We start from the raw sequence: 144179 nt of genomic DNA on the forward strand, positions 1-144179 counted from the left end.
ATAGTAGTTTGGCCGCTACATGATTCCTCCTTTGATAATATCCCGTTGGGTTCGCTTGCTAAGTCGTAGCAGAGTGTAGCATTTCTTCCGCCTTGTTCAACTGGTAACATCGCTCCCAAGCAGCGCTGCATGTCTCACAGCGCAAGGACCCGCCCTAAAAGCAGTGGGGTATCTTCGTGGCCAGAGCAGGCCACCACATGTTCCAATCGTCGTCGCTCCCAGTTGAAGACACCACACGCGATGTTCTATACTTCCCCATTTATTGTTGAACAGGCTGCCACAACTACAGGTACGATTTCACAGCGTAAATCTGCCTTCTGCCATACGCGTTTCAGGTTTCCCCTTGTTCTCTGGCTTGGCTTCTGGTGAAAAGGCGGCTATTCAGAGTCTCTCACACCTGCAAGCAGTCTTATAGTCCCGCCCTGTGGGGCGTGTGCATCAGTGCACTCTGGGTTTGGTAGTTCAGTAAATTGCATCTATAGTAGTTTGGCCGCTACATGATTCCTCCTTTGATAATATCCCGTTGGGTTCGCTTGCTAAGTCGTAGCAGAGTGTAGCATTTCTTCCGCCTTGTTCAACTGGTAACATCGCTCCCAAGCAGCGCTGCATGTCTCACAGCGCAAGGACCCGCCCTAAAAGCAGTGGGGTATCTTCGTGGCCAGAGCAGGCCACCACATGTTCCAATCGTCGTCGCTCCCAGTTGAAGACACCACACGCGATGTTCTATACTTCCCCATTTATTGTTGAACAGGCTGCCACAACTACAGGTACGATTTCACAGCGTAAATCTGCCTTCTGCCATACGCGTTTCAGGTTTCCCCTTGTTCTCTGGCTTGGCTTCTGGTGAAAAGGCGGCTATTCAGAGTCTCTCACACCTGCAAGCAGTCTTATAGTCCCGCCCTGTGGGGCGTGTGCATCAGTGCACTCTGGGTTTGGTAGTTCAGTAAATTGCATCTATAGTAGTTTGGCCGCTACATGATTCCTCCTTTGATAATATCCCGTTGGGTTCGCTTGCTAAGTCGTAGCAGAGTGTAGCATTTCTTCCGCCTTGTTCAACTGGTAACATCGCTCCCAAGCAGCGCTGCATGTCTCACAGCGCAAGGACCCGCCCTAAAAGCAGTGGGGTATCTTCGTGGCCAGAGCAGGCCACCACATGTTCCAATCGTCGTCGCTCCCAGTTGAAGACACCACACGCGATGTTCTATACTTCCCCATTTATTGTTGAACAGGCTGCCACAACTACAGGTACGATTTCACAGCGTAAATCTGCCTTCTGCCATACGCGTTTCAGGTTTCCCCTTGTTCTCTGGCTTGGCTTCTGGTGAAAAGGCGGCTATTCAGAGTCTCTCACACCTGCAAGCAGTCTTATAGTCCCGCCCTGTGGGGCGTGTGCATCAGTGCACTCTGGGTTTGGTAGTTCAGTAAATTGCATCTATAGTAGTTTGGCCGCTACATGATTCCTCCTTTGATAATATCCCGTTGGGTTCGCTTGCTAAGTCGTAGCAGAGTGTAGCATTTCTTCCGACTTGTTCAACTGGTAACATCGCTCCCAAGCAGCGCTGCATGTCTCACAGCGCAAGGACCCGCCCTAAAAGCAGTGGGGTATCTTCGTGGCCAGAGCAGGCCACCACATGTTCCAATCGTCGTCGCTCCCAGTTGAAGACACCACACGCGATGTTCTATACTTCCCCATTTATTGTTGAACAGGCTGCCACAACTACAGGTACGATTTCACAGCGTAAATCTGCCTTCTGCCATACGCGTTTCAGGTTTCCCCTTGTTCTCTGGCTTGGCTTCTGGTGAAAAGGCGGCTATTCAGAGTCTCTCACACCTGCAAGCAGTCTTATAGTCCCGCCCTGTGGGGCGTGTGCATCAGTGCACTCTGGGTTTGGTAGTTCAGTAAATTGCATCTATAGTAGTTTGGCCGCTACATGATTCCTCCTTTGATAATATCCCGTTGGGTTCGCTTGCTAAGTCGTAGCAGAGTGTAGCATTTCTTCCGCCTTGTTCAACTGGTAACATCGCTCCCAAGCAGCGCTGCATGTCTCACAGCGCAAGGACCCGCCCTAAAAGCAGTGGGGTATCTTCGTGGCCAGAGCAGGCCACCACATGTTCCAATCGTCGTCGCTCCCAGTTGAAGACACCACACGCGATGTTCTATACTTCCCCATTTATTGTTGAACAGGCTGCCACAACTACAGGTACGATTTCACAGCGTAAATCTGCCTTCTGCCATACGCGTTTCAGGTTTCCCCTTGTTCTCTGGCTTGGCTTCTGGTGAAAAGGCGGCTATTCAGAGTCTCTCACACCTGCAAGCAGTCTTATAGTCCCGCCCTGTGGGGCGTGTGCATCAGTGCACTCTGGGTTTGGTAGTTCAGTAAATTGCATCTATAGTAGTTTGGCCGCTACATGATTCCTCCTTTGATAATATCCCGTTGGGTTCGCTTGCTAAGTCGTAGCAGAGTGTAGCATTTCTTCCGCCTTGTTCAACTGGTAACATCGCTCCCAAGCAGCGCTGCATGTCTCACAGCGCAAGGACCCGCCCTAAAAGCAGTGGGGTATCTTCGTGGCCAGAGCAGGCCACCACATGTTCCAATCGTCGTCGCTCCCAGTTGAAGACACCACACGCGATGTTCTATACTTCCCCATTTATTGTTGAACAGGCTGCCACAACTACAGGTACGATTTCACAGCGTAAATCTGCCTTCTGCCATACGCGTTTCAGGTTTCCCCTTGTTCTCTGGCTTGGCTTCTGGTGAAAAGGCGGCTATTCAGAGTCTCTCACACCTGCAAGCAGTCTTATAGTCCCGCCCTGTGGGGCGTGTGCATCAGTGCACTCTGGGTTTGGTAGTTCAGTAAATTGCATCTATAGTAGTTTGGCCGCTACATGATTCCTCCTTTGATAATATCCCGTTGGGTTCGCTTGCTAAGTCGTAGCAGAGTGTAGCATTTCTTCCGCCTTGTTCAACTGGTAACATCGCTCCCAAGCAGCGCTGCATGTCTCACAGCGCAAGGACCCGCCCTAAAAGCAGTGGGGTATCTTCGTGGCCAGAGCAGGCCACCACATGTTCCAATCGTCGTCGCTCCCAGTTGAAGACACCACACGCGATGTTCTATACTTCCCCATTTATTGTTGAACAGGCTGCCACAACTACAGGTACGATTTCACAGCGTAAATCTGCCTTCTGCCATACGCGTTTCAGGTTTCCCCTTGTTCTCTGGCTTGGCTTCTGGTGAAAAGGCGGCTATTCAGAGTCTCTCACACCTGCAAGCAGTCTTATAGTCCCGCCCTGTGGGGCGTGTGCATCAGTGCACTCTGGGTTTGGTAGTTCAGTAAATTGCATCTATAGTAGTTTGGCCGCTACATGATTCCTCCTTTGATAATATCCCGTTGGGTTCGCTTGCTAAGTCGTAGCAGAGTGTAGCATTTCTTCCGCCTTGTTCAACTGGTAACATCGCTCCCAAGCAGCGCTGCATGTCTCACAGCGCAAGGACCCGCCCTAAAAGCAGTGGGGTATCTTCGTGGCCAGAGCAGGCCACCACATGTTCCAATCGTCGTCGCTCCCAGTTGAAGACACCACACGCGATGTTCTATACTTCCCCATTTATTGTTGAACAGGCTGCCACAACTACAGGTACGATTTCACAGCGTAAATCTGCCTTCTGCCATACGCGTTTCAGGTTTCCCCTTGTTCTCTGGCTTGGCTTCTGGTGAAAAGGCGGCTATTCAGAGTCTCTCACACCTGCAAGCAGTCTTATAGTCCCGCCCTGTGGGGCGTGTGCATCAGTGCACTCTGGGTTTGGTAGTTCAGTAAATTGCATCTATAGTAGTTTGGCCGCTACATGATTCCTCCTTTGATAATATCCCGTTGGGTTCGCTTGCTAAGTCGTAGCAGAGTGTAGCATTTCTTCCGCCTTGTTCAACTGGTAACATCGCTCCCAAGCAGCGCTGCATGTCTCACAGCGCAAGGACCCGCCCTAAAAGCAGTGGGGTATCTTCGTGGCCAGAGCAGGCCACCACATGTTCCAATCGTCGTCGCTCCCAGTTGAAGACACCACACGCGATGTTCTATACTTCCCCATTTATTGTTGAACAGGCTGCCACAACTACAGGTACGATTTCACAGCGTAAATCTGCCTTCTGCCATACGCGTTTCAGGTTTCCCCTTGTTCTCTGGCTTGGCTTCTGGTGAAAAGGCGGCTATTCAGAGTCTCTCACACCTGCAAGCAGTCTTATAGTCCCGCCCTGTGGGGCGTGTGCATCAGTGCACTCTGGGTTTGGTAGTTCAGTAAATTGCATCTATAGTAGTTTGGCCGCTACATGATTCCTCCTTTGATAATATCCCGTTGGGTTCGCTTGCTAAGTCGTAGCAGAGTGTAGCATTTCTTCCGCCTTGTTCAACTGGTAACATCGCTCCCAAGCAGCGCTGCATGTCTCACAGCGCAAGGACCCGCCCTAAAAGCAGTGGGGTATCTTCGTGGCCAGAGCAGGCCACCACATGTTCCAATCGTCGTCGCTCCCAGTTGAAGACACCACACGCGATGTTCTATACTTCCCCATTTATTGTTGAACAGGCTGCCACAACTACAGGTACGATTTCACAGCGTAAATCTGCCTTCTGCCATACGCGTTTCAGGTTTCCCCTTGTTCTCTGGCTTGGCTTCTGGTGAAAAGGCGGCTATTCAGAGTCTCTCACACCTGCAAGCAGTCTTATAGTCCCGCCCTGTGGGGCGTGTGCATCAGTGCACTCTGGGTTTGGTAGTTCAGTAAATTGCATCTATAGTAGTTTGGCCGCTACATGATTCCTCCTTTGATAATATCCCGTTGGGTTCGCTTGCTAAGTCGTAGCAGAGTGTAGCATTTCTTCCGCCTTGTTCAACTGGTAACATCGCTCCCAAGCAGCGCTGCATGTCTCACAGCGCAAGGACCCGCCCTAAAAGCAGTGGGGTATCTTCGTGGCCAGAGCAGGCCACCACATGTTCCAATCGTCGTCGCTCCCAGTTGAAGACACCACACGCGATGTTCTATACTTCCCCATTTATTGTTGAACAGGCTGCCACAACTACAGGTACGATTTCACAGCGTAAATCTGCCTTCTGCCATACGCGTTTCAGGTTTCCCCTTGTTCTCTGGCTTGGCTTCTGGTGAAAAGGCGGCTATTCAGAGTCTCTCACACCTGCAAGCAGTCTTATAGTCCCGCCCTGTGGGGCGTGTGCATCAGTGCACTCTGGGTTTGGTAGTTCAGTAAATTGCATCTATAGTAGTTTGGCCGCTACATGATTCCTCCTTTGATAATATCCCGTTGGGTTCGCTTGCTAAGTCGTAGCAGAGTGTAGCATTTCTTCCGACTTGTTCAACTGGTAACATCGCTCCCAAGCAGCGCTGCATGTCTCACAGCGCAAGGACCCGCCCTAAAAGCAGTGGGGTATCTTCGTGGCCAGAGCAGGCCACCACATGTTCCAATCGTCGTCGCTCCCAGTTGAAGACACCACACGCGATGTTCTATACTTCCCCATTTATTGTTGAACAGGCTGCCACAACTACAGGTACGATTTCACAGCGTAAATCTGCCTTCTGCCATACGCGTTTCAGGTTTCCCCTTGTTCTCTGGCTTGGCTTCTGGTGAAAAGGCGGCTATTCAGAGTCTCTCACACCTGCAAGCAGTCTTATAGTCCCGCCCTGTGGGGCGTGTGCATCAGTGCACTCTGGGTTTGGTAGTTCAGTAAATTGCATCTATAGTAGTTTGGCCGCTACATGATTCCTCCTTTGATAATATCCCGTTGGGTTCGCTTGCTAAGTCGTAGCAGAGTGTAGCATTTCTTCCGCCTTGTTCAACTGGTAACATCGCTCCCAAGCAGCGCTGCATGTCTCACAGCGCAAGGACCCGCCCTAAAAGCAGTGGGGTATCTTCGTGGCCAGAGCAGGCCACCACATGTTCCAATCGTCGTCGCTCCCAGTTGAAGACACCACACGCGATGTTCTATACTTCCCCATTTATTGTTGAACAGGCTGCCACAACTACAGGTACGATTTCACAGCGTAAATCTGCCTTCTGCCATACGCGTTTCAGGTTTCCCCTTGTTCTCTGGCTTGGCTTCTGGTGAAAAGGCGGCTATTCAGAGTCTCTCACACCTGCAAGCAGTCTTATAGTCCCGCCCTGTGGGGCGTGTGCATCAGTGCACTCTGGGTTTGGTAGTTCAGTAAATTGCATCTATAGTAGTTTGGCCGCTACATGATTCCTCCTTTGATAATATCCCGTTGGGTTCGCTTGCTAAGTCGTAGCAGAGTGTAGCATTTCTTCCGCCTTGTTCAACTGGTAACATCGCTCCCAAGCAGCGCTGCATGTCTCACAGCACAAGGACCCGCCCTAAAAGCAGTGGGGTATCTTCGTGGCCAGAGCAGGCCACCACATGTTCCAATCGTCGTCGCTCCCAGTTGAAGACACCACACGCGATGTTCTATACTTCCCCATTTATTGTTGAACAGGCTGCCACAACTACAGGTACGATTTCACAGCGTAAATCTGCCTTCTGCCATACGCGTTTCAGGTTTCCCCTTGTTCTCTGGCTTGGCTTCTGGTGAAAAGGCGGCTATTCAGAGTCTCTCACACCTGCAAGCAGTCTTATAGTCCCGCCCTGTGGGGCGTGTGCATCAGTGCACTCTGGGTTTGGTAGTTCAGTAAATTGCATCTATAGTAGTTTGGCCGCTACATGATTCCTCCTTTGATAATATCCCGTTGGGTTCGCTTGCTAAGTCGTAGCAGAGTGTAGCATTTCTTCCGCCTTGTTCAACTGGTAACATCGCTCCCAAGCAGCGCTGCATGTCTCACAGCGCAAGGACCCGCCCTAAAAGCAGTGGGGTATCTTCGTGGCCAGAGCAGGCCACCACATGTTCCAATCGTCGTCGCTCCCAGTTGAAGACACCACACGCGATGTTCTATACTTCCCCATTTATTGTTGAACAGGCTGCCACAACTACAGGTACGATTTCACAGCGTAAATCTGCCTTCTGCCATACGCGTTTCAGGTTTCCCCTTGTTCTCTGGCTTGGCTTCTGGTGAAAAGGCGGCTATTCAGAGTCTCTCACACCTGCAAGCAGTCTTATAGTCCCGCCCTGTGGGGCGTGTGCATCAGTGCACTCTGGGTTTGGTAGTTCAGTAAATTGCATCTATAGTAGTTTGGCCGCTACATGATTCCTCCTTTGATAATATCCCGTTGGGTTCGCTTGCTAAGTCGTAGCAGAGTGTAGCATTTCTTCCGCCTTGTTCAACTGGTAACATCGCTCCCAAGCAGCGCTGCATGTCTCACAGCGCAAGGACCCGCCCTAAAAGCAGTGGGGTATCTTCGTGGCCAGAGCAGGCCACCACATGTTCCAATCGTCGTCGCTCCCAGTTGAAGACACCACACGCGATGTTCTATACTTCCCCATTTATTGTTGAACAGGCTGCCACAACTACAGGTACGATTTCACAGCGTAAATCTGCCTTCTGCCATACGCGTTTCAGGTTTCCCCTTGTTCTCTGGCTTGGCTTCTGGTAAAAAGGCGGCTATTCAGAGTCTCTCACACCTGCAAGCAGTCTTATAGTCCCGCCCTGTGGGGCGTGTGCATCAGTGCACTCTGGGTTTGGTAGTTCAGTAAATTGCATCTATAGTAGTTTGGCCGCTACATGATTCCTCCTTTGATAATATCCCGTTGGGTTCGCTTGCTAAGTCGTAGCAGAGTGTAGCATTTCTTCCGCCTTGTTCAACTGGTAACATCGCTCCCAAGCAGCGCTGCATGTCTCACAGCGCAAGGACCCGCCCTAAAAGCAGTGGGGTATCTTCGTGGCCAGAGCAGGCCACCACATGTTCCAATCGTCGTCGCTCCCAGTTGAAGACACCACACGCGATGTTCTATACTTCCCCATTTATTGTTGAACAGGCTGCCACAACTACAGGTACGATTTCACAGCGTAAATCTGCCTTCTGCCATACGCGTTTCAGGTTTCCCCTTGTTCTCTGGCTTGGCTTCTGGTGAAAAGGCGGCTATTCAGAGTCTCTCACACCTGCAAGCAGTCTTATAGTCCCGCCCTGTGGGGCGTGTGCATCAGTGCACTCTGGGTTTGGTAGTTCAGTAAATTGCATCTATAGTAGTTTGGCCGCTACATGATTCCTCCTTTGATAATATCCCGTTGGGTTCGCTTGCTAAGTCGTAGCAGAGTGTAGCATTTCTTCCGCCTTGTTCAACTGGTAACATCGCTCCCAAGCAGCGCTGCATGTCTCACAGCGCAAGGACCCGCCCTAAAAGCAGTGGGGTATCTTCGTGGCCAGAGCAGGCCACCACATGTTCCAATCGTCGTCGCTCCCAGTTGAAGACACCACACGCGATGTTCTATACTTCCCCATTTATTGTTGAACAGGCTGCCACAACTACAGGTACGATTTCACAGCGTAAATCTGCCTTCTGCCATACGCGTTTCAGGTTTCCCCTTGTTCTCTGGCTTGGCTTCTGGTGAAAAGGCGGCTATTCAGAGTCTCTCACACCTGCAAGCAGTCTTATAGTCCCGCCCTGTGGGGCGTGTGCATCAGTGCACTCTGGGTTTGGTAGTTCAGTAAATTGCATCTATAGTAGTTTGGCCGCTACATGATTCCTCCTTTGATAATATCCCGTTGGGTTCGCTTGCTAAGTCGTAGCAGAGTGTAGCATTTCTTCCGCCTTGTTCAACTGGTAACATCGCTCCCAAGCAGCGCTGCAAGACTATAGATGCAATTTACTGAACTACCAAACCCAGAGTGCACTGATGCACACGCCCCACAGGGCGGGACTATAAGACTGCTTGCAGGTGTGAGAGACTCTGAATAGCCGCCTTTTCACCAGAAGCCAAGCCAGAGAACAAGGGGAAACCTGAAACGCGTATGGCAGAAGGCAGATTTACGCTGTGAAATCGTACCTGTAGTTGTGGCAGCCTGTTCAACAATAAATGGGGAAGTATAGAACATCGCGTGTGGTGTCTTCAACTGGGAGCGACGACGATTGGAACATGTGGTGGCCTGCTCTGGCCACGAAGATACCCCACTGCTTTTAGGGTGGGTCCTTGCGCTGTGAGACATGCAGCGCTGCTTGGGAGCGATGTTACCAGTTGAACAAGGCGGAAGAAATGCTACACTCTGCTACGACTTAGCAAGCGAACCCAACGGGATATTATCAAAGGAGGAATCATGTAGCGGCCAAACTACTATAGATGCAATTTACTGAACTACCAAACCCAGAGTGCACTGATGCACACGCCCCACAGGGCGGGACTATAAGACTGCTTGCAGGTGTGAGAGACTCTGAATAGCCGCCTTTTCACCAGAAGCCAAGCCAGAGAACAAGGGGAAACCTGAAACGCGTATGGCAGAAGGCAGATTTACGCTGTGAAATCGTACCTGTAGTTGTGGCAGCCTGTTCAACAATAAATGGGGAAGTATAGAACATCGCGTGTGGTGTCTTCAACTGGGAGCGACGACGATTGGAACATGTGGTGGCCTGCTCTGGCCACGAAGATACCCCACTGCTTTTAGGGCGGGTCCTTGCGCTGTGAGACATGCAGCGCTGCTTGGGAGCGATGTTACCAGTTGAACAAGGCGGAAGAAATGCTACACTCTGCTACGACTTAGCAAGCGAACCCAACGGGATATTATCAAAGGAGGAATCATGTAGCGGCCAAACTACTATAGATGCAATTTACTGAACTACCAAACCCAGAGTGCACTGATGCACACGCCCCACAGGGCGGGACTATAAGACTGCTTGCAGGTGTGAGAGACTCTGAATAGCCGCCTTTTCACCAGAAGCCAAGCCAGAGAACAAGGGGAAACCTGAAACGCGTATGGCAGAAGGCAGATTTACGCTGTGAAATCGTACCTGTAGTTGTGGCAGCCTGTTCAACAATAAATGGGGAAGTATAGAACATCGCGTGTGGTGTCTTCAACTGGGAGCGACGACGATTGGAATATATATATATATATATATATATATATATATATATATATATATTATATATATATATATCCATTCTACTGGCGGTCACCAGTAGGGGATTATACTTAGGACTTTCTTTCCCTAGCATTTTTTTGTTTTCCCAATATCTATGGCTTTGTTTGACATATTTTTAAAAATTTAGTATGAAACTCAATTAAGCTGCTTTTTTTGGAAGTTTTGGGGTGATTTGTAAAGCGGGGGTCAAGAAAAGGGGGATCCCATAACGCTTTTTCCCCCATGCAATTTCCCATAGGGGTTTTGAATAGGACTACTGCCCGAACTGCTGGACGGAGTTGCCCCAAATTTGGCAGAAAGATAACTCTTGATCTAGAAAGACCCTGTTTTGGTATTTTGTGTAAATCTGGTCAGGAGTTTTTGAGATATTAAAAGAAAAACTAAATTGTATCTTTAGAGGCGCCAACTATTCAAGAATCCACGCACCAGCAGCAATGCTGGGATTGGCTGGCTGCAACTTGAGTAGAAAGTAGTGGCTGCCATTTTATATAATGGGAGACACTCCTGGGGGGCTGAAAGTAAATCTGCAAACTAATAGAAGGGGTCAGGGTAGCAGTACTCTTACCCCATGGGTGCAATATAGGGCTGCCTGAGGGACCATTTAAGGGAAACAAAATGCCCCATATCATTTTTCTTCATGTGGAAAGATTTGCAACTCTGCCACACTGCTCAGCGCAGCTACCCATGTACAATTGCTGTGGATGCGTGAATTCGGAGGTTCTGGCCACCATTTTATATAAGGCGACTTTATATAAGGCGACATGGTCCCGGGGGGCAGAAAAAATCTACAAAGTACTAGAAGGGGTCCGGGTAAAGGTACCCTGAACCCAGCGGTGCAATATATGGGCCTCTGAGTGACCCCTTATGAGTAACAATATACTCCAAAACAACTTTTTTCCCCATGTGCGGGCATTTGCATATCTGCCGTGATGCTCTGTGCATCCCCCCCATGTACCATCACGGCAGATTATGCTGGTAAAAAATATATACATTCACACACTCACGCAGACACTAATGTATCTACTCACAGACCAACTCAAACTCAGGTACCCACTAACGTACCCACTCTGAGACTCAGGCACTCACTCTCAGACATGTATGCACCAACTCAAAGACCCTTTCAATCATGCACTCACTCACACACCCACTCAGAGTCTCACACATCTATTCTCAGACCCACTCAGACACTAACACACCCACTCACAGACACACTTAGACACTCATGTACCCACTAATACAACCACTCAGACCTACTCAATCTCCCACCCACATAGATACTCAGACACTCACACAGTCGCTCACACACCTACTCAGCCACTCACACATCCACTCAGATACACACATCTATTACTATCCCCACTCAGACTCAAGCAACCAGTCACAGACCCACTCAGACTCATGCATCCACTCGCAGACCCACTAAGACACTCACGTAGTCACTCACAGACCCACTCAGACACTCATGTACCCGGTCACACACCCACTCACAAACACACTCAGACACACATGCACCCACTCATGGACCCACTCAGACACTCATGCACCAACTCATAGACCCACACAGGCACACACACCCAGTCACAGATCCACTCAGACACTCATGCACCCACTCACAGACCTACTCAGATACACACATACGACCCACCCACTCTCCCACCCACAGACACACTCAAATACTCACCCACTCAGACACTCACACATCTACTCATACACCCACTGAGATGCAAGCAGCCAGACACAGACCCACTCAGAGACTCGTGTATCTATTCACAGACCTACTAAGACACTCACATACCCACTCAGATACTCATGCACTGTCACAGACCCAGACACCTTCTCAGCTCCCCACTCACAGACACATGCAGATACTCATGTACTCACTCACAGACACACTGACACTCATGCACCCACTCCCAACCCACACACCTACTCACAGACCCACTCATGCACCTAAACACAGACCCACACAGATACACACACCCATTCACAGATCCACTCAGACACTCATACACCCACTCATAAACACACTCAGACACTCATGTACCCACTCACAGACACTCATGTACCCAGTCACAGATCTACTCAGACACTAATTCACAGACCTACTCAGGCACTCACACAGCTACTCACAGACCCACTCACTCACCCATTCACAGACCCATTTAGACACTCATGCACTCACTCACAAACCCACTCAGATACTCATGCACCCACTCACAGACCCACTCAGACACTCCTGCACCTACTCACAGACCCAGACAAATACACACACCCAGTCACAGATCTACTCAGACACTCATATAGCCATTCACAGACACACTATGACACTCATGCAGCCACTCACAGACCCACTCAGATACTCATGCACCCAGTCACAGACCCAGACACTTTCTCAGCCCCCACTCACAGACACATGCAGATACTTATGCACCCTCTCACAGACCCACTCAGACACTCGCAGACCTAATCAGACATTCATGCACCCACTCACAGACCCACTCAGACACTTACATGCCCATTCACAGACCCACTCACTCACACACCCACTCACAAACCAACTCAAACACTCACAAAGCCACTCAGACACTCAAGCACCCACTGATAACCCAGCCACTCAATCACCCACTCTTACACCCATTTACAGACCCACTCATAGACTTACATCCACTCAGAGACCCACTCAGATACTTACACACCAACTAACAGACCCATTTAGACACTCACACACCTACTCACAGACCCACACAGACATGCATGTACCCCCTCACAGACCCACACTCTCTCACACCCACACAAATACTGACACACCCACTCACAGTCCTACTCAGACAGTTACACATCCACTCACATATGCACTCAGATACTTATACACTCACTCACATGGCCATTTGCAGATGCACAGTCAATCACAAAGTCACAAGTCCTAAATGTGCTATTGTGTATTAAATGTGAGCTTTTGCTATGCAGATTTGCAGCGGATTCAAAACAAATATTTAAAAAACGGATTAAAAAATAAAATTAACTACTTTTTGGAAAAAGAGTGTCTCTTAGAAGAGCCTTTGTGTTTATTGTGCATAGATGATAACTAAACATAAAAGAGGATGCAGTCTTTGAAGTTATTATTGAACACCCTATTGTTATTCTCTATGAAAGGAACTCCATCACTCCTATCTATAGCACCCATGTCAAAGCTGTTGTTGTATATAGAGCCCATGTTATGGTCTCTGAGGAATGCAGTTTTATTACCACGTTTCCCAGATTTGTCTATCTGTGGACAGAATTCATTTGAAAACTTCTATTTCTGCCCTTGGCAAATGTTAGAGAACATCAAAGCAGTGTGCGGGAAAGTGAAAGTAATTGACTGAAGTTATCATTCTTTAGGATTTCCAGTCCTACCCCAGTCAGTGTGCCTAGGTCATTGCCACCACGGTGCACAATCATGAGGTCTGGATGTTGGCAATTTGCAACGTTTTCAACCAAAGGCAGCAATTGATGCCACTTTAACCCTCTCTAGCCAACCCAAGTTATGTCCACATTAGGTAGACACACGTCCCTGTTAATGCCACTCTTTCTAGCATACTCTCTGGCCCAAAACACAAAGCTATGACCCAGAATCTATACTCTAACCTTTTTGAAAGCAAGTAGGAGTAGTACATAGAAGAAGGCTAGTGCTAAATTAGACAATTTTCAAAGTGTAAGGCAGCTGAAATGGTGTCTAGCATGGATTTAAAAAAACAAACATTTCTTTGGATGGTGCAAATAATCAGGTAGCTAATATTAGGAAGTGTTTTTAGCAGAAAGTAAGAAGATCTGTGTTTGGCTGTAGAAAAATGTATTCAAAGTTATGCTATTTTTGGATATGCTTATATTTGCAAAAAGCAACCACACCTGCTAAAGCTAAACTTGAAGCTAATATACTGCTCACGGAAGGTATGGTGAACTTTTACCTACTGGTGCAATAGAGTGTCCCAAAGAAGTTTGATATGGAAATTGAGCTAAAACAGCATAGGGGGGAAGAGTTCTAAATAGACAGTACTTTCAAAGTTGAAAGGAGAGTCATTTAGACACTTTGCTAAAATACTTATTTTCTAAATCACTACTATCTTATAATGTAAAATGTAGTAGCAAATTCATAGCAGTATAACATTAAGGGCCTCATGTAGGTAAATAAAATTTACCGATTCTTAAATACCGAACCGTACCGAATCGGTATTTAAGAATCGGTAAGTTATATGTAGGTAATAATTCGGTAATATTTACCGAATCGGTAACATTCGGTATTTAAGAATCGGAATTTACCGAATCGGTAAATACCGAGGTGGTATTTACCGAATCGGGAAGAAAAAAAATCACATGACTGGATGAAACAGCCAATCCTGTGCAACCACACCCCACCCAACCAGGAAGTGGCCACACCCAGGCAGGTGCACACAATTAACAGACTCTGGAGAGGCTTGGAGTGCAGAGGAGAGGCAGGGAGCCAGTGCCTGTTTGTGCAGCACAAAATCATCATGTCGACGCAGAGGACACTGAGAGATGGAGGGGAAAGGAGGAGGAAGATGAAATTCAGCCCCAAGGAACTCCAGGTGCTGGTGGAGGAGGTGGTGAAGCAGCACCAGAAGCTGTTTGGGAGGCAGTCCCTGCAAGTGCCGGAGTCAGAAAAGCGCAATATTTGGCTGGGTATCCAGGCGCAGGTCAATGCTGTGGGAGTGACCCACAGGGACATAGAGGTACTCAAAAAGCGCTGGTATGACCTGAGGATTGTAACCAAGAGGAAGATGGGGGGAAATCCAGAAGGAGGCCAGCCAGACTGGAGGTGGAACCAACAGGGCACCTGCCCTCACCGAACTGGAGGAGCTGGTGGAGGCCACAATAGAGCACGAGAGCGTCGTGGGGCTTGGGGATGCCGACAGCTCTGCCAGAGCCGCCACCCAACAAGGTAAGACGAATGCACAGCAATGTAGCCCCCCCTACCCTTATCCCACACCCCCCATTGTGAAATGAGTATCCCACTCCAGTCCATGTGTTAGTGCAGACAGGCAATGCATTCTGGGAGATGTAGTCAGGGAACCCCCAACCATGAAGTAAATAGCACAGGACAACAAGGCATGGTACACACATTAGCCAAAAGCAGGCAGAGGACAATGTGAGAGTGTTTCATGCATTTATTGTGATGCTTGCAATGCAGCCCTTCAGGTACACTGAGCTGATGTTGCATTTCTGTCCACAGATGTGACATCGCGCAGGACAGGACATGCTGCAGGCGAGAGGGCACACCGGCCAGACAGATCAGCTCTGGCCAGCACAAGTTCAGCCCAGGGAGCATTGCCACAGGCAGCCGCATCACTACCACAGGCAGCCTCACCACTACCACAGGCAGCCTCACCTCAACCAGAGCCAGCCTCACCTCAACCAGAGCCAGCCTCACCTCAACCAGAGCCAGCATCACCTCACCCAGAGCCAGCATCGCCACTCATGTTTGAGTCACCGGCCACATCACCGCCTGCATGTGTGAGATCGAGGAGGCGTGCTGCCGCCAGGCTGCGAGCCTTAGACACTTTGTCTGACGACAGCAGGGGCCCGGAGCAAAATACTATGCCCCAGGATGGGAGCCATGCCACTGTGCCCTACACCTCACAGGTAGAACAGACGGGTGCAAGACGGCGCCGCAGGTCACGTGTGCAGAGTCCATCAGCAAACATTGACAGCCATGGGGTCTTCTCGGGGCTCGAGGGCAACATGTTAAAGCAACAGCGCCTGCAAACAAAGGCAGTCATGTCAGTCCAGAGGCATATACGGGGCATGAAATCAACTTTTGTCAACATGGACAAGAACATCAGCACAATGGCAGTGGGGATGGGTGAAATGGCAGCGGGCATTCGGGACATGTCCCAGTCAATCCAGCTGTTGTGCAGCAAATTAGATGCTGACAGAGATGCACGGCGCCGGGAACGGCAGAGGAGGGACACTAACACCAGGGCACTCAACCGTCTGGCAACTGCCACTTCTCTACTCTGCCGGCGCTCTGTGTCGATGCAGGAGGGCCTGACACACTGCTGCAGCGACGTGTCTCGGGGGATGGTGCAGGTCACAAGTGCACTTGAGGTGCTATTAACAAGTCAGGCGGCCACAACTGCTGCAGGGGATGCTGCGGAGAGCATCGACTCCAGCAGCAGGAGCAGCATCACACCCCCCGTCCCAGATACACGCAGGAGCAGCAGGCGGCTTGGGGTTGGCAGTAGTGAGGATGCTCAATCCGTGCCATCCCACACTGCAGCGCGTGTGTGCAAACATTGATGCAGCCCTGCGTAGCCAATTCCGAATGGGTGACGTAACCCTGGACTTACTCCTTGTAAATATGCAATGTTGCCAGATTGGCTTGATCTTGTTGCAATGGCGTAGTGGCGCATTATTAAACTACGTCATGACATCCAACAACTGGCTGCGTCCCCTTACTTACTCAGAAATAGTTGCATGTGATCTCTGCCCGTCTCTCTCTCCCATCTATTGCAGTTGGCACTCCAGCTGCGCTGGCCTCTGGCTGGCCTGACTCATCCTCATTGTCCTCAAAATCTGTTAGTTCCACCTCTGTAACTCTCTTCGTGGCAAGGTTGTGCAGCATTGCACAAGTGGCAATGATCTTGCAGCAGATGATGGGTGTGTACTGGCGTGCGCCTCCACTCTTGTGGAGGCAGCGGAACCTGCTTTTCAGTAGTCCAAACGTGCGCTCCACCACATTGCGTGTAGATTTATGTGCCACGTTATATCGTCTCTCACTCTGGGTTGATGGGTGTAGGTAGGGAGTGAGGATGAATGACCGGCAGGCATATGCACTGTCGCCTAGGTGAGTAAAAGGGAACCATCAGTCACATGCCTCAATACACTCTGATTTGCAGGTTTCATGGGGCCTCACTGTTACTTACCTAGCAGGTATCCCTCTCCAAATTCTCCGGCAAGCAGTCGTGTGTAGATCCCACTGTTCTGGAAGATGTAGGAGTCGTGGGTGCTCCCAGGAAACTTCGCAACAATATCAGTGATGATGTTCCCTGCATCACAGATTACCTGCACATTGATGGAGTGGGTGGACTTTCTGTTCCTGTAGATGTGCTCAGTGGCAGCTGGTGGGCAGATTGGGATGTGTGTGCCATCAATACAGCCAATGACATGGGGGAACTGTGCCATGTGATAAAAGTCAGTTTTAGTTTTCTGCAGTTCAGCCTGTGTGTTTGGGAAGCTGATGTAGTGGTGCATTCTCTGCATCATGGCATTAAGGAACTTCCTGAAGAAACGGGACAGGCAACTCTGGGATACACCGCCCACCGCAGCTATCACCCCCTGGTAACTGCCAGATGCCAGTAGATGTAGGCTGCAGAGCACCTGCACATGTGGTGGTATGGCATGCGCCCTTCTTGTTGGCTGGTCCAGGAGTGGGTGCAGGTCCCTTATCAGGTCCATGATGGTTTGTGGTGTAGCCTGTACCTTTCATGTATCTCTGCGTCAGTCAGTTGGAAGAGTGTGATGCGCTGTCTGTAGATGCGTTCCTCCCGTCTCCAAATCCTCAGACCTGCTGCCTGTAGACGTAGGCACCTTGCAATGACATACAGAGCGGCCATGTTGTCCACGCTGTTGCATTTTGGGATTGCTTATATGCACTGTTGATGCTTACCACCTGCTTTCAATCGGTGTTAATTACCGACTCTTAATTACCGAATTTCATGGATTTCTTAATTACCAAATTTACCTACATGTCTTTTTCAGTTTTACCACTTCATATTTACCACTTCATATTTACCGATTCATATTTACCACTTCATATTTACCGATTCGGTAAATATGTATTCGGTAAATATGAATCAGTATTTTAGAAATCGGTAATTATGAATCGGTATTTACCGCTTCATATTTACCGAAAACTGTTTTTTGGCCTCCTACATCTCACTTGACTAAATACCGGTCGGTAACGGCATATTTACCGAATTTCGGCCGTTACCGACCGGTATTTAGCTACCTACATGAGGCCCTAAATGCTTTAACAGACTCCTGTATAGATTAGCAAATCCATTGCAAAGTTACACGGGAGAACACCGAGTGTCGCGATGAATACGCAAATCCACTCACAAACACTACCAGATTGGACTTCTTAGCAAGAGACTAAGAAAGGGTTAAAAAAATTACCACTGAGAAGTGGAATAAGAAATGATATGACGGTTAGGATTTGCTCACTACATCAGTATCACTGAAAGCACAGTGGGAAGGTTGCCATTATTGGTTCTTTTTATATGGAGATTGGTGTACCATTTTAGTACTTTACAATGATTTTGCCTGATGATACATTTCAAGAAAAATTGCCTTAAAAGATGGAGGACAACAAAGAGGTTTCACAAGTATGTTAGAAAAGGTGCATATTTAAAAAGCATATAAATATATATACACAACACACTAAGTATGAGTTACTATATATATGAATAAATGAAGTGGTGTTTGTATAAGTCTGTAGCTGACTAAATGTAAGTATGATCCATTGTTTGCATAAGTGAGTAGGATGACTGCATAAGTGAATAGGATGTGTGCTGGTGTGTAATGTCGATATAGGTGTATAAGTATATTTGATAGTGTTCTATTGATCACTGACAGCATGTATGAGTGAATCTATAGATAAGTGATTAGATGTGTGTGTAGATCTAGGAATCCCTGAGTAGGTTTTTAGAAACTTGAATTGGTGGGTCAACGGATTCAAATATGGTACTCTGTATTTTACAGTGAGTGATGAAAGATTATACTAGTGTATGATGAGGTGTATCTGATTGTCACGTGGATGATGTCATCAGTGATGTCATCAGTGATGTCATTTGAGATGTCATCAGTGATTTCATCAGTGATGTCACTAACCATGTCATGAATGATGTAATATGTGACATCAGCAGTGGATTGCGGGCGCGTGAGTTATAGTTAGCAGAACTAACTATAACGGAGGAATTTCAATGGTTTTGTACGAGTGAAATGTCCAGCTAACTATAACAGCCCTGAAACCTATGTTTTTTTCAGTGAATTTTTAAGGTTTTTTAAATGCTAATTCCTAACTATAACATGTCTGACACCTATGGTTTTTTCAGTGAATTTCAAAGGTAAATGTAATAAGTCATGTATTTTTTTAATACTGATTTTCTACAGTTTTGCAACTGTTTATTTTTACATATTTTAATTTTTAAATTACATTATATATTTTTAATATAACTGGAAATAAAAATGTTTTTTAAAATATGGAAACTGAAATTTAGTTTTTTGTCAGGGTCACTGGATGAGTACTTGGGTACTGACTGAATGATTAGAGTACTGAAAGGAGAGTGCTTGGGTGAATTTATAAGTGTTTGGGTTGTGACGCAGTGAATGGATTAGTACATGATGCTGAATGGGTCACTAGAGGAGTGCAAGGGAGTAACAGGGTGTTTGCTGGAAGTGTATGAATACTGACTGGGGAATTGAAGGTGTGAAAGACAAGTGTGTAGGTGGTTAGAGGACTGCATTCATAGTGGATAGGCGTTTGAAGCAGTCCATGTGCTAAGGCCTGGCTCACTGCATAAGTACTTGGGTACTGACTGAATGATTAGAGTACTGCAAGGAGAGTGCCTGGGTGAATTTATAAGTGGTTGGGTTTTGGCACAGTGAATGGATTAGTACATGGTGCTGAATGGGTCACTAGAGGAGTGCAAGGGGAGTGACAGAGTGTTTGCTGGAGTGTATAAATACTGACTGGGGAATTGAAGGTGTGAAAGACAAGTGTGTAGGTGGTTAGAGGACTGCATGCATAGTGGATAGGCGTTTGAAGCAGTCCATGTGCTAAGGCCTGGCTCACTGCATGAGTACTTGGGTACTGGCTGAATGATTAGAGTACTGCAAGGAGAGTGCCTGGGTGAACTTATAAGTGTTTGGGTTTTGGCACAGTGAATGGATTAGTACATGGTGCTGAATGGGTCACTAGAGGAGTGCAAGGGGAGTGAGTCCTAGAGCCAGTGCTATGCTAAAAGACACTTAGAATACAGTTAAAACACCTACATACACTAGGGAACACTATGCGTTGGGGTACCCCTGATATTAGAATGACCTCTTCTGGAAGCCCGTAGTACATAATAGGGCAGGGGGATTAAAACGACCTCTTAAAACGTGCCACAGGGCGCGTTTGCACACTGGTGAAGGGAGGGGGGGGGGGCTAAACTGACGTGTGCAAACACGCCCTGTGGCCGTTTTAATTTGGGGGATAAAGTCACCTTGAATCCTGAGTGTCCCTTGGGTCCAACTAGCCCACCAGGTATCTCCAATTAGTGCCACAGAGCTGCGTTGCAGAGAGGTGTAAAATGTGGCATGGCCTGGACCACCTCTCTGCAACGCAGCGCAGTGGCGCTTACTGGAAGCACCTGGTGGACTAGTTGGCCCCCAGGGGTCCTCAGGATTGAAGGGGAATTATTTCCCCAACTTAAAATGTGCCACAGGGCGTGTTTGCACACGTCACCCCATGCCCCATCCCCGCACCACTGTGTAAACGCACCCTGTGGCCGTTTTAAGTTAAGTATTCAAGGGGAATTTGTTCCCCATCTGCAAACGCGCCAGGGGGTGCGTTTGCATAGTGCTGAAAGGATGAGGCGCGGCCTCTGTCGCGATGCTGGTGTTTTTTTTGGTTTTATGAAGGGGGGCTGTGTGGCCCCACTTATTTTCCTAATATTCTTGGCCCTGGGGACCCCACCCCCCAGGGCCTGCCCCCAATTTTTTTTTAAAAATTGGGAAGGGGGCCGCATGGCACCCCTCCTGAGACCATAATCTGCCCCGGGGACCCCATCCCCCGGGGCATGGCCAATTTTTTTTATTATTTTTGTTATTGGGGGGGGCTGCCTTGCCCCCCTCCTTACACCATTTATGACCCCGGGGACCCCATCCCCCGGGGCCGGCCTATGTATTTTTATTTTTAATATTTGAGGAGGAGTGGCCCCCCTCCCGGGCCACTAATAGCCCCGGGGACCCCATCCCCCGGGGCTGGCCCTCTCCGTTGGGGGCCGTGGGGGGTCCCCAATCCCCCCACGGTCCCACAGGCCTCCCGCCTCCTGCGGGAGACGGCATTGCTTTTCCACATGGGGAGTTGCGAAGATGCAGCTCCCCATGTGGCAAAGCAATTGTCTTTGGTATTTGGAAGAGAGAGCAGGTTTCCTGCTCTCTCTTCCAAATACCAAAGCAGTTTGCTATGGCAGGGCGGGAGCTGCGAGGCGTCCACCCTGCCATAGCAAACAGCAGTGTCCCGGGGGTGGGCACCCCGGGACACTGCAGGAGCCGGCCCTGGGGGGTGGCGGTCCCCAGGGCCACGACAAGGCTCCAAGAGAGGGGCCGCGCGGCCCCCCTCCCCACAATTTATAAAGCCCCGGGGGTGTTAGTTCCCGGGGCTGGGGGGTCCGTCACATACCTCCCAATTTGAATATAAGAGCCCCGGGGAGGTGGCGGTCCCCGGGGCATGTAGGGGGGCTTGAGCCCCCCACACAGGTTTTCTATGATTTTTTCTTTTAAAAGCCCCTAGGTAGCAGTCCCCTGGGCCCCCTTTTAAAAGCCGCGGTGGTGGCGTTCCCATTACATTATGCAAAATTTCTGAAGAAATCTCGCTCTTCAACGCGCTCTCATCCACAGGAGACAAAACGAGTGTAGACCCAAAGTAAGTGCTATTTTTTATTTATTGCTTGTCTATATATTAACGTGTACCTGTGATCTCAGATATGTAGGGAGTACCCGGCAACCAGTACATGTTAGAATTCTTCAGCACTTACGTGCTATTGTAAATAATGATGCGTCTTATCCGGTGGCAAGGCATTTTAAAGTTTGTCATAACAATAATTTGCAATGCCTCAGTTATTTTGTTATCGCCTCGGTTCCAAAAACTAAGAGAGGGGGTGACCGGGATAAAATGCTCAGAAGATTAGAGTCTGAATTCATTTTAAAATTAGACAGCAGATTTCCCAATGGGCTAAATACAACGGAGGATCTGCATGTGTTTCTTTAAGAGATGTCAAATTTTGGGTCAGATTTATTTTAGAGTGTATTGCCATGACCGCTTTCGCGTAAAAACAACATATCATGTAAAAATGATATTATGAATTTCCATTTGTTCCTCTTTTTCTTTTATTTTACATTTTATTTTTTCCTATGTGTGCTTAATCGCACAAATTAGGGATACACAAAAAAATGTTTTTTCACTTTTTTTTGTATTTGACATAGATTCAGTGATGTGTCTGTCCAGATTTAAAAATCAATATTAACATTAAATTCAATCATAGTGTTTGTGTTTATAAGATTTTAAATTTCAAACATTTCAAGTGCTTCACACATTATATTCTGTGTTCTGATAACATATATTATACTTTCAGGTATATTAGACAAATTTTAGTACAACATGTATGGTTAGGCATAAAATTAGCATAATTTGCACAATTTTCTTCCTGTGTTTACATATTTGCGTAGTTTGCACATTTTGATATGATGAATTTTAATCTGATATATTTGCACTTTATTGCGTTATTTGCACAGTCAATCGAACATTGATACCATCATGTTATACATTTTTGGAACATTTGCATTATATGCATAAGAACTTTGTTTTGATACCAATTGAGCACTTGATGAATGTTTTATGGTATTTTGGATTTAAACCTGTTATTTAATTATTTATATACATTTAAGTTTGAAATGTATATGTTTGGAAAACAGACTAATGTAATTCTGAATAGTGTGTCTTCACTTTTTTAAAGTCACATGGTGTAAAAAAATAGTGAAAAAAATGTAACCAATGAAATACCTTATAGTATTTAAGGGGCACATTTTATCCAACTGACTGTCTGTGAGCAAGGGCGGATGCCCGAAACGCGTCAGATTGGTGAAACTCGGCTGATAATAAATTAACAACAATTGTGCCTTACCTGGATTTGCGTGGTTTCCATTCTTCGTTTCTACGGATTTTTGGGAGATTACAAATGTGTGATATATATATATATATACACACACACACACATATACATACTGAGTTATGATTGAATGTTAAATGAAAGCAAGTGTGAAGGTTAGTTACATATCCAGCTACATACCCAAATGTTCACTGATATACTCAATTATATATTAAGCGAAGTATATATGCAAGTAGTAACCCATTTATAAAATAAGATATATATGCATGTACATGATCAGTTACATACCCATTTGTAGAATGAAACAGTCACTAACAAATCTAGTTATGTACTGAGACATTCATTTGGAATTAGGTGACAAAAAAGTTTATTAGTGGTAGATAGTGCTAAAGTGAATGTTTTTGTACCCTAAATATGGTTTTATTGACATCCAAAATTGGTACATTTAATTTATTTGTAAGCCTGTAGTCGAGTCCTATAGCTGTATCCAGGGTCTGTAAATTAAACAATACTGGATGCATTGTAGGTCTGATTGTGCAACCTAGAGAAGTAGCCCTTCAAATATATGTTAGGCATGCTACTCCAGAACCTGTGTCTGCAGTTTGCACTGCTATGTTGAATTGTCATTAATAATGCCTTGTCAAATCTTAAGCTTTTCTTTCATTACATATAGATCACCCCTAAGGTAAGCACCATGTACCCAATAGGGCAGGGTAGTATGTGCTTAAAAGGTAAAACATGTAGTTTGAAGTTTCAGTATGTTACAAACTGACTTATATACGCATATATCCAGTTATACATCCAGTCAGCTTCTATGCAGCCACTGAGTTACCTATTTACAAAACCCAGTCAGAGAGTAACACATTCAGTCACATGCCCACAGAGCACTTATGTATCCAGCAGTGACAGGGGCAGTTGCACACACTGTTACTTACCTGTACAATCACTAAATCAGGCAGTAAGCAATCCATACAGGCACTTATATAAACTCATACACACCGATAGACATTCTGAGAGAGCTAGTCATATGCTGGCATAGTTACTTACACATCCAATAACACACCCACAGAACACCTGATACATCTATTTCAATACTTACTCAAGTAATGATACTCCTAGTCACCCATCCAGACAAGTACACCTTTAAATATGCGGTGTGTGTGCAAATACAGGACCTGTGTGTGCAGTTTTAACTGCCTGGTCAACTTGGCAATGATAATTCCTTGCCAAGTCTTAAACTACTACAAATAATTCAAAGCTAAGGCAGTTCATAGGTAAGTCATAGGGCAGAGTGGTATGTCCTTGGAAGGTAAGACATATACTTACAAATTTTAGTGACTAACGTGCACTGCCAAACCCAGAAATGCAGTTATACATCTGGTCTCCCACCTATACTGTGACTCAAATACGTATTTCCAACACATAGAGGCACTCACACACCTAGTCAGACACAGACAGTCTGACACCCAAACAGCACTTATATATCTAGCAGTAACAGAGCCAGTTACACACACAGAGTTACATATCCCAACAATCACTAAAGAGCCCATAAGCAAACAATATAGCCACTTACATACTCATACACTAACTAAGAAAATGAATAAATACCGACATACTAACTCACACATCCAGTGACACACTCAGAGATGGACTGATATACTTATTCAGAAAATGTACTCAAGCACTCAGACTCCTAGTTATGTATCCACACAAGTAGGCATTTAAACATATGTATGCCTCCTACTTCAGAGACTGTGTGTGCAATTATACTACCAGGTCCATTTAGCACTGATAACCCCTTGCTAAGCCTTGAAGTATGCTTCTGCTACATATAAGTCACCTCTTAGGTAGGCTGTAGATATGCCATATGGCAGGGTGCTATGTGCTTAAAAGGTAAGGCATGTAAGTTTAAGTTTCACTTAGTTACATGAGCACTTACAGACCCATATGCCCGGTTATACAGCTAGTCTGTCACCCATTGTGCAACTCATATATCAATTTACAAAAGCATAGAGCCACTCACACACACATTGTCAGACAGCAACAGAGGCAGTTACACATTCACTCACACACCCTCACAGCAATTATGTATCCAGCAGTAACAAAGCCAGCTGCACACACTGTTACATTCCCCAATACTCACTAACACAGCAGTAAGCAATCCATACAGGCACTTACACACACATTTGGAGACCCATACAGTTACTACAAGATAGAATCATATACTGACATAGTTACTTAAACATCCAGTGACACATCCAAAGAGGGACTTATACTTTCAGTCAGATATGTACTGAAGTACTGACCCTCTAAGTCACCCATCTAGACAAGTAGCCTTTTACACATGTCTCAGGACTGCTACTGCAGAACCTGTGCATGCAGTTTCAATGCCAGGTCGACTTGCAATTTAAAACCCATTGCCAAGCCTTAAACTACCCTTTTAGTATATATGAGTCACCCTTAAGGTAGTCTGTAAGTAGGCCATAGGCCAGGGTGCCATGTGCTTAAAATGTAGGGTAAGTACTTTTAAGTTTCAGGGACCTTCATTCGCACTTAAAGACTCATAGCCAGTTATACATGCAGTTTCTTGCTTATACTGCGACTTATATACATCTTGACAAAACCATACAGCCACTCACAGACCCAGTCAGACAGTGAGAGAGGTACTTACACATTCATTCGCACACCTCCACAGCAGTTACGTATCAAGCAGTTACAGAGCCAGTTCCACACACACAATTAATACCCCAATCTCACTAACACAGCTAGTAAGCAATCCATACAGCCACTCACATACAGATATATAGACCCATAAAGATACTAACAAAGCCAGTCATATGATGATAGTTAGTTATAGATCCAATGGTACACCCACAGAGGGACTGATCCACTCATTCAGATATGTACTCAAGAACTGACACAACCAAGTCATACATCCAGACAAGTAGCCCTATAAACATGTCTCGGGCCTGCTACTGCAGAGTCTGCCTGTACAGTTTTATTGCAAAGTCGACTTGGCATTTAACACCCCTTGCCAAGCTTAAACTCCCATTTTTCTACATATAAATGACCCCTAAGGTAGGCTGTTGGTACCCCAAAGGTTAGGCTGCTATGTGCTTAAAATGTAAGACATATACTTTTAAGCTTCAGTGAGTTACACACACACACTTTTAGACCCCTACACCCAGCTATACATCGAGTGTCTCACCCATACTGCAACTGATGTACCTGTTTACAAAAGCATAGAGACACTCACACCCAGTCAGACAGCGACAGAGACACTTACACATTCACCCACACAGCACTTATGTATCCAGCAGTAACTGAACCAGTTGCACACAGTTGTAAACACCAACACTCACTAACACCGTCACTAAGCAATCCATACTGCCACTTACATACACATAGAGTTACTAAGAGAGGCAGCCTCACAGTGATATAATTACTTACACATCTAGTGACCGACCCATAGAGTTTCATACAGTTAGTCAGATATGTACTAAAGTACTGTCATTCCTAGTCACCCATCCAGACAAGCAGCCCTTTAAACATGTCTCGGACTGCTACCGCAGAGCCTGCATATACAGTTTTACTGCCAGCCCAACTTGCAATTTAAAACCCTTTGTCAAGCCTGAAATTCCCTTTTTTCTACTATCTCACCCCTGATCTAGGATGTAGGTAGCCAATACGCCATGTCATATGATGAGAGATAGATTTATACATATACTGTGATAGATAAACAGCAGTTATGTACACAAAACAAATAGAGCCATTTTAGACACTATTTCATATGACAACACTAACTAACACAGCCAGTGGCCAATCCAAAGAGGTTCTCACATACCCATTTAGAGACCCATACTGTTACTAAGACAGGCAGTCATACATTGAAATAGTTACTTACAAATTCAGTGACATACTACATAGGGATTCATACAGCCACTGAGATATGTACTCAAGTACTGATAGAGCTTGTCACTTATCCATAGAGTAAGTCATAAACGTATGTTTAAATTCATAGAGCATGTTACACACTGCATAATTGCTGCACTTATACACCCAGTTATAGTGTCAGAAAACTGCTTATCAATACAAAAGTGGTATAGCTAGACAACAACTGACACAGTGAGAATGACACTAAGGAAAATATTTACACACCAATGTAATCATCTATACATCCACTAACATACTCACTGACACTAATACAGCCTCGGACACATCCGGGCACACACTGATCCATCAACTGAGACGGCCAGGCATACACAGATTCACACACTTGCACACTCAGATTCACACTGTGAAGCACCCAGGCACACACTGATGCATACGCTAACACACCCAGGCACACACTAGGCATACATAGGGACACCCAGGCACACACTGATGCATACAGTGGTATGCCCAAACATACACTGACACACCCGGACACACACTGATGCATACACTAACACCTCCAAGCAGACACTGAGGCATACACTAACACACCCATGCACACACTGATGCATATGGTAACACATCCAGGAACACACTTATGCATACACTGACACACCCAGACACACACATATGCATACACTGACACACAGGCACACACTGATGCATGTGGGGACATGGTCACACATATACTGACAAACCCAGGCACACACTAACACACCCAGACAGACACTGATCCATACACTACGACACCCTGGCAGACAGTGATGCATACTCTGACACACCCAGATACACTGGTGCATACAGTAGCATACCTAGGAACACACTGATATATACACTAACACCCCCACGTAGACAGTTATGGATTAATAATGGATACACTGACACGCCCAGGGATACACTCGTGCATGCACTAAGACACCCATGGACACACTTATGCATACACACTGACACACAAAGTCTCACAGCTGATCCATACAGTAACACACCCAGACACTCATTTATGCATACACTGAAACACCCAGGCACAGTGAGGCATATATTGACATACCCCAGCGCACAGTGATGCATATGGTGATGCGGCCAGGCACACACTCATGCATACAGTGGCAAACCCAGGAACACACTCATGCATACAGTGGCACACCCAGTCACACACTCATGCATACGCTGACATACCCAGGCACACATGAATTTAAACATGAAAAGTAACAGACTTAGAGTTGCTATAACATAGGGACATGACTGTTTATGTACATACTTAGATGCTTAAATTATGTAATTTAATGGTATATAATGAAAAGCTAAATGTATTGATTTGTTTTTTCTTCTTTCCAGCCTTCTATTTGTATTTAAAATCAGAGAGTTTCAATGCTGAGAAAAAACAGAAAAAAGAAAGAAACAGAGGGAAGGATACTATCTCCTTACAAATGAGAGAGAACTGGGACATAATGTGGAGAATGTGGCGAAGGAGAAAAGAGCTGCTGGTAAGAAAACTAAGAAGTTTCTTAAACTAGTATGTGGAAAAATGCAAAGTGAGCAAAACCATGCAAATAAAAAGCAAGGTTTCATATCTGCTAAGAAAGGAAATAAACTAAGTGATATTAAAGGAAATAAATCTTACAAGAAAGCAGATAGTTTAACAAGAAGACAGAAGCAATTTAAGGGAATAAGAGTCAGAATGTTTTGTAATGGGGTAATACAGAAATAGGTACGAACTATGAGGCAGTGTAAAAGGAGGCGAGAAGCAGTCAAACAAAAACAACATATTGAGGCTGTTGTTGATAAGGCATTTGCCCTGAAGAGGAAGCTATTGATTTTGATACTGAACAGAATGAACACTGGATAAAACAGTGTTGTCTATGAAGAGAAGAAGCCAAAATAATTACATATGAATAAAAGTAATGTTTGTAATATTTTTAGAGGAGAATGGAAGCATACATCCAGTACTGAGCCTCTCTTTAATGAAGAAAGCTACCTCCAAGATAATACATTAGTGCATTCAGTTGAAACAACTAGTCGATGTTATGAAGTGGAAGATAGTATTCCCATTGCAAAAGAGGGGATGGTTCCTAGGAATGATGAGGAAGTGATAGGTGAAGAGGAACCTGGAAGACGTAGACAGGCCCCTGCATACAAACGGAACTGTGGCAGTATTTCAAGTGTTCGTCGGGAATCAATTGATATATTTAGAACTTTCCTATGTGAGTTTCCATAGAGGAGTCTGAAAAAGAAAATTGGAATGTTGCAAGAATTAGATCCATGCAAAGTAACGAAGTATACTAATTTACAGGGACATTCACTGGCAGGTCTATCAAAGAAAGTGCGCAGAAGCACATTTCATCTCTTCAGAATGTTAGCTGTTGTTAGAAGAATTTACTCTGTGAAAACACCTGCCTTATGTTTAGGAGAAATTAATAGAGCTCTATTGCATGTTAGGTAGCATAGGTAGAAAAAGTTTGTGAATGTTCAGTTTCATCTCCTTGGTCCTGAGGAATAATCTAGGGAAAATGAGGAGTTGGTTTTTGCAGGTGTAAAGGAAAAGGACAAAGGTATTAGTGTAGATACCTTTACGCAAAAGATTGCAAAGTTTCACACATTTTCTTCAGAGAAACCAAACTTGTGTGTGTATTTGTTGTCGATGTACTCACTATAAAAGTCAAACTCTAAATTTTATTTTGTTCTCAAAAACTGAACAAGAGAATAGAGATAAGTGATAAGAATGTGGTGCATATTTATTTGTAGAGGAACGCTTTGATTTGTCAACACAGCAAATTATATGTAAGATTTGCTATAATAAGCTAGAGGATAACAACATTCTTGCCAGGGCAATACATAAGTTAGATTTGGTTTCAATTCCAGAGGAATTTAGAAAATTAAATACTTATGAATCAGTTCTCATACAATGCAAACATCCTTTTCAAGCAATTGTTCGTTTGGAACCAAAGACTGGGAAACCACCACCGACATAGCTACAGAAAGGCCTTAAAGGAATAGTTGTCTACTTACCTTTCGATTTTAAACGGAATTACCTTTCAATTTTAAACGTAATATTGAAATTGTTGTTGTAGAGAGATATTAATGAACCACTTATCATTCTTGTAAAGGGTGTCCCTACCAAAAATAAAAAAATCTGGCAAGAGCTTGTGGCTGTTAATAAAGTTTAAAAAGCTACATTACCCTGAAACACAATAATATTTATTATAAAGGTGTCGATGCTGCTAGAGATGGAAGTTCAATCTTAACATCAAGAGGACAGATTGAAAAAGTAGATAGAACCAAATCAAAAGAAATATATGAACACTAAAGTATCCATCCACTGTATTCTAATGATGGTATTCGTGATTCATTTGAACCTAAATCCGTAGTAACAAGCAAAAGGATCTCCAATGAGTCTGTTAGAGAAAAGATTAGAGGCTCTGTGTTTTCCACAACTATTTTCCACTGGAATAGGTAGGTGGTATGATGATTGCCCCATACAAATACTAGCAGCTGAGTACAGGTCAACCAGATTATATTCAGAGGACCGTAGATTTTGGCAATGTATTCCATGCATATTTCACCTATTATTTGAGAGTGACTTGTCTGGACTATCATATACTGTAAACCACATACTGAAGACAGGAGTTAATCTACAAAATCTCTGCAAATTAATTTTTTGACAAAGTTCATAGCAGGGATGAAAAGTTGGGATACAATTTAATTAATTTGATGGCATGCCACCATAGGACTAAAGAGTATTGGTATTGTTGTCTTGGGGAACTAAAATGTATGTTTCGAAACTTAGGCGCACCTACTTGGTTTGTGACACTCAGTTGTGCAGACTATGCTTGGGATGACTTACATGAGGTTTTTGAGAGAAGGAGACTCAAACATTAAGGACATCAATATGAAGACAGCAGGATGACTTTGCTCTTTGGATCCTGCCAATGTTTGTAGATATTTTAACCACAGGTTTCAGCCATGCTGTCTTTTATCTTCAACAAAACAAAACCTCGTCTTGGTGAAGTCACTGATTTCTTTTGGTGTAAAGCGTACCAAGCAAGAGGTGTTCCTCATATTCTTTAACACAACTATGGCAAACTAGGGAAAGGGTCCTTTCCCTATGCCGTAAGGGCCGAGAGGAAATTTCACAAGGGAGTACAACCTCCCGTGTACAAAACACTAAATCACGATAAGTACTCCTTGGATACGTGGATGTACACTATGTTTTTCTCTATAATAGACCCTATTGAGGTTCCATTGGGAAGTCCTAAAATGAAGAGACCCACTAAGGAGTGGGGAAGGAAATGATTCCTTTTTTTTTAATTACCCTCACTCACCGTAGTGGTGTCATGCTTCATCATCGGGTCACCCTGACGCCTACAAGTCAGTGTGGGCTTGACCGTATTTCAGGGAGCTCTTTATGATATATGACAAGGGGAATTAAAGATTAAAAAACCGCAAGCAAATCCCGGTATCCCTTTATTCTTGAATTTGCTAGGGTTATTAAAAATGTAAAATGGGGGGTCAAATGGGAGTTTTTATGCTCCTATGACCCTAATGCCAACATGTTTCAGTCCTGCAAGAGCCTCAATAGGTCCCGGACTTTCTTCAGGGCAACAAAAACACCCTCCCTGGAAAAAATGCAGAAGAAGATTCCCTATACTGCTGTTTAATTAAGGGCAGATAGCGGCTCCTTGTTTCTTTATGAAAAGATCATTTATCTTTTTAATCCTCTTATCACTCCATCTGTGAATACAAACAAAGAAAAAGGAAATCATAGTGTATCATTTCTTTGAATACATTCTGATGCTTCCCAAGTGTGATGTGCTGACCAATGCACCTGTGTTGTAAACATGGCGTGAAAAACACATCATCTCACATAAATACATTGGTATGTGATTACGACACTCGTTTAATTTTACCACACTCGCATTTGTGGCAAAATTTGGCGTTGTGGCGCTCATTATCGCATACTGTCAATATCCACATTCTTGTGCGTGCATAATCAATGTAAAATCACCCGTGTCATTCACGCTCAACAGCACAATGCTGCTATCAGTCGCCGTGTTTAGTCAATCATGTCAATCATACCAATCAGTCACACTGTCCCCCTTACCCAGTAACGGAAGAGGAAACGCATCTACGGGCACCTCACGGGTTCAACGGGTAGCCCTGTAGTCACACACTGTGTGTCGTTACCAGGTGCACAACAGAAAACACAAAACCGAAACAATTTATGAGAATTTTGTACTTCCAACAATGCCCGTGTTAAAGTGGGCGGGCACGTACCTCTGTAAATAACTGATAGCCGCCATTACTCACAACATCAAGGGTCCTGCCCCGCTCTGCAACCTACTCGGTGTGGGTTCCCCGGGCTTTTGCGTGGAACATTCGGGGAAAGGAGTTTAAATGTGCCTCCCGAACACGAGCACTCAGCGGATAGTATTAACTACATTTCCCAGCATTCAACCTCTCTGACGCGACTGGGATTCCGGGATTTGCTTGCGTTTTTTAATCTTTAATTCCCTCTGGTCATATCACAAAGAGTTCCCTGAAATACGGTTGAGCCCACCCTGACTTGTAGGCGTCAGGGTGACCCGATGATGAAGCATGACACCACTAGGGTGTGTGAGGGCAATTAAAACAAAAGGAATCATTTCCTTCCCCACTCCTTAGTGGGTCTCTTCATCTTAGGACTTCCCAATGGAACCTCAATAGGGTCTATTATAGAGAAAAACATGGTGTACATCCATGTATCCAAGGAGTACTTATCGTGATTTAGTGTTCCTCATATTCACATGCTGTTATGGATAAAAGATGCACTGAAATTTGGAACAGACAGTGATGAGTCTGTACTATCTTTCATAGAACAGTATGTGACATGTGCCATCCCAAAAGACAGTGCTGAAAAAGGCATAAAACAGCAAATCCTGCGCTTTCATACACATAGATGTGGCATGTACTGTTGACGAAAATACAGGGCAAAAAACTAATTTTACACAAAGGGTTGTTTTGGATTTCCAAGACCTATAATTTCCAAAGGAATCATTAACATTTTTTTATCTGCAGTTAGAAATACACCAACTCGAAAATCACCCAAAAATACATATAATCTCAGAAGAACAGAGGCCTCAGAGTATAATAATGACTATAATGCTGTGATTCTGAAAATGTGGAATACGAATATGGATATACAATTTGTGGCAGACAACTCCCATCACTGCTGCTCATTATATGACTTCCTAAATAACAAAATCAGAGCAGATGGAGATGAGAGATATGGGAAGACATTTGTGCTCAAAAGTTTCTAACCAAGAAATTGTACAGCTTCGGTTTGAAGATGCTTTTTCAAAGGGAAATTGGTTCCTATGAATGCTGTGATCGGTTGAGCTAATCCAGTTTGTTCTCGAGTCAAGGGGAATTGTTTGGGTAAGTCTAGGCGTCACAAGCACATGAAATAGAGTGTTATAGTCTTTTGCAGAAATTCTATACCTATCAGAGTTCGACCCGGAAAGTACAGACATTTTAAAAACAAATACGTTGGATACTTACTATCCAAGGAGTCCAAATCTAGAAACATGTGTCTTTATGAAATATTTAAACACCGCAGTTAGAAACAAGGTAACACATAACGTAGATGAAGGAAAATATGCAGTAGTTGGTTGCTATGGTTGTTAGGTAGGATATACAAAAGGATGTCTAATTAACCACAAAAAATTCAGTTGCCAACCTCCTGATACAAAAGAGTTTTTCTATTTGCCACTTCTACAACTGTTTAAGTCTTGGCGTTCTGACTCTGAATTACACAGAGAATTTAACGGCTACGAAGATTCTTTCAACGCTGTGAAAGACATTATTCAGTGTTTCCAAACTATTTGAGTATGTTAAATGATGAGATTGACCAGGAAGAAACAATTGCTGCTGAGATAACTCAGGAGCGTTCACAAAGCAGTGAAAGTTTATTATGACTTTAGAGGGAAGAAACACTAACATTGCACATAATAAATATAGGGACATAGATGTTCTGAAAAACATTTGGAAGAAGAAGAGTTAAAGAAAAAGATGGTTCACCCGAAGACGAAACTCGATTGAAGACAAAAAGGGAAACTTTGTGTTGACGAGAAGAACCCAAGGTAGCACCAGACATGCAGGAATTAGTAGCTGTGAACACACATTTTAACTGATGTAGGTTACATGGCAAGTTTTATTGGGAGAAGAAAAAGCAATTTTGGGAGTTTATTTTGTTTGTTGACAAGATGCTTATTTCCAACTGCCAGCCGACTGTGAGGGTATTGGCTATTTGGCTATATTGTTTCCTGAGATGCATCCTGTGTATAATAAAGTTGCATTAACTTTTTTTTTTTTTTTAATTGTTTATTTGAGCAGATTCGAGAGATACAAAAGAACACATATTGCGAGATTCGAGATAACAAAGTGTACAATAGAGTTTTGAGGATGATCAGATAATAAAGTCAGCGTATTGTAGATTCTACTTTCGTTCCTTTGAGGCATTAACATAAGAGACAAAAAGAAAAAAAAAAAAAAGAAAAAGAAGAAGGTTCTTTGAGGTAGGGGAAGTCAAAGCAAAAGAGTTGTATATGTAGACCTTATGCATTAACTTGGAGATATATTTAGGCCCTTTGCTGCTCATACCAATTTGCTATTGGTGCCCAAATTTGCTCCCCATATGACCGTGATTTTTTCCCTCTAGTTCTGTAGATAGCAAGTTCTTGTTTGTATATTGCTAATAGTCTGTATTAACAATGACATCCTCACACAGACACACACGAAGTGCAGAAGATAGAACTCAATTAGTGGGAGACATTTTTGGTGCAATCATACCACCAGTGGAAATTATAAAAAACTATGAAAAGATTAGAAAGCTTTCAAGGGTTGTTGACCAGCTGGCAACTGCAACTTCTGGAGCTCTATTAATTGTTACTGCAGAATGAGTGGCTATTAGATCCATGCTTTTGCAAAATTGCTTAGCATTAGAAATTTTACTCACATAGAAAGGTGGAGTCTGCAAGATGCTGAAGGTTTAACATTGTTGTTCCTACATTTCTGACACGAGTGAGAAAATACAGGAATTTGCCAAAAGCATTTCTGACCGCAATTAGAATAGTAAAACATTTCCAGTGGGTTATACATTTTAGAAAAGGAATTAAAACAATTGGGAACTGGTTTGTCACATCAGGAGGAGAAATTCTGTAAGCTATTTGCATACCCATACTAATAGTAGGGCTTTGCTTAATTTCCTTGTTTTCCTTATTTAAGGATTGTAGATATTATATTACCAGGAGAAAGAGCAGGGAACATGAGTGAAAGAATAGAGAGAGAAATAGCAGTGAATGATCGTATTATTGAATACAGAAAATGAAAACAATTTAAATGTTTAAAAAGAAAGAGAAGAGACTCATTTAAGGATGAAAGTTTGCTTTAATTTCCTCAAACGTGAAAATGTGATGGTTAAGAAAACTTTTGCAAATTAAGATAGTCATTATATAAATGTGCCGTATCAACATCGTTTTTAGTGAATAAATAAGTTTGAAAAATTGTTCCCCATATGCACCTGATAGTCATACTTATATGTACTAGGTCTCTAAATGCTAACGGAGCACTGTTTACCAAGTACTTTAACTAGTAATACTGAAACACACATAAATGCTTTAATTCTTGACCTTTCCATGATCACATTTATTAAATAAATGTTTCCGCTCATGTAGGAAGGAGATAAAGTTAGTGTAGAAATTGATTGTTTAATAGAATGATGAAGAATTAAAATGAAAAGCAATGTACCAAATTGTAGTTGACCTTTTTCTAATGTACTTGTTTTATTTGTGAACTAATAATGTTCTCACTTTGTTGCAGATGCTTCATTTTCTACTTAGCCATTGTTAGTTAACATACAATTTATACTATTAGAAAGATACAGATGTAGTCTCATCCGTGAGAAAGGCCATTGTCAATGTAACAGCCCATGTGTAGTCTAGCATAATATAACAAAGTTGCACTCTTGGAGATTACAGTTTGAAAGGTTATGTTCTCTGTCTGAGAAGATGAGTAATCCTGTTTCCAGGAAAACCCCGAACAATGACTGGAGAAGAGGAGGAGAAGATGCAGCATGTACTTCACCAAATGTTTTTGTCATTTAGAAGTATATGTGTTCCTTGAGTAGGATAACACAAACCCACTCAAAGACATTCCTTATATTCTCATTCAGATTTCTTATCCCCTATCCATACTTGTCCTGTTACCCGTTTTGCCTTTGCAGTTGGCTATTGCTGCAGTCCTCCTGATTTGCTTTGCGCATTAAAGAGTGTAGACACTATAAAGCTTTTCGGAACTCTCTTTATTGGAGAGCCTGCTTTGATTGAATTCAAACTTTTGATTATTTTTTTAGCTTTATGCTTGATCTCACTCTCTTTCGACTTTGAAGTGTTTGTGGGCACCTTATTTCTGTCCTGTTTTTTGGAACAGGGATTTCTTCCTTTATGGAACACGCTTAATGCACTTGTTTTTACATTGAATTAACCAATTTTCTCATAGCAATTCTGTAAAAGATTGATTATTGCTAATAAATAAATTAAAGACTAATAAAGATATATGAGGCCTCGAAAAAGCTGAAACATTTTACCAGACCTACAGGTCTTGTGACTTGAATAATCTACTCGGCCTACCTGTCATGAGCTGACCCAGAAACTCGTCTCAAATTGTGTGATCCTAGGCAAATATTTTATCTCATAACACGAAAGACAGGAGGAGAGGGTCCAAGGGAGGGAGTTTGAGGACCTGCAAGGAAATATAACCCCTTTTCCAACACAATTATAACACAAAATAACCTTGAGTCTATGTACGTACGACAGCAAAGCTGAGCAAATTTTTGTCTCATAGAATCTCCTCGGGGGAGAGATCCCTTTTAGGACGAATACCCTCACCCACCTATGGTGGCATGCTTCATCATACGGGTTTCTCCTCCCAGTGGGAATACCTAGTCCCACTGAGGGCTACAACTCCCTCACTGAGGGGAAGGAGCTCAGGGATGTTTTTTGGAATCGTGCAATGTTGCAATGGATGCTAAAATCCCATATGTAAAGTATCTGGTAGGGTGGGGACGCAGCGCAACAAAAAATGAGAAGGTGAGTGAAAATGTGAGTTTTAAACTACCTGGTGTCAGCAAAAACACAAAGCTTTATTCACTTGCTCGCACTGGTAGGGTTAAAAAGCAGTGCAGTGAGCAGTGTAAACTATAAACTGCTCAATTTGAGAAAACGGTCAACATGTTTCAGCCAATACGATCTAAAAAAGTATCCCGGCTTTCTTCAGGACCAGGTGGAAAATTAAGCTGCTGCTAATACAAAGTGTAAGAAAATAAAGTATACAAAGCCAGTAATCCAAGGTTTTGTGTCTTAGTATTACTGGAACTATCTGTATTTGTAAGACAAAAAAGGTAGGGGAAACAAAAATGCAACAAGTCAAAACACACAGCAATGCTCGTACGTGCTCAATTGAAAGAATTAAATCTATATCCCTTCCCATACCTGTATTGGTATATAAACATCTTCATACTGAGAAGAAGACTTCTTCTAAGTAACTGTAGATAACTTACCCTTAAGTATAGGATAAGTAGCCACACCTCTACCTGGCACCAGCTCAGGGAAGAGGGCCCCGCTCTGCAAGAAAACAAATAAGGTCATGTGTCACCCAAGATGGCAACTCAGTGTAGACATTGACTCAAAAGGCTACTGTGTTAGTGAATCCATCACATTTCGGGCTAAAACATTGTGTAGGGTCAATTATATACAAAGAGTAAAATGAGTGGTCAGTATTGTTCCTAAAAGGGATCTCGCCCCCGAGGAGATTCTATGAGACAAAAATGTGCTCAGCTTTGCTGTTGTGCGTACATAGACCTAAGGTTATTTTGTGTTATAAATATTTTGTCTCACCATGTTTCCTTTTTCTTCATTATGACATACAAGAGCACCTTAAAATATTTGAGTTCAGCGTGTCTGCCACATACTTTCCCAGGTTTCAGCAAATATTTAATATTTGCACATTACCAAGTAAAGCATTCTGATTTGGTTTGATCCTATTTAAATCTTTCTTTCCATCTCACTTCAGACTTAGGGCCTTATTATGACTTTGGCGGGGTTTGGCAGGGGGCCGCCATGCCAGCGCCCCGCTGCCACACCGCCAAAGCCATATTGACACTGCCCGCTGGATTCCGACTGGAATCCAGGTCGGGCAGTCTTGCGGCAGCTGGCCCGCGGAGCTGCAGTCCTAAGGCTCATAAATGAACCTTAGCAAGGCACCGCAATGGGGATGCCATTGCATGTTTCTGCAGGACATGGGCTGTCAAGTCCATGTCCTGCAGGAACTGGGGGTGCATGCATACAGGGGACACAACATGTGCCCACTGCATGCATCCCCTGGCGCAGAGGCAACTGGGAGAGCTGTAGGGCCCTCTATTTTACTTACCAGCACACTTTTCATGGCAGGCTCACTGGGGGCAGCAGCGGTGCCATGGCAGTCCGAGCGCGTACTTGTAATAGGGAGGTCGTACCACCGGTGCAGCGGTAGCAGCACCGCCAGCATGTGTTTAGTGTCCAGCAGACCACCAAACTCATAAGGCACTTAGAAAAAAGTGCTTTACTAATTACAGAAATATATTTTGAAATATTTATACATATCATTTACAAGCTATTTACATTTTGTGTGCCTGCCCAGTTGTCAAAAACAGTTCACTTTACAAAACTAACTTTGCTGTCCAAGAAAGAAAAGTAAACACCAATCTCCCCGATAAAGAATGCGTCAATTTAGAAGACATTTGACCCCTATCTTCGAATGAACAGCAAATGTAACAAAGTAAACAAAGATTAATGGCGTCTTTATTGCTCATGCCCTTTCTAAATAAAAAGAACACACCTTCTTTCCCAGCTGAAGCTCTGTTGCCAGATTGGGGCAGTAGGCCCTAAAAATAGCTTGCCCTGAGAAACTCTCATTTGTCATACAGAGTGGGCGAGTAGATTTCTTGAGACCTGAATAATTTAAATTTTGAAAATAAAGTCTTTAACACTTAATAATATTTCTCATTATTCACTTATTTAAACTGATTCCTGCTCTAGCAGAACCATCGAAGGAAAGGTAACTTTGCATGGGTATTTACCAAGGTACTTGCACTCTTGATGGCTGTTCATCACCAGGAGGGAGTGTCTATACTTCCCTACATCGATGATTGGCTGGCTTCATTGCCATCATGGAGATGACAAAGAGGAGGGTAAAAAGTGTCTTTTTTTGTCTAAACCAACAAAAGTCTCTGGTGAAAGGACCGGGTTTTCATCAAAGCCAGGTTCAGAACCATCGAAGGAAAGGTAACTTTGCCTGAGAAGAGAGTTCTGAAGACCCAGAGTCATATTGCTCATCTCATGAAAGTAGACAATATAACAGAGGCCTCTTGGTTACACATGCAAGGAGACCTAGAGGCAGCCATCTTTCTGGTTCTGTGGGCCAGATTCCGCTTGAACAGGTAAATGAGACAGTTTCTCAAACACAAGTCCCTGCCGTGCCAGAATCTGAGCTTGACAATTCTGATAAACCAGGAAATCAGGACTGAGTTCTTTTGATGGATGTTTCCTTCAAACATTCTAAATGAAATTCAATATCCCCTCAGCTTCCAGGTGTGTTATTTACATTCATGTTCAAACAGCTGGGGGGTCATGGATAGGTCCCAATTATATTCAGGGCCACTGGCCCTTTACTCAGCAGATAAGGTCTTCCAACTGGAGGAAATCTAACAGACATTCATCACTCTCTCAATCATCTTCTCCTGAGCAAGGCAGTAGTTGTCAGAATAGGCAACAATATGCTGAAATCAGAAATAGGCAGGGTGGTTTGAGGTGTCCCATCCACTCGAGTATTTCTGATCAGATGTTTTTGTGGGCTCAAGACCAAATCATATCCTTAGTGGCAGTCTTCATCCAGAGTGCAGTGAATAAGAGTGCAGACAGGTTGAGCAGAAAGATCCTACCTTTAAAGAACTCTGCCTGAGTCAGCTAGTGCTTTCCTTGATCTGCCAGAGGTGGAGGTGTCCAGTTCTATGTTTGTTTGCCACAAAACTCCATGCTCTTTTTCTGTGCTTCTCTTCATTGACAAGGAAGACAGAATCGTGGCCCAGGATGCTGTTTCTTGCGCTGGCCAAAGGGCCTCCTATATGCACCCCCCCTCCCCCCTCCCTAAACTCACACATTTCCCTTAATTTTATGGTTCCTGGTCACGTTGAGGAGGAAAAGAGAGACATAAGTCCTAATAAAGCTTAGCTTAGCCCTGCCTCGTTTCTTCTGACAGTGGCAATGAGGATAAATAGGGCGTGGCCTCTTGAACAACTCCCTCCCCTTGTCCTTTCCCTCCCTCCTGATCACTGCTCTGATTATACTCAAGTTAGAGGGTGATGGTGATTAGATGGGTGTGCTCCTTAATTGCCTTGGCTTATAGGGAGGCTGGTGTTCCTCTTCCAGCAGGAATTGAGGGAAGGTCAAGGGGCTTGTCTTCTTCCCTTGCAGAAGTGCAGGGCTCGTCAGAAATATGTAGAGATGCAACATGGGCCACCCCCTCTATCTTTGTGTGAAACATTACAGAGTGATGGAGGTACAGGGCGTTTTGGGGTTAAATGTTCTCACACCTATAAAGTGAATTGAACATAACCAGATTCTGAATAAAAGGTCTTTTTTTTTAGCACGGTGAGTCGGTTGTCCTGGTCTTCTTATTGCTTGCTATATCGCAATCAATAATTAAGCAAAGCAAGGCGGTAATGTTCGAATTAGTTACCGGTAATTGCATTGCCCGGAGTTTGTCCCTTGCTTTGCTTAATTAAAAAACAGGACAAGACTAACTGTGTTGTGGAAGGCTTGACTCAGCTAAAACAAGATGCGGTGAGTGTGAGTGGGGTCTTTATTTCACAACAGTATGCGATTGTCTGCAAGGCACAGTAGCCTCGCAATCAGTAATCAATCAAAGGAAGAGACAAACTTGGGGTAATGCAATTACTAGGACTAAGCAAGCTGTGCAATTAAGGATTTCTATGTCAGATCCACGGTCAATTATGAATCTTGCCTTGCTCCCAGGGCGCTAAACAATGGATCCACATGCATTCCCACTCACCTAGCAACTGCAAAAAGGAGACTGAATTTAAGGGGAACTGCGGTCGTTTTTATCGCTGTGGTTTACTAAAAGAATGCAAGGCATATAGGTGCATCCAGTCATATAATCATAAACACATATTTTTTAAATAGCACTTACTTCAGTAGTTCTATAAAGAACGGATTTTGGTGTAACACAGCGTAACTACACCATACTCAACATACTGGCCTCAGGAGGAGGGGACACTTTTAATTTGCCTCGCTCGGATTCAGAGGCGCAACTAGAGCCAAATTTCGGGGGGGCTGAGCAAAAATTTCGGGGGGGGGGGGCTGAACTTTAAGCAATTGGCAGAGTGGAGCTGCAGGGGCTCTTAGAAGGGGTGAAACAACAGCAAGGCCTCATTAACATGCAAATGGTCTTTTAAAGACCTGTATAGTGCTCGGGTGCGGCTGCTTTTTTGCCCGGGAAGGTGTCTCAGCCCGGGCTGCCACACACGACGGGGGGGGGGGGGGGGGCTGAAGCCCTTTGAGTCCAATGGGTGTTGCGCGCCTGCTCGGATTGGAGCTAATGGTGCCTAAATTGCTCCAGTGTTTACAAGGGGGCCTTAACTCATTAATGGACCTGATGTACAAGCACGCCTATTAAATAGTCCAGCTTTGACTTATAAGTCCTCTAATGTTTGTTAGAGTACTAGACTGGGACTTTTTACTCCGCTTTGAAAAGATGGCGCCCTGGGCGGGGCAGTCCTTGTGCTAGCCCGGTGTGCAGAGGAGTGCGTCACCGACAGAGCTATGGCTCCCCACCCTAGCCTGCTCTATTGCTTAATTCTGGTCGCCTACTGCTTGTTTCTGATGGCCGGGGCATGGGTCTTGTCGGTGATGGAGCAGCCTCGCGAGGACGATTTACGGAGTGCCCTCACCGCCGCTCGCAAAGCCTTCCTCACCGAGCATGTCTGCGTGACCGCGGACGAACTGGAGCCGTTTCTGGCGCAGGTGCTGGAGGCCCGCAACATTGGGGTGTCGGTGCTGCGCAACGTCACGGAGGGTGTGCATTGGGACCTGGCGTCGTCATTCTTCTTCGTCAGCACCACGGTTACCACGATAGGTACAATTAGGGCCGCGTAAAAGATTAATATACGTTATAATTGTGCCCGCTTTTATAGCAGACTTGTCGAAATAGGCAGCAGATCAGAGGGCGTGTACTCTTTTTACTACATGTACCAGAGTTCGCTAAATGAAGGTCACCCGAATGAGAGGCGTGAACCAAAAATATAATTATGGTTTCCAGTGTGTACAGAATGGAACGCTGGTGCCACATTGGCGTTCCAAAACGCCTCCTTTGCACCTTGACAATTCTGGGGTTTGCAGTCTTTGGGCACCTATATTAAACTAACGCAACTGATGTCAAGGACTCGGGAAAAAAAGTGTCCTGAATTGAGATGTCTCCCATGCGGTCGGTTTAGGTGTTTGTTTGTCTTTTGCGTTCTGATAACTTGTGGTCTGGAGGGTATGATGGCAAAAGCACAAATACCAGAATACAACTCAGTGTGGGTTAACAATTATTATTATTTATAGTTAGTTAAAACCATAACAATTTTACATACAACATCCTTCAGTCAAAAATTTAAAACAAGTTAACATTTTACAATATAAAAAATCATCATAAAGCGTGCAAAAAACAGCAGTATAAAATCAGTGTGTACACGTATCACTATTGCTCTTACTTCCTTGTTTTATTAGCTAAACATACAATGATGCCAATAAAATGCATGTCATAGAAGTAAACATTATCAGCATCAGTCTATTATTTACTTCCTATCTGGCCATGAGTTACATCTGTAAGTCTCTTAGTCCCGTAACTAACAAATTGTACTGGCAATACAACTAAAGGTAGGCCTACTTTGTTCATTCAGATAATCCAAGATGACCGCCTGTATCGTCTCCTCCTCATGTGGGAGTAGCTTTCATCCCAGCTTTCATCCCCTGTTAAAGTTATCAAAGTGCTTGATCATGAGTGCGTAAAAACGTTATCAATTTACAATTCATTTGGAGGTCGGTTGGATCCAATCCTCTAATGATGGCAGTTCTACACTAGCTTATTCCTCTATCCAAGAACGCTCTCCTTAAGAAAGTGATTTGCGCTGGTTGCATTTTCTTCCAGTGACATACGAGATGAATAAAATCTTCCTTTTCACTGCCGCAAAGACGGCATTCTTTTGTCTCCAAGTGCTTCCAGTGCGGTGCATCAGCCGGAGTAGGGAACTTCCCGAACTGCAATGCCATTAGTTGTCTTTTTATGTGGATAGAGAATGTAAAATCTAGATAGGCCGCCGGTTTAAGGAATTTGTAGTTGTTGATCACTGTCCATGTGTGAGATCTTTGGGAGAAGATGCCTTTGTCAAATAGAAGCAAATGAAATGTTGTTGCTTTATTTAGTGCCAGGCTATTTTTCATCAATGACCTGGAAATTATGAATCCAATTGACCCGGGCTCCGGGTCAGTAAAACATACCTTTGAATCGACCAGACCGGGTTCAACTCTAGATTATTTATTGACTTCTTCATCCCTGTGTAAACTTATCTACAATATTGCAATTATGCCATATGGTTTTAGCGACCATTACGCTCTAATTGCCAACTTGGTATGGGGAGGTACCCCTATTGAGTAGATAAGACATATCAACCCAGCAATAACAAGGAAAAATTGGATATTTCTAAAATGGGAAATGATATATAAAGAGAAATTTATTGCAGGAGTGGTTGGTAAGAGCTGTGACGATATGATGACTTGTCTGGCAGTAATCCCTGGCCCAATATGGACATTAACAGCCTTTGAAAAGATAGTGGCAGAGGCAAGAAAGTTAATAACTAGGGAAAGAGGAACTTCTAACAAGCCAGACCCCAAATGGTTTGACCAGTCCCGCATGAAGGCCCTTTCTAATTTACATCTAGCACTTAGAGCTACCCCAAGGGACGCATCACTGGTTATGACCATACGGCCTCGTTATTCAGAGGCGAGGAAGCAACGGACTAACACCCTTAAGGTAGATGCCTGGGAGAAACTTCATCAAGCGGCTCTCTCAAAAATCTCATGGGATTTTTGGCGAATTATTAACGCCCCATTCCTTAAACCTTTGGAAGATCCGAGCACCGCGTGCCATGTGGACGAGCATTCTTGGATCGCACTTTTTTTCTTCTATTTAAACTCTCATACGGAGGAGATGGTTGGCCAGCTGCCATTAAATAGCCTCCCTACTAACCTGTCATTGTGTTTTAACTTACAGGAAATTAGATTGGCCCTCTCGCAGTCCTCAACTAATAGAGCCCCTGGCCCAGATGGCATCCCGTAGACCTTTTTATGGAACATCCCGATCTGTGGGGGCCAGTGCTCACTAATGTTTTTAATGTAATAGCTACAGTGGGCCCACCTGATTCGTGGAAGAGGTCTATCATAATCGCTATCCATAAAAAGGGAGAAAAAGCCCAGCCTAAAAACTATCGGCCAATCTCCTTATTAGATAGTACTGCCAAATTGATGGGTTGTGTCCTAATTAATGGACTAGAGGAATGGGCCACTGATAATATCTTGATCCCGGTGCAATACGGGTTTAAAAAGGGGAGTGGCACCCAGGATCAAAGTCTCAACCTGACCCTACTAATGGCTAAGTATATTAAAGCAAAGCAGGCGAAACTATATTTGGCATTTATGGACCTCTCAGCAGCATTTGACTGCGTAACCCATCACCGCCTTTGAGAAATAATGGCAGAAATGGGTATAGACGATGCAATAACCAGCATCATCAGACAGCTTTATTCCTCAGCATCGGCAACTGTGCGCTATGGAAACCAGGGGAAGTGCTCTAGATTGTTCCAATTCTGAGGGGGGTCCGTCAGGGGTGTGTTCTTGCCCCATTCCTTTTTTGCTATCTACACGAATGAAGTAGAAGCACCTCTGTTGAATTCCACCCCGGACGTCCCATTAATTAGGAACATACGCACCCCAATTCTGCTATATAGAGACAATGCTGTCTTGATAGCTCGTACTGGCCGAGCCTTACAACAACTGTTAGGGATTCATGTAAACTATATGAGTAGCCTAGACCTAAAAACAAATGAGGCAAAGTCTCTTGTTTTAAAAACTGGATGCAGAGAGAAGAGGCCTCCACGTTTTTTTTATATAGAAGGACGGAAATTGGCACACACTGACACCTTTTCGTATCTCGGAATAACCTTTGAGAGGCAGCTATCTTGGTCAAACATGATCATAAAGAGGCCTAGCACTGGAAAAAAGCATTATAGCACTTAATCCCTTTACAAAGAAATTGGGCGCAAAGCCTCTTGATATGATCAAAAAGGTTTATTCTGCAAAGTCAATATCAGTGGCAATTTATGGGGCAGGAATATGGGGATATACCAACGCCCATTCTCTCCAGACCATTGAAAACTCCTTTTGGAAAAGACTCATTGGCCTTCCAGCGAGTTGCTCTAATTTTTTATGCCACACCGAACTGGATGTCCCTTAAATCAATGACATAATTAGGTTGGCACCCATATTGTTATGGCACTCCATGTGGAGAAGAACGAAAGTAAACCACACTCAAAGACTAATAGAAGACCGCCTCACTTTCAATCATGCACTAAAGATCCCATGGTTATTATATATTAAAAACAGCCTCACCTCTCTCTGCTTAGGCCAACTATTTACATCTCCTTCAACCTGTATCACAGTATTGAAAAAAGAAGTTAAAAGATATTTTTTTTATAAATCATAGGATACTGGAGCGATCGAAGTTAAATTGCTCAAAAACGCTCGTAAAATTATATCTGTAGAGCTCCATTGAACAGGAAGGCGCCGTGGGATATTTATGCTTTGTGACCAACCCACGCCACCGATTTATCCTAGTAAGGTTCGATTTGAATCTCATTCCTGGTATGCTTTCTTTCCCAGCTGGTATTTACTCTATAGCAGATCTTCCACCATGTCCGTGTGATGGCTCCTCTCCTCAATCAAATTTACACATCTTTTTCCTCCTGTAAATTTTATAAGACGCACCGCAAAAGACTAATTTGGCCGCCTATGCGCAAATATGACTTTATCCAGTGTAGCCCGAATTCTAGGCGCATCTGCGCTGGCGAGGCGGTCATGGGGAGCTGAAGAACCTTTTTTATAAATACTTATTAGGTTATTAAGAATCTCCGAATCCTTCCCATGCATAATGACGCTAGCATAAGATAAGGTTGGCAGTGTTTTGGCTTATGTGGTCGACAGGAGCGGCCTTAGTGATGGTTCCCCCCAGTTTCTTTGCCAATGACCTAAAGGCGAATGTTAAGGCCCCTGCTCGCTGTGTCATGTAGTTTTTCTGATCACAAAGGGATAACTTGTCATCTATATAATATCCTAAATACTTGTAGCTGTATACATTCTCCAATAGTTTGCCTTCTAGCCGGGTGGTGTATTGTGGGGCTAGTCGGTTGGTAAGAAGCATTGTCTTGGTTTTGGATGTATTAAGTTGCAGCTTATTTATGGACAGAAATTTAGAGAGTTAGGTTAAAAGCTTGGACAAACCAACCTTGGTTAGACTCAAGAGAACAATGTCGTCTGCATAGGCAAGGTGCGAGAGTTGTAGCTTACCTAAATACTGTGAATGTGAATTAATTCTATCAAGCTTTCCAGATAGGTCTGATATGAATAGGTTGAACAGGTGTGAGGCCAGCACACACCCCTGTTTCAGGCCCATGGTAGTATACACTTTTCTTGAGATTCTAGCACCATCTCCATGTTTCACTCGAACCCAAGTATTTGTATAAAATAACAGCAGACCCCTTAAGATGCTCTCCGGTATGTCCCAGGCTTTTAATTTTGCCCACAATAGTTTCTGGTCCACGCTATCAAATGCAGCTTTTAGGTCTATGAAACAAAGGTGCAGATCCTGTTTCTTGTTCTAACATTTTTCTACTATCAGTGAGATTGACAGAATTTTAGAAATAGTTTCAATCTCCTTTCTGAATCCTGTTTGGTTTTTTGGGATCAAATTGCATTCCCCTGACCAGTTGACCAGATCTTCAAGGATTAGTGAGGCAAAATATTTAGCTTCAACATCCTGTAGGGCAATTAGCCTGTAGTTTGAAGGTTTAGTTCTATCTCCTCCTTTATAAATAGGGGTTATAATTGATTCCTGCCAACTGTCAGGAATTTAATTGTTGATCTCAACATCAGCATAAAGCTTCTCTAGATGTATAGTCCAGTATTCCTAGTCCTATTTGTAAGTGGCTTGCGGGATACCATCCAGGCCAGGAGCCCCATTGCTTTTGCCTTTATTTATTAGATTTATTATGTCCTCTGTTCTATAATGGGAAGGATTTATTAATGGGACTAATTCTTGCACTGGTGACTGAATCGTGCACATTGGTAGTGATTGACAGTCACCTACGTCCAGGAATTGTGACTTATTTGGAATATCTGTTTAAGATCGTTTCAGCTGAACGCTAGGCGACTTCTGTTTAAATTTCTCTGTGAGAAAGTTGACCCATTCCTGCTCCTGAGCGTTTGACATTAGGATGTTTCGATGCCTGGTTAGTTGATTTATCTTCTGCCAAAATGTATTCGAGTTTGGATGCCTTGCGCTATAAATTAATTTGGACCAAGCTTTCCGTTTTCACTTTTTTAAATTCCGAAATCCTCTTTTTGTATTGTTTTCTTGATTGTCAAAATATCGCCCACTTTATCCCTTCGGTATTTTGTGATTGCAACTTCCTGTGAGTTCTTTTTGGGTCCCTTTTTAGGTCTTGAAGATCGTTTGATAAGTCTTTAGTTGGATCGTGTCTTTTAACCTTCACTAGGGGTGCTTTCATTTTTGTTGTTAATTTGTTTAAAAAGAGAGACCAGGCTTGGATCCTATTCATAGGTTCAATTGCCAATTCAGCCAGGAGATCTTTTATTATTGAGAACCAATCTGTTTTAGTTATGTTTGTCCATTTAAGGCGGATTAAATTTGTTGAGTTGATTTGGCCTTCTGGTATACTAGTAGACTGAAATCGTGCCACGTTTAGATTAAATATGATGTGTTGCAGTGAGTGATCGCTCAATGTGGTATACTCTATGAAAAAAACGGGCCAGTAATGGCATTAGAGGAAGAGTTATGATTTTAAAATCAAGTATCTTTTGTGCCCTTGGGCCATAGTATGTTTTTTTTGGCAGGCGGTCTTCTTCCGTTCTTCCATTTAGCCCTCGCATGCCTTGATATTCAAGGTCTGTTGCTAATTGCTGTCCAATATGGTCCACGCAATTCATCCCAGCTTGAGATTGCTGTTGAACACACCAGTACGTATTATCTGCTGTCAAGATTTCATCTTCATCCGGCCTGAATGTCAGGTTAGAATTAAAATCTCCTGTCACTATTAGATTCCATGTGTGCTCGGCACAACATAGACTTGATATTGTTTCAGTTAGGAAAGCATTTTTCTCCTTTTTATTTCGAAACTTCGGTTGTGTGTAATAATTTATTAATATTATTGTACTTTTTTTTTACCTGAGTATTAGTCTGAGAATTTAACAGTTGTATGCTAGGATCAGGAGATTTCAACTGTTCTGTTGTAATTTCTAGAGCTGTGGATACGTAGACTGTCAATCCACCTATTGCATGGCCAATTTCTTAAATTTTTCTGCTGCTGCTGTGTAGTCAATGAAGCCTGCTATCGGGAGTTCTTCTTAAGACCATGTCTCTTACAGGGTTATTATATCACAATTTGCCCACTCTTTAAGCAGAAAGCCCTCCTCAAGTAGTTGCCTTGCCCCAACTATATTCCAGGTTAGCATGTGTATAGCACCACATTCAGAGCTAACCACCATATCTTTCTTTTGTCAGTCGCTCCTCTTATTACTAAGTATGCTGGGAAGCCAATTCCATTGGTATGAATTTGAGTCAGTCTCCATGTGTGGATGTTTGTCTTATCTATTTGGGGTCTGGACTGTAGCACTCCTTGCTTTTTGCGTTTTGTAAAATTGAATACACCTGTGTAGGTACTGCCATCTGATTTACTTTCCTTTTGGTTTGGTGCGTTTGAATTTCTTTCAAGGGAAATGGGTAACTGGGTATAGTAGGTGCTGATATTTGTATACCCCAGGCTGAAAATCGATTAGAACTGTTTAATATTAAGTGTGCTAACTCTGGCATCTGCCATGTGGTTAGTGTTTGTTGTTTAGTTGTTTTGTTGTTCCCTGGAAGAAACTGGACTGCTACAAGGTCTGACGATTGTATGTTCTTTAGTTCCAGGATTTCAGCCGTAAGTCTCAAAATATTGCTTCTATTCAAGATGTCGTGACTGCCCTGCGTTTCATATTCTGGTGTCCATATTATCTGTTGAGTTACCTGAATACTTTGTGCTATTCCCCTTTTTATGTCCTTGTCCTCGCAGTTCTTCGAATGAGGTTTAACTTGATTTGGAATACAAAAACGTAGTTGGCCATGAGACGAGCAGCACTTGTTTGCTTTGTTGCAGTATGTCGTTGTATTGGGTTTTGAAGTACTTCTGATCTGTCACTTCTTTTTATTGGCTGTTAAGGTGAAGATATTAGGTCCCCTTTCCCTACATATGTATTTACTTCCGCAGGCGCAAATATTCTATTATTTGTATTATTTATTTACCTACTTACTACTATTTCCAGTGTCGATTTTTGAGCATTCAACGGGGTTTCTGACTTCGATGCAACTCGTACCTTTGAAGATTTTAAGTTTTCCTCTGCAATGACCCTACCTTTTACCTACTTCCTTCTTAACTTCTTGTGACTGCGGTCTCGTTGGGGTGGTTATGACATGTATTTCAGGCTTGTTATAGCTAACCCCATCGTCTGCCACTTTGTAGATCCTAGTGTTTTCTTCCCGCTTTCCTATGTCAACTGAGGGTTTACTCAGTAACTCCACGTTCGTGGGATCTTTAAATGATGTTGAGAGGCAGACCTCTGTTTCCGTTGAAGTTGAGTATTTTCTGGAGGCCTGCGACTTGCTTAGTTCTTGTGTGTTTCGCCGGCACAGCAATGGGAAGTTGAAATTTATAGGTACCTGTGGTTGAATCTGACTTGTGATTACCTCTGATTGTTTTATTTGAGCAATTTCTAAGTTAATAGCCGGAGTAACCAAGCGCTTGTTCAGACTAAGTATCTGTTCTAGCATTGTTGGTAGGTAACTTAATTTATCTAGTATTGGCCCACATGTGCAGGATGGTTCCTGTGGAGAATAAATTGATTGTACTCTTTTTAATTAAATTGGTTAGGTTATCAAGTTTCGTATTTATTCCAGCTATATATGATGCGATGATGTTTATTAGATCTATTTGTATGTCCAGTTTATTTGACTGCATTATCAAGGTGGCTGTTGATGTTTGCAGCGCTTGCAGTAGCGGTGTGATGAATTCTGTTTGCCCATTAATGTTGCTAATGTTGTTATTTGTCCCTTTTTCGGGAGTACTACCAGATCTCTCAATTTGTTTTGGTAGTGAGTTGACTCTAGAGTCTGATGTCTTATCTTGTCCGCCGGTATGGCTTAGGCTGAGTAGCTGATTCTCCACTTCTTCTCTTCCTTGGGCCACCACCCTTACCTCGTGTGTGCCTTCTACAGGTTTACTCACCTGTAACTCATCCAAGTATGTAAGGGATAGACATGAATTTAGCCATAAGTGCGCAAGATCTTCAGTGCTTGATTGTAAGCTTTGTGGGCTGACTGTTTGACCGTGCTTAGAGGCTTGAGAGGAGAGGCTCTTTGAGATGTTGAGGTCTTGAATCTTTTGCATTGTAACCAGACTACCTGGCGTACTTTCTCCCTTTATTTGGTTAGGGGCGGGTAGTAGCTCTTGATGCTCTGTTTTGATGCTGCTATCATTTCGTGCAGCATGTACTGTCGATGTTGTTGTAATGATATGTTTCTCCGGGTGTGGCACAAAAAGATGACCCGGGATCCTTTTAAAAATTGAAATCTCGAGTTTTAAGTAAATTTTATGTTTGCCACTGATTTTCCAAACATCGAGGCTATAGGCAAAATTAACACGCTCTTTAGTGTAGAAATTGCACCATTTGCATTTGCTGTGTTCCTTATTTTGTTTGCCTTTTGGGAAGTCTTATAAGGGCAGCGACTTTATCTCCCGGTGTCTTCCTCACCCTGCCTAATCGCATGGTTGATTATATTGATGTACTGTCACTTTTGCAAGTCGCACAGCCGCGGGTGCGCTCAACACCTCCTCAGTCTGTTTGGGTGGACGGCACCAGGCTACAACAGTCACAAGGGTCACAGCCAACGTTACTGGTCATTTGACTGTGACTTGGTTTTATTTATTTTATATTTTTTCCACTTTTGACCAGCAGCACTTTTCCCCTTTTTTTGGCCAACTGACACTTTGAAGGATCTTTAAAGGGTCCAAGGGCTTATATGACACTAACGTCCTCGCCCTATTCTGGGTACTAAGGTGCAGAGTTGTAAGGGGGTGAGGGGAAGCCACCTCCACTGAGCAGTCACACTTGCGGCTACCTCCCTGCTTGTGCTACAGGGTAGAAGTGCAAACAGGACTCTGGCTCACTATCCACTCTCCCCAGGCTTCCCCGACTCACCGGGTTCTTGTACATAGGGCCCCGGTTCACCTTGGTTCACCTTCGCCTTTGGTTCAACTTCCATTTGCCGGACCACCATCCAGCATCTGGTGTCCTTGCTCACTGCCGAAGTTTCTTTCCTGGTGCAGCTAGTGAGCCATTCAGTGCAGGCTTATTAGTTGCAGAAAAAGGCTCCACTCAGGCACTGACTCTGATGCTGATTCTAATGCTGATTCTCCTCCGACCCGCACTACAGTCTTGCCGCCAATCCTCTGCCTCGCTGCCACTCTGGGCCAGCTCTTGACCCGCACCCGTCCTCGGCCGTTTGGCAGTGTAAAGCAGCGTAAAGCAGTGTGTGACAGTGTCCGCCCCTGGGATGATTATGGTGGCAATAATTCAGTAGGTGCGACCCGAACCTTGTAATCACTCCGACCGGCCTCTCCTGATTGTTATCAGAGGGGATTTGCCAGGGGGATAGCGGGGACTGGCGGGAACTGCCAGGGGAAACGCCGCAGGCGGGGGGGGGGGGGGGGGGGAAACCAAGAGCAGGGCACACTGGAGAGCCACAAGCCGCCCCAACCTAGTTGGGCTGCTTCCGCGGAGTCGCCGGGCACACACTCAGCGGCCACCACTAATGGTGGCCACTCTCTCGTGCTCCTGCGCTACCTGCTGCCATTGCCTTTACCGCTATCCTTCAGGGTCCGAGAGTTATCTGGGAGTTATTTACCATGATACACGGTTCGTGTTACGCTCACTGCAGAATGTGGATGAGGAGCTCTGTGTTTGATGGCAGCGGCTCCTCGAATCCTCAGCTCGGCTCAAGGCCCCCCGCCAAGCCGAGTTCCACCGCTCCTCTGCTTTCCGCTTGCTTGCTTGCTGCGGCTTGTCGGTATATCACGTGCTCATTCACCTAACGTCATTCAAACTGGGCATTGTCTTCATGTTTGCATGTGTAATCCTTCAAGGAAATCTTAATTTGTCAACTATTCTCAGCAGTCTGGAAGCAATTTGAGATTCCTCTCATTTATGAAGGATAGTCCCTGGCATTAAGCCTATGGACTGGGTAGTACGTAGTCTTTTTTGCAAATTCCTCCCCATTTGAAGTAGGCATCACGTAAATTGCAGTAGTAACGCTGATTTCGCTATGTGCATTGTTCACAAACTTGCCACATTTTACAGTAGGCCAAGAAATTAAGGATTTTGTGGAGCAGTGTGTGTATGCAGCTCGTCTTGTTTAATCACATTACCAAATTTGAATACATTTTATGTGGGTGCTGCAGAGATCTTTGTGCACTCTGCTTCTGAATCACTTGCCTAGTTTAGAGGGTTAAAGGGTAAGAGCATACATGCCAATAGACACGATTAAGGCTAGAGACTCCTGATTTTTGAAGCTAAAAACAGGTTTATTTTGGCTGTCGCGCACCTGAAATTGCCTCTACTCACTAGAAGGTAAAGGGGGACGCACATTCTCTCGATTTATTATTTTTTATGTTTTGTTTTTAAATGTCCTACTCTTCTCTTATAAAATGTTGGGTAAGTTTGTAGTAGGTTGTGATGTAAGAGGTTGCGTAAAATCTGTGAGTGGCATTATGGAAGTGTGGCTTCTGGGAACTTAGGGCCTCATTTACCACTTTTTGACATAGGGCTGCGCTGAAAGTCTCCTGGCAGCACTGCCCTGGGTCAAAAGGAAAGGGCAGAAATGCGCCGTATCAATTAAATATGGCTCTTTCCTGTCCTTTCTTCCTGCGCCAGCACACAAATTGATAAGTGCCAGCTCAAGCACCATGCACCCTTGCACCATGGTGGAAGGGTTTCTGCATTGTTGGCAGGATTGTTGGTGCAGGAAGGGGCACCTTTTGTGGAGGCGTATTTCTCTTTCTATGTGTGCTGCCTTCTGCAACACACATGGACCGAGGGGAAAAAAACAAGGAAAAATAAAGTTGTTTCTCCTCGTTACGCCTCCCCTGGGGAGGTGCACAGTTTTGACACTTTCCCAGGTTTACACATTGACACATTCCCAGGTTTACACATGTGTCAAACCTGTGTTTTCCCATGCAACAGTTGTTGCATGGGAAAACTGTTGTGATGTAACTTGTTAGGGCTTCCCAAATGTAAAGCAGAGAGCACTCTAGGAAAGTCAATCAAACAAACAACGGTGACTTGGGGACCCGTTTGTCACACAATCACGTGTTGCTAGGAATGTCAGAGACAATAAAAATTCAAAGTTGCCCACCTCAAGAAATGGTTCACTACCAGTTAGAACCACAAATAATTCAGCACAAGACACAAAGATTTTGAGAGGCAACAAGAACAGCTTATAGCAAAATAACAGCAAAATTGCCAAGCATAAACGGATGAAGCGAGAGGTTGTCTTTGTGAATTAGATCCTTTATTTCATGTTCTTTGAAGATTTGTCAACACAGCCAACGCGTTTCGCCCATATCTGGGCTTCTTCAGGGCATCCAAGAAGACAAACTCCTCGGTCTCATGTTTGTTCCCAGTACAAAATCTTTTTGAAGACCCAGAAGATATATAGCTAGATTTCCTTCCGTATACGAGAATTCCAGAATTATGGACGCTGAAAGTCTTCAGTGAAGAGCTGTGCGACGAGAGTACTTCGCACACATACTAATGATAGAGAGCTGTAATCAGCATTTTCAGGTTAAAACAGTGTCCGGTTCTGGCGTTGAGACACTCTCTAATATTAGTGTGTGGTTTAGGAACTCTTCCAGCTCCTGATTAAAAATGAAACTATTCAAGAGTAATATCAGTGACAATGTAAAAATCCATGGGGATGCCGCTTCTTGTGTGGTATGCATGGAACTGGCAAGGCGAACAGCAGAAGGAAGTGGGAAGTAGTAAAGATTGAGTGTATGATATTTTTGGGGTTGGTGCCACTCAAGACAGTGACAAATCTAGACCTCCTGCATGGACTGGAAGGTGGTGTGACCATTCTCTCTGCCATACACAAGACTCTTTGGAGACCTTAGATAGGAGAGATCCGACCCACTATGTAAAATGGAGAGCCATTACAAGTGTTTTTCCATTTGTGTCTCTGAAGGCACTAGAGAAATCAAGGCTGATATGTTCTCACTGATCCGGGCACAGTGTCTACCTTTTTGGGGTAATATATTCTCTGTTGATGCCTCAAAATGCACATTTGCATGTTTAATAAATCAGTCAGGATTTATAAAGCGTGGCAAATCACCTGTGAGGGTCTTAAGGCGCTGGAGTTGCTAGCTGCTTCGTGGTGCTCTGTTCATTCAAACAGCCAGGTCTTGAGTCCTTTCTAAGATGCAGGGGAAGATTATTCCAGGCTTTGGCCTCCAAAAGAGAGAGTGTCCTCCCCTGTTGGCTTAGTGGATCCGAGGGGTACCTGCAGGGAAGAGGGAGGCATATCGCAGGTGTCTGGTTGGTTGGTGGAAAATCATTAGTTTGTTGATGTATGCTAGTTCTTCGCTGTGCAGTTTGCTACATAATGCTTTCACACTTGTCAACATGGACATAAGGGATTTTTTAAATCAGATAAGTATGTTTGTTGTATCTACACTATTTTCATGTTTAAAATATAAATTCTGAAATGAGTACATTTTAGAAATGAAAGTATCAGGAAATTAAGACCTTAACCCAAAATATCCCCTACTGCCAACCCCCAATCAATACATTCTTTTAAAATGTTGTATTCTTTTTTTCTATACATTCCAGGATTCGGGCACCCTGTTCCCATATCTGATGGTGGAAAAGCATTTTGCCTTTTGTACTTGATTTTTGGAATTCCATTCTCTTTGTTTGTGCTCTCCATCACATCTCAGAATCTGCTGATCCTGATGCACGACAAGCCAATACGCTACATACGGCTTCACTTTGGATTCTCCAACATCATGGTTACTCTTCTCCATGGAGTTGCTTTCATCAGCCTTGTGGCAGGCCTGTTTTTGTTCATCCCTGCGTGTGTCTTCAGTCTGATTGAAGGAAACTGGAGCTACCTGGAGGCTTTTTATTTTTGTTTCGTTTCACTCACCACCACTGGATTAGGAGACTACGTCCCTGGAGAGCAAGCAAGCCAAAGACTGCCTGCACTATATAAAGTATGTACGGCTGGTAGGTAACATTATTTTTTAAAACCTCATATTATAAAATGTCTGCTGGTAAACATATTTTTGCTTTTTCGTGCATTGTTTAAGGAAACCAATCACTTTTAGTTCAGAGATTTATTGGGGCTATACAGAGCCATAAAATAATAAACCAGAATAAAACAACGAACTGATAAATAAGCAGAGTTAAGTACATCCAATTCATTTGTGGTTAAAATACAAATTAAAATATAGAATAACCATGAATCATGTAATAGTGAAATAAATACAAATTAGTTGAATTGTAATTTGAGTCATTTAAAATATAGTTGGATCTTATTCTCCAGTCATAGATTAAAAAGTGAGATGGAGCATAAACTGGAGGTCTTGTGCTATCTGATTTAAGAACTCGAAAAGCAATTATATAGTTTATAATACCCACATTTTGAAAGTGAGGATTTAGCCACTTAGGTCTAGGTCTGTGATAAAGTGGGCAAAAAAAGTAAAACGTTGGCCCGTATCCTTCATATCAGGGGGGCGGAACAAACAGTTTGCAGTGTTTCCTGGGACTATTTTGAAGTGAATACAGCCAGAGGTAATTTACCCAATATAAAGTCTTGGCTATTTGCAGTTAAATTTCATCTTAAAATCCTTTTAAAAAAAAAAAAAGTCTGTTTTTGATAGACAGAAATGCTTCAATAGTACCATAAGTTGGGTCCATTATTTGAATAACTGAAGAGAAATCTGCATGAATGCTTTTACTAAGTTTTTTTGAGGCAGAGTTCTGAGTACATCTGCCCATTATGAAAACTTCCAGTGTCCTATTTAGGCCTTTAAGATGACGTTCTACTGTCTGCGAGCTTACACTACCACCCTGTTTTATCCGCATGACAGATAGTTTGCATTTTTTAGTTTTACATACCTTGTCATGCTATGGATGCCTCTTCAATCGACTCCCTGCTAATATCATGGTAAGTTTAGTAAAACGGTCTGGCAAGGTTTAGAACAAAACGTCGCAAAACATCTAATAAAAGATAATCTTGATTAAGCATTTGTGCCATTGTTTTAACAGACAAAAAAAATGCATTCCTGTAAATGACCGGTAACATATTAGCCTTCAATATTACTTTGCATTTTATTCTGTGTCAAGACCAGTGGCTTCGGATTATGCTTCTCTTTCTTTACTGATAAAAATACAACAGCCAATCAACATTAAACAAAACTTTAAACTACATTTCCCATGAGTCTCATTAACATTTACCCCATAGTTCCACCAATCACAGTTCATCAGTACTTATAAAGTCCCCTGTGACTATTGTCCTTCCTCTTTCTTTGCTGTTGCAGCAGCATCAGTTAAATGCTCATTAATGTTTCTGCAAGTGCATTTATTTGTGTTGATTAATTATAGGCCTGTCAGGCCGCTTTATGAGGCAACATGCTCCCTCCTTTAACCTTTCAGTGTCAGCATGGAGCAGTAGCGGCAACATATTTGAGCGTGTGTGGAGCTAAAATGTGAAGAATCCAGTCCTCTTTCTATGACGAGCATGTGTGCTGCTGCTACGCTTTACTTACAGGGTACGATCAGCTCACTGGACTGCTCGCGAGTCAAGCGAGTGCTCCAGATTATACCACTCTCTCCCCAGAATGCCCGACGGAGTCGACTAAATGTGTTATGGCCATCATGGCTCCCTATTTTAACAAGGATGATTCCTTTGGAGAATACACTGATGTCCCATATGAACCCCAGGTGGAGGAAAGATTGGTGGAGGCACTGGACAACCAAATGTAAGGCTCCATGAACAGAGCCTTGATTCGGACATGTCGCCCTATTAAGCACCCTCTCATAAAATACGGCAGGAGGAAATTAAGCACAGGCTCATCGGGGATTCCCCCCAACCCCAGAGGTAAATACTACTGACACTGGTTGACCTAGAAAGGGTCTTGCTGGATGGCCTCAAGTTGCAACACTGGAGCAGATGGCTTCCTCAGTCCAATTGGCACATGTAAACGGGTCTAAGACATCACTGGGCCCTTCAGGCCTTTTTCGAGGAAAAGATCGAAGAACTCTTCCTCTCATTCTTCCCAGTCCTCTGACTTGGAGCAGTCTCAGGATGAACTGCCTCCAAACACAAGTGCAAATTTCATCATTACACTAATACACCAGATGAACACCGTAACCAGAATCTCCTCTGTAATCCAGATGACCTCATTCATTCACATTCCACAGATTGGGTTCCATGCCCGGGAGTAGCAGACTTCCTCCCGGCTCGCTTGAACAAGGGATTTGAGAGGGAAGTGCAAAATACCTTGCAATCAGAATGCCCACGCCCGTCGCTTGCAGGCAAGCTCACAGACACCCCAGAACTGGATCCGAATATGGCAACTATCTTAAGGAAGTTCGCTAAAGACCCCAAAAAGTGGATTGATCATGCCTGGCGAGGCTGCCAGGACAAATTGCTGGACCTCTCCAGCCCACTTAAGAAGATTTTGGAGCTCGCTTTCCAAGCCAAAGAGTTGAAGTTCCCTATAGATCCTGACGTATTGCTAAATGGGCTAAAAAAAACTTTATGCCTTCTGGGGAACGCAAATTGTGCCATGCCAGCAGAATGATGCAAATCCTTACTGATGCGAATAGATCCTAAATTGGCTGAGTTGGAAACTACAGAAGCAGGCCCATTGGCAAATGGCTTTCTGTTCGGAGACTAGTTTGTAAAGGATCTGAGCAAGAATGCAGCCACCTTCTCAGCATTAGACAAGGCTCTATCCTGTATCAGGAAGGCCTTTAACAGTGGCCTTTTTGCAAAGGCTGGACGCTTCAGAGGCTGGGCATCTGGCCATGGTTTTCCACAGGCCCCTCCCAGAAAGCATCCCCTAAGAGGCAGGGGTTCAGAGTCCTACTCTGGCTTGAATACCTTCTACCCGTCACACAGTGGAGGAGGCTGCGGACATCCCAACTGGCCACCATGGTGGAGACCCAGCAGGTGACTCTTCCAACACAAGTAAAAATAATACCTTTTTTCTGAAGTTACACTAGGGGGCTGAGTCGGGATTTTCCTGCACAGTTGGCAGAGGCTCAATCGGGGTCCCTGGGTCTTGGAAACAGTGCAGGGGTACAAACTGTACTTTTATGCGACCTCCCCCACCCCTCTCAGCAGAACACCGCTCTCCACTTTTCCCAGTCAGAGTCATTTTATCTCCACTGAATTCCTAGCCAAAGAGACGACACTCTCCCCTCTTTACCTCATCACAAGGCTTTATCAGAACAATTTTCCTTGTACAGAAAAAGGTTAGAGTTTTTCGTCTTGTGTTCAACATCAAGCAGTTCAACTCTCGGGTGGTATATTACCACCTCAAAATGGAAGGCGAGCATCTTGTGCAGGATCTATGGTAGGCAGGAAATTGGAAGGTGTGTCTCGATCTGAAAGATGCCTATCTGACAATCCCTATTTTTATCGCACACCGGAGATTTCTTCTGTTAAATTTGGCATCAGCAGTGGTACAAGTTTTACCACTCTTCCCTTCGGCCTCTCTTCAGTCCCTTGGTGTTTCACCAAACTGCTGCGCCCAGTGGTGCAGTATTGCAGGGAGAGGGGAGTGTGCATGATTATATACCCAGACAATATTCTCATTATGGCACAAAACAGAGAGACGGTCTTAATCCATCTATCTTGGGCAGTGCAAATCCTCCAAGACTTGGGCTTCATTATCAATGGGGAGAAGTCTCTCCTAGTTCCAGTTCAGAGTATGGAATTCTTGGGGTTCCAGGTAGATTCCTTATTGGCTCAACTCAAACTTTCTCTTACCAAGATGATATCCATCAAGAAAAAGTTGAGGAACGCCCTTCCCCTTAGACTATATTGTTGAACATTTTAGACATATTGGTGGGACTTCTGGCTTCTTACATTCAGGCCATCTTCCCAGGTCCCCTACACTATTGGGCATTGCAGTGCCTCAAAATCCTACATCTCCAGTAAGGCTTGTCCTTTTTCAGATCACATAATGTTATCGGAGGAAGCCAGAACGGAAATATCCAGGTGTTTGGATAGTATGGATGCCTGAACCAACAGGGCCATTTTTCCTCTATTCCGCAAGTGGTCATGGAGTCGGATGTCAGCATATGGGGCTGGGGAGCACAATGTGGTCCAGTGGAAACGGGGGGCAGATAGTCACCGGAGGAATTCCATCTTCAAAACCATTGCTTCAAACTTTTAGCGGGGGCTTTTGTGGATCCAACTCTGACCCAACAGAAGGTGAAATGTATCCTTTGGATGGACAATGTTTCGGCACTTTTATACATAAACATGCTGGGGAAGGACCAAATTGCATCTCCTTGCAGAGATCGCCCAAGAGTTTTGCCATTATTGCCGTCAGCATCAAATATTAGTGACCGCAAAATACATTCCGGGTCAGGCGAATGTAATGGTGAAATGGAACTCTGTTCCTCCACGACTCCAGCAGCTTGAGGCTCCACCCTTTCATATTCAGAGCCCTGGAACATCTATGGGGACCCTGCGAAGTAGATCTTTTTGCGCCATGCCTAAATGATCAACTTCCATCATTTTACAGTTGGAGGGTGGACCCACGGATGGCCAGTTTCTATGCCTTTCTTCTACCCTAGGCGGGAAACTTCCTTTATGCATTTCTCACTTTCTGAATGATTCAGAGGGTTCTTTCTGAGGTGCATCGCCAGAATGCGGAACTGGTTCTTGTGACCCACTTTTGGAATGCTCGGTTTTGGTTCCCAGTGGCGATGATGTAATTGTGCACCCCACTGGTTCTGATTCAGGCATTCCAGGAACTCTTGGTGGATCTGTTGGGTCTCCCCACCCGTTGATGGTCCAGGACAGGTTGTCATTCATGGTCTGGAGGATTTCAGGAGACAGTGGCAAGTGCTGGGCATTTCGGAGCAGGTTATATTCTTCTTATCCCAGTCTTGGACCGCCAGTACTCTTAAAAGACATGCTTCTGCCTGGCACAGATGGCTTCATTGGTGTAGTGAGTGGCGTACTGATCCCTTGGGGGCAAGTATGCAGGTGATTGTTAATTTCTTGTCAAGAGTTAGTAGCTCAAGGTTTAGCCTATTGAAGAGTTAATTTTTGGTGTGCTATTTCTGTGGGCCATCCTCAGGTGAGCGGTAGACATGTAGGTGAACATCCGTTAATTTGCAAACTCCTTAGGGTCATCAGGATAATTCGTCCACCCCAACTGAAGTATTCTGTTTTGTGGGATGTAGATGTGGTTCTCTGATTTTAGGGACTTGGCCAGCAAATGAGGACCACACGCAGAAACAACTATCTGCTAGATTGACCCTGCTTCTGTTCCTCATTTCTTGTAGGTAAGCTTCCGAAATGAAAGTTTTGGACATCACCAGTAGAGTATTTACTCCATCTGGAGTTTCTTTTCTTATATCCAAATAGACTAAAATGGGCTTGTGTTGTGTGACTTATCCAGCTTTTCCTGATAACCACAAATTGTGTGTGATAAAGTGCCTCGGGGCATAGGAGGATTGTACCCGTGAATTTTGCAGAGGCCAGGTGGTCAACTGGTTACTTCTCTCCAGAAACCTTTTCATCCTCAAGTAACTTTAGCAACTCTGGCTTGTTGGGTCAAATGGTGGTTGTTTGAACCAGGAATTGATGTGGCTACTTTTGGAACGCATTCAGTCCGAGGCACTGTGGTGCCAAAGGCTTTTTCCACAGGGTCATGGTTAGAGGACATTATGGCAGCGGCAGCGGATTGGTCATCTAATTCCACTTGCATGGTGTTTTATCTCAAACCAATTGTAGATGCCGCTTAGTTGGTGGTACCACAGCTTTAAACCAGCATAACCTGAAGCCTCCAGTCCTGACGTAGAATAAAAAAAATTCGAGCTATGGCGTCAAGAAACTTCTTCTATTAAGGGCATGGAGGCGAGGATTATCCCACCCGAGGAAAGGTTGATAACCTGTATTGTAGAGATTATTGTTGGTATTGTTTACCATGCTGATTTATCTATCTCATTTTATGCTGTATTTTAAACCTCCCTTTGGAGAGAGATGGTTTTACAACAGTTGTTCTTGTCAACAGGTTCAGAGAGCAAAGCAGCATAGACGTTAGTCAGGCAAGAACAGTTAATGTTTAAGATGAAAATGGAAGAATTGGTGTGAAAGCGACCTCTTTCGGGGTGCAGAGTTTGTGATCGCCCGTTGGCTGGAGGTTGCAGTTGATTGCCTAGATCCACGATGGAGACAGGTGGCTCATACACAGTTGAAGTTGTTCTGTATTCGCAAAGGAAGAGTAAGGACTATAGTCACAGGGGACTTTATAAGTACTGATGGACTGTGATTAGGGTAACTTTGGGTTCGAGGTCAATTAGAATCATGGGAAATGTGGTTTAACGTTTCGTTTACCGTTGATTGGCTTCTGTATTTTTATCAGTAAAGAAGAAGCATAATCCTCATCTCCATGTCATTAATAGAATTGAAAGTTCTTGCCGCAAAATCTAGATTTTTTTTTTATTGTCCTCCTGTGTTAAACCTTTGTACCATTTTTACACAATTGCTACAACTGTGTTTTCCTTCTTTGTCATACAAAGCATAACATTTAGCCATTATGCCCTCAATGGTTAATTTGATTCACTGGTTGCTAGTGGGCGGGGGGGCTATGGCACTTATTTTTGGGGACCGGCACTCGATTTTCATAATTTATTTTATCCAGTGCAAAAGAGGGAAATTACACAGATTGAAAAACCATCACAAAGGGAGAAAGCAGGAACCTGCTGGAGACGGAGTGTCTGGTAGTGGATTGAAGAGGTATGAGGTGGTTTTTAAAACTAGCTGCCATAGTATTCCATGCTCCGGCATTTAATTGCACTGGCCGCAGGCTGCTAAGCAGAGTTTCGGGCACTGGCACTCTGTTTCACAAATTAAGCACTGTGCACATTGATGTCTCTAACTTTGATAGTACCAATATCGACCCTGGGGGTAAGCAGATAGGTTCTCTTAGAAGGTTATCTCGCAAGTCATTCCGGCTCCCTTTGTATTCCTGGTCCTGTTAGCTACCAGAACCTTAGGCTTTTTCTAGCACTGGGGGCTCCATGATTAGGCCAGCAGGCACCCACAGAAGGGACAGTGCACCTCTGTGTCTTAAAGTAAATCGATAAGCAAGTTTTGCTAGGCAACTTTAATTCAGAATTCACTGGTGCAAGTGAAAACAGCTCTTCTTGTCTTTGGCCACAAGTCCCAGGCTCCTCTCTCTATGAAACCTCTGCAATGCCTGTAAGCACATCTTGACCTATTAGTATTAGGCTCTGAAATTATTGTGATATTTTTGAGCCTTGAAAGCACTTTTCGAAAGCTGGCTGGACCACCTTACTCAGAAGTATAACATTTTTGTGGATTTGGTTTGCTGCTGCCAGATCAATGATGAGTCACAGCTTACCATCCCGTGAGGAGGTCAGGCCTTCTACTTTGCTACAAGCTGCATCAGGGGTTACTTTGAGAATATGTGAAAATAAACTCCCACAGTGCTTTGATAAGTTGAGTTATGGTGTTACCCTCACAGAAAAATAGTATGCACCACTTTCAATTAGCAGTTAAATGAGCCGGTCTGAGTGTAATGTCAGTCCAGAGGGTTCCCAGGGAGACCAATTGACAAAGATTGGCCAACTCAGCAAATGTTACAGGGAGAGGACTGTGTGCTTTGAGTGACTGGACTAAAATAACAATTTTAACCTGAATAAAATATATTTTTCATTTTTCACACAGTGGGTGAGAATGTGTATGGAGTACCAAGCGAGTGTAGCAAGGGTTGTGATGTGCATTGTCCAGAGTTAATTAGCAAATAGGAGAATGGATTTGTGAGGAACATGGGCTTTTGTGGAGCCTGGTGGATGCATTTTAATCCACAGCACTATACGCTATGAACAGATGCTCACAGAATTGGTAACATTTTCTTTTCATAGCATGTGTGGCTGTAGATACATGTTCCGCATAGAGCAAAAACAGTACCCTCATAAAGCAGTGGCTAGCTTGTATTCGATGCAGATGTCTGAAATAAACTCCTTAAGACTATTTAGCCAACCATCGGCTGTTGGCAGGCCAGTATATCCACAGAATAGTGTTTGGTAAATGTGTGTGGGCTGGACAAGATGGGCCCTTTGCTTGCAGGATGATGCCTAAGAAAGACGGGGTTGCAAATTATTATGGGTGGAGTGTGCTTTGGGAGGGACAGTTTTGAGACTCCGCTTTTTAGTAGCAGGGCTGGATGTACTTGACTATCCACCTGGCTAAGCCAGCTGTGGAATTTGAGGGGGGAGCAATGTGAAATACAATATGACTTTAAACTCGCTAGGAAATTACCTATTATTATCTGGACATCCGTGCTAATAAACACAGTCCTTGTCCAGGTGAGCCACAAGTCTCACTAACTAAACCTGTGCTTAAGCCTCTGGTAGCTTGGCACAAAACAGTCAAGTTTAACTTAGAAGCAATGTGTAAAGTATTTATGCAGCACTCAAACAGTAATAAAGAGAAACCAAAACCTAATAAAAATCCCAAACCAACTCAAAAAAATAGATTAAACTGTAAGAACGTTACACAAAAATCCTTTAAGTGAAACTGGAGTTATGAATTTAGTAATTTTTTTTAGGTAAACCTTGCTAAGCCTGGGCAGAGTTTGCATAGGTCCACTACGCGGAACACAGCAAACACAGCAAAGTGACCAAAAAACTCCACCGCACTATGCAGAGTTCCACAACTGGCGGAGTACGCTTGGTCATGCCTGTCTGCATTGATTTTCAGCATCCGGTGTTTGTCCTGTGCTGGAAAATCAAAGCGAGGCGCCATGCGCAGCGCAAGAGAGGGCTGCTTCTTTTCAGCTGCTCAAGTAGATTTTCTACTCGAGCAGAAACTTTCTCAATGCAACCGGACAGTTTCTCAACATTAGCGTTTGACCCTTGAACCCCCCCCCCCCCCCGCATTGACAAATCTTGCCGGGAGGTGTATTTTTCTCTCTCTCACACTTGCCACCTTGATGTTGGAGAGTGTGAGCAAGGAAAAAAACTCCGCTTCGCAGAGAAGAGTTTATAAGAACTCTGCGTGCTCCGTGGAGTACGCAGTGCAGAAAACTCAGCGAACTGAGTGTAGTTCACCACCTGGGCTTAAACATAGCCCAAAGCACCACTTGTGGTTATCTGATCACACTGGACTGGGACTAAGTCACAAGTTCAGGTTGACCCCGATCGAGCGCGAGTCAGATACAGGGGTCAGATTTGACACAGTGAAGGATTTACCTTCTCAAAGTCGAAGTACATGTGAGGAGCCTTACAAGAGCTTTGCACTGTTGGGGATCACAAGGAGCTTGATGTCCGTGTGAAGAGCAGATACGCTTTGAGGCCAGCCAACGGTCCTGGCCCAGGGGGACATGTCTTGGTGATCAGGACTCACTCCAGGCAGAGGCCAGCTGGAGGGCTCGGGCAGGTCTTGTTGGTGCTTGTCAGCTGATAACTTGAGGGGGAGGTTTTCTGGAAGAGTGTTGTCCCTGTAGCTTAAACAGGAGGTCTGCCAACTATCCCTTATCACTTGTGAGGTTCCTAGTTTCAGGGCAAGTAGGTCCAGTCGTCCCTCTTCAGACAGCAAGACAGTCCTTCTTCTGTATTTTTCACAGGTCCAGGAGCGTTCTGATGAAAGGTTCTGAAGGCGCCAAATTTATACCCACTGCCAGCCTTTGTGTGGTGGAAAAATCCCTGGCCTACTCTTAAATTGGCTCTGATCCATTCTTCCCCTTTTCATGGGTTTGACTTAATGTGTAGGGAGACCAAGGGCAGACCTGGTGGCAGGCTCCTTTTTTGTGTGCTGCAGACAGGCTCCTGTGAAGTGTTATCAGGACAGTTTTGTTTTGGTGTTGCCTCTCATACTTGTGGATAAATGTTATATTTGTGGTCATTTAAGCAGCTGACCATTTGAGGTGGGCAATACTTTCATTACTGACAAAGTGACAAGTAACACTTTTGTTTTGGTGTTGCCTCTCATACTTGTGGATAAATGTTATATTTGTGGTCATTTAAGCAGCTGACCATTTGAGGTGGGCAATATTTTCATTACTGACAAAGTGACAAGTCCAGGCTGTGCACTCACTTAAAACCCTGCTGCTTTATTCTTTAAACTTCCTGTAATCCGGACAGGCCAAAACTCTTCCACAGCCATCCTGTCAGAAAGGCCCACTCCCCTCCACAGCTAGACCTCTTTTGTCCCCATGTCTGAAAGCAGTACACAAAACACTACAGGAGAGCCATATACCTTGATAAAGGTATGAAGTTATTTACCGATCATGTTTTACTAGGATGGCTCACATATTATAGTGTGAACTAACGTAATACCCCTCATATTTTTCATCATTGGCACACAAGTTCCAAGTCCGGAGGAGATCCTGTTACTGCTTGTGATCAAAACATGTCGACATTACCATGCAGAGGCAGTAGTTGATAACTATTTTCAGTGGAAGACCAAAAATAGACTGTTGAGATGCCATTTAAGTTCCACAGAATACATGATCAGGACTCCCCTGCTGAACTCCATTTTAGTTGTGTACAGAACCAAGTATTGAAAGATGATTCTAGTATCTTTTTTTGATTAATTATGGAACTGGATTGGTACTCTAGGAGCAATTGATGACCCATGTATTTATCACTGACTGGTGATGGCACTAAGCATTTTATACACTGTTTGACATAATTGTATGTGATTTGCTTCATTTCCTAATATAATTATTTAAATTAGGTCTCTGAACTGCTATGGACTACAAAGTATTCTGTGTAAATTAGTTTTTTACATTTTTTTACAGCTGATTAATGCTTTCGTTTTGTGTAAATTTATTTGAGTATTGACAGTAGTTATTGTTTTGAGAAATATTCCTTTTGGTTTATGCAACTTTCGAAAAGTGACATTTTCAGAATAGTAAGTTAAAATTCGACTTTACCACTAAAGAGGATTTTAAATTGCAATTCAGTTGAGTGGAAGGAGCTTTTCTCTACGGGTCCAAAATGGAAGTTATCACTGATTAAAACCCAGTGTTAGTCTATGATAGCCTTATTACAGGAAAAATGACTAAGATTTTTTTCACTGCCAGGACATGTAAAACTTTGTAAATACCATGCACCCTGCTGTATGAACCTTTAGGGCCTAACTTAGGGGTGTCTTTAAGTATTACAAATGAAGGTTTAGGCAAAGGAAGGTTTAGGCCTGGCAAAAGGTATCTTTTGCAAGGTCGAAATGGCAGTTTAAAACTGCACTACGTGCTGCAGTGTGAGGCATGAGACCTGTTTTACAGGGCAACTGTAGTGGGTGGCAAAATGAGTGCTGCAGCCTGCTAGTAGCATTTAATTTACAGGCCCATGTACACGTAGTACCACATACTCTGGGGCCACTGGAATTATGCGCTTCTGTGGCCACAACATTTTTGCAGAATTATTAATTTGCTCCATTTGCCACAGAAACCATCATCTGCTGAATTATCTGCAGATTTTAACAAATAAAAAATCTGTTTATAGCTCAAACGATTCACAAGTTACTAAAAATGATGCAACGTGTCATGTGCAGTGGAAGGCCCTACGCAATGAACTGATCATCTTTCAGTTGTTTATTTCTGTACTTAATTATTGAGCCGGTACTAATGAGGTGAAATATTCACCAAGACAATATTAGCATGTGTAAAAATACAAAATAATCAAGTAATACTATCAAAACATTTGCCCCATTCTACCCTATAATGTAGTCAATCCTGCCACATAATTTGGTGTCCTTCCGCATAATTGCAGTGGCCCTGGATATACCGGGGTCTTATAAGTAAATTAATTATACCAATCAAATGTATACCAATTTTACAATGTTTAGATAAGGGAGCAGAAGCACTTTACCACTGGGTAGCAGGGAAATGTGCACAGAGTCCTAAAAGCTCACAAAAATGGTTCAGCATAGGAAGGAGAAAATCTGGAGTGACGCTGCAGAAAGGGCCCAGTCCAACACGTACAAAAGGGGACTGGGAGAAAATCAAAATCTTCAACAAATCCTCGATCTGTCAACTTGATCATATACCCCTAATATAGCCATATCAAGTTTATTTATACTCATTTTATGGAAGCACATGATTAATGCCTCCATTGACCAAGACAAAATAAATGGCTCTCTAAATATGGGCATGCATTATCATTATGTATTATCAATCCGATTCCCAGAAACCTTAAGAATAACCCGGACAGCTGTGAAATTGAACAGCCCATCACTAGCCTGCTTTTTGTAGGATTAATCTTGGAAAATATTTGTGGCTATACAGTGAAATTTAATTATTTTTATTGTTTTACATTTACAGCCTCATGAAAAACAACCAATATGGATTCTTCTCCGGGCTCAGCATTAAAACTAATCTCAACATCCTAGGTAATGCCTATCAGATGATGGATAAAAAATACAACCTGCCTACTAATCTTACCAGTCTTTTTGGCAGCCTTCAATATGGTTGACCATGGTATACTGGTAAACTCCTACTCCACACATTTTGTAATTGGTAGGCTGTTTCTCCAGTTGTTAAAATATTTAAATGTTTGCTGCCAAATTGTGAAGAACAATGAGCAAGGATTCTTTCTCCTTTTTGTGTGCCGCAAGTCCCCCATCTTATCTACGTTATTTCTTGCTTTCTTGGGGCCTTCCATCTTGCAATCCTGCTGGACACCCGGTTCTGCTTGCTTTATTTTTTAAGCTTTAAAACTTAATATTTCTACCTTCCTGAAAAACAATGTAAGTGTTTCAGACATCTGAACACCTCTCCGCCGTAACCCCAATCTACATGGAAACAATTTGCTGCAACTAAACCTCCACACAAACCTGCTCCTTTCTAGGTTTTGCTTGAAAGGTATTCCTCTTAAAAATGGCCAGGATCTCTCCTATGCTTGTTTCAAAATAGTGTGAAAAATCACACACTGCTTAAACTGATGGTTCTGGCTTAATGTTTCATCCCCCCCCCAAAACCCATTTAATGGCTTGGTAGAAGGACCTTTCTAATTGCGATACTGCAGATGTAACTTGCGGTTTGCCTTTCACACTCCAACCCAATTGTAAAGAACCACCCGGCATCTACCCTACAATGTAGCCTCTTTTTAACCCAAGGGCCGTGCACACTCCGTGGATATAAATAAAGGGCCTTAAGGTCGCTCGTGACCTTAGCCAACAACAGTTATCCAGAGCAAGTGTTGCGTTATTTGAACCGTACAGAAGGGCCTAGTCTAACGCTTAGTGGTCCCTGTCCACATTGGCGATGAGACCAGAGCAACCCCACGTTGTTTAGTGCCCCCTCCCTGCTGGCCCTACACTGCTGACGGTGAAGTTTGCTGTGCCACAGCAGCTGCCTGCTGCCGTCCATAACGCTTGCCTGTGTGGGCAGAGGGAAACTGATTGCGAATGAGCCGTTGCACCCCTGAGGTGTCACACGGGTGCCAATGAGCGTGTCCTGTTTGCCGTCTGTGCTGCCAACCTTCACCTGCGACCCGTTGCTATCCCTGGTTGGCATGTGCTGCGGCAGAATGAATGACGTTACTACGCGAGCAAATACCACGCGGTAGGTTACAACGCGGTCGCTACAATGACCGCGTTGTTACCATGCGTGGCTTTACATCGCAAGTAGTTTCTACGACTTGCGCTAGATTGCGCACTGGACTTAGGAATAGTATAAATTACTATTCCTACTCCAGTTAGCGCAACAGCAGGGAATGTGTTGGACTTCAAATCCAACACATTCCCTGGTGTTGCACGCCACCTAGCACAAGTCGTAGAAACAACTTGCGATGTAAAGCCACGCGTGGTAACAACACGGTTGTTGTAACAACCGCATTGTTACCTACCTGCGTGGTAACAGCAGCGCTGTAAACGCTGTTTCCCGCTGCAGCACCTCCAGCTATCTCTTGTCTGTGCTGCGGGGCCAGTAGAGGCCTTCCCATCGGATCGCATGCTCTACTGCCAGGCACGTTCAATCACAGTGCCGGAGCTCTGCCCTCCAGAACGTGATGGTTGAGAGTCAGGGCTACTGCCCCCCGTGACGACGCACTCCACTTCCTGGGTCAGTCTGCCCTGCCTGGCTGTGTGCAGCAGCCACGTGGTCTTTTCTCTCCTGCCGGAGGGCTGAAGTAAGCAGTTTGCCTGGGGCCTTCCATGCACTCGCGCTGTTGGTGCTGTTTTTAAAGTGGTGACCCCTTCTTGGCAGCCTGATGTTCCATAGGGTGGGGATGGCACTCGAAGGTACCCCTCATGACTCAGACAGTTGCAGGCAGAAGTGGTGTGTCCCCTGGAAGTCCCTGCAACTGGAGATTTGGAGGAGTTGAAAGTGCCTGTGACTACCATGTCTCCAGGTCCACACTGAACAGAAGAGGGGCCCTGTCCTCCCGCACAGGCATGTTTGCCCCACTTACCCATAGGCAGCCAGGTTCCAGAAAGCATGCCATCTGCCCTTAAAACAACATACACAGTGACTCTGATGTGTTCCAACATGAGTGAGCAGCATTAGCCCCCTACATACCCCACTCCGGCCCCAAATGCTCATGCATCAGTGACTCCACTGCCAACGTTTAGCCGACTGTTGGACCCTGCCACATCAGCACACAGCTGGAGGTTATTGAATGGGTGACTACAACACTACTTCTGCGCCACGTGGGAAACTGATGGGGGCGGTGGAGTTGCTGGTAATGCATTTTTGGGCTGATGAACTATATAAACTATTCGAGACCCTGCCAAACTTGGGAGAACGTTTGGATTATGACGTGGCCATCATCGTCCTGAACAAGCATTTCGATCTGCAACTCAATCTGGATTACAAACGCTTTAAGCTGCACCAGGTCAAACAGATGGATGGAGATTCTGTCGACATGTTCTGTGCCGGCCTATGAAAATTAGCCAGCACATGCACTGGCATCAAACAACATGAGAAGCTATGCGCACAGATCATACAGGGCTGCAGGTCAGCGACACAATGGAGGCTCATCATTAGACAACTGGGCATCTTGCTCAATGAAATTCTGATCCTGGCACGCTCGCATGACCTATCAAACAGTTGCGCAGAATAGATGGAGGCAACTCTGTTCAAATCTGCCTCCACCATGGGGAGTCAGAAGGTGAAGAGCACGAATGTGAATGGGTCGATGTGATACAGAAGCGCACAGGGCTGGTGCGGCCGAGAGGAAACACTAGGTCACCAAGTGGAAACTGTGGCTTGGAACACAGTAACCTAGGAGTGTACTCTGTGAAAGGAAAGGCATGCTCAAGGTGCGGGAAAGCCAACCATTTCTCAATGGTGTGCAAAAGAGCGAAGCAATAGCTCAGGGGTGAATACCCCAAAAGACCCTTGGCAGCTCTGCGAGAGTTCATGCTGGAAGAAGGAGACATTTCCTCACCAAGGGGCAGGCACTCAAAAAGATGATGAAGATGGCAATGTATTTGTAACTTTCTTTGCAGGGATACCCGGCTGCAAAAGACGACCTCCACCCATGTGCGCCTTCCATGTAAGAAACAGTCCAGCGGTTGCCCTTAAAGACACCGGGGCGTTTGTGAATGTGATGGACTCTGAGCAGTTAGTGACTCAGGCCACGCCCTTCACTGTCATCTAGCCTTTCAAAGTTTGCACCTATGGCAAACCCAAACCGCTACCTCAAAGAAGAACCATTGAGGTTGACGCCAAGTGCGAGGGTCGATACACCAGGGTGAAGTTTCAAGTATTGAAAGGCAGGAAACGCACACTGCTCTGGTGCCACACAGCAGAATATCTGGAGTTGGTATTCTTTGCGAAACAGATACATGAGTCACATGCAGACGATTTGCTGGCAGAATTTCCACAGGTATTTAGGGTCTAGGCAAGTTGAAAGGCCAACAAGTAAAGCTGCACTTTGATGACTCCTTCAAGCCTACCGCACGTAGGCACTGGAAAGTCTCATTTCATTTGCGTCCACTGGTGGAGCGGGAGTTGCAGGAGCTCGAAAAGATGTCAAGTCCCACACCATGAGTATCACGGCTTGTTATCGCTTCAAAACCCAAGCAGCCAGGTGCAATACGGTTATGTGTGGACTTGAGGCTTCCAAACTAGGCCTTTTGAAGAGAAAGACACAACACCAATGATGGTTGACATAGTTGCAGATCTCAATGGGGCTAAGTGGTTCTCTAAACTAGAACTGAATTCTGGATATCACCAGCTTAAGCTTGCCCCGGAGAGTCGGTACATTGTGATCTTTTCAACACACTTGAGTCTCAGAGGCTACGAAAGGCTGAGCTTTAGAATCTCCTCGGTAGAGATTTTTAAGAATGCTATAAGAGAAGCTCTCTGGGCTGATGGGCATAATTAATCTAAATGACAACATCCACATATATTCCGAGAGCCTGGAAGACCATCATGCTTGACTGAGAGCCAACCTCCAGCGACTGGCAGACTGTGATCCCACCTTGCACAAAAAGAAATGCTCCTTTTTATCAGAACTCAATCGTTTTCTTCGGATATGTATTTTCCAGGCAAGGGCTCAAGGTGGACCTTAAAAAGGCAGTGGCACTACGCAGCCGCCCATACCCCAGAACCCAACAGAAGTGTGCAGTATTCTGGGGATGGCAACATACTGTGGGAGATTTATCCCGAACCTGGCTACAAATGCGGAACCTCTGTGGAATCTCATGAAAACAGGCATGTCGCGGAGCTGGAGTTCAGAGGAGGAGAAGGTGTTCCAGGCCATCAAAGAAGCACTGTTGGTAAAAGCCACTCTGCCCTATTTCCACCCTCCTTAAAATATGGAACTAGTGGTTGACACCAGCCTGGTAGGGGGCCATGCTCCTGCAAGAGAAAAGAGAACAAGAGTGTACACCAGTGGCATATGCCAGCCACACGCTTTCATCCACTGAAACGTGCTAAGCCCAAATAGAACGTGAAGGCCTTGCGATCAGATGGGCCTGTCATCACTTCCATCTCTACCTGTGTGCTCATGAATTCAGAGTGGTGCCAGATCACAAGCCGCTCATCCCGTTTTTCACTGGCACCTCCCGCCTGGCCCCTCCGAAGATCGAGAGATGGGTTGTGCAGTTACAAGCATATGCCATTCAGATTGTGTACCGCTTTGAAGTCGGCAACTCAGCTGACTACCTGTCCATGCATCTTTTCCCCGAAGAATCTGAACATCTGGAGGTGTAAGAAGAGGTTACCAAAGGCTTTGTGCAAATTTATTGTGAAAAAGGCATGCCACAAGGCAATCACACTTGTTGAGATCCATGAGGCGTCCAAGATGGATGGCGGCATAACAGAATCGAAGGAGGCTTCGGTCCAATGGCAGTGGCAGCACTTTCTAGACGGAGCAACGTCGTTGATGCTAGAGGAACGTACCTTTCGACAACAAGTATGGACAATGAGAAATGAGCTGAGTTATGTTATGTTAACCTCCATTTATAACGCGCACGGCTACTCGGAAGTGTCCCGGCACGGAAGCCAAAAGGTGGAGACGGAAAGGAGCTGACCCGACTGAAAGCTTACTTAAATAGCAAGGTTTTTAACAGTTTTTTTAACAGCCTGAGGTCCTCGATATTTCGTAGTTTGAAGGGCAAAGCATTCCAAGCCATGGCTGGTCTAACAGAAAGGGGGCTGCCGCCACATCTAGTCAGGCGGTACCTAGGTACGAAAGCGAGGCATTGGCCTGTAGAGCATAGATGTCGGGGTGGCACATAGAATGTGATGCGTCTCCTAAGATGCTGAGGCCCTGCTTTGTAGAGGGCACCGTGCACCAGTGAAATAGCCTTAAACAGTATCCAGTATCCATTGCTGAACCGGGAGCCAAGAGAGCAGAGATGGATTACTTCTGCAAGGCCAGCAGATCATAGTGCTCAAAAGTCTATTGTTGCAGATGCCAGCAATTTTAAAAGTTTCCATCACACTCCCGTGGGTTAACATTAAATTATTATCTTCAAAACTCCTACGTTCCATGGAAACCTTTAAAATTGCTGGCATCTTCAACACCCACTAAAGGGAAAGTATAATTGGAACCACGAGTACCAGCATGCAACTGTAAATCAACTCCCCTGTGAAGCCCACTTGAGGGCAGTGGTTCAGAGCAGTTGCAGATACCGCATGCAGCCTGTGATCAAGGATTAAAGGAAATCCGAAATGCGTAAGGCAATGGCATTAAAAGCATGGAGTCCAAGAATTGTTTTGTCCTGATTGGATTTGATTCTTACGAGCGTTCAGCTTTGTTTGTGGACAAAGTTGGGAAATGTATATATTCACTGAAAAAAAGTAGGTTTTACAGACGTTGTAGTTAGGCATTAGCATTTAAAAAACCTTAAAATTCACTGAAAAAACCATAGGTTTCAGGGACGTTATAGTTAGTTGGACATTTGACTCGTATAAAACCAGAGAAATTCCCCATTATAGTTAGTTGAGCTAACTATAACTTGCCCGCAATGCACTGGTGATGTCACATATTACATCACTCATGACATGGTCAGTGACATCACTGATCACATCACTGATGACATCTCAAATGAGGGATACATCTGGGTGATATTTGTGCTACATTTGGGTCCTTTGTCTCTGGTGGCCATCTTGGGAGACTTAATTGTTATGAAGTTTAATAATTTCCTCATTTACTACAGTCTCCTCAGTAGGAAATACTTTCAGTTTTTTACTTTGATTCCATCAAGAAGGCATTCAGATGTGTCACACATTTGCCATAAATTCAGAATGCTAGCACTCTAGTTGCTCATTAGATCACTGTAGTAAAGCTACTGCTCACCAGGGAAGTCTGCTGCTGGTATTGAAAGTGCATGTTTCAGTCTGCATGTCATAATGTTTTTATGAAATAGAAGAGGATTTAAGAAGTCACTCAAAATGTGCCCTAATTTTTCTTTCTGCAGCACTAATCCTACTTTCTATGGCAAAATGAACCCACTCCACTCCACTCTACGCTACTCCACTCAACAATATTCACACCTCTTGAAACCGCAGATGCAGTGGATGTGCACGCAATGTTTCTTTCTACTTTATATATCCAAATGAATTAGTGATAAGGAGGGAGGTGCTATTGTTGCTTTGGCTCACTGTTTCATTGTTTTGCATCAATATTCCACTATATGCCACTCCACTGTACTCCACTCCACGCCACTCCGCTCTGCTATTACACTGTATGCAACTCCTGTCTATGCCTCTCCACTCTGTGTTGTTCCACTCCACACCACTCCACTGTATGCCTCTGCACTCTGGGCTATTCCTGTGTATGCCACTCCACTGTACTGTACTCCCCTCTACTCCACTCTCCACCACTATAAGCTATTTCTCTGTACCCCATTCCGCTGGAGGCAAATCCACTCTATGCCTCTTGACTGTATGCCATTCCACTCTACCCTAATTCACTCTATGACCCTCCAGTCTACGCTACTCCACTCTACACTATTCAACTCTACACTTTTCCACTCTCCGCTATTTCACTCTGCTGCTCCACTGTATGCCACTCCACTCTGCGACATTCCACTGTACCCTAGTCCACACCAATCCGCTGTACACTATTGCACTGTATGCTACTCCACTCTATGCCACTCCACTGTACGCTATTCCAGTCTACCCACTCCACTGTATGTCACTCAAGTCTAGGCCACAACAATGTACGTTATTCCACTCTACGTTATTCCATTCAACACTATGGTACTCCAACTTACACCACTCCATTCTATGCTATTACACTCTATGCCACTCTACGATCGCCACATTGCATTAACTATAACACGCCATTCTACCATGTGCTGTGTTCTTTCAATTGATGTAATTGAAGATGGCATAAGGGTTGTTATCAATGCTATCATTTCACATGCCATATGTCATGTACTATATATATTTATTGTAGTAGGACGAGTCGGGTGACGACTGTGTACAGAGGTGCACGCCTTATATTAAATTGAAGGTGGTGTGCAAAATATAAATTAAAGTTATAACTATAAGTTTAGAAATTCCAATGTTTGTATACTGTAAGTTGTAATTAGAAGGAATAAAGTTTTCCTAACTATAACTTATTTTTAACCTTTGATTATTTCATTAATATACAACACTGCTTAGCTAATCTTTTTCATCAGTGGTTCTTAATCTTTTGACTTCTGTGGTTCTTTACTTAATATTTACTAAATCCAGTGGATGCCCACTGAATCATTATTGGGATCCGGGGACTCCCACTGAGCAATTACTGGAAGCTGGGGACCTCGACCTAAGCATTTTCAATAATTTGAACTGTAAAATAATACATAAATACAGAGGCATGTATTCATCAAAAAATATATCAATTACATTTTTTTTATATTTGTGAATTAAATGAAATATTTTAAGTTTTAATTTCAATAGGAAGGTTGGAGCTTTTCTAAATTAAGTTCAGGCCACTCATCATCTATACTATATTCTGTTTGATGCACTTGCATTGCTCCCATGAATCAATCTGAGGATACAGACTTAATTTTTAGTCTCCAGTATCAAATAGGTTTTTTGTGGGTTTATTTACTCTGGCATTGCCCAATACCTTTTAATTTTACCTAAATTATATATTTGTTTTATATAGTGTGAACCATACCATGTTGGTATCAGAATGCTTCCAAATGTTTAAATTGAATATCTTTATAAATGACACGAGGGGGTCAAAAGATAGTTTGCAGAGTCTGGAGGAGTTTGTCCAGTATATGTAGATCTGTAATGTAATAGGAAAGCAGGGCAGGTAAAATATAGGTTAGAGGATGGTGAATGCAAACAGTTTAGTGCCTCCTCAAAGTCATTCTTATAGCTTCTGCGCATTCTTTCTCAACTTAGGTTGATGACCAATGGGTGGAGTGTCAGAATGGAGTCAAGCTGAGACTGGAAGTAGCAAGCCAAGAGAAGGCACTTGAGCTATTTCTTGAAGATGGCATGAGAGGGGTTATTTCTTAAACCTGGGATTAATTTCTAGGATGTGTGCGGTCTGAGAAGGATTGAGTCAGAGTATGGGATTTTTTTGAAGAGAGGAGTCTCTAGATGAAGAGTCTACCCTTCTCAGTTTTTAGGATCCACCCCCCAATTATTAGTTTGCGGATTAGGTAGTTTTATGTTCCTTTGTGTAGAGGCTTGTGGATAATGCAAGTTACTTTTAATTGGCTTCTGGCTTCAATAAGGAGTCAATTAAGGATGATCACTTGGGAAAAATGAGATCATATATTCTGGGGCCTTATACCAGGCAAGCCGCAGAGTTAAGTACTTTTTAGAGAGGTGCCAGGTGCATTTTGGGGATGCCGGCCAAAAGACCATTACCATAGTCAAGTTTGGTTAGGACCAGGAATTTAAGTATTGTTTTAATGCTTAGCTAAAAAGGAAGGTTGTTTTTCGGAGGAGTCTGACTTTGTGTTATGCACTCCTTGCTAGGCCATTGATGTGTGCCTGTAGATGTTGTTTCTTGTCCAGGGTGGAACCTGAGGATATCTGTCTCCACAATAATTGGCTTACAGTTGAGAAAGTTTGATGTGTCTAACTGTGATTGTATAGGAGTGATACTGTGATGAAGTGAGATCAGGAAAAAAGACACACTGATGATGGATAAAATGCAGAGCAAATCAAACATTCACCTCAGTCAAAAAATCTGGGTTAAATCCTTCATTCTTTTGCTCACCATGCCACCCCAGTTTAGACCCAGCCATATGCAAATCAGTCTTGATCCTGTGCCTAATGGGAACAGTCCAGCCCAAACTGCCCAGCAAGGTCCTCCCTGTACCGGAAACCAGGATCCTGGGACCGGTTTTAGGGCATCACCCCTCATCAGCCAGGCTAGCATCAATCCAGTGGAACAGTGAGCATGGGACCCACATCTGGGCATACCCAGTGCACTTAGGGTGAGAAAGCAAAAGACACACAGAAGATTGATGTAATGCAGAGCAAATAAAACATTCAACCCCGGTCAAGAGATCTGGGTTAAATCCATTGTTCTTTTGCTCACCATGCGACCTCAGTTTAGACCCAGCCATATGCTAATCTGTCTGGACTCTGTGCCTCATGGGAACAGAAACAATGCCATCTTCTGGAGGTTCAGTTTAAGGTGACTATGGGTTATCTATGATTGTAATTCCTTCATCAAACTTCCTATTGCAGCTATGTTAGCAGGGGAGTAGACCTTCAGGTATAGTTGCGTGTCATCTGCATATAAGTGTAACAATATCTTAGATTTACCCAGGAGAGGGTTAAAAGTTCCATGGATACGTTGAAATGGGTAGGAAATAGGATGGACTCCTTGTTCAAGGTCCATTGGGGATGAGGTGACATTAGCCACTCTTGCATGTTAAGAACTGTTTCAAAGATATGAGGCAAGGAGAGAACTGAGCCTGCTATACTCAAGTGTTCATGCAGTATTTTTTAGCAGATGTGGTTGACCGAGTCAAATGCTGCAGAAGAACAACCAGGCAGTATTTACCATTGTCCAGGAAGGTGAGCAAATTCTCAATTATATGTAGCATAGCAGATTTGGTGTAACAACCGGTTCTGAATCCAGTTTGGTAAAGATGGAGCAGGTTGTTTTCTTTGATTAAGATTTTCTGATGTTTCTCCATGCAACTTTCCATTACTTTAGCGATGAATAGGAGATGGGCCAGTTAACAGAAAATTCTACAGGTCCACCAGCTCAGCATTTGAGTTTTTAATAAGGGGCAACTTGACCTACGTTGAGACTTTCTGGCACAATTCCTTGTGAAAAAGAATCCTGTATGACCCTTAACAGGAGGGATGAGTGAGAGATTTCTTTAACTAGTATGGGCAGGAAGCGGATCTGAACAGTGATTGTAATCTTTTAGGTTGGTGATTGTCACTATGACATCAGATTTGGGTGTTTCCTTGAGTGTCAACCATTTAATTGGAGAGTTGCAGGATAGCTGTTTGATTGAAAGAGTCAGTTATGGAATCCAGAGAGCTCAATCATTTTGATTTAGTTGTAAAAGAATTTGAAGAATGGTTCGCTGCATTGTTCTTGTGTTAGGGATAACTTGGGCTACAAGTGGATTGGTAGATTTCTGATGAGGTTGAACAATTTATTTCGCCAATGATTTTTAAAGGCGTCTGTATCGGATGTGACGTTGTCTGCCTTTGCTATCATAATATATTTTTGTATTCTTCGCATTTGTTGCGTAAAATTAATAAATTCAGTTTTGAGGGTTATGTGCCATGTGCATTTATTTTGTGTGAGAGCTATCTGTTCTTCAAAGTAATCTTTGGAAAACTATTTCCTGACTTTGTCTTTAACATGTTTTTGTTTCAAAGGGGCCATTTTGTCTGTTGTCTCTAAATATGAGAGTGGATGGATATTGAAGAGTTGGGGACAAGCTGGGATTTACATAAATTTTCTTTTCAGGTGTAACGGTTAATATTGCTGAAGTTTCTGATCCAGCCCTATGAGCCTTTGAGTTGACCCCAAGATGTTGTTTTAGTGCATAGAAGTCAATAGGATATTAAGAAGTTGTCTAGATGGGAGAGTCAGTCATGAGGGTTACTTTTTTAGATTAATCAGTTCACTGTTCTGTTTTTTATAGGTAGAAAATAAGTATTTTTCCAGGTCATTCTAGAATAAGCATAATTAATTTTGTGTGGCAATAAGATCTAGCTGGTTACATCAATGGAAACTGAATTCTCCCTAAATTACATGGGAAGAAGTGGAGGTGGTATTTTCTGCGAGGAACGTGATCATTTGTTCCACAAACCATTTTTTACTAGTGGATGGTAGATGAGGTGTAATACTGTGGGCTTTCATTTCAGTGTTTTACTTCTACAGAGAAGCATTGGAAGGTTGATGGTTGAAATGCTTTTACAGGCTTACACCGAATCAAGGTTTCTGTGGATAATTGCCACTACTCCCCTCCCCCTTCCCTCTGTATTCCTATGTTAACATTATTTCTTAACCTGATGGGATGAGAAGGTCAAGATGGGGTTGAAATGAGTCTGTAAGCCAAGTTTCTGGAAGAAATAATAATCCAAAGTCTGTTGGGGAAAGGTTCAGTTTCTTGCGATGATGGGAATCCTAGCATCAGAACAGGGCAGTTAGAGCCTACATAGTTGGAGAGTAGCAGATCATTGGTAGATTTATCTGGGAGATCTTGATTGTAATAGCCCACAACATATAAATCGAACTCCAAAGTGGGCTTGAACTTCTTTATTCAGCACGCACAGCGACACTGCTTCTTTCCTCCAGTAGCTCTTTATAACTGCCTTGTATATATTGCAAACCCTTTCATTCCAGCGCAGACTCCTCATCATGCATTCCATCTTACACTCTTCACATTACTACATTTCCCCCTCTGCCCGTTTTTTCAGAAGAAAGAAGAAGAAGAGAGAGAGAAAAAACATGTATAAATGTATCTGAATACTTAACAAGGTTCAATCAATCGATCTGGTCTGTTTGAAATCCTTATAGATTTTCTAAGTGACTGTTCGCCTTGTTGATTATCCAATTGCATATTTTCTTGCACATTAACTCTTACTTTAATTTGTTTGAAAAAAGTTTTATTTCTTGTTACTATTCTGTTTTCATTCTTCGCTGTAACCTCTGTTCTTGAATTTAGGTCACTTCCATAAGTTCAGGATAAAATCTACTTTGCGACTTCCTTGTTTGCTGTTGTCTGACTAGCACCAAGTCACCTATTTGATATTCTTGGCCTTGAATGCTTCTTTTACAATATGCATAATATTTCATTTTGTTTTTGCTTCCTTGTCCCTTATCTCAGCATGATCTTTTGGTGGATTTGCTGGGAGATGTGGTCACCGAGATTGACCAAAAGGGCATTTCCTAGTTGATCCATGAGGAGTATTTTGATAATCACGTAGAACTTGACATAGATCTTGGTGTATTGAAATCTGTGAATGTTTTTCCCTATACATAACCTTTTTAATGGTGGCCATTAGCCATTCCACTATTCCACTCGCCTGAGGACACATTTCAGTTACTCTTCTGTGCATTATTCCCAAATAAATAATACATTTCTGAAATTTATTAGCACTGAAAGGTGGCCCATTATCTGTTTTTAATACATTTGGCATTCCCCAATTGGAAAATATTTCATCAAGAACAGGAAGCCCAACTGGTGCAGGCATTGACAACACCACTTTTACTATGGGAAAATGGGAATACTCATCGGTTATTGCTATTAATTAATGCCCTAAATCCAGTGGTCCATAACGGTCAAAAGCCACATTAGACCATAAAGCATTTGCCAACTCAGACGTGTAATTCTTCCATCACTCTTTCTTTGGCAGTACATTGACATGAGTGACAAGTCTGGACCACCTCTTCTACTTGACTGTCTATCCTAGGAAGCCACATTTGTTAGCAAAAATATTTTGTCTGAAGCAGACGCCTCTGTGGCTTTCATGGGCTAAATTAACTGCATACCTTTTGTAAGTTTGAAGGAATGATCAATTTATACCTCTCTAATGTATTCCAGATGAGGCCACATATAGTGTATATTCTTGAATACCATAATATCATATTTTGTTATATTAGATCGAAATAGAGTTGCATTGTTTATCAATCTCCAATTATTCTCAAGTATGATTTTTTTTTTTTCTTCCTGAATTGTTTCATCGTGTGTGATGTTCAATTAATTATTTCTCAGAAATATGTCCTGGCACTGCCAACCTAATTGTGAAACATATGTATTCCTCTGCCTCCAATTGTTTCATTTTAGTTTTTACTGGGTACCTAGATAAATAATCTATTGCATTGTGCTTTTTCTGGTTTAGGAATGACTTAAAAGTTATAATGCATTAATTTCATTCCCCATTTTCCAATCTGTAGGGGTAATTTTATTTTGGGTTTCCAAAAATAGAAATGTTCCCTTCATGATCTGTCATAATCACAGATGGACTTCAAAATTGGAAGTCATGGTAGTGCTCACAGGCCCATACAACCACCAAGCTTTCCTCTTCGGGCTGAGAATATTTTTGTTCAACATCAGACACGCTTTTACTAGCATGTGAAACCACATATCGAAGAGTTTCTCTGCCAGGCTTGTGTTGTACTAATATTGCACCAAGTCCTATAGGACTGGCATCCACCACTAATTCTGTACATAACCTTGGATCAAAGTACTTCAAATTAGCTTCAGATGATATTTCTTCTTTTAATCTTTTAAAAGCATGCTCATATTCATTATTCAAAATGAACTTTTGCCCTTTCTTTGTTCTATAAGTGACGTACTTATGGTGGCAAACTTTTAACATTGCGTGAACAATAACTAGCCATTCCTAGAATGAGCGTAATCGTGAAACATCTTTAGGTCTGAATATTGCATTTAGCGACACTCTTTCGACTGGATCTGGCCTCATTCCTTCATTAGAAAATATATGACCAAAAAATGTTAACTCTGGTTTTTATTTCAGTTTTTTTTTTTAATTAAGCGTCAAACCAGCCTTTATGAGTTGTTGGCATGCTCCATCTAATGGCTGATCGTGTTCTTCTTGCGTTTTTCCAAAGAGTAGAAAATTATCACTGTAATTCATGGTATGTTTTAAAGGTCAAATGTTCTTTACAGTTTCTTTAAAATTTTCAGCAGCTGAACGTTTGCCAAAATGTAATCTCTGATATCTAAATAATCCAAGATGCTTAGAGAATTACGTGATATATCTTGAATGATTGTCAATTTCCAATTTATGATACCCTTTACATAGATCCAACTTTGAGAAAATAGTAGCACCATTGATATTACTGATCATATAATTTAAAAGTAGGTTTGAATACCTTTTTCTTTCAATTGCTGAACTAAGCACTCTCATGTCAACACAAATCTTGATGTCTTCAGTATATTTTTTAGGAATCACTACAATGGGTGATACCCATGGCATTGCGTCAGTGATGGTTCAATTATGTCTTGTTTAAGTAGTCACATTATTTCTTTTTATACTTTTGCTTAGAAGTGTATCAGAACTCTTCTGTGTGTTTGAGCCATTGGTTTCACTGCTTCATTTATATGTAACGTAATCATTCTATCTTTTAATTTACCTAACTCATTGAACAATTCTGAATATTTTCTTAATACAGAACGATCTGTCATGACATTACAAGTCATTGCTAAGAAACCCATGACTTAAGCAGTAACATTGCTTAATAAAAATGGGCCAGGAACTTCGCCCTCTAATACATGTATCTCTTCTTTACCGATTGGATCTCCCTATTGTAGCATTTCTTCTAATTTCCCTAAGCAAGAAACGGGATGCTTGGCTCCCATTGAAAAACAGACATTTGATAGACTTAAAGCGGGTTGTTCCTTCATTTTGTGATATTCAGTGATGCACATAATATTGCATGTTGCTCCGCTGTCAAGGACAAATGGAACTTTCTTAGGGCCAAACATTGTATATGTTTTCCTTATATTGTCTCTTCTTATCATGTTAATTTGCTTGACCTCATCATCTTAACACGTCGTGTACAGTCTTTCAGATTGTTCCTTTTGCCTGTTCAACAGAATTTTTTTGCAGGTGGCTTTTTAAAAATGTTCAAATTTTCTTCTCCAGTTTTCCCATCTGTGCACCATATTCTGTTGATCTGATATACCAAATGGTAACTGTGAGAAAGTGCCATCTTTCTTGCATGGTATGCCCCCACTTTTTGCTGAATTGCTGAATGTACTTTGACTGAGTGTGCCCTGGGCTCCTGCCAATCAGGTGCCCAAGGCTTATGTTCCTTCCCTAAAAACTGTGCTGAAACCAAAACCCACATTGGCAAACCCTGGCTACATGTCAGCCCCTGGTAAATGGTACCCTAAGTACCCAGGGCCTTGTGACCATAGAAGGCCCCTAAGGGCTGCAGCACTTATTGTGCCACCCTTAGAGGCCCTGTACCCTGGCACACACACACTGCCCTTGCAGGCTGAGTGTCTGGGTACAGAACAAAACGGTGTCAACATGGCACACACCCCTGTGTGCCATGCCCACACCACACACTGCCCTGGCATACATCAGCCACCCCTCTAGCTGGGTGCCCTATGCCAGTGGTGTGGGTACAGGTGGATGAGCCATGTGCCCCTACTGCACCCAGGGCCATTCCCGGGCACTGTAAGTGCAGTGCTGCCATTTAGGAGTATATGGTGCTGGGAGATCGTCAACACGAACTCCACAGCACCATGATGGCTCCACTGAAGACTGAGAAGTTTGATATCAAACTTCTCAGCACCTTAAACCCGCACTGATGCCAGTGCAGGATTTAATATACAATGCACGACAGAGGGCATCTTAGAGATGCCCCGGGAACCTAACCTACAATCCGCGTTTGGTCTGAGGGGCTGCCTAGGCTGCCACACAGCAGACATGTTGCTGGATCCCTGGGTAGAGAGCCATCCACTCTCCTGGGCCTGCAACAATGCACATCCTGGGCGAGGTGCTAGGTCTCCTCCCCCAGGATGGGCAGGGGAAGCTTCAAAGGCATGCCGCCTTTGTGAGCTTCTCCAGGCCACTTGCTGTACTCAGCAACTGGCTCCTACCGGTTCTAAACCCCCACTCTGGCGGGAATACTGGCCGGAAGCCCCAAGGAAGGGAAGGGGGTGTACCAGCCTCTGCCAACCCCACCCCTCAGGTGGGGGAGGCAAAGTGAAGCACATCTCCGGGCTCTCGCCCTCTTGAAGATGGGAAGCCCTGCCCAATCAGGTCTAGGCTACTGCCCCCCTCCCACAGGAGAGTGGTCGGATAGGGGGTGTACCCACCCCAGGGCAGGGACCCATTGGTCCCTGCCCTTTACCTACCTGTAACGCCCCTAAATTCAGTATTTAGGGGCACCCTGAACCTTCCTTCCTTAGATCCAGATTCCGAAACAGCAAAGAAGATCAAGAAGACCTGCTGTGCAGCTGCTAACAAGAGGAAGACATCAACTGCTTTGGCCCCAGCCCTACCAGCCTGTCGACCCTCGAACCTGCAAAATCCCGGCATCTCCCGTGGCCAGCAACCTCACAAACCCCGGAGGACCTGGCTACTTTGTGACTCTAAGTATCTGGGACTCCCGCGAGCAGTGGTACTGCTCAAAGCAAGTAACTGACCCCTGGCATCAGCCAGGAACCGCGAACCCTGCACACTCTGCACCTGCCAAGCCTGGCCTGTGCCGGAGTGGACCAAGACCATGAGGACGCCCCCCCCCCTGGGGACTGTGACCCCGGATCCAGCACCCAAGGACCCACCTCGACGCTCCTGACGACGCCTGCAGCCTCAGAACCTGGGACCCCTCCAATCGCGACCAGCTGAGGGTAAGATTTCCCGATGCCAAAAGGCACCCCTGCACCCGGCGCCCTGCGGCCCCCTGTGCCCAACTCTTGGGTGCCTACCTATCCTCCAACTACCCAACTTACCTCTCGAAGTGGTGGTCTCACCTGAAGAATCTTCGTCCCCGAGCTTGCAGCCTTTGTTCGTTCTTGAGCTTCTCCATTGCAATCCATTGAGCCCTCGACGGCTCAAAAGCACCCTGCACCCAGCCGCCCGAGTGGCCCTGGTAGTGCAACTTCTACTCTAACCTACGTCCCCATTTGCCCTGAGCAAGTGACCAGGAGCCCAGCTCCCACAGCCGCGTGGCCTGCTAGCCAGCAGCCTCCTACCACAGGCCCCCTGCCTCCCATAGGATAACATTAGACCTAACTCACTCTGCACCCGGCTGCCCCTGTACCGCTGAGGGTTTAACGACTGTACTTGCCTGACCCTGGGAGACCCCTGAGTCTATGCCCAGAACCTTAACTCTGTCAGTCGAGTACTTACCCAAAAGCTGATAACTCACTTTTCTTCCATAGGGTAACATTGGCTGGTTTCACTTGAAAATTCTTCTAAGTGTGGAGTTTCTAAACTTTAAAATATTCACCTAAAATCAACCGAGTAACGAAAACGACAATGCTCACCTGCTATCGGGAGAGATCCGAGTGCTGGATTTTGGTGCCCAGCACTGACCCTGAAAAGTAATTACAACCATACTTCCCGCTAACTCAATTTTCTTCCATAGGAAACCATTGACTGTTTTTCTGTGAAATTTCTTCTCTTGATTTTGCAAACTTACAAATATTTGTTAAAAATCGCCTGTATAACCTAAACGCATTCTCTCAACTGCTTACAGGTGGTACATTAGTGCTGGATCCAGGATCCATCACTGAACTAGAAAAAGTAACAATAACCCCACTTACCCACTAAGTGAATTTCCTCCCATAGGATAACATTGGTGATTTTATTAGAAAAAGTTACTGTCAACTTTTAAAATAACAAAATATTGCTTAAAAATCACAACAGTAACTAAAACTTATTTACTCACCTGTTTCGAGAAACTGTCCCAGGACTGAATCTAGGATCCAATCCTGGAGTTAGAAAAGTAATCCTTAAAATAACTAATTGCATCAATCTTGAAATTCCCATTGAGCTCAATGCATTATTGTTTAAAATTGTGTTGCCAATTGCAACAAACTGTAACTATTGCATTCAAAAGTCTATTGCCTATTGCAAAGTATTTAACTAAAGCATCTCATTCTGAGAAAGTATATTTTGATACCTATTGTTGGTTCTAAAATAAAACAACCATATATTTTTACATAAAAACCATTGGCCTAGATTTCAGTTCTTGAGTGTGTGAGACCATTTGCTGACTGAGTGTGTACAACAAATGCTTTACACTGTCCTCTGATACTGCCTTACAGCTCGACCAAGCTACCTCTTTAGAGAGTAAGGTTATATCTAACTTTAGCCTCTGCCAAACCTCTGGGGACTGTGGACTCTGTACACACTGTACCTATTGGGAACAGTATATACAGAGCCACTTTCTTACAGTAACTGCATTGAAAAACTATACTTGGGACACCTCCCCCATTTTCTTCATCATTCTGTTTCTGTATCCATATATATTTCACTGCTTGTGTCCTCTATAGACAACACTTTTATTTATTTTGTCAATATTATGATTTGCCACTAAAACATAGCTTTTTGATGAAGAAAAGTGTTTTGCCTGACTTTAAAATGATGTCCCTGTAATTCTTAATGAAGTCAAAAAATGATGCCTTACTCTAAGACGGCCGCAAGGATTTGACTAAGATCTTGTGATATTTTGGTATTTCTAGGCCTTAAATACCATTTCCTGTCAAATCTGTACAATTGTAGAAATTGACACACTAAAATCCCTATCTCACTTAGTATTCTCAGGCAATTGTGTTCCCAACATTCAATTTGGGCAAAATAGAGCACTTCCACTGCTTATACATGATCGGCGTGTATGCCTGATTTCGATATGGTGGTCCGATTAGAACATCCGTCTAACGCACATGTGCAAGCTTCATAGCAGCTTTCCCAGCACTCACCACAAGCTGTGCAGTGAGATTCAGTACCAACTGCAGCCAAGGGCACAACCATCCTTGCTTCTGATGGTGGGTGCTGTCAGTCTCTACAAATACTGCACTCTGCATGATGCTCTTCCGATTGTCACCATTTTAACAGCCCACAACATATAACTCAAACTCCAAAGTGGGCTTGAACTTCTTTATTCAGCACGTACAGCAATGCTGCTTCCTTCCTCCAGTAGCTCTTTATAACTTGTTTGTATTCCAGTACAGAATCCTCAGCATACATTCTATCTTAAATCCTTCACATTACAATCTTAAATCACATTACTACATTGAGTGGCTCTTGGGATGTGGATCCTAATTGTTGCAGTGAATGTAGATAGATAAAGAGGATGTGGGCCGGATGATGGTCATTGAGAGCTGTGACTGCTGCCGTTTGGAGTTGTATATAGTTGTGAGTTCAAAGGAATAGAAGTTGTTGGTCAAGAGTGGGAATGTATAATCAAGGGATTTAAGTTTGGAGTGGAGAGAGTGTCAAGCTTCTTCATATATCGGGAGTTCATAGAGAGAGGTGCAGCATGGGAGTTGGCATGTGGTTTTAGGTCAATGGCACAGAGGTGTGCTGGGGAGCATATAAAAGATAATTATGCTGGACTTAATGGCAGCGTGTTCCCATTTTAATTGTAGGCAGCATGGTTTATGATGTAGACAGAGGACAACTGATGAGATAGCATGGAATTATGGAATGGGTTAAGTTTGACTTGGTAAGAAAAGTGAGGTTGCAGTTCAATAGAACAGAGTCTGTGTGACGAGATGCAGCGCAAAAAAAGATGTTTGCATGAGGTGGGGAGGCATATGAGGGGGTCATGTGTTCTACATGGGAGGGTTGGGGTGTAGTGGCTGGAGGATTAAATAAGTCCTTTTCCTATCCTACTAAGAGTTTATTGAAGCATTGGTCAAATTGAGTTAGTGTGTCGCCTGCCGATTGAATCATTATATTCCTACCATTACAGATGGAGATAATTAGATTTCCAGAATATGTGGAGCGGATTGATGATTAGTCTTTTCCATTTGGGATATGCTTGGGCTCCTTATTGAATATTATCAGCGAAATGGGTAGAAGGTTTCATGTAAAAGCAGCAAAGAGTGTTTTGGGAATTTTTTTATTATCTTGTGCTTTTTTGTCAGGATTTACAAGGTTGGGTGGATAGTAGATTTTATGTTATTTAGGAACATTTATGATAAGGTGTTTGAGCAGGGGATTTATTGTTAGGCGATCCATTGTGGTCCGTTCTGAGTTGAAACCTACTTATATTTATACGTATTGGGGCTTTCAACCAATTCTTTTCATCCATCGGTACTGTTGTTCACGTTTTAAATGTGCCCACTATAGTGTACAGCATGGGGCAGTGGGGCAGCCAGCCCACTTCAGCAATTGTCTAACTTCACTGTGTGACAATAGTCTGCTCTGTCACAAAGAGCACATTCTCACACAAAGTAGATCCCTTCAGGGGCTACTGTGGTAGTGCGTTCTTTTTGAGACCAAAAAAAGTTTGCTTTAAGCCAATGTTTCTGTTATATGGGCAAAGGCCTAGCATCGCCTTCAACAATACGGTTAAAATCCATAACAAAACAAGAATTGCCAAAGCTAATACCGGTTTTTATCAAAGGTGCCAAACATTGTTAGGTACAGGCATTCTTCATTAGCCTTTGCTCTTAAGGTGGAGTTGCATTGATGTTTTCATCAGTGAAGACGTGTGCTCACTCCATCTAACAATGCATATAATACGTCATCGATGTGTGCATGTTGCTATCCGATCTAGTACTACAAAGTCGAGTAAAGACATACCTTATATACGAAAGGGCTAGTCTAGAACATGGATTTGCAAAGCTTACGGGAAAAATCCTAACCCCTCTATAGCCGTGGTATATTATTCAGTTCGAGAAGTATGCATTTAAAATAGCTGTTTACATGTGTCCAAGCAGTGAAAAAGGGTACTTCAAGGGTGGGATAACATGCAGTACAGGCCATGAAAATAAGTACTGACACTTTACTTTATTTGAGGGATAGAATATTAACGATGTGTGATATTTGTTTATAAAAGTTGTCAAAATGCCTGACCCCAATCAGTAACTAATCCTTGCATGAATGCCTATGGAACTTTGGGAATAAGAGGTCAACAATATAACACATAGATATAAGCAGTACACTAGCCTTTGGGCATGTATGAAAAATTCTCCGCAAACAATATAACTTGGGTTATGTGTGGACACCTCAAAATCCTGGACAAGAGGACCATGTTAGATTCTCAGAATAGTGTCAATAGAGGGTGGGCATGTTTCCCAAGGGAGGTGATCGCTTGGCATTGGACAAGGCTTCTTTCAGCAGCAAGGCACAGACCTTAAGATAGTGTGCTGCTACAGGACACTTTTTTCCTCCAAAATCTAATGATGAATGTTTCTCTCTCGGCTCATTAACTTTATCCTGTTAGTCTTTGCCCATCTTACTTTCTAAAGCAATTTGGTTTGCAGGAATGATCGAAAGTTGTTTGGCACTCGAAGAAAAATATAATTTAGCTGTTTGAACGTTCCCCCATCTGCTAGAAATCAGTTTTTGGTCATGTTCTAGTAAGCCAGCACCACTTATAGATGGCACCCAAAGGCTGCTGTCCCACCTTATGCAAGCACCTGCCCGGCTTTTTTTTTTTTTTTTACAAATTGCATACCCATCTCTTTCTTCAACCTTCTGAATTAGACATTTTCTGTTGAAAGAACACGATGACAATGTTCTATTTGGGGAAGCTGCGTTTGCATTACTTTAATATAAACACACACCTTTTTGGTTATGAATTTGTTTTAAACTTGTATGGCGTTTTATTTTCAGATTGTTTGTGTAACCTCGGTATTATGTAAAGTTAAAAAAAAAAATAATAATCTAGTTTAAGATGTCCAGTAGGCAAGTGTTGGTGTATGCCAAGTGTACTGTATGTTTTGGCTAAAATGCACATATGGAGGAATCAAACTATCTCTTTAAATATACCTATATATTATTTTGCAGTGTATCTACTAATCGGACTGGTTGCTATGATTCTTGTCCTGGAAACTATGAAAAGAATTTTGAAATCAAACTACGTTTTCGCATTTTTCCTGCTTCAAAGTGGAAATGCTGCAGATGATCTAGAAACCAACGTGATCATCCCTGCCGGTTCTGAGATTTCTGTCTCTCCTTCAAAGACAAAGGAGAAAGCAAGGAGGCGGCTCCCACACTCGCTCTCCCCCCAAAGCGACCACTAATACAGCTCCATCTATGCACCTAGTGACTCATAACAGAAACCACTGGACTCCCAAAGTGTTTACTCGTCGACTTTCTACGATAGTTTGTCAATTTCAGAATCAGCCGCAATCAACTTTGTATTGCTTGATAAAACGGCATCTAAAACGTTCTCATTCACAACATTAAAACCTGTCACAATTTAATTCGTTTTATGCCACGGACTGTTTCCAGAGGAGCAAAAGGCAGATGGGGCATGATGAGGAACAAAACTTATACCTTATGCATATAATTTCCTGCGGAAACTGTGTGTCCTGGTTTTCAGTCTTGCACTATTCAAATGAACCAACTTCTGATATCCTAAGAAGGGTTACCCATAAGTGTTAAAGTCATTATTCACGAGTGTCACGAGCCATGATTGTCATAGCAGAGGGAATTGCTTCATAGCAGACATCATTGGTCGGTCAATAGATGTGTAAAATTAAAGTGATGTACCTGCAATTATGAAGCAATGGTAGGGTTTTTTGCCACTGTATGCTAAAAAAAACCAGGAACAGCTTTGAGTTCTGAAAAGCTGTTCAGTGGCAGCTAGAGGCGGCGTCAGTGCATGGAACTAGCGCCTGAACTTACTGACCTTAATTTCTAGTTGCTTAATAACCAGATATTTCCATCTTCCCTCTGACATTAATGTAATCGCAATATTTTGTGGATCAGTAACTATCCCATTCTCGCACCTTCAATATTTTTTTTGTCACCATTTTAGTTCCAAATGTAGTTGAGTATTTCGGGGGCGAATGATTTCCACACAGACTTTTTTCACATGTGTACCCTTTTGTAGTAATGGGGAGTAGAAACGCCTGATTTAAATATTTTTCATATTGTTTGTGTGAAGAGGAAATGAGTTAAAAAATAAAGTAAATCCTGACAAAATGGACGTTGTGCAGTATTTCCTTGAACGCAATTGAAACAACATTTTCTTAGCTTTGACGCGGTTATAGTAAGAAATCTAGAGTTGGGGCAAAGTAACATGGATTAGAAAGAGGCTGTATTGATCCAGACAGAAGTATCCAGTTTATATGCGCAAATGCACAATTTTAGGCCTGCCTAAATGGTTATGTCCATCTGAGCAGCCAAACTTTGGGTTTCAACCCTTGGAAATGTACAAAGAGACATGACTTACTGCTGTGCGATGTAGCCATTTGGAGATATTGGACAATGGGGGAACTACTCTCATTGGTCCAATTGGATCGTTCTGAAGCCTTAAACACTCTGGAATGCATTGTGATCCTAGGGCATTTGGTCATAGTGGCTGGTTTATCCACCAAGGGCTTAGAATGGTATTGTGCATCCCTTGGGATTGTTGGGGTTGTGTTCCTCTGGCTGGTATTACTTCTAAATGGCGTGTAAGGTCCCTCAGATTGTAAAGGGTTCATGCCTTTCCCTATGGCTACTAAATGTTTAATTGCTGGAGTATACAAAAAGTGATCGATGGAATACTTGAATTAATCTCAGCCACTGGTAATTACTCAGGCCAAATCCCAGTCCATTGTTGTTGTGTACACCATGCCACCTCAGTTTGGGGCCAGCCACATGGAAATCAGGGTTGACCCTGCTCCGATGGGAACAGTCCAGCCCGAATTGCCAGGCCAGATTCTCCCTAAACTGGTACAGAGGCAACCTAAGACTGGTTTTGCCGTTATTAGCTCATCAGCCAGGCATAGTTTTGTTCTAGTGACAGTGTGTACGGGACCCACATGTAGGCATACCAGTCCCAATTAAGGTGACACACTGAAGTATACAAAAAAGTGATGGATGGAATGCTTGAATTATTCTCAGCCACTGGTAATCAGGCTGCATCCCAGCCTATTGTCATTTTGCACACTATGCCACCTCATTTGGATGCAGCCACATGCAAATCAGTCTTGACCCTGCTTTAATGGAAACATTCCTTCTCTAACTGCCAGGCCAGGTCCTCAATGAACCAGAATACAAGCAATCTGGGACCTGTTTTGCACTGATTAGGGCTCATCAGCTAGGTATTGCTTGGGTCAAACGGGTCCTGGGTTGTCTGTATTCTGGTTCTGGGAGGACCTGGCTTGACAGTTTGGGCTGGACTGCTCCCATTTGAGCAGGGTCAAGATTGATTTGAACATACCAGGTCAAAACTGAGGTGGCATGGTGAGCAAAAATAACGGTGGACTTTGATACGGCCCAAGTTATTGCCAGTGGTTGAACATAATTCAAGTATTCCATCCATCACTTTTGTGTATACTTTACTGTTTAATTGCAAAATGGTCTGTTGAGTTTTCTGTGTGTAAGTTTTTCTACCTATGTGGATGACATCCAGTTGATCACATTTTTGGGGGAGCCACTTGCAGGTTTATCCACAATTCAGTATATAAGGAGATGTACATATGGATGAGTTAGTTTAAGTCTGAAAAATGTAGAAAGAGTTTCTACGCTGCGACATGTAAAACACCATTAGCCACCTATTTACAACTTAACATACAAACTTTCTCCTAACTGAAAACGTGAACGATTTACTGGACTCACCACTACAGAAGGTCAGATCAGTTCAATGGTTAACTTAACTACATATCATCTGAATATCTTTAAATGAATGAGAGTTTTATATATTAATTTTGTGGTCTTCTTCAGAACAGCAACTTGGGCCAAGCGTGGGAACTAAAGCAATTGACTTTACATGATGTGCATTGAGAGTGGTTTGACTCTGCTTTAGGAACACTCTATCCCAACATGCATGCTGCATATTGTACCCCTTTCAACTCGTGCTTTCACAAATCCTTTTGGCCACCTGTCTCACTAACCCTACTTTACCTGCTGCACCACTCCTAATTCACCGGATCCACCACCTCACCAGCTCAGAAGCCAGGCCAAAGGGCAAGTTCTGATAAAAGCCTCAGCTGATTGTTTCCCATTACTTACATAAATGTTTGCATTTGAATCCTTCAATTCCCCAGGTACATTTATCTGACATTTCACCTCTTAAAACGTAATACCTGACTGACCTGTGAAAACCTGTAGTACCAGACAGTACTAGTGTGACACAAAGCATCACCACCCAGTTTGGTACAGTGATATATGAAAAGCAAATACAAAAATTCTGTTTGATCTTTTCAGGATGCCAGTAAACTGGTAGAATCAGAGATCAAGAAAAAGCAACTTTTAATACTAGTTTATAGTTGAAAACTTTTTACCCTGATAACATATTTGCAGATGTGACAAGTAAAAAAACATATAAACTTGTACCCTGAAGAAAATCAATTAACATAAATATCCAGCAAGGCTAGATGAAATCCATGTAAGTGTGCCTTCTCAGTTAAGTGCTCATCGTATTCTCTATGTTTTGAATGAGTAGTCGGATTCGCTCTGTATCTGATGATTGGACTAAATCAGGTGTGATCAGTATGTATATGAGTGAATTATTGGCTTGTGGAGAACATAGCAACAGAGACTAGTAGTAAATTGAAGATGTTTGAGTCTATTTTCAAATGGATTTTGGGACTTCTGAACAACATTTGGATAACTTGTGTGAATCAAGATAAATGTAGGCATAATTGGTATTGGAAAAGTGATGTGCTAATTTTTATTGACGTCTTGACAAATATCATTTGAAGAAATGGTTATGTAGTTCTTGTAGATTGTGTGAGCTTTACATCTTGCATTTTTTCGTAGTTTATACATTATGAGGGCCCCTTTAGGGTGCTGACTAGTTAAAGAAAAAACAAGATTATCAGAAACTTTTTTTGTTCAGAATTCAGATTTTCTACACCAGTACAAGAAGGAATTTACAATTTTATTAAAGGGGCAGAGACCAATATTATGCCATGTCCTTTTATTTTATTCCACTCATGCAGTTAACTTTTTATTATATTCCAGATTTCTTAACTAATATTCTGACCTCCATAAAAAGGTAGAACAACCACCCATATTCCTTCTTTTACTGCTTGTAGCAAATATTAATTCTTCAGACAACTTGTTTAACTCCAGAAAATTCTGAAAAGAAACCCAACCTCCTTCAGTTGATTCCATTAAATTATTCTGAGGTTCTTGGAAAAAATAATAGGAAAACCATTAAGAACCGTAGAGAAAGTTCAGGGTGAGATACAATTAGCCACCTTGTCTTTATTAAGATTGTGTGTTCCCTTCCTGACAGTGTGGAAAATCTGAATTTTGTGTTTAGACACAGCGGCCAATATTATCCCACTTCGAAGCCTTGTCAAAACAATTCCTACTATTGTTACAATTAATTTGAAATAAAATATTTTAAAAACAGAACCACCAGAATAATCTACAGATTGCAAAATGTTGCTTGGCGCACCTCTTATGAGGTATTCTTGAATTGCCACAGCACTTCACCATAGATATCCACACCTGATTTCTTGATCAACTGTACCAATTACCTTCCCAATGTAAGCAAATACACCAGCTTAAGAAACAACTTCTGACCCAGAATTTCTTCTCAGATGCACAGTTCTCCATACACATTCTTTCAAACACCTTACAACACTCAAACTCTCATTATCAAGAAAATATGCATAAAACATACTTGTAGACAGTCTGTTCTGCTTTGGAAAATAAAAACAACTCTCCTTAGGCTGATAGCTCCTAGATGTCACATCTAGTGCTTTCACATTAGACACTCCTTTGTGTGTGGCCAAGAAATGAAGAATTGCTTCATAGTTAATTTTCTCAGCAGTAGTCTCTCATTCGATTGTCATCCATTCAGCACTCTCAAAACCAAATTTACATCCCATAGATAATTTTATTTCAGCAATAGGAGGTTTTGCAACCTGCAAATTTCTCATCAATTTTTATACTAAGACTTTCAGCCTTACTAGAAAATTTGCAGTCATGACCAACTGAAATGGCCAAGGGATACAACTTTACTGCATTATATGGCAAAACCTACTTGATTAATTCCACCCAAAAATTAATCCGGTTTGTCACCGAAACATGATTCTTGTCCCTTTCCAAACACCAGTCTACATGCCCTTGATGTTCGTCAAGTCTAAGCTCCTTTAACAAGTCCCCAAGCGCCCTCCGAAAGGCCTGGCTCCTGTCAGAATTCCCTGAAATCTTCCAAGCCACAAGCTGAAGAATAGCAAGCTGGGAGCAACATCACTAACAATTGGCAGTCTGCTATCGACTCCATTATCAAAGGGAGCCATGCTTGTGATCTGCAAAGAGGAGCTTCGACTACCAAACTCCCCAGGCACACCTTGAGGTCAGCTAATACTCATGGGAAGAATGTAGGAAAAGCATAGGGGCTGTTTCTATTCCAGTACTTCACAAAAGCATTGAATCTGTGATTCAGCAGGCCGGGCATCAACCTGATTTCCGTATTGCGTGGAACAAAACTTGAGGGGACCGGGAGGGCCCCCTTCTGGATTCACTCAGGAGCTCTCAGGCCAGGGTACTGCGCTGAGGGGGCCCCCTAGAGATCAGGGGCCCCCGCACTGCGGGAGGATGTAGGGGCCTTTGTTGTGCTACTGATTCCGCCATGACTGTTACCTAGAAACTCGTCACAGTGGACATGTCTAAGTCATATACAGGAAATCTGCATGTAGTCTGCACCTCCTGCACGCCACTGGTTTGTTAGAGTTGAGCTGAATCAACGTGTTAGGCATCCGATATGTTTGGTGTAAATAGTTAAAGTGTCATAACTTGAACCTGGCATTTGGAAATTCCAACTTCACTGCTGTTCAAGCCTTCGTCCAGTCGTGATCTGTCAGCGTGTCTGGACAGGCGACATCCCATCTGCCTTTCACCCTCTGTTGCACCTCCCTTACTGACCATCAGCGCCCTGTGTATGAGTGGTCAATCATTTGCATCCCTCCAAGTCTGTTGGCTGCTATACCACACAATGTTCACACTGCTTTTTTCTGCGAATGTTCTCCACACCTGGCAGGCCACATGAGACAGTTTTGCATATTGCAGGAATTGTCCACCCTAACTGTTCCAAGGTGTTAAATCTGTTGTAGTAATAAAGGTCTCCAGTGGTCTCACAGCCTCCCTCCCACCACTGGGTGCAGAACATTACATTCTGCTGTGCAGAGAAAGGCCCCCAGCCTCCATGGTGGCAGATTTTCATCAAAGGGGCCTACCGCAGGGTTTTACTGATCACTCTGTGCCCGATTTCCACCAGGTGCCTTATGAAATAGGGTAAGTTCCTAAGGACTTCTCCATCCATTAGGAAGAGCCCCAGGAGTGAATACCCTGAAAACTCGCCATTAGGGTTTGCTTTCAGTTAGGCTCATCCTCAAACCAGCTGACTGCATGTTGGCAGCTGTGTTGCTGCCTCGTACAAAAACAAGTCTGGGAGTCCCAGTTCACCTTCATTAGGAGGAGTTTTAGAGTGTGCAGTTTCACTCGGCTCCTTTTTCTGCCCCAAACCAGCCAGCTGAGTACCTGGTCTAGTAAGTGGAATGTGGTCATTTGGTCAGGGCATATACCATTTTGCATCACACATAAACATCTAGGAGGAGCACCATTTCTGCCACTGACACATAGCCCAAAAGTGACAGTGGCAATCTGACCCAAAACTCAATGGAACTGTCAAGCCCTTTCAGTAATGCCTCAAGATTTAGGCCGTAATGTGTCTCCATGGTTCGGGCGTACCAAATACCTAGGTACTTGAATCGGTCAACCTCCCATCCCAGCTCTAACTCCCACAGAACCACCGTTTACTGTTGGCTTAGCCCTGGGATTGGGTAAAAATTGACTTTTTTTTATCTTGTTCATGTGCAAGCCAGGCACCTTTACGAAGTCACACAGCTCCTCCAGCAAAAAGGACATTGCCCCAGCTGGGTTCCTCAGATAGACCAGGCCATTTGCACCCTCTGCCCAGAGTCCACTCATCTGAGACCACATTCCCAATGTGCACTCTAGCCACTGGGTCCATGTGGAACAGCTGCACCAATGTAATATATTTTGTGCCAAACCACTGCAAGACTGCCACCAAATATTTTGCCATCCCACTGTATCGTGCATTCTCCAAATCCAATATGGCATGTATGGAACAATAGGCCAGAGAGGATATCACACGACTGAGCCTTCGTATGTTACTCCTCATACTCCTATCAACAAATCAAGGATTTATAAATTGCAGCAAATCACCTGTCAGGGTCTCAAGGTGCTGAAGTTGCAAACTGCTTCTTTTATTTATATATTTATTTATTTATTTTTACCAAGGTGAGAGCAAGGGCAAGGCACTCAAAAAAGCAAGGAGAAAGCAATGAAAACAAATGGAAACCAAGGAGAAGGCGCTCAAAACGGGGGTGGGGGGGGAGTAAGGAGAACGCAGTAAAAACTAGGGGAAAGCAAGGAGAAGACCGGAGTAAGAGTGATACAGTAGCATGGGGAAGACCGGAGTAAGAGTGATGCAGTAGCATGGGGAGAGTTGGGCCTGGGGCCTTCTCAATGGGGCCGTGCTGCAGCCTCCATTAAGTAGGTCCTAAGATGAGGGAGGAGCACTGGAGATGGTGGGCAGCGCTAGGTGGAGGTGGGGAAAAAGTGGCAGGCAGGGCAGCTATGAGGGAAAAAACTGGGAGAAAGTAATGAAAACAAGGGAAAAGCAAGGAGAAAGGAGGGAAAAGCAAGGAAAATGCACTCAAAAAGCAAGGAAAAAGCAAGCATGAGACAGTAGCAAGAGCGATGCAGCAGCATGGGAAGAGCTGAGCCTGGGGCCTTCTCTCTACTCTAACTGGGAGGAACCCTATTTGGTCAGTGTGTATACGACAACCAACCACTAGAGTAGTCCGTTCGCCAGTACTTTGCAGGGCAGTTTTATATCCGTGTTAAGCATGGATAGCGGCCTTTAGGAGGCCAGGCAGGCATGGTTCTGCCCAGCCTTTGGGATCAGCACCACCACTTCCTCCTGCATGCTCAGAGGCAACACACCCGTGTCTGGTGCCTCTAGGTAGGCCTCTATTTAAATGGTCCAGTAGTTGGCACAAAATCAGTTTGTACGCCTCCACTGGGAAGCCATCAGCTCCCAGGGTTTTTCCCCACAGAAGTATCTCAACCACTTCCAGCAATTCTGTCAACTCCAGCATCTCCTCAAGTTCTGCTGCTGGTCTACCATCAGCCTCGGAGTCCCGTACCCGAAAAATACTCTGGGCTTGATTCACAAAGCGTCTCCGCACTTGTGACAGAGGTCCTGCAATTGTGGCCGGACCTCCCCAATGTGAAACTAAAATGTGAAAGTCCCTCCACGACTCCATGAGTGCAGAGGCCCTTTGTGAATCAAACCCTTTATGAGCATCTCCACTACATTTGCGTGCGCCACACCAAACCCAAAAATTAGATTTTTTACAGGCAGTGTTTATTTTTATTCCGCCAACTATGTCTTCACCCCCTTATCCCCTTTCAACTGAGGGATATGCGTCTGCGGGCACTCCTGATCGATCAGTCATGTCAGCATCCTCCCTGCCTTGTCCCCCTTTCAGAACAGTCTTTGCCTACAGGTCTTATGCAAATATTTTTCTAGTTTGCTCCAGACCTCTGCCAAAACCAGATAAATGGCACAATTCCTTTGTGCATTCCAGTCTGAACAGCTCCTGTTCTCATTATTTCTGTACCCAAAACACATTAACTATGTGTTCTCCATGCAATGTCACCTTGTGGGCTTCTCATCCCCCTGCCCTGCTCTCAGCAGTACCACAGTTTGCTTGGAAGAACCAAGAAATGAATTCCTCAATGACTCCTGCAAATCCCCTATCTGCCAATATCTCAGCTCACATTGTGCTTAGCGTGATTTTGTTCCTGGGTCCCCTAGGAAGCTTAGTGATCAGGAGCAGTGACTTATCTGAGAGGTCCCGGTTTAGGTAGGCGGTATGCTGGTCCATCGCTAAGTCTTCCCTGCATCGCAGAACATAATCTACTATATCCCTGTGTACATGTGAGTGGTATAAGTTCCCCCAGGTAATGTAGGCACCACGAATCAAGTAGATGCAGGTCATCCATCCTTGTTTCAGGGTCATTACCATGTGCATCTTGGGGCCTGATCTAGGGAGATGCTGGTCCAGTCATCAGTCCAGAATGCAGTAAAAGTCCCCCACCCAGACAAGTCTAGTCTACAACAACTGGATGATGAGCCGTATCGGATCCGGGTAGAATGTCTTGTCATCTACTTTTGTGGCATATGTATTGATCAGTCAAGTATCCAAACTGCCCAGCATCCCAACAACCAGTAGGTATTGTCCTCCCAGATCTATGGCTACCTCTTTCATGAAGGGAACCCCTGCAGCAGTCCACGCCAGCACTCCCGTAGCATAGTTAGACTAGGTGGCATTGTATACATATTCACTCCGTGTTTCCCAACCTTATTCACCTCTGCAACTAGGTGGTGTTTTTTCTGCAACTTGAATATGCACATTGTATCGCTCAAGGTAGGAGTGCACTTTATGGTGCTTAGGGCAGCTATTTATTCCCAGAACATCCCGGGTCACTAATATGTGTTTTATACCATAGACATTCAGGTTATTGGTGCCTCACACCAGAGCCCTTGTGATGTCATCCCGCCCCACCCACCCAAACTAGTTGCAATACACTGTACCATGTCAACAAACCCTTCTCTCTCTCACAATTTAACATCAACAATACCCCCTCCTGACCCTCCCATGACGCAAACACATCATCTCACCAACTGACGGCTCGCCCAGGTGTATAATTAGTTCCCCTGATGCACTGGAGAACTATGTATTCTCCCCCCAACAGTTAAGTTAAACATCAACAGTGAGTAAATTGCTCCCCACTACAATTCTGACATAGAACGGAAGGATAAGTAAAGAAACAAGATTGCAGACTGTGCCTGAGCCACCAGATACTCAGACTTGGCCCTCCAAATGAGTGAGCTCTGCCTCCACTCCCCCCAGCAGATGTCAGCGATCCACCCTTTGCCGGAGAGGTGTTTGAGGGCCCTTTCTGCCACTAGTTGAGACTGGCCCCAGCTGTTCTTAGTGGGTGGCCCCACCCGTAGTAGTGTTGTATTCCGCTTTAGGTGTCCGTATATAGGTTTTCCTGAATCATGTCCTTGTATATAGGCAAAATTCACATTGCCCTTATATAGGCATAAGATCCCAGTCCTTATTTAGGCATTACCTTAGTCAAAAAGAACCCCCTTTGGGTAGATACACATACATAAAACCACACTCGCTATAGACACCCTATGTCACCAACGTGTAAGCCACAAACAAGGGAATAAAGAAATCAAATGACAGATTGAAATAAAAATAGTACAAATTTAATGTGTAAATATATAGACATTACAGTGTATCATGTTTACTCATAATAAAATATACATATAAAATTCATCATAACACAATTTTGAATAAACAAATATATGATCCAATATGGTTAATGCAATTAAAAAAAGACGTACATACAAATAATACCAGAAAAAGAATAAAAACGAGAAAAAGACGAAATGGGATAACAGGCAGGTAAATAACTCCTTAACTCAGAAGGAACTATGGAGGTGTATACCCCGCAAGCCGCTCAAGACCATACAGATATCCGAGGTGGAGTGCCTATTTGAAATACTGACGGGATTGTACTAGTGGATGTATGGACAACAGAAGTGACTTCTCTAGCTCTTCTAGGAATCCTGGATTTTAGTGAAGATACGAGCCATTTATCTCTTGCATTCAGGCCACATAATTATAGGTGTTGGCTATATCTATCTGAAAAATTGGATTATATTTGAACATATGTGCATACTTGAAGTGAGTCGCGCTTAGGTATTTGTACCAACATCTTTGTTAAGACATATAAAGGAGTCAGAAAGGAAAATAGGAACTTGTTTTGTCCTCCGTGGCTTGAATTGAGGCTTTTCAGCCTAGTTCATCGACAATATTAAGAATCGGTTTTTAATGTATGGGAGTTATTGTCCTTTCCTGAAGAAGATGACGGCTTAAACATATTGCCCACCGAAAAGCGTTGATGCAATCTAACGAAGGCCTACTATAAATTCACGTAGACAACTGTTAAGATCAATAATGTTCTTCTGAATTAACAACGGATCTATTTGATATTTAGTAGTTCCTTCTGAGGTAAGGAATTATTTTCCTGCCCGTTCTCCCATTTCTTCTTTTTCTCCTTTTTTATTCTTTTTCTGGTATTATTTGTATGTATGTCTTTTTAATTGCATTAACCATATTGGATCATATATTGGTCTATTTTGGAGCTCATCTCATTTGGTTGCAGGGTCCCTCTCTTTTCTCTTGAGAGACTTATTTAGGCATTCGCCATGCTATCCAAATACAGGCATGGTCCCCTACATCCGTCCACCCCAACGTCACAACAAGTTTTTAGAAACCAGACTCTTAAGCTCTTGGGAGTTTCCCCTAGCACAGGATTATTGATTTCTCCAAGAAGTCATTTATTATGCATGAACCGCTATTCCTTAAGGGTTCATTCATGACGTCTTCCTCTGCCTGACTTTACGTCAATGCAAACATTCCTAAGCACCTTCCAGGTATAAATATACCTTCCCTTGCCACGACAAGGACAGCAAGTAAGGAGGAGACCGGGGGCGGAGCTTAGCTCGCAGTGAAGATGGCTGCTTGAGCCCGGAGCTCCGGCGAGCGGCAAAGACGATCCTGTAATTATCCGGCCCCTAGCGCCTCCACACTAAGCCATTCACGTTGATATAACGCTGTACCCGACGCGCAGCCAGCGGGTGCGATTTTGAGGCCGGAGTGTGCCGCGGGCGAAAGGCGGAGACCTGCGACTGCGGAGGTGTGCTGGGCCGCCGATCCCCGACCTCGGGTTCGCGCGCTGACGGCCTTGCATCGCCGTGCGTGCGGCTAGAGGGGCGAGGCGAAGACGGTCCGCATCTGGTGGCCATTGATGACAGCGCTGGAAAGAGGCATCCAGAGGTGAGCCCTGAAGCACAGCTTACGGGCGGAGGTGCTGGAGTGGCGGGGCTCGGAGCTGGGAATTCGGCGCCCCGTGCACGGGCTCGGGCCGTGGGTGCCCTCCTTGGAGCTCCTGAGACCGCCGGAGACAAGCGAGCTGAAGTGACCGGAACCGCCGGCGAGAGTGACTTAAGCTGCACGCAGTCTGGAGGTTAGCTGAAGAGGTGTGTGAGCGGCGGTCCCGAGGCGGGGGGCTCCCGGCCGCTGCCCACGAAGCCCTGCGACTGGGGGGGGGAAAAAAAAAAAACAGTGGAGCCGTGTCTTGGAGGCAAAGGCAGGCGAGCTGACTGGCGAACTGTGTTGGCTGGGAGGGGCGGCAGCGCAGAGGCCGGCCTTGGCCCTGGTTGGGCGGCACGTTACCGCGTGGAGTGCCGCGGCGGGGAGGCAGGCCGCGCAGTTCTGTGGCGGACGGTGAGAGGGAACCTCCGGCGTGTTACGAGGCTGGCGCATTGGCGTGGCGGCCCGGGTGTGGGCCCTTAGGCGGCGCTACGCAGCGTCAGGTGATGAGACACTTGGAGCGGGTGCGATCTGGACTGGCGACCTCTCCCAGCACGGCCCCCAAATTACTAACAATTTGCCTCTTTTGAATGAGAAGACTTGTAGGGGCAGAGCTGTGTGCTGCGGGGCGGTGCGGTGGGCCGGAGCCGGGAGGCTGGGCCTGTGTGCTGGCAGAGGGGACTGCGATAAGCGCTTAGACTGCGGTCGGAGTGGGAGCTGGTGGGCTCCGCGGAGCGGTGTGACGTCTGGGTTGGCACTTCTGGCTGACTCTAGGGGAACGAAGTGCATGGCCACGCGGCGGGGAGACCCAAGATGGGCAAGACTGACAAGTCCCAGCCAAAATTGACATTCGAGCAGAGGCGCCCCAGAACCCAGACGCCGTCGGAGGGGGCGGCTGGGGGCTCATCCGTGCCCCCGGAGGAAGAACAAGATATTCGGGGCCTGCTGCTGTCCATGGAAAGAGGATTGCAGAGTGGTATCACGTCCCTCGGTGCCAGGATAGACGCCTTCTCGTATAGGATGGACCGTATGGGAGAGCGCATTGATAAACACGCGGAGCGACTGGACCAGTCAGACCAGCGCCTTGCGGAGGTGGAAGGAGCTCAGACTTCGTTAGACGTGGACCAAAGGAAACTTGAGCGCCTTATGCAGGTACTACAAGACAAAACTGAACATCTTGAGGCGCGTACCCGTAGGTGCAATTTGCGCATAACAGGCCTGCCGGAGACGACGTCGACAGGCCGGATGGAGTGCTTTGTGGAGTCGCTACTGGTAGATCTGTTGGGTAAGGATGTGTTCTGAGGGATGTTCGTAGTGGAGAGAGCGCACAGATCCCTGGGCCCCAGGCCGCCACCGGGTGCGCCGCCTCGACCGATTATAGCGAAACTATTGAACTACCGGGACAGGGACGTGGCCCTGCGGGTGGCCAGAGAGAAGAAGACTTTGGTATACGAGGGGTCGTCTATCTCGCTATACCCAGATTTCACTGCCAGAGTACAGGAGGCTCGACGTCCGTTTGCTCCAGCCAAAAAACAGCTCCGTGAGCTGGGCTTGGACTACGCGATGCTGTATCCGGCCAAGCTGCGAGTCAACAGACAGGGTAAATCACACATCTTTTTAGACCCTAAGGCACTGCAGAAAGCGTTGAAGGACTGGAATAAGGAGCAGAGACGGAGTCCAGAGAAGCAGCTGCAGGAGGGTGTAACGGATGGCGGAATGGACGAACAGGACTGACCCTGGAAGGCAGGCAAGAACGAGTCGCATTAAATGACTTCTGAGCAGCTTTGAGCATGTGGTGTTGGGAGGGATGGAATGGGCATGGGACGAAATGAACGGGAAGATTGGACTGCCGCTTACTTGTTGACTGTGGTAATTTAGTCCCTGCTGAGTGTACACAGATGGGGTCTGGTGAGCTGCTCCCTAGCAGAGTGCCCTCTTCTTGACGGGTAAAACTTTCCTGTTTTATATAATAGAGGGGGTGCGGGACCCAATTGGCTGTCTGGGATTCGGGGAATGGTGGAGTGTTACGGCCTTAAGCGGCCAAGGTTTGGCGTGGGGCAGATATTCGCTTGCCGGGACGGGGGGTCGCCATTAGATACTAGGTGCTTACCCGTGACAGTCTGGGCACTGAGTGACCTCCGCCCGCGAGTGCATTTCACAACTTTAGGGAGGTCAATTTGTTGGCGGTAGGGAGGCGGGAGGTGTAGGTCGTCCCTATACGGGATTCTGCAAGGCCAAGTTGGGGGGGGGGGTCTGCTGTGGGTGGAGGGGGGGTTGGGTTTCTTTTTGCAAAGTTATGAGGTTATACTGTCAGTATACATTGATATGTTAACTTCGGAGCACTTGCTCCTGGCGGCACATAGTACCATGCGATTTGCGTTTCAGATAATGCCTAATTACACAGCCATGCCCGGACGACTGAGCTCTATCAGAGTGCTGACCTGGAACGTCAGGGGCCTGAATGACCATCGGAAGCTACGTAAAGTTATGCACTACCTTAAAAGGCACGAAATAGACATTGCTTCCCTACAGGAAACGCATCTTCCTAACCATAGTCATATGCTGCGCACTAGGGGGTTGGCTGGGACCGCGCATGCGGCAGGTTTCACTACTCACTCTAGGGGGGTTTTGACCTGGGTTAACCCCAGGACGGATTATAGATCGCAATTGTTGGCTACGGACAGCGCAGGCAGGTTTGTACTCTCGCGTCTCCAGGGCAGAGGGCTGGATTTATTGTTGGTCTACAACTATGGGCCGAACTATGACTGCCCGGAATTCTATACGGCACTGGCAAGCACGGTGAGGGACTGCGGGGCGCAGCACGTGTTGTGAGGAGGAGACTTTAATGTGGTCCTGAACCCAGGGATGGACAGATCTGGTGGCCCGGCAAGGGCGAAGTCGGCTGCAGCCAAAGTGATAGGACGGGAGATGCTTTGCTTGGGACTGGTGGACGGATGTATGACGTTACAACGCGTGCTGTTACAACGCGTGCTGTTACAACAAAACTTTTACAACGCAAGTGGATTTACAACGCATGCCATTACAACGCAAGTCTTTACATCGACTTGCGCTAGATGGCGTGCTAACATTAGAAAAGTGTAATTTACTATTCCAACTCCAGTCCACTTAACAGTAGGGAAGGTGTTGGGATAGTAAACTACACTATTTGTAAGGTTAGCATGCCATCTAGCGCAAGTCGATGTAAAGACTTGCGTTGTAATGGCATGCGTTGTAAATCCACTTGCGTTGTAAAAGTTTCGTTGTAATGGTAGTGCATTGTAAAAGTTGCGTTGTAAAGGTTGTTTACCCTCGCGGACGTATGGAGAACTCTTAATCCTGATAAGGGGGGTTTCACGCACTACTCTGCTTATCACAGCTTGCATACGCGCATAGATTACTGGTTGACGTCGTCATCTCTCCTGCCGCTGGTGCGAGCATGTCAGGTGCTGCCGCGCACGCTATCTGATCACTCTCCGGTGCTGTTGCTATTGGCGGCGCCCAGAAAGACTGTTCCACCGTTTTTGTGGCGATTTTCCCCATACTCGCTGCTGGACCCCCTATTTAAGGAAGATCTAGCGGAATCTATCGCGCTGTTCTTCGATACCAATGTGGGCTCCGTAGATAGCTTTCAGACGATCTGGGAAACGTTCAAGGTTTATATCAGAGGGGTGGCAATGGCCAAACATTCGGGGGTGTTGCGAGATATCCGGCAGAGACTTACGACACTGGAGTGCAAACTGGGTGAATTGGAGTCTAAGCAGCGCTTGGAGGAGTCGGCGGTTATTGCGGAGGAGATGAAGGTTCTCCTGGCGGAATACCATGATGCTGCGGATGCAGAGGTGCTGCACTTAGGGAAGTACGCCACAGCCAGAGTATATGGGGAGAGCGATAGGCCCGGATCGGTACTAGCTAATATACTGAAAGCCCGTAGGCGTAGAACAGCTATCACCCAGATCAGATCGGAGGAAGGCACGCTCTTAACGGAGGATGCGGACATTGCGGAGCGCTTTCAGTCGTATTACACTAATCTGTATGCTTCCCACCAGACCGATATGGACGAGAGCATTGGGGACTACCTGGATTATATTAAGCTGCCTTTTCTTATGAACGAGCATAGGGAATTTCTGGCCCTACCTATAGAGAAAGATGAGATTCTTGAGGCACTCGCAGGTATGAAGGCGCACAGCGCCCCGGGGGCGGATGGCCTCACTGTGGCTTTTTACAGAGCCTTTATTGATCAGCTACTCCCACACATATCGACATTGTTTGATGATATGTGCGTTAAAGGATATATACCACAATCCATGCGAGAGGCTATTCTGGTAGCGATTCCCAAACCGGGTAAGCCGCCGGAGGAATGCAGTTCTTATAGGCCGTTATCGCTGTTAAACGTTGATACCAAACTATACTCGAAAGTCTTAGCCACACGTTTGGCCCTGCTCACCTCGGAGCTAGTGGCCCCGGAACAGGCGGGGTTCGTGCCAGGCAGGAACCTCACGTATAATCTGAGGACGGTGTTCGGTACTATGCAGCATGCACGCCGGGACACGCGTGCGCTGGCAGTCTTCCTGGATATGGAGAAGGCTTTTGACTCGGTAGAATGGCTATTTGTGCAACAGGTCCTGACACGGATGGGGTTGGGCCCGGTCTTCTTGCAATTGATCGGGGTGCTATATAGGGGTCCCACTGCGAGGATAAGGCTTGGCGACCAGGTTACGGATGCGATACCCATCTCGAGAGGGACACGACAGGGCTGCCCCCTGTCACCTATACTATACGCCCTGGTGGCGGAGCCTCTGGCGTGCGCCCTACGAGAATATCACAGTCTCAGAGAAATCAACTTCCCTACTTATAAGATAGTGGTCTCCACATACGCTGATGACACCCTGTTATACGTCAGGGACCCAGAGAATAACTTTGCCCCGGTACTACGAGAGGTGTGTTGCAGGGATTCTGCTTATGCACAGAACTATGCGCAGGAGACCAGGACCTCAGAGAATTGTGGTGTACCAGAAACTCCCCTCAGAACCAAGAACCCCTTATCCGACTAGCTTAGTATCCCATTCGTTAGCCTAGATCTAGCTAGGCGGTCCCAATGTATAGACAAACCAGAACAAGCAACTTAGATATTTCTCAGGAGTGGTGGGAATCCGAAATACCTGTTCGTATCTATTTGTCAGTCCACAACAGAATAATACAGACACGGTAAAGTTAAGAGTTTATTTTATAAACCTCGCGTCCTAAGATGCAGTACTTTGGCTAACACTAGCAGACAAATGATACAGATCAGAACCATAAGCATTGTTACAATACCATACGAAATGAAAGGAGCAATCATACTAATAATGACCGTGGTATAAAGCCACACTCCTTTCTCTAGAATCTAATACATTATTATTAGACTAATAGAAGGTCTCTTAGGCTAACAGGGGGGACCCCATACCGTATAGATCAGCTTAGTAGAATCACATCAAAGGATCAGCTAGCTCTCTCATGCATCAGCTCTTCTGTTCGAATGAATGTAAAACCAAACTGTTCTGCAATATTAAAGGCACTTGTCCTTCAGATATTGGCAGCTGCATGTATGATATGTCTAAAAAGTGGTACGATCAATCTAATCACAACACTCTGTACCTTCTAGTGACCCAGACTCGTTCTTTACATGATGTACAGACCAAGGGCACATTTCACTGTTAAGAATGTGAAACAGTTTGTTATCCTGTAAGGCAAATTCGAGTCAGCATTTCTAAAATGAATAACACATAACAACAGTGTTGTGTGCAGCGCAGCAGAAACGACAAGCTGGCTTGCTAACAATTAGCTCGGTTATGCTAACTTAGTGTTGTAAATAGGGCGTGGCTTAATCCATCCTACAGGTGGTTCATTTTGGGGCGCTCTCTGGTTTGAGAGTAAACTGGACCAAATCCACCGCTTTCCCGCTGACCCTGGTCACTACCCCTTTCGAGATGGAGTATCCGCTGCAGTGGTCGGACGACTCGGTCCGATACCTGGGAATCCAGCTGCATATGGACTCGGAGGTAGTGCTATCCGAGAACTATGGAAGGGCCATTAGCAAACTTGAAGATGATTTTGAGACTTGGATTAAACTGCCCCTCTCGCTGATGGGCCAAATATCTATCATGAAGATGGTAGTACTTCCTAGGTTTTTGTTCTTGTTTGTTAACATCCCTATAGTGCTGTTGCGCGCATTCTTTGCTAGGCTGACGGGGTCCTTGTTGCGGCTGGCGTGGGCGTGTAAGCAGGCTCGTGTCAGCTGGCGAGTCTTGACGTTGCCCTACCACCGTGGCGGCTTGGGGGCACCTGATCTGGAACTGTATTACAGGGTTGCGCAGGGAGCTCAGGCGCACAGCTGGATACATGGCGACGAGGCTGTTCCATACCTAAAATTAGAGAAATGGTTTGCGGCCCCGCTCCCACTTCCAGCTGTTATTTTTTAACCGTCGGACGGGGTTTTTAGACTCACTGAACTCGACCCGACATGCATGGAATAACATATTACAACAAATGGCGGGGGCGCTCCTATACTCTCCAGCGATGCTGCTTGACTGGGCGATCTGGCTGTCCCCCTGCAGGGATCAGGGGGTGGTGCGGTCCCTTTGTGCGCTGGGTATACACAAGATGGGGGACCGGTTTGTAGACGGCGTCGCTAAGACATGGGATGAGGTGGCTGCCACAGCAGATAACGCCACGCATTTGCAGCGCTTCCAATTCCACAGGGTTAGACATGCATGGCGGCAGCTCCTGGGGGACGACATGGGTGAACCGCCGGAGGTCCCGGAGTTGTCCTTTATCATTAAGAACAAAAGTCCCCATCAGCTAATTTCTAAGTTATACCGTACGGCGCTGTCGCAGAGATCGCAGGAATACACTAAGGCTAGGTTAGCCTGGCAGAGAGACCTTGAAATCGCAATAGACGACGCCATGTGGGTATACTGCTGTTCGGGGATTTCACGCATATCTTTGCATGGCAGACACAGGTTGATCCATTTCAAGTTCATAAACATAGTTTATTACACTCCGGAGCGGCTGCATCGGTACGTCCTGCGTGATGGGTCGGCATGTGAAAGATGCAACCAACCAGTGGCTGACTTTATGCACCTGGCGTGGCACTGCCCGGGAATACGCAACTTTTGGGAAGCAATTTATCAGCAGATAGCTAGAGTGGCAGACTTGGAGCTGGCACTGGACCCTGCGGTGGCCCTGCTGGGGCACTCCAGGGTGGTGCCCAAGGCGGCGCGTCGGCTGGTTGACATGGGTATGCTCATTGCGAAGCGAAGGGTGGCGCTATGCTGGATGCGGGGCCCCTTGCCTACGGTGGGGCAGTAGACGCGAGATGTACTTTACTGCTGTACACAGATGGAGAGGTTTAGTGAGCTTCTCCCGCCGCGCAGTAGGCCAAAAAATGTTTGGGGGCTATATGTCGATTATATCGGGAGGGGTGGCAAGGCTGCGGAGAGTGGGACGAACAGCTTGGAAGCCCGGGGGAGCGGGGCGGCTGGAGAGAGCGTTGGTGGGGAGGATGCATAATTCCCTTACTAGTGCGCTTTGGTCAGAGGCTATGAAGGGCATTGGAAACGCCTCACGACTCCAGGATGCGGGCTGGTGCTGAACGCAATAATAACTCTAGGTGGGTAGCTGACAGGAAACCTCAACTGTTTGGAGTGGGTGGGCGGGGTGGGGGTTCTGTTCTATTTGGGGGCTGCGTTTTCGTATTCTATTTTGTACTTTTTTAAGGTAAGGGACAGAAGTAAACAAAGGGAAAATAATTAGAACTGTGCCCCTGCAAGGGGGTAAATCTATGGATAATAACATACTGGACTGACAACTTGGAAGGTATAGGGTGCCGTCACGGCTGCACACAGTGGTACCCAGCCTCCGGGATGTGGGATAAACTGAGATGATGTGTGATCATTTGCAACACGGTAGCCGGCCTTGGGGTTGTAGACGCACATCTATGTATGTCAAAATGTTTTCTCTTTTAATAAAAACACTTTACAAAAAAAAAAAAAAGTAAGGAGGAGACCTCAACTTTAGAGGAGCCTGTATCCTGGCCTGACCTACTGACAAGAGACGCTGTCATCCCTGCTCGCAGAGAATCCAGCTTACATGTTCTGACTCCCTACGCGGGGTGTTAGAGTTCGAGACCCAGAAAGAGATTCCCACTTATCTCATTCTCAAGGTATGAAGCTGACTAGAACCTAGAGGGACTCTTGGCCTACTATACTAAACTATAGAATAACATCCTATGGAATACAGCACTTACTTCTTACATAGTACTACACTTAGGTTAGGTACACTGGGGTAGAACTAGTTAGAGAGGCTAAAAATGTGAGTACTCATGAGATGCTTATGTTATTTATGTATATGAATGTGTCATAGCTAAAAGATAATGATAATGCTAGCACAGTATTATTTATTTCTACTGCTTACGCTGTACATAATATATCTCGCATACTGTCTTACGATTGTAACAGCTCATATCTCTTACACGAGAAACAAGACTGTTCAATAAATCCTTTTATTGAAACGCCAGTCTCTTCTTTCTGTGTAACTCTGAAGAAACTGAGCATGCACAATTTGCTGATTGAAACTGTTATCTGTTGTTTCCACGATTCTGATAGGGAAACAAAGTTGTCATGTTTATGCGGTTGCCAGAAACTTCTCCCTTCTTGTTTACAAGGAGTTTCTAGTGGCCTCTGAGTTAGCTGGTAGAAATTAATTAAGTTTAATATACTCGATAGGGGCATACTGACCTCAGTCCTATGCCAAATCTATAGGGTATATAATTCCAATGTGCAGACCCTATTAGGGAAATAGAAACTACACTACATGGTGCCCAAACGTTTGGTAAGGCACTATTTTAACACTGGATACTGAGTAACTCAGTTGTGCTTTTCTCATAGACCCCTACTCACACACTCCATAAGACGTCTGGAGTGGGTAGGGTTAAGTATCCACCAAATAGGACAAAATCCTATATATTAGCTGTTTGGTTTATTCAACGTTGAAGGATACAGTGTTCCATAAATATTTTGCACCTTATCTTTGTTTCCTTGAAACTTGTTCTACAGTCTTTCAAAAACAATGTCCCTCAATGGGGATACTAACACGGAGAATGGTGTAGCTATGGCTGACCCAGTCGTAACAGCTTTTAATTTTACAGGTTTAAATGAAACCGATGAGGTGTTATAAACATCCCTCCAAATTTAAGGAGAGCCATCACTCTAAAACCTATACAACATGGCCTAACACCAAGAGGTGGTAGAGCAGTTTCGTGATAGAGGCACACAAATGATTTCAGACAGAGGTGTTCTATTCATGGATTGTATTCCCAGAATCTAATCCAGTAACAAAAGTATTTCACTTCTTTAACCTCTTCAGTGCCCATGACGAGATAGTCTCGTCATGGAGCACGGTCGCGCTGTGCCCATGACGAGACTATCTCGTCATGAACCCCACCCGCGTATGCAACGCCCGGCACAGGAGGGGGAAAGGGCGTGGCACTGAAGGGGTTAAAGAAGATGAACCACCTGAGGAATATATTCCTTTCGAGGATATTGAAATTCCACTCACATGCCAGGAGCATAATCTCTGGTTTAAAGGCGCCCTAAAACATCACAAAAACATTACCAGGCTCGGTCCACTAGGTAGAGCAGGAGCAACATGGCCGATTCTAGCAGGCTACACACCTCATCCTGACATCAAAGAAATGTCAGTCGAAAAATTACTTACTCAACTGCATGAGTTAATAAACATTTACAGACTATTAGTCTAATATGTCATGCGGACTTTCACAGTCCAACCACCTATAACCATTCGAAATCAAACCCCTCAACAAGGGTATACACTAAAAATTACTCCACAGACTTTAAACGTAGTCATGGGTAAAATGCCCATGATACGTGAACAAATTCCATTCTGGATAGCTCAAAAGATTACTCAAATCGAAGCAGTATTTCCAAATACTAGCCCTTATGAGAAACACAGAATCCTAACAATCTGTTTGCCAATAATCACACCACAACTGGAAGACTGCACCACTTGGGGCACAGTCTTTGCTGCCATCTATACTAAAACACATGGTGTTCCGTCAATTGCAGTAATACCAGATGTTCTGAAACAAATTAAAAACTAATACAGGCAGAGCCTGCTCTGAATTTAGGTATGAAATTACTGAAAAACTTCGACCAGGTCTCAACAATAATATTATCTAATATTAAAGGAGAAGCAGTATCAGTGGCGATCCGCCAACGCTTAAGGGAATTTGGTGTAACAGAACATCCAAATGAACTACCCAGAATAATAGAAAAATCTTATGCAGAATTAGGCAGAGACAGTTTGCGTGGAAAACCTTTGAAGTCAAAACTGTCTGAAGGTCCTGAGAAGGACTCTAATTTTCAAAATCCTACATCTTCTAAAAAGAAGTGGGAAACTAATAAACAAAATTCATAAGAGAAACGTTCTCAATCCCGAGGTAGGTCTCCTCAAAAGGGGCGTTCTGAAAGGAGGTATAATCTCAGGAATAGGGATACTTTTAAGAAAACCTGACAGGTATCAAGATACAGATACATGTTCCTCTCATACCTTTCAGATATCGTCACAGACATCAGAAAGAAGAGGACGGTCAGATCACAAAGAACGCGTGAAGTCCAAAGACGATCAACACATTCCGAAAAAAAAGTCAAAACCTCAATTCACAAAAAAGAAGGTAGCAGGTCTGAAGATCAGACATCCCGAGAATACTGAGAACTCTGCTCAAGAATGGAGAATGGGCTCAGACAATGCCAGACAGTGCAGCAGAAGTAATAATAGCTCGCCAGAACCTGAAGGAACTTCTGAGGATAGTGGACTTGAATGAGTACATCACAGTAGAGACTGTAGACACCAGGGTTAGTACTCCACAAAAGTTATATGAAATAACACTCCGAATGGAGGGAGACATACCAAGAAATGTGAAAGCACTCTTTTGGGAAAAACTTTCAAGGGGTTATGATATACTTCTAGCAGAACAGGACTGGCCACCAAAATTTGTTAGGGAGTGCCCACATGGCGAGGACATCATTATACCAGCCTTCTCCAACCATATTCCAATTCACCTAAAATATACCTATGCCAGGAAATGGGCAGTAGCCCAGGTTCCAGCATTATACAAACATCATGTAGGATGGGATGAGGACTCACCTCACCACAAAATACAGCTAAAAAATCAGCCTACTGCACAAAGGCAGTACCCAATAAAGCAAGAAGCTAAAAAAACAGGTCAGGGAGATTTTAGATCAACTTGAATACCAAGGGGTGATTGAAACATGCACCTCATCAATGAACAATCCTTTGTTTCCTGTATCCAAACCAGACGATATATATTGTCTAGTTTTAGATTACAGACACTTGAACACTTGTTTCAAAACATTTGCAGTGCAAATGCACATAGTACAGCACTAATGAATAACATTGTGCGTAAAAAATATAAAACCACATTGAACATTTCAAATGGTTTCTTTTGTCAAAACCTAGCACATGCTTCTGGAAGGGGGTGTGGGATAGCCTGTCGGAAGTCCTGAGGTGGGTGCTCCCTCGCACGCCGAGGTTGGGACTCCTGCACGTCATGGAGGGAATTGGGGGTAATGTCTATAAGCGATATTTGATGCTACTGGGTCTTACCCTGGCCAAGAGGGACATTGCTCAGGCCTGGAAGGACCCGCGGCCCCCTTCGGTGCTAGCCTGGAAAAGGGGACTTGATTTTTGCATGGGCATGGAGCAACCGATCTTCGTGGCTCGAGGATGCCCGCGTAAACATTTTAAAATCTGGAAGCGGTGGGCAGACTTCAGAGGCATTTGGTTGGAGCCGCCAGTGGACCAGGACCCAGTGCTGGAATTATGAGGAGACAGGGCAGGCCAGGAACACACCACGTTACGGATGGGGGCCGAGCGATAGGAAGGGGGACCGAAACAGTGACCATGCGATGGGGGGGGGGGGGCGGGAACCGGGAGGAGGGGACAGGGGGTTAGGAGGGGGAGAGGAGGGTGGGGGGATAGTATAGGTTTGAAAGTAGGAGTAGCATGTTCTTAGTTTAACAGTAAAACAAAACGGATTGTGATGTTGTTATTGTGATACACCCGCCTGGCTGACGTACCTGGAGGTCAGGGCTCAGCAACTGTAATGCAATCACTTAATAAAATCTGTTCTTAAAAAAAAAACCTAGCACATGAAAGCAGGTACTTAACAGCTTTCTCAATAACGGGGACTCAGCGTCCATTTTGTAGACTCCCACAAGGGTTCAAAAACAGCCAGAGTTATTCTCAGCAAGGGTAACAGAGTTACTACAAATTTATGATAATGAGGCATTGTCATATGTCGATGACATCTATCTGACAGACGATGACCTAGATAGGCACTTGAACAGGGTGAATACCAATATAGCCCTCTCAGGGCTATAAATTCAACTTTAAAAAAAATCCAGAATTGCCCATCTCAATGTCCTTTTCCTAGGATATGAGCTTTCAGTTGAAGGCAAGAGCCTGGCAGCTAACTTTTTAGAAAAGTGTGCGCTGCTCCAACCACCAAAAACACTGAGAAATTTACAATCCATCTTGGGTTTCTTAAATTTTGGAAGAACTTACATTCTAAATTACGCAGAAAGGGTTAAACCTCTCTATGAACTAATCAAACCGGATTTTTTAACAAAACATTGGATACAGGAACACACAGACATCCTGCGTTCACTCCAAGCTAACATGTTAGCAACAAATCATTTACAAACACGCGTAAAGAAACGCAATTTAGTGATCCGAATAATTTTGGGTCAATGCGGATTCACCTATGTTCGAGGCACTTCGCATTAGATCGCCATCTGGTGTTGGGCTCGAATGCTTGCACCTTGTTGTGGTCTTGGAAGAAGTCTTTGTAGTCACGAGATCGGTGACTCCTCCCTTGGACGATAGTGCGCATGGGCATCAACTCCATCCTTAGATTGTTTTTTTCCGCCATTGGGTTCGGATGCAACTTTTACGCTCCAGTTCGAAATCTCCATTTCAAACTTTTTCGATGCGCAAAACTTCCACAAACTCTTCGGATTGACTTCGAACATCTTCATCTTCGACGTGACTTTTATCGGCTCGATTCCGGTCGTCGACGTGGGCCGCTGGGCCTATCCATGCCGTGAGGCCTACGGCTCATGGAAAGAACTCCATTCAAGAAATGCCCCCTGTGTGGAGCAAAGTTCCTGCACAGTGACCATCACATGGTCTGCAACCTGTGCCTTTCACCTGAACACGACGAGTCCAGCTGGTGCATCCTTTCGATCGAAGAAGACTATTCGAGATCGAAGAGCTCGACGACACATCATGGCGCCGAGATCAGCTCCGGAACCAGAGGACATCTTCGACGAAGGCCCAGATGTCCTGGAAGAAAATTCCGAACATCTCGAAATCGTGTCAGAGGCAGACGACTCAGATGACCCCATCACTCCTGGTCAATGAGGGAGTACTACTGCCCCTACCCCAACCCCACCACCAAAACCGGAGGCACCGGTCAAGACTTCGCCTGCTGGCCCCAGTTGCAAACGTAAACGTGCTTCAGAAGCCCCGCCTTCGGGCCCGGCTCCGAAGAAAAAAGACAAGCCTTGGGGTAGCTCGGGACCGAGCAAACCACATATAATCGTCCCGCCGGCGACTTCGGCACTGAAGCCAAAGGAACACTCTGCTCCGAAATCGGTTCCAATGCCTTCCACCTCCAAAGACAAATCGGCCCCGAAAACCTCGAGGTCCGTGGATAAGCCGGCTTTGAATGTTTCCAAGCCTAGAGATCCTGCTTCGACTCCGAAACCATGACCCTTGGAACCAAAAGATAAGCCTAAGGACTCTACCATGCCTCCTAAGGCCAAACACCAGAAATATCAACACCAACCCTGCTCGGAACTGAAAAAATCTGCACCGAAGGCGGCTCCCGAGGAAGACTAACTTTTTTTCATCCGGATCCTGTTGATCCTAAACAGAAAAAGGTTTATTTCTATCCAAAAACAGGACATGTCACAGCTGTGCCATGTAAGAAAAGGACGTTAGACACAGCACCTGCCACTCCAGTGCCTGTGCAGAAGGACTGTGCTACATCACCTATGCCTCCTTCTTCTCCTCTACTTCCCTCTAACCCTCTTCCTCTACCTAAATCTGTAACACCTCCTCTACCTGTAACTTCTCCACCACATGCACCACCAGATGATGATGACTTAGGGGCAGGGGGTGACCCTGATCTATTCACGGATCCAGACGACCCACCACAAGACAATTGGAATTTTCCTGTCCCAATAGATCTGCCACATGTTCCTATCCCCCAACCATACCCCTCAAAACCTTATTCACCAGATGACAATATTGGATTTGGAGAATTAATAGGGCTGCCATTTTTCTTGGAGTAAAAATGCACTCAGACACAGCAGAGGAGGACTTCCTTTTAGATACCTTTGAACAGTCCCAAAAGACAGTACAAATACTACCCATGATTACGGGTGTCATTAAACATGCCCCTGACGTCTTCAAAGATCCAGTATAAGCCAGGATTCTTAATCCTAGAATCGATTAATAAATATAGACCTTCCCCTGAAGACCCTGCGTACATCAAGGGGCAACTTCCTTTGGATTCTTAAGTTGTTTCCAACGCCAGAAAGCGCGCAAACTCACAAACCTCCAGAGATGCACCACCCCCGGATAAAGAATCCAAATTACTAGATGCATCTGGCAAAAGGGTAGCTGCACAGGCTGCCGATCACTGGCGCATAGCCAACACGCAAGCACTGCTGGGCTAGATATGAAAGGGCCCATTATGATCGGCTGGAAACCCTATTACAGCATTTGCCTGACCAATATAAAACTCAGGCAAATGATCTCCTACAAGAGGGCAAACTAATATCAAACACTTCAATTAAATGTGCCCTTGACGCAGCAGACACTGCTTCTAGGTCCATCAATACCAGTATCCTGCTCAGACGACATGCCTGGCTACGCATTTCAGGCTTTAAGCAAGAAGTGCAGACAACCATCCTTAACCAACCGTTCAACCAAGAACAACTCTTTGGACCGGCTGTAGATACTGCTCTTGAGAAAATGAAAAAAGACACAGAGACTGCTAAGTCCTTGGGAGCATTACAGTCTCCGCAAACACGTGGCTCCTTTCGTTGCTTCTTTTACAGAGCTCTTAAAACAAGAAGTTCTCCCACTGCTTCAAAAGCAGGCGATAGAGCCAGTTCCCTTACCACATCAAGGAACAGGGGTTTATTCGCTGTATTTCCTCATACCCAAAAAGGGCGGGACACTAAGACCACTACTCCACCTCAGGCCCCTCAACGGGTATATTCACTCAGATCATTTTCACATGATTACTCTCCAGCAAGAACTTCCATTACTGCAACAAGGAGACATCCTTGCCACACTAGATCTCAAGGACGCTTACTTCCACATCCCAATACATCCTGCTCACAGGAAGTATCTAAGGTTCATAGTGGACGGACAACACTATCAGTTCAAGGTCCTTCCATTCGGAGTGACCACAGCACCCAGAGTATTCACAAAATGTCTGGCAGTGGTAGCAGCATACCTGCAAAGACAACAAATTCATGTTTTCCCATATCTGGACGACTGGCTCATAAAAGCCAGGTCCTTCAACCAGTGTGTTCAACACACTCACCAAACCATCCAAACATTACACAACTTGGGGTTCACAGTCAACTATGCCAAATCGCATCTTCAGCCCCCTCATATACACTAGTATCTAGGGGCCACAATAAACACTTCCACAGCTCTAGCATATCCCAGTCCAACCAGGATAGCCAGTACGCAAGCCCTCATCACAAAAGTTCAGATCCAACACTCTCTCCCAGCCAGAGTGTTCATGCAACTCATAGGCATGATGGCATCTTGCATCTTTATTGTACCTTATGCAAGACTTCAAATGCGTCCCTTACAAGAATGTCTAGCACGTCAGTGGAATCAGGCTCAAGGACAACTTACAGATCTGGTGTTGGTGGACAGCCGCACACATCGCTCTCTGCAGTGGTGGAATGCAACAAACTTGTCCAGAGGGCGGCCGTTCCTCGAGCCTCTTCCACAGATAGTGCTCACAACAGATGCTCACAGGATGGGGAGCCCATCTCCTCGGACACACAACTCAGGGCAAATGGACCACTCAACAAAAAGTGCTCCACATCAATCACCTGGAACTACTAGCAATATTTCTAGCTTTAAAATCATTCCAAGTACATGTTCAAAACAAAGCTGTCTTGGTCCGGACGGACATGACAGCCATGTACTACGTACAAAAACAAGGAGGCACACATTCTCTGCAGCTGTCCCAGCTTGCACAGAACATTTGGAGATGGGCCATTCCACAGAATATATATCTACTAGCCGAACACCTTCCAGGAGTTCACAATCAGATTGCGGATCTGTTAAGTCGACAGACACAACAGATTCACGAATGGGAATTACATCCCCAGGTTCTTCTACCATTTTTCCACATGTGGGGCCAACCAGACATAAATCTGTTCGCCACACACGACAACGCAAAATGCCCAACTGTCATGGTTTTGGGCCGCGGATCTAGGGGTTCTCACTCATGCCCGCGATCACCTTGTGGCAAAGTGCACTATGTCAAGCCATTAGCCCGATATTGGTGGCAATGTTTCCAGAACTATTAACTTTCACAGTCCGCTCGTATGTGTGCACGCTGTATTGACTGAACATGTGCATACCTTGATTGCTCTTGTGCCTTCTTTTTATGCGCGCACTTTACATGCCTCAGTTAAGTTAAACATGTGCCCTTTTATTGTGTTTTTCTCAGATGCGCATGATAACAATGTACAGCTTTCTATTTACAACGCTTAGAATCGACGTGCATAAATAATGATATTGCAGAACACTCCGTGACTTTAAAAAGCCTCCTCTCTGCTTCACAAAAGAAAGCTTGGGCCGCTTCCTCTGTTGAGCGTTGTTACGCTCAAATGCGCGTCCTTGGGTGTGGAATGTCTATAAAAAGGAACCACACCCAAGGCAACGCGCTCGTAATTCTATGCGTCTCTGAGGCAGCAGCTGTTCCGGTATCGCGGTGAATATCGGAAATCTTTGCAACATCTTTAGGCAACAAAGCGGCAGTGGTGAGTTCATACCAGCACGGGATCCTTCTGATTGGAGTCTTCTGAATCAGGGTAAGACCAGTTGAGTTCTTCCGCTTGCCAGTATGGAATACTTTCTTCAATTTTTGTGCAAACTATGATGAGGACTCTTCTTTCTAGACTAAGTTATGTCTTCTGAGTAAAGTATTTCGTAATCTCGAGTGCTAATGAAACTCGAACAATTTTTGGAACTATTACAAATAATACCTTGAATTTTGGAACTATTGCAAAATAATTCTTGAACTTTGGAACTATTGCAAAATTACTCTTGAATTTTGGAACTATGATCAAAGAACTGACTCTTTTAACAATTGTACAAACTTGCGTGGCTGGTCTAGCTCTTCCCATAAAGAAACCTTAACCAAGTGTAAAAGGCTACACAATATTTCAAAACTATTCTACAGCAGGGAACAACAGGTGATTCTTGTTTTTCTATGCGGACTGAGTATATTATGATAGCTAAATATGTAGTTCATACCATGTTTAATGAATAGTGGATTTCTATTTCAGGTCTCCTTCCCTGCTGATCCTTCCCTAAAACCCTTCCCCCGCCTGGCCACTCTAATACTCTGTGTCATTACGACAATCGGAGTTGGAGCTGCCTGGAGGTGGACCCTTCGAACGTCGAGCAAGCCCTGAGGAATCTAAGCCCTCACACCAACCTTCGCCGCCAGGTTTCCACACCCATTGTCCAAGGGCAATGCGATATGGATGAACTGGTCAGGCAGATTTGGGTACACTTTTCCACCACTCCCACTGATTCCATTAGTAGTATGCAAGCTCCGACAACAGTCTCTCAAACTAATCTTAGTAGCTCCCACATGGGCACGCCAACCGTGGTTCACAACACTGTTGGAACTCTCACTGGTTCCCCACCAAAAACTACGCCTGTCACCATCCCTGCTAATGCAGAACCATGGAGAGAACAGACATCCAGATCAACTGAATCTGGCGATCTGGCTCCTGAAGTCCTAGAGTTCGGTTACCTTAACCTACCACTGCACTGTATGAACATCATTAAAGAAGCCAGATGACCTACTACTGGAGCTTGCTATGCTGCAAAATGGAAAAGATTTGCCATTAACTGCACCAATAACCATATTGATCCACTGGATGCCTCCATCCAGAATATCATTTGCTACCTACTTCATTTACAAAAATGTAATCTAGCATATTCATCTATACGTTTAAATCTAGCAGCACTTGCTGCTTATTTACAAAACAGACAACACTTCTCACTGTTTAGAGTCCCTGCAATTAAAGCCTTTATGGAGGGCCTAAAAAGAATTATTCCTCCTAGGTTACCACCCTCTCTAGTGTGGAATCTAAATATTGTTCTTACCAGGCTCATGGGACCCCCATTTGAACCTTTACACAAATGCGAACTGCAGTTCCTCACAAGGAAAGTAGCTTTCCTTGTTGCCATTACCTCTCTTAGAAGAGTAAGTGAGATCCAGGCTTTAACCATACAGGAACCATTCTTACAATTACATCGTAACAAGGTGGTTCTCAGAACAAACCCAAATCTCCTTCCTAAGGTCCTCTCTCCATTTCATCTTAACCAGTAAGTGCAGTTACTAGTGTTTTTCCAAAACCCAGACTCCGTAGCAGAGAGAGCTCTACACACCCTAGATGTTAAAAGAGCCCTGCTTTATTACATTGACAGAACCAAATCCTTTCGCTAGACAAAACAACTGTTCGTAGCTTTCTCCCCACCACATAAGGGTAATCCCCTCTCCAAAGCTGGAATTGCAAGTGGATCGTTAAATGTATCCAAATATGCTACCAGAAAGCAAAACGCACATTAACAATTCCCCCTAGAGCGCACTCCACATGCAAACTAGGGGCCTCTCTGGCATTCTTAGGGAACATTCCCCTAGAAGACATCTGTAAGGCAGCAACATGGTCTACAACACACACCTTCACTAAACACTATTGTGTTGACGTGCAAGCCAAGCAACAAGCTTCTGTGGGCCAAGCTGTTCTTAAAACTCTCTTTAAAACTACTGCAACCGATACAGGTGTCCACCGCTAGGGGAGATACTGCTGTACAGTCTATGCTAAGTGTGAGATCTGCAGCTCATATGCCTCGAACGGAAAATGCTACTTACCAGTATGCATCTGTTCTTGGCATGTAGAGCTGCAGATCCTCACATGCCCACCCACCTCCCCGGGACCTGTATCTGTTCCAGTTCCATCTTACTTAGATATACACTCATGGACATCTTTTTTTCTTTCTACTAACTCCATCATTTCCCATCATGGTGAAAAACAATCTAAGGATGGAGTCGCTGCCCATGCGCACTATAGTCCAAGGGAGGAGTCACCTATCTCGTGGCTACAAAGACTTCTTCCAAGACAACAACAAGGTGCAAGCATCCGAGCCCAACACCAGATGGTGATCTAATGCTAAGTGTGAGGATCTGCAGCTCTTGGCATGTAGAACAGATGCATACTGGTAAGTAGCATTTTCCTTAACATTTAATGAGGGTGAAAAAGTACCAATAGCATACAAATCACATTTGTATACACAAGCAGAAATGTGCTTCACTTCAACAGAAAAGATACTGACAGCAGTTCAAACCGCTGTAGCAAAAGAAAGAGCTCTAGCTCAGGGGAAACTAATTATTGTCGTGGCTCCAGTACCAGCCTTAGAGGCGGTTACAAAAGCGAGCATTCCAAATGCAAAAGCTTTATATCCTAAGTGGATACAATGGGTTAATTCTCTTGCTGCAACAGATGTTGAATATGTTTTTGATCCTGATTTGAGAAAACAAGCGTTCCTGCAATCTGAACATGAATGTCCTCTGCCCACTGAAATTCTGCCTCTCGATCAGTACGAATTTATAATTTATGCTGACGGATCAGCACAACCCACAACAAAGCTTACAGTGCAGCATGCGCAATCGTTAAAGGTCGCATGCGCGATGGTATCTTCAGACCAATGGTCACAAAAACTCAATCTCTAGGAGATTGTACAGCTCAGCGAGCTGAACTACAAGCATTCAAACTGGCACTTGATAATACAGATCGTGAGTTTCCCACACTTATAGTGTGCGATTCCTTTTACTGTGTCTAGTCATATAATGAATATTTACAGAATTGGCTTCAAAACTGATTCAAAGATGCAAAAGGTGGCACAATAAATCATAAAACGCTTTGGTAACAAGTAGTTCAGTTGAGAAACAAACTACCAAAAGCTAAAGTGATACACAGGATGAGTCATCAACATGATGGCGTTCATGTTGCAGGGAATTCATTGGCTGATGAAGCCGCAAAGGGGGCTGTTCAGATGGCTTCCGTAGCTGTGATCACTCGTTCAAAAACGAAAATAGACAGTGACATATTGTTGGCTGTCAATGCTTCAAGCAAAGGCAGTGGTGCAGCGTTACCAAAGAAATTTCCACTCCAGTACTCTTATGTAATTGATGCGAACAACGTTCCTTTTGCTCGAATTCCTGGAGTGTGGGATAGGGTGATTCCAAACATGGAACGTAGATTAGGACTGATCCTAGCAGCACATGAAGGGATAGTCTCTGCCCATGCAGGTGTTTCTGCAACAGTATCTTCACTAAAGCAAAGCTATTGGTGGCCTGGCATTAGGAAACAGACCAAAAACTATGTTTTGGAATGTGAAATATGCCAACAGATGAAAGTCTCCAAAGTGAAATGTTCTGCACAGACACCCCTGTTGTTTTCAGACAAACCATTAGCTTGTGTTTACCTGGATCACTGCGAAGGGAGGGTAATTATAAATATATAATTGTCGCAGTGGATTCGTGCTCAAGGTTCCTATGGATGTGGCCTCAGCGCTCGGCTGACGCTCGAACTGTTATCAAAGATTTGCGAGTCTTTATCGGCACATACGCAATTGGAACACTACATTCTGACCAGGGCCCTGCGTTTAGCTCTCTGGCTTATAAAGAAGTCATGGCCAGTTTGGGCGTAGCATTGCGGTACTCCTCTCCATTTCATCCTGAGGGAAATTCTGTTGTGGAAAGGAAAAACCGGGACATAAAGCAGTCTGTAACAGCTAGAGTACTAGGTTCTGGTGATGGGTAGGTCAAACATCCTTATTGGGTCCAACGCTCATTAAACAACTTGCCAAGAAGTTCTCTGGGGGGGGGGCACTCCATATGAGGTCCTATTTGGGACAAGAATGTGGGTTCCTGATCTTGAATGTAAAGGCACAGTCGTGGAAAATAAACCTTTTGATATCAAAGCTCGTTTGGCTTTTTTACAGGATCTAAATGAACTAAGATCGAAACAAAGCAACGTGTTCCTGAAGCCAACCACCACTGGGGAAAATCCAGCCGTCCCAGCAAGTCCTGTCTGGATCTAGGCAGAGAGAATATTGCAGACAAGAAGGAATTTGGTCCTTCTTACAGACAACCAGTACCTGGCCTAGCCATCCACGGAACAAGAATAGTACTTCTACCGCCCCTTGCTGGAAAAAAGGAGAAAAGATTTTGTCAATTGACCTCATCAAATCGCACTATGTGGCAGATACTAAATAGTAGGTCTCGTGGACTCCGACCAAGTATCAGACGCACTCCTCTCGCTACTATCCAAGAGGTTCAGACTGAAAGACTCCTCACCTTCGAGGATTCAGCAGTAAGAAATTAAGGACTAAGCAACAATGCTATGGAACTCATCCCTCTTGAAACTCGGGTAAAAGTTCCTCCTGATACACCTGTCTACACCAATGTAACATGTGATTAACTGGTTCCAGTGATATCAAATAACCGTGATGCAATTCCAACAATTGACCGAGCTGCTTCTGGCTATTTCATTAACATTGATACGTTTTCTGAGGATCCAAGCGAGCCTGAAACGACGCCAGCCCAAAGAACTTCAAAAATCAAGTACAAGACTTTTTTCATTTCCTGGAAAAAAACTTACAGGTTTCACCATGGATTGAACTATGGATAATTTCTGGAATATTTTTCTTTCTGCTTTGGCTAGCTTTAGTAATGACTCTTAGCGTGCTGATAAATGGAAGATATATTTATTTGGACACTGAAAGTAAAAATGTGAACTTACTTTTGAAACAACACAAATCATCCCATCGTGAGGCAAGAGACTTGTCAGCAGTGAACATCACAGCCGTTCCTATACAAGATGGTATAGTTTGAGACAAAACGGATTATGATATATTTGGCCCGTCTGAACTTTTGAAGATTTCACACTTATTTAAAATTTCCTTAAGTGACTTTATTACCTTCAGTACCTATTCTGATGATTGGGACTTTGAGACTGTTAATAACATGATGTCTGATCTAGAAAGGTCTGCTGCATTTTCTAACAATGAAAACTTAGAGGGTTTATCAGACTATGAACAGCTTTATTGTTACAACCACAATGGTCCTCATTTCTTGCATAAAATGGCAGCAACTAGAAATGTATTTATGTATAACCAATGGGAACATTGTCCTATACCACCAAGGGGTAGTTCAAAAACGTTTGCAAATAAGTTTCCATATTTTTCAGGTTACAATACATCCAATGCAGAATCCTTTTACTTTAAAAATATAAACAAAACAGGAATATGTGAACTAATGCAAAACAGATTTATTCTGCAGCCTTTATAGCCCAACTGTCTAGACAAGGGTTCGACTTTTGGAAAGACACAATTGACACAAAATCTGTCTGCGATTCAAACGATTGGCAAGTGCACGGGATAGAAGCTTTGTTTAGAGCGTGCATCATCCCACAGCAAATAATGTTTTTGAATGACACTGTCCAACAAATGTCTTGCCTTGGATTAGCCAAGATCAAAGACATGAACACACCTTCTGTACCAAAACCGGCAAGTAATAGCACTACACAGGAAGCGGTCACAGTAGACACAATTCTACAAAACAACAGATCAGATCCTGAATGGGAAAAATGGTTGCTCTGGTCCACAGACACAAACATCTGTCAAGAAAGATTCCTGAATGGAAGACCGGGTTTTACTATCAATAGGCCAGACCCACGTTATGTTCAAAGACAGAATCCAGGGGTAGTGTTACGAAAACCCTAAATTCAGTATGGATAACCAACTGAAATGTTCGTTACCATCAGTCCAATAAGGATTTCCTGTGTATTGTACATTAAATAATGTGGAAGATATTAATATAAAAACAAATTCCTTCATGTACTTGTTTGGGCCAATGCTTGTTTAGTCTCAAGATCACCGGTAACATTATTAATTCACTGTTGGTAGACATTGCACGTTTTTGAAACACATGTTAACTGTCTTTAATCAAGGAAACGTGAGCTTGTGGGCCAGCACGTCGTTCGAAGCACGTTGTAACCGTGTTGATTGAGGAAACGTGCGCACATGAAGCAGCCTCGTGAAAGCCAAGACCCAGCAGGTATTAAAACCCCGCCCGCCAATCACCGGTGCTTCGCTTTCCAGTCGAAGTACCTGCCTGACTCCGTCCTGATTCTCTCCTGTACCCATCCGGATTCCAGAACCAAAACCCTTCCTTCAACTTACCGGCTCCTCTCTCCTGCATTCCAGCCTTGTTTCCTCCAGCGTAGCTCCCGGTTGGAGGCCTCCGGCCGGCTTTCCGCCCACCCGGCGCCTCTCTTCCAGACTCCTCTGCGTCATCCCGATCCTTCGAGGAAAGGCCCTTGGCAGCCTTCCCTTCCGGCCTTGGAACTTCCAGCTTCCTTTCTACAAAGAAAATAAAGAAAGGGATTACAGATCAACAAATCGTTGCTAGGCAACATCGTTTTTTAGACACGGTAATGTTTCTAAAACACCGCGAAAGACGGTAAGGGAGCTCTTGACTTTATTAATAAAAAAGACTAAATTGAGAACTGAAAATACTTTTGTTTAAAAGAGACATTTGATAGTTTATAAAGAAACTTCAAGAAACCCATCGAGTGCTTACAAGGGAACAGAGGACTCATTAGTAAATCAGAAATTTGGGTTTCTGAAAGGAGGCTGGTTATGTACATGATTGTGTTGTATTCTTTTGTTTTTGTTTATTTTCTTTTAGAAGCCCTTTTGAGAGCAACAGCTTAAAACTAGTCAGGTATGATAAAGCGATTTATTTTACAAAATTGTTTAATATTTCCAAGCAGAATATTGTCACTCATTAGTATTGCTTGTTCCTGTTTTTATTAACCCCTTGGATGCTCATGACGGAGCGGTTCCGTCATGAGCATCGGTTGGGCTGTGCTCATGACAGAACCGCTCCGTCATGAGGACAGCCCCTGGGGGAAGCGCTGGCGCTCCCCCCCTGGGGCATCGATCGTGCCCCCACAGACGGGGATGGCAGCGGAAGAGTTTCTGCTGCCACCCCGAGCCCCCCACGCTTCCTGGTGACGTCAGCGCGCACAGCGCACGCCGGCGTCATCAGGAAGCGCTCGGACGCCTGGAAGCCATTTGCTTCCAGGCGTCCACAGAGGCAGGGTGAGTGTTGTTTGCTCCGGTGGGGCGGCGGTGGCCTTTTGGAGTGTATTGAGGCATCGGGGGAGAGGAAAGAGTATTTCCTCTCCCCTGATGTCTCAATACAGGGCATTCCTGCTCCACGATCGCGCACAGCGTCGCGATCGTGGAGCAGGGATGCCCCACTAGACACCAGGGATGTGTGTTTTTTTTATTTTGGAAGCGACCCCTTGGGTAAGGGTCGCTTCCTGGGGCCATAAATTATTTGAAGACTTTTCTGCCCCCTCTGGGGGCAGATCGGTGTTTTTTTTTTCGCCGTTTCTGCTCCCAGGGGGGGCAGAAAAGCCCACTAGACACCAGGGATATACATATTATTGTAGGAAGCGACCCCTTGGGCAAGGGTCGCTTCCTTTGGCCCATAAATTATTTGAAGACTTTTCTGCCCCCTCTGGGGGCAGATCGGTGGTATATTTTCGCCATTTCTGCTCCCAGGGGGGGGCAGAAAAGCCCACTAGACACCAGGGATATAAGTATTATTGTAGGAAGCGACCCCTTGGGCAAGGGTCGCTTCCTTGGGCCCCTAAATTTTTTGAAGACTTTTCTGCCCCCTCTGGGGGCAGATCGGTGTTATTTTTTTGCCGTTTCTGCTCCCAGGGGGGGCAGAAAAGCCCACTAGACACCAGGGATCTAATTATTATTGTAGGAAGTGACCCCTTGGGCAAGGGTCGCCTCCTTTGGCCCATAAATTATTTGAAGACTTTTCTGCCCCCTCTGGGGGCAGATCGGTGTTATTTTTTCGCCATTTCTGCTCCCGGGGGGGGGCAGAAAAGCCCACTAGACACCAGGGAATTAGTTCAATTAAAAATAGAAGTGACCCCTCGCTTCCAGGGTGCAATTTGTTTTCTGCCCCACCTGGCACACAACCCGATTGACCATTTGGGTAGTGACATAGCATGTTATAATGTTTATTGTTATATTTTTTGTGAATTGCAATTGTAATGTTTTTTTTTTTTACTTTTTTGTTCTAGGTGAAGGCTTTTCCTCTTTTCACGTTGCCGTTTTGTTACTGGTGGTTCTGCTGTTTGTGTAGTTTGGTAAGAGACTTTTTTTTGTACAATGTAAATGTGTTTGATTTCTCTGCCTGTTTTTTTTTTGCAAATGGTGTAATAATAGCAGTATGTTTGGTTTTTGAGTGTCAAAAACTTTTTGCATTGGTGCTCGATGTGTATTTTGTTGTCTTGTGAGTAATTTGTTTTTTTTTCTTCTTTCTAGTTTGATAACGTTGGTTTTTGCTGTGTCACTGCAGAGTTGGTTTCTGGTGAGTGCAGCTGTCTCTTGTAATTGGATTGTATAGTTTTTGAGTACATTGATCTTTGTGATAAAGGTACACATTTCTTTACTTACTTGGTTTGCACATTGTTGGTTGTTGTTGACTTGTTTGTGCAGTCTTCTATCTTAGTAAGTATAATGGCTAGCCGCAGGATTACTGCTCAGCAGGTTGTTGGTTTGCTGTTTGAGTCTTCCTCTGACCATGGTTCAGAGACTGACTCTGCATCTGAGGGAGAGGAGGCAGGGGACGATTCTGGCAGTGAGTTGTCTCTCCGTATGGAGTCATCGGATGATGAAGATACTCTTAGTGCGGATGAAGTGCCTGTGTTAGAGGAGGAGACTGATGTGCTGATAGTGCGGCAAGAGGCATCTGGGCTGCAGCCTGGTGCTGCAAGGCTTCCCGTTGGTGTAGTGCGGCAAGAGGCTTCTGGGCTGCAGCCTGCGGCTGCAAGGCTTCCCGTTGGTGTAGTGCGGCAAGAGGCATCTGGGCTGCAGGCTGGGGCTGCAAGGCTTCCCGTTGAAAGTGATGACCTCTGGGTTGCCCCTGGCATGGTGCAGCCGGCATTGCCAGAGTTTACTGGTGTTCCAGGGTCTAGAGTGAATACTGAAAACTTTTTGCCGGTAAATTTTTTTCAGTTGTTTATGGACGATGTGTTTTTGGCAGAGATTGTTGAGCAGACTAATTTGTATGCCGAAAAGTTTTTGAGGGACAACAGTGCCAGTCTTAAGCCACACTCTAGAGCTACCCGGTGGACTCCCACAAATGTTGAAGAGATGAAGAAGTTCTTGGGTTTAACTTTTTTGATGGGCTTGCTAAGGAAGCCATCAATATCTTCATATTGGTCTAGCAGTCCCTTGATGGCAACGTCTATTTTTCCGGCAGTCATGAGTCGTGACAGGTATTTGCTTCTGCTTCGGATGATGCACTTTGTTGATAATGGTTTAGCGTTGCCACGAGATCACCCTGACTGTGACCGTCTTTTTAAGATTAGGCCTGTCCTTGATCACTTTGTTGATCGATTTTCTGAGATTTATGCCCCTGGTAGAGAAATTGCAGTGGATGAGTCTTTGGTGTTGTTCAAGGGCCGCTTGGTTTTTAGGCAATACATTCCTAGTAAGAGGGCACGCTATGGAATAAAGCTGTATATGCTGTGTGACAGTAGGACTGGATATGTCTCTAATTTCAGGGTGTACACCGGTAAGGAATCTAGGTTTAACCTCCCTGGTTGTCCGTCCACTTTTGGAGTGACTGAGAAAATTGTTTGGGAACTTGGTAGAGGATTTTTTAAAAAAGGCCACCATTTATATGTAGATAACTTCTACACTGGTGTGCGGTTGTTCAGGGAATTGGCCAAAGTGGACACTGTTGCTTGTGGCACAATCCGCTCTAACCGTAAAGGTTTCCCGAAAGAACTTGTTTGTCAAAAGCTTGTGCGGGGACAGTGCAGTGCGTTGTGTTGCCAGGAGCTTCTTGCTGTGAAGTTTACAGACAGGAGAGATGTCTACATGCTGACTATCATCCATGATGAAAGCACTGCACCTGTGACTGTTTGGGGTCAGGTCGCTGAAGCGTGCAAACCTGTGTGCATTTTAGACTATAATAGGCACATGGGTGGTGTTGACAGAGTAGATCAGAGGTTGGAACCTTACACTGCTCTTCGTAAGGCTTACATTTGGTACAAGAAGTTGGCTATCCATCTTTTCCACTTGGCAATGTTTAATGCTTTTGTTGTGTTCCAGGATTCTTGCCCTGAGTCAAAGATGACTTTTGCTAAGTTTCAGGAGTCTGTAATAGGCAGCCTTGTTGTAGTGGAACAGGCAAGTGTTCCTAGAGTTGGAGTGGTGGAGGATGTTGCTAGATTGAAAGAACGCCACTTTCCAGATCACATTCCTCCCACACCCGCAAAAGATTTTCCCAGTAGGAGATGTAGAGTCTGTTGGCGAAGAGGTTCGCGGAAGGAGAGTCATATGTACTGCCCCGACTGTCCCTCTCATCCTGCACTGTGTCTCCCTGCTTGTTTCAGAGCGTACCACACGCGAAAAAAAATTTGGGAGCATTCATGAGTGGTAAAGTGAACTGCCTGGTCTGTATTCTTTGGAAAATTTGATTCTGTTTCAAGGTTGGTGTTAGTGCAATGTATTTAGTTGCTGATTTTCTGTTAGAAGATTTGTATCTATTTGCAATTTGTTTGTGTTTTAATTTTTTTCTAAAAAAATCCTAAATGTGATAGCGGTGTGTGTAGGCTTGCGCTTGGCTGTTGGTGTGTGTGGACTGGCACTTGGTTGGTGGTGTGCGTGGAATGGTGCTTGGCTGGCGGTGTGCGTGGACTGGCGGTGTGCAGGGACTGGCGGTGTGCGTGGACTGGTGCGTGGCTGGTGGTGTGCGTGGACTGGAGCTTGGCTGGCGGTGTGCGTGGAATGGTGCTTGGCTGGCGGTGTGCGTGGACTGGTACTTGGCTGGCGGTATGCGTGGACTGGTGGTGTGTGCGGACTGGTGTTTGGCTGGTGGTGTCCGTGGACTGGAGCTTGGCTGGTGGTGTGCGTGGACTGGAGCTTGGCTGGCGGTGTGCGTGGAATGGTGCTTGGCTGGCGGTGTGCGTGGACTGGTACTTGGCTGGCAGTGTGCATGGACTGGTGGTGTGTGCGGACTGGTGCTTGGCTGGTGGTGTCCGTGGACTGGAGCTTGGCTGGCGGTGTAGGTGGATTGGCGATTGGCTGCCGGTGGGCCTGTAAAAGGCTACACAATATTTCAAAACTATTCTACAGCAGGGAACAACAGGTGATTCTTGTTTTTCTATGCGGACTGAGTATATTATGATAGCTAAATATGTAGTTCATACCATGTTTAATGAATAGTGGATTTCTATTTCAGGTCTCCTTCCCTGCTGATCCTTCCCTAAAACCCTTCCCCCGCCTGGCCACTCTAATACTCTGTGTCATTACGACAATCGGAGTTGGAGCTGCCTGGAGGTGGACCCTTCGAACGTCGAGCAAGCCCTGAGGAATCTAAGCCCTCACACCAACCTTCGCCGCCAGGTTTCCACACCCATTGTCCAAGGGCAATGCGATATGGATGAACTGGTCAGGCAGATTTGGGTACACTTTTCCACCACTTCCACTGATTCCATTAGTAGTATGCAAGCTCCGACAACAGTCTCTCAAACTAATCTTAGTAGCTCCCACATGGGCACGCCAACCGTGGTTCACTACACTGTTGGAACTCTCACTAGTTCCCCACCAAAAACTACGCCTGTCCCCATCCCTGCTAATGCAGAACCATGGAGAGAACAGACATCCAGATCAACTGAATCTGGCGATCTGGCTCCTGAAGTCCTAGAGTTCGGTTACCTTAACCTACCACTGGACTGTATGAACATCATTAAAGAAGCCAGATGACCTACTACTAGAGCTTGCTATGCTGCAAAATGGAAAAGATTTGCCATTAACTGCACCAATAACCATATTGATCCACTGGATGCCTCCATCCAGAATATCATTTGCTACCTACTTCATTTACAAAAATGTAATCTAGCATATTCATCTATACGTTTAAATCTAGCAGCACTTGCTGCTTATTTACAAAACAGACAACACTTCTCACTGTTTAGAGTCCCTGCAATTAAAGCCTTTATGGAGGGCCTAAAAAGAATCATTCCTCCTAGGTTACCACACTCTCTAGTGTGGAATCTAAATATTGTTCTTACCAGGCTCATGGGACCCCCATTTGAACCTTTACACAAATGCGAACTGCAGTTCCTCACAAGGAAAGTAGCTTTCCTTGTTGCCATTACCTCTCTTAGAGTAAGTGAGATCCAGGCTTTAACCATACAGGAACCATTCTTACAATTACATCGTAACAAGGTGGTTCTCAGAACAAACCCAAATCTCCTTCCTAAGGTCCTCTCTCCATTTCATCTTAACCAGTCAGTGCAGTTACTAGTGTTTTTCCCAAACCCAGACTCCGTAGCAGAGAGAGCTCTACACACCCTAGATGTTAAAAGAGCCCTGCTTTATTACATTGACAGAACCAAATCCTTTCGCTGGACTAAACAACTGTTCGTAGCTTTCTCCCCACCACATAAGGGTAATCCCATCTCCAAAGCTGGAATTGCAAGTGGATCGTTAAATGTATCCAAATATGCTACCAGAAAGCAAAACGCACATTAACAATTCCCCCTAGAGCGCACTCCACATGCAAACTAGGGGCCTCTATGGCATTCTTAGGGAACATTCCCCTAGAAGACATCTGTAAGGCAGCAACATGGTCTACAACACACACCTTCACTAAACACTATTGTGTTGACGTACAAGCCAAGCAACAAGCTTCTGTGGGCCAAGCTGTTCTTAAAACTCTCTTTCAAACTACTGCAACCGATACAGGTGTCCACCGCTAGGGGAGATACTGCTGTACAGTCTATGCTAAGTGTGAGATCTGCAGCTCATATGCCTCGAACGGAAAATGCTACTTACCAGTATGCATCTGTTCTTGGCATGTAGAGCTGCAGATCCTCACATGCCCACCCACCTCCCAGGGACCTGTATCTGTTCCAGTTCCATCTTACTTAGATATACACTCATGGACATCTTTTTTTCTTTCTACTAACTCCATCATTTCCCATCATGGTGAAAAACAATCTAAGGATGGAGTCGATGCCCATGCGCACTATAGTCCAAGGGAGGAGTCACCTATCTCGTGGCTACAAAGACTTCTTCCAAGACAACAACAAGGTGCAAGCATCCGAGCCCAACACCAGATGGTGATCTAATGCTAAGTGTGAGGATCTGCAGCTCTTGGCATGTAGAACAGATGCATACTGGTAAGTAGCATTTTCCTTAACATTTAATGAGGGTGAAAAAGTACCAATAGCATACAAATCATATTTGTATACACAAGCAGAAATGTGCTTCACTTCAACAGAAAAGATACTGACAGCAGTTCAAACCGCTGTAGCAAAAGAAAGAGCTCTAGCTCAGGGGAAACTAATTATTGTCGTGACTCCAGTACCAGCCTTAGAGGCGGTTACAAAAGCGAGCATTCCAAATGCAAAAGCTTTATATCCTAAGTGGATACAATGGGTTAATTCTCTTGCTGCAACAGATGTTGAATATGTTTTTGATCCTGATTTGAGAAAACAAGCGTTCCTGCAATCTGAACATGAATGTCCTCTGCCCACTGAAATTCTGCCTCTCGATCAGTACGAATTTATAATTTATGCTGCCGGATCAGCACAACCCACAACAAAGCTTACAGTGCAGCATGCGCAATCGTTAAAGGTCGCATGCGCGATGGTATCTTCAGACCAATGGTCACAAAAACTCAATCTCTAGGAGATTGTACAGCTCAGCGAGCTGAACTACAAGCATTCAAACTGGCACTTGATAATACAGATCGTGAGTTTCCCACACTTATAGTGTGCGATTCCTTTTACTGTGTCTAGTCCTATAATGAATATTTACAGAATTGGCTTCAAAACTGATTCAAAGATGCAAAAGGTGGCACAATAAATCATAAAACGCTTTGGTAACAAGTAGTTCAGTTGAGAAACAAACTACCAAAAGCTAAAGTGATACACAGGATGAGTCATCAACATGATGGCGTTCATGTTGCAGGGAATTCATTGGCTGATGAAGCCGCAAAGGGGGCTGTTCAGATGGCTTCCGTAGCTGTGATCACTCGTTCAAAAACGAAAATAGACCGTGACATATTGTTGGCTGTCAATGCTTCAAGCAAAGGCAGTGGTGCAGCGTTACCAAAGAAATTTCCACTCAAGTACTCTTATGTAATTGATGCGAACAACGTTCCTTTTGCTCGAATTCCTGGAGTGTGGGATAGGGTGATTCCAAACATGGAACGTAGATTAGGACTGATCCTAGCAGCACATGAAGGGATAGTCTCTGCCCATGCAGGTGTTTCTGCAACAGTATCTTCACTAAAGCAAAGCTATTGGTGGCCTGGCATTAGGAAACAGACCAAAAACTATGTTTTGGAATGTGAAATATGCCAACAGATGAAAGTCTCCAAAGTGAAATGTCCTGCACAGACACCCCTGTTGTTTTCAGACGAACCATTAGCTTGTGTTTACCTGGATCACTGCGAAGGGAGGGTAATTATAAATATATAATTGTCGCAGTGGATTCATGCTCAAGGTTCCTATGGATGTGGCCTCAGCGCTCGGCTGACGCTCGAACTGTTATCAAAGATTTGCGAGTCTTTATCGGCACATACGCAATTGGAACACTACATTCTGACCAGGGCCCTGCGTTTAGCTCTCTGGCTTATAAAGAAGTCATGGCCAGTTTGGGCGTAGCATTGCGGTACTCCTCTCCATTTCATCCTGAGGGAAATTCTGTTGTGGAAAGGAAAAACCGGGACATAAAGCAGTCTGTAACAGCTAGAGTACTAGGTTCTGGTGATGGGTAGGTCAAACATCCTTATTGGGTCCAACGCTCATTAAACAACTTGCCAAGAAGTTCTCTGGGGGGGGGGCACTCCATATGAGGTCCTATTTGGGACAAGAATGTGGGTTCCTGATCTTGAATGTAAAGGCACAGTCGTGGAAAATAAACCTTTTGATATCAAAGCTCGTTTGGCTGTTTTACAGGATCTAAATGAACTAAGATCAAAACAAAGCAACGTGTTCCTGAAGCCAACCACCACTGGGGAAAATCCAGCCGTCCCAGCAAGGCCTGTCTGGAACTAGGCAGAGAGAAGATTGCAGACAAGAAGGAATTTGGTCCTTCTTACAGACAACCAGTACCTGGCCTAGCCATCCACGGAACAAGAATAGTACTTCTACCGCCCCTTGCTGGAAAAAAGGAGAAAAGATTTTGTCAATCGACCTCATCAAATCGCACTATGTGGCAGATACTAAATAGTAGGTCTCGTGGACTCCGACCAAGTAACAGACGCACTCCTCTCGCTACTATCCAAGAGGTTCAGACTGAAAGACTCCTCACCTTCGAGGATTCAGCAGTAAGAAATGAAGGACTAAGCAACAATGCTATGGAACTCATCCCTCTTGAAACTTGGGTAAAAGTTCCTCCTGATACACCTGTCTACACCAATGTAACATGTGATTAACTGGTTCCAGTGATATCAATTAACCGTGATGCAATTCCAACAATTGACCGAACTGCTTCTGGCTATTTCATTAACTTTGATACGTTTTCTGAGGATCCAAGCGAGCCTGAAACGACGCCAGCCCAAAGAACTTCAAAAATCAAGTACAAGACTTTTTTCATTTCCTGGAAAAAAACTTACAGGTTTCACCATGGATTGAACTATGGATAATTTCTGGAATATTTTTCTTTCTGCTTTGGCTAGCTTTAGTAATGACTCTTAGCGTGCTGATAAATGGAAGATATATTTATTTGGACACTGAAAGTAAAAATGTGAACTTACTTTTGAAACAACACAAATCATCCCATCGTGAGGCAAGAGACTTGTCAGCAGTGAACATCACAGCCGTTCCTATACAAGATGGTATAGTTTGAGACAAAACGGATTATGATATATTTGGCCCGTCTGAACTTTTGAAGATTTCACACTTATTTAAAATTTCCTTAAGTGACTTTATTACCTCCAGTACCTATTCTGATGATTGGGACTTTGAGACTGTTAATAACATGTCTGATCTAGAAAGGTCTGCTGCATTTTCTAACAATGAAAACTTAGAGGGTTTATCAGACTATGAACAGCTTTATTGTTACAACCACTATGGTCCTCATTTCTTGCATAAAATGGCAGCACCTAGAAATGTATTTATGTATAACCAATGGGAACATTGTCCTACACCACCAAGGGGTAGTTCAAAAACGTTTGCAAATAAGTTTCCATATTTTTCAGGTTGCAATACATCCAATGCAGAATCCTTTTACTTTAAAAATATAAACAAAACAGGAATATGTGAACTAATGCAAAACAGATTTATTCTGCAGCCTTTATAGCCCAACTGTCTAGACAAGGGTTCGACTTTTGGAAAGACACAATTGACACAAAATCTGTCTGCGATTCAAACGATTGGCAAGTGCAGGGGATAGAAGCTTTGTTTAGAGCGTGCATCATCCCACAGCAAATAATGTTTTTGAATGACACTGTCCAACAAATGTCTTGCCTTGGATTAGCCAAGATCAAAGACATGAACACACCTTCTGTACCAAAACCGGCAAGTAATAGCACTACACAGGAAGCGGTCACAGTAGACACAATTCTACAAAACAACAGATCAGATCCTGAATGGGAAAAATGGTTGCTCTGGCCCACAGACACAAACATCTGTCAAGAAAGATTCCTGAATGGAAGACAGGATTTTACTATCAATAGGCCAGACCCACGTTATGTTCAAAGACAGAATCCAGGGGTAGTGTTACGAAAACCCTAAATTCAGTATGGATAACCAACTGAAATGTTCATTACCATCAGTCCAATAAGGATTTCCTGTGTATTGTACATTAAATAATGTGGAAGATATTAATATAAAAACAAATTCCTTCATGTACTTGTTTGGGCCAATGCTTGTTTAGTCTCAAGATCACCGGTAACATTATTAATTCACTGTTGGTAGACATTGCACATTTTTGAAACACATGTTAACTGTCTTTAATCAAGGAAACGTGAGCTTGTGGGCCAGCACGTTGTTCGAAGCACGTTGTAACCGTGTTGATTGAGGAAACGTGCGCACATGAAGCAGCCTCGTGAAAGCCAAGACCCAGCAGGTATTAAAACCCCGCCCGCCAATCACCGGTGCTTCGCTTTCCAGTCGAAGTACCTGCCTGACTCCGTCCTGATTCTCTCCTGTACCCATCCGGATTCCAGAACCGAAACCCTTCCTTCAACTTACCGGCTCCTCTCTCCTGCATTCCAGCCTTGTTTCCTCCAGCGTTGCTCCCGGTTGGAGGCCTCCGGCCGGCTTTCCGCCCACCCGGCGCCTCTCTTCCAGACTCCTCTGCGTCATCCCGATCCTTCGAGGAAAGGCCCTTGGCAGCCTTCCCTTCCGGCCTTGGAACTTCCAGCTTCCTTCCTACAAAGAAAATAAAGAAAGGGATTACAGATCAACAAATCGTTGCTAGGCAACATCGTTTTTTAGACACGGTAATGTTTCTAAAACACCGCGAAAGACGGTAAGGGAGCTCTTGACTTTATTAATAAAAAAGACTAAATTGAGAACTGAAAATACTTTTGTTTAAAAGAGACATTTGATAGTTTATAAAGAAACTTCAAGAAACCCATCGAGTGCTTACAAGGGAACAGAGGACTCATTAGTAAATCAGAAATTTTGGTTTCTGAAAGGAGGCTGGTTATGTACATGATTGTGTTGTATTCTTTTGTTTTTGTTTATTTTCTTTTAGAAGCCCTTTTGAGAGCAACAGCTTAAAACTAGTCAGGTATGATAAAGCGATTTATTTTACAAAATTGTTTAATATTTCCAAGCAGAATATTGTCACTCATTAGTATTGCTTGTTCCTGTTTTTATTAACCCCTTGGATGCTCATGACGGAGCGGTTCCGTCATGAGCATCGGTTGGGCTGTGCTCATGACGGAACCGCTCCGTCATGAGGACAGCCCCTGGGGGAAGCGCTGGCGCCCCCCCCCCGGGGCATCGATCATGGCCCCACAGACGGGGATGGCAGCGGAAGAGTTTCCGCTGCCACCCCCGAGCCCCCCCACGCTTCCTGGTGACATCAGTGCGCACAGCGCACGCCGGCGTCATCAGGAAGCGCTCGGACGCCTGGAAGCCATTTGCTTCCAGGCATCCACAGAGGCAGGGTGAGTGTCGTTTGCTCCGGTGGGGCGGCGGGGGCCTTTTCGAGGGTATTGAGGCATCGGGGGGGAGGAAAGAGTATTTCCTCTCCCCTGATGTCTCAATACAGGGCATTCCTGCTCCACGATCGCGCACAGCGTCGCGATCGTGGAGCAGGGATTCCCCACTAGACACCAGGGATGTGTGTTTTTTTTATTTTGGAAGCGACCCCTTGGGTAAGGGTCGCTTCCTGGGGCCATAAATTATTTGAAGACTTTTCTGCCCCCTCTGGGGGCAGATCGGTGTTTTTTTTCGCCGTTTCTGCTCCCAGGGGGGGCAGAAAAGCCCACTAGACACAAGGGATATAAGTATTATTGTAGGAAGCGACCCCTTGGGCAAGGGTCGCTTCCTTGGGCCCCTAAATTTTTTGAAGACTTTTCTGCCCCCTCTGGGGGCAGATCGGTGTTATTTTTTTGCCGTTTCTGCTCCCAGGGGGGGCAGAAAAGCCCACTAGACACCAGGGATCTAATTATTATTGTAGGAAGCGACCCCTTGGGCAAGGGTCGCTTCCTTTGGCCCATAAATTATTTGAAGACTTTTCTGCCCCCTCTGGGGGCAGATCGGTGTTATTTTTTCGCCATTTCTGCTCCCGGGGGGGCAGTAAAGCCCACTAGACACCAGGGAATTAGTTCAATTAAAAATAGAAGTGACCCCTCGCTTCCAGGGTGCAATTTGTTTTCTGCCCCACCTGGCACACAACCCGATTGACCATTTGGGTAGTGACATAGCATGTTATAATGTTTATTGTTATATTTTTTGTGAATTGCAATTGTAATGTTTTTTTTTTTTTTACTTTTTTGTTCTAGGTGAAGGCTTTTCCTCTTTTCACGTTGCCGTTTTGTTACTGGTGGTTCTGCTGTTTGTGTAGTTTGGTAAGAGACTTTTTTTGTACAATGTAAATGTGTTTGATTTCTCTGCCTGTTTTTTTTTTTTTTGCAAATGGTGTAATAATAGCAGTATATTTGGTTTTTGAGTGTCAAAAACTTTTTGCATTGGTGCTCGATGTGTATTTTGTTGTCTTGTGAGTAATTTGTTTTTTTTTCTTCTTTCTAGTTTGATATCGTTGGTTTTTGCTGTGTCACTGCAGAGTTGGTTTCTGGTGAGTGCAGCTGTCTCTTGTAATTGGATTGTATAGTTTTTGAGTACATTGATCTTTGTGATAAAGATACACATTTCTTTACTTACTTGGTTTGCACATTGTTGGTTGTTGTTGACTTGTTTGTGCAGTCTTCTATCTTAGTAAGTGTTGGACCCGGCCTCGTAGCTTGGCTCTACTTGTCCCCGCACCACCTAACCTGGTACCTGCAGCCCCGGGCCCATGGCCTAGCCGATCCTTTCCACCAGAACACACGCACCCGACCCGGACATCCTAGTCCATGGCCTCTCTCCCTTCGGCCACCCCGGGCCCGCGTGCCCACTTCATGCACCAAGATGGCCGCCTGGCCCCAGCGCGACCCGGGCCTAGCGGCACCACTCCGACTGGAGGACACCACGCTTGCCAGGGGATGAGAGAGGGAGGAGCAGTTCTGTCGCACCTCTGAACTCCCCTGGGACAATGAGTTTCGATCGGCCCTCCGGCCTCCCTGAGAGCTGGCTCCACGCCTGCTGGGTGTCTGGGACTCCTCCCGACCCGGCCCTGAGAGGATCAAAAGACAATGGCAGGAAACCCCAACAAGCGACCCCCAGGTGACAAGACCCCTGCCTGCACAGACTCCAGACATCAAAGAGGGGTCGACCTATAACAAGGGGTGCTCTGAGACTGTCCGGCAGATTCGACGCTGGAACAACGAGAGCCTGCTGACGCGGTCGCGGCTCCTGATACTTAGAACCACCTGAGCCCTGCTGAGTGACTCGCGGCTCCCTGAATATCGGAAGACCTCCGACCTTGTACCTGAGCCCTGCTGAGTGACTCGCGGCTCCCTGAAGATCGCAAGACCTCCGAACTTGTACCTGAGCCCTGCTGAGTGACTCGCGGCTCCCCGAAGATCGTAAGACCTCCGAACTGTACCGGAGCCCGCTGAGTGACCCGCGGCTCCCACCGACTCCACTGGTCCCGCCGGACCCCAACGACAACAAGCCAACCCCCCAGCTCGAGGATTGTGAGCTGTGCGCCGGGTACGTCCTTGCCTTGAACCTTACCAGAGACTGTCCCGCTACCCCCTATCCCTTCCGAGACTCATTGAGCCCGCGCTCTCCTTGTACATATTTGCAGTGCTAACCTGTTTGATAAAGAGTGATTCCTAAGAACGCACGGTGTGGTGTTTCTGTGTCGTGTGGTGCCAGAAGTACGATCCTCGATACGGGATTCCTCCTCCTGAGGAGTCTCCTGCCAGTGCCCGGCTACGATACTTTGAGGGTGGGTCTCAGGGTAGCCAGGACCCCCTTTCCGGGCTCCTCTGAGGTCGCCGTCTAACATTGGTGGCAGCAGTGGGATTCGGGCCCATCACCTAGAGATCGTACCGTGAACGACGGACGCACTACCGACAAAGATGGCAGAAGGAAACGTCATGATCCCCGCAGAAACCAACGCCAACAGGGTGTTCCAGGTGGAACAACTAGAAGAATACACGCACAAAGAACTAAAGCAATTCTGCAAAGAACTTAAAATCGCTACCACCGGTCTCAACACCAAAGAAGATTTGCAGAAAGCACTGAAAGCTTGGGTGGATGCCGGGGCCTCCCGCCCGGAAGGCACGGGGGAGCGCCCCGACGAAGCCGAACCCTCCCAAGGCAAAAGCAGCAGCAATCAGGTGCGAGGCATCGTACCAGACGGGGGCCTATCCCCGGAAGAACTCGCGGACAGAGAAAGAAGCCGCAATCACGAACTCGAGTTAGCCAAACTAAAAATCGAAGGCGAATTAAAGTTAGCGGAAAAAAAGCTAGCAGTAGAGCAAATGCGCGTGCAAGGCGAGCTAGAAGAGAAGAAGCTCCAACGGGAACACGAAGGAAGGAAGCTCCAACTAGAGCACGAACGCAGCTTGAACGAAATCGAGCTCAAGGCCAGAAGCGAGGAAGGGAGGCCCCCGGGAAACCGAGAGGCGGCCTCCCCAGCGGAGCAGAAGGTCCACATCCCCAAGGACGTGGTCAAAGAATATTGTAAAAACAATGACATTCAACAATGGTTCAGGGCCTACGAGGTCGCCATGACCTCCCATCGGGTCCCGCAGAAGGACTGGGGGCGGGATTGTGGGGACGGTTTCTGAGCGAAGGAAGAGACACCCTGCTCGACCTACCCATCTCTCTGCAGACCTCCTACAGCCACATGAAAGAGGCTCTACTCACAAGGTACGGTCTCACCCCCGAGATGTACCGTCAGCGATTCCGGGACTGCAGGAAAATCCCGGGCACCACCTGGGTGGAATATGTAAACTTTTTCAGTCGGGCCTTCGATGGGTGGATCAAGGGCAGCAAAGTCACCACCCTTGAGGAACTCACCAACCTCATGTTGTGGGAACACCTGGCTGCGAACTGCTTTGTGGAACTACGCCAGCATCTGCTTGACAGCAAACTCACCGACCCCAGGAAACTGGCGGTGGAAGCAGACCGCTGGACCAACACCCGGGTCCCCCGGGGCATGGTAGGAGAATACCCCCGAGCCAGTCAGGGACCACCCCGCCAGAGAGGAGGAGGGAACCAGGGAGGGCAGCGAGAGTCCCAGCCTAGCCCCCCGAAGACCCAACCTCCACCTTTTCCAGCGCCCCCCCCACCAGTAACGGGACCCCCTGGGAGACGGGGACACCGGGTAACCGTCACTTGCTTTCGTTGCCAGAAGCCCGGGCACTACGCCAATGACCCAGAGTGCCCCATGGCCACCCAAATAACCCCTGCAAGACAGATAGCCAACATAGCTCTGGGGGAGGAGGTTGAGGAAACCGGGGAGTGGGAACCCGCAGCTATGGCCCTAGTATCCCTGGGAGATAGAGAGATGGTCCCTGGTAGCCTCCTGCCCTCCAACACGAAGAAATACGGGCAGCTCGTCAAGATCAATGGCCACCAAATAGAGGCCCTGCGGGACACCGGGGCCAGCATCACCGGTGTCCTCAGGCACTTAGTCCCCGAGGAGCAGATCCTCCCCAACGTCTTTTGCCCGGTAATCTCAGCCGATAATAGAGAGAGTATGTGTCAGGTAGCCCTGGTGCCGTTTGAGTGGGGTGGGGTGACAGGTAAACTGAGGGTTGCCGTAAGAACCTCCCAGCCGGTCGACTGCCTCTTAGGGAACGACCTGGAGAGTTCTCCCTGGAAGCACGTCGAGCGCAAGGCCCACCTAGGAATGATGGGGCTCCCCGAGTGGGTGTGCGCCACCACCCGATCTATGTCAGCTCGACTTCCCCCCCTGGGAGAAGTCGAAGACGCCCCGACCGAGGAAGTCAGAACAGTAACCCCCGAGGGTCCTCCCGTCCCCCCATCGGAAGGGCCAGTCGCCTGCGACGAACCCTCACCGTCCGACACCGCCCCGGTCCCCGAGTTAGGCGATCTACCCGAATTGGCCCAATGGCGCCACGAGGGCGGGCCCACCCGGGAGGAATTTTGCCGGGAGCAAGCCACTTGTCCTTCCCTGGTCGGACTGCGGCGCCAGGCCGAGGGCCAAGCCGCAGGCGACCAAACTGGAACGCACCGAATTTATTGGGAAAATAACATTTTGTACAGTGAGCAGAAGTCGGTGGAGCTGGGATCCGGACGGGTGCTGGTGGTACCCCTCCGCTTCCGAGACTTCCTCCTGGGCTTAGCCCACGACGTCCCCCTCGCCGGCCACCTGGGTCAAGACAAGACCTACAGCCGTCTCGTGACCCATTTTTACTGGCCTAGAATGAGAGCAGCTGTAGAAGCCCACTGCAAGTCCTGTCCCACGTGCCAAGCTAGTGGGAAGAGTGGGGGGAAGCGCAAGGCTCCCCTCCAACCCTTCCCGGTCATCAGTACCCCCTTCGAACGAGTCGGGATCGACATTGTGGGGCCCCTGGACCCCCCCACCTCCCAAGGTCACCGTTTTATCCTGGTCCTAGTGGATCACGCCACCCGATACCCTGAGGCTATCCCCCTACGCACCGTCACGGCCCCCGTGGTGGGCCGGGCCCTGATGGGGATCTTTTCCCGGGTGGGTTTTCCCCGCGAGGTCGTGAGCGATCGCGGCACTAATTTTATCTCGAGGTACATGACGTCCCTGTGGCAACAATGTGGAGTGTCTTATAAGTTCACCACCCCGTACCATCCCCAAGGGAACGGCCTAGTAGAGAGGTTTAACAGGACTCTGAAAGGGATGATCACCGGCCTAGAAGAGCCCCTCCGGCGTAAGTGGGACGTCCTGCTCCCCTGCCTCTTGTTCGCTTACCGAGAAGTCCCCCAGAAGTCCCTAGGGTTCAGCCCGTTTGAGTTGCTCTATGGACACCCCGTCCGAGGTCCCCTCAGTTTGGTTAAGGAAGGGTGGGAGGCGGCACCCCAGTCCACCCCACGAGATGTGTTCCAATATGTTCTGACCCTCCAGAACCAAACCAGGAAGTTCCGACCACTGGCCGAGGCCAACCTAGAGGCAAGCCAAGAAGAGATGAAGCGCTGGTACGACCAGAATGCCACTCTGGTCGAGTTCCAGCCGGGCCAACAAGTATGGGTCATGGCCCCCGTGAAGCCAGGCGCCCTCCAGGACAGGTGGACCGGGCCCTACAAAGTGATTGAGCGGAAGAGTCAAGTCACATACTTGGTGGACGTCCAGTCGCCTCGGGATCCCCTTCGGGTCCTTCACGTGAACCGCCTCAAGCCTCACTTCGTGCGGACAGAACTGAGCCTCCTGCTGGCCACCGATGACGGGGCCAAAGATGAGTCCGATCCCCTCCCGGACCTCCTGTGTGTCAAGGAGCAGGATGGCTCCGTGGAAGGAGTGAACCTCTCCCCAGCTCTCACTGCCCAGCAACAAGAGGACTGCCGCCAGCTCCTAGGACAATTTGCCGACCTCTTCTCCCTGATCCCCCGAGTCACCGACTGGTGTGTCCATGACGTGGACACCAGGGACAGCCCGCCGGTGCGACACCGAGCATACCGGGTCCGGTCCTGCATTCAAGCTGAAGTCTCGAAGATGTTGGCCCTGGGGGTAATCGAGCCATCTGACAGTCCCTGGGCCAGCCCCGTGGTCCTGGTCCCGAAGGCAGCGGCCCCCGGTGTCGCCCCCGAGCTCCAATTCTGTGTGGACTACCGGGGGCTCAATGACGTCACCCGAGCCGATGCCCACCCCATTCCACGGGCCGACGAGCTCATTGACCGACTCTGGGCAGCCCGGTTCCTCAGCACATTCGCCCTCACCTGCGGATACTGGCAGATTGCGCTCACCGAGGG

The 144179-nt window shown here is 44.9% G+C and overlaps 1 protein-coding gene across 4 annotated transcripts; it reads left to right on the forward strand.

Annotated features, from left to right (window-relative positions):
- Positions 1 to 41667: 41667 nt before the first annotated feature.
- Positions 41668 to 91147, forward strand: LOC146798818 (potassium channel subfamily K member 1-like). 4 transcript variants are annotated; one of them, XM_085626138.1, is made up of 3 exons: positions 41668 to 42105; positions 55281 to 55663; positions 67994 to 68054. In XM_085626138.1, the coding sequence occupies exons 1-3, from the start codon at positions 41793 to 41795 to the stop codon at positions 68039 to 68041; spliced, it is 744 nt and encodes a 247-aa protein (XP_085482264.1). In that variant the 5' UTR covers positions 41668 to 41792; the 3' UTR covers positions 68042 to 68054. The 4 variants fall into 4 exon arrangements, with proteins under 4 accessions (XP_085482264.1, XP_085482265.1, XP_085482266.1 ...); XM_085626139.1 differs by lacking the exon at positions 67994 to 68054 and adding an exon at positions 74545 to 75609 and having other exon boundaries at positions 41670 to 42105; positions 55281 to 55676; XM_085626140.1 differs by lacking the exon at positions 67994 to 68054 and adding an exon at positions 90011 to 90143 and having other exon boundaries at positions 41672 to 42105.
- The last annotated feature ends 53032 nt before the right edge of the window (positions 91148 to 144179 follow it).

Source organism: Triturus cristatus, chromosome 9 (genome assembly GCF_964204655.1).
Source record: "Triturus cristatus chromosome 9, aTriCri1.1, whole genome shotgun sequence".
In the NCBI taxonomy this organism is placed as follows: domain Eukaryota; kingdom Metazoa; phylum Chordata; class Amphibia; order Caudata; family Salamandridae; genus Triturus; species Triturus cristatus.

What these genes read in the sequence shown, in the direction of transcription:
- LOC146798818 (XM_085626137.1), top strand. Translation starts at nt 41,793, where the DNA reads ATGGCTCCCCACCCTAGCCTGCTCTATTGCTTAATTCTGGTCGCCTAC. An exon ending in CACCACGGTTACCACGATAG is followed by an intron (nt 42,106 to 55,280) that starts GTACAATTAGGG and finishes TATACATTCCAG; the next exon opens with GATTCGGGCACCCTGTTCCC. An exon ending in ATATAAAGTATGTACGGCTG is followed by an intron (nt 55,677 to 90,010) that starts GTAGGTAACATT and finishes ATTATTTTGCAG; the next exon opens with TGTATCTACTAATCGGACTG.